The 144179-nt window shown below is 38.9% G+C and overlaps 6 protein-coding genes across 14 annotated transcripts in view; 5 read left to right on the top strand and 1 right to left on the bottom strand.

Annotated features, from left to right (window-relative positions):
- The window catches only part of slc8a3 (solute carrier family 8 member 3), a 94200-nt gene extending 69879 nt beyond the window's left edge, over positions 1 to 24321 (top strand). For 2 of the 4 annotated variants that reach the window (XM_067420894.1, XM_067420892.1), the window contains 6 exons: positions 2706 to 2812; positions 13027 to 13044; positions 13813 to 13937; positions 14054 to 14153; positions 18548 to 18820; positions 20420 to 24321. In XM_067420894.1, coding sequence (XP_067276995.1) covers positions 2706 to 2812; positions 13027 to 13044; positions 13813 to 13937; positions 14054 to 14153; positions 18548 to 18820; positions 20420 to 20796 — 1000 coding nt within the window. In that variant the 3' untranslated portion in view covers positions 20797 to 24321. The remainder of the gene's footprint in view (positions 1 to 2705; positions 2813 to 13026; positions 13045 to 13812; positions 13938 to 14053; positions 14154 to 18547; positions 18821 to 20419) is intronic. The other 2 variants (XM_067420895.1, XM_067420896.1) reach the window with 2 other exon arrangements.
- A 768-nt stretch (positions 24322 to 25089) lies between these two features.
- map3k9 (mitogen-activated protein kinase kinase kinase 9) lies at positions 25090 to 65004 on the top strand. The gene is made up of 11 exons (XM_067420938.1): positions 25090 to 25756; positions 27599 to 28012; positions 30052 to 30232; positions 32657 to 32805; positions 33242 to 33417; positions 50942 to 51182; positions 52615 to 52737; positions 52825 to 52948; positions 53042 to 53154; positions 56317 to 57033; positions 60014 to 65004. The coding sequence occupies exons 1-11, from the start codon at positions 25378 to 25380 to the stop codon at positions 60412 to 60414; spliced, it is 3018 nt and encodes a 1005-aa protein (XP_067277039.1). The 5' UTR covers positions 25090 to 25377; the 3' UTR covers positions 60415 to 65004.
- Positions 64922 to 67590, bottom strand: LOC137044698 (tetratricopeptide repeat protein 9A). Its single transcript, XM_067420939.1, is given in 4 exon segments — positions 64922 to 65742; positions 66456 to 66638; positions 66982 to 67288; positions 67290 to 67590. Coding segments are annotated over 4 exon segments (708 nt in total). The 5' UTR covers positions 67425 to 67590; the 3' UTR covers positions 64922 to 65659.
- Positions 67591 to 74025: 6435 nt separating this feature from the next.
- med6 (mediator complex subunit 6) lies at positions 74026 to 80443 on the top strand. Its single transcript, XM_067421240.1, has 8 exons — positions 74026 to 74114; positions 75157 to 75316; positions 75536 to 75627; positions 76943 to 77025; positions 77110 to 77218; positions 79411 to 79526; positions 79639 to 79666; positions 79959 to 80443. The coding sequence occupies exons 1-8, from the start codon at positions 74093 to 74095 to the stop codon at positions 80111 to 80113; spliced, it is 765 nt and encodes a 254-aa protein (XP_067277341.1). The 5' UTR covers positions 74026 to 74092; the 3' UTR covers positions 80114 to 80443.
- A 726-nt stretch (positions 80444 to 81169) lies between these two features.
- pcnx1 (pecanex 1) lies at positions 81170 to 136670 on the top strand. Of its 5 annotated transcripts, none has more exons than XM_067422176.1 (36): positions 81170 to 81434; positions 83844 to 84058; positions 85296 to 85401; positions 86486 to 86519; positions 96264 to 96332; positions 99662 to 101287; positions 109596 to 109725; positions 112667 to 112860; positions 115523 to 115616; positions 115695 to 115752; positions 118138 to 118385; positions 118472 to 118625; positions 118707 to 118739; positions 119545 to 119716; positions 119944 to 120054; positions 120180 to 120271; positions 120385 to 120494; positions 121890 to 121995; positions 122104 to 122196; positions 123015 to 123165; positions 123282 to 123423; positions 123614 to 123791; positions 124502 to 124610; positions 124710 to 124839; positions 124933 to 124991; positions 125122 to 125337; positions 127066 to 127319; positions 127454 to 127684; positions 128018 to 128118; positions 128256 to 128406; positions 128523 to 128753; positions 128845 to 129119; positions 129200 to 129372; positions 131584 to 132038; positions 132407 to 132547; positions 135563 to 136670. In XM_067422176.1, the coding sequence occupies exons 1-36, from the start codon at positions 81282 to 81284 to the stop codon at positions 135701 to 135703; spliced, it is 6936 nt and encodes a 2311-aa protein (XP_067278277.1). In that variant the 5' UTR covers positions 81170 to 81281; the 3' UTR covers positions 135704 to 136670. The 5 variants fall into 5 exon arrangements, with proteins under 5 accessions (XP_067278277.1, XP_067278276.1, XP_067278279.1 ...); XM_067422175.1 differs by having other exon boundaries at positions 124933 to 124994; XM_067422178.1 differs by having other exon boundaries at positions 81171 to 81434; positions 118153 to 118385.
- A 4611-nt stretch (positions 136671 to 141281) lies between these two features.
- Positions 141282 to 144179, top strand: part of lgmn (legumain) — a 7831-nt gene continuing 4933 nt past the window's right edge. Inside the window, exons 1-3 of one of the 2 annotated variants that reach the window (XM_067421505.1) lie at positions 141282 to 141422; positions 142604 to 142762; positions 142889 to 142986. In XM_067421505.1, coding sequence (XP_067277606.1) covers positions 142616 to 142762; positions 142889 to 142986 — 245 coding nt within the window. In that variant the 5' untranslated portion in view covers positions 141282 to 141422; positions 142604 to 142615. The remainder of the gene's footprint in view (positions 141423 to 142603; positions 142763 to 142888; positions 142987 to 144179) is intronic. The other variant, XM_067421506.1, reaches the window with a different exon arrangement.

Here is a 144179-nt window from a genome sequence, read left to right as displayed (position 1 = left end):
TGCTATCTTTTTCGACGTGTTATTGCTGCTGGCTAGCGTTATCAGATGAGTCGGTGGGCAGGGGCTACTGAATTACATGTGCTTATTATTCTGTAGAGGCGGTGTTTCACCACTAGAGGATGCCTGGATGAAGCACACGATCGTTTTCTGGGCCTGGTGTCTATAAAAGCTTTTATTTTACTAACAAGAAAGTTTTCAGTTCTGAAATTTACAGGATAATCTTATATTACCATGACCTTATATATATATATATATATATATATATATATATATATATATATATATATATATATATATATATATATATATATATATATATATATATATATATATATATATATATCAAAAGCTGAAGGGAAAGCTGATTTCTCAATTCATCACCCCTTCAAAGAGCTGACTTAACAATATGACTGGTGGGACGTTGTCCTGCACCACTTCACATACGATAAGTGGAAGGTGGAAGGAATTTTGAATGACACAACAATCATTTATGACATTTCATTAACAGCACAGCTCGTTCCACGCATCAAACATCATTACGCCATTTCTGCGTCATTGCACATGAGCAGTACTTTCCAGCTTCGTTTTTTTTAAGTGTGTACATGTCCTCTCAATCAGATCAGAAAAGGTTTAAACCGCCCCTTACAATCCGAATGAAATTCAGATCCGACTGAGGTAGTTACATGTCACTTTATTAAATCCGACTGTGCTACTGGTCCGATTACAATCAGATTATTAGGGTCCATGTAAACGCAGTTACTGAATACTGGAGTAATGGCTGCTGAAAATTCAGATAATTTTACTGTTCCTTTATACATATAAAATGAAAATGTACCGCACAGTAGGAATGACCTACATCAGATCACAGACCAAGAATGCAGCCCTGTCACGTCTGTCTGTCTTTGTGTGTGTGTGTTGTCTCTCTCTTTTGCAGTGTGAGAGTGAGTGAGAGGGGCTGAGAGGACGTTTGAGTATAATGTATCCACTAATGGAGGGGAAACAGGGCAGAGCAGAAGGGAATGAGAACATGAGTATGTTAGGCTGAAATACATATTAGAGATAGGTGAAGAGGTGTGGGTCTGCAGACAGCTGTACTATGAGTAACTGATCCGAATGAAGGGACAGGGATGTTCACAGGTCAAACATACACACACACACACACACACACACACACACACACACAGAGAGAAACTCTCATTGAAACTCAGCAGAAACAGGTGTTACTCACATTCATAGAGAAACCAGGTCAACATCAATCACATGCTGAGATATAAATACACACACACGCTGAGAATTTAGCAATGAAGGGGGTGGGATGGATGTTACAAATAACGAATAACGAATGATATTGTCTATTTTCATGCATGTATACACCAGCATTCTGAATGTTTTGGATATGCAAGATATATGCATATAGGCATATGGTCACCAAGGTTGCATTTATTTGATCAAAATACAGTAAAAAAAATTACTATTTAAAATAACTTTTTTCTATTTTAATATTTTAAATATATTCCTGTGATGGCAAAGCTGAATTCTCAGCAGTCTTCAGTGTCACTTAATATGCTGATTTGCTGCTCAGAAACATTTCTTCTTATTATTATTATCAAAGTTTAAAACAGTTGTGCTGCTTAATATTTTTGTAGAAAGTGCGATGCATTTCCCCCCCAGGATTCTTTAATGAATAGAAAATGAACAGCATTTATTTGAAATAGGACTATTTTGTCACATTATAAATTTCTTTACTGTCTTAAGTATTTCTTTCAAAAAACAAAACAAAATCAGAACCCAAACAGCAGTTTATATATGGATGTTTTTGAACAATTGTGTCACACAAATGTCATTTGCAAGTTTCACATGCAGTTGCTGAATGTTTTTCATAGCTTTACAATGATGGAATGCATTTACAGGTTTTGTTTCAGTTGATTGTAGGCTGAAAAGAGCGATTCATTTGCAAATTGAACATTTTCCACATTTGCTAATTAGGATTCTAAACTGACAGAAAACATACACAAGACTTGATTGCTGAAGTATTGTCACAGAGAACGCAATATATTTGTCAATATTACAGCTACACTGCAAAAAAATGCTTTTCATACTTAGTATTTTTGTCTTGTTTCTAATCAAATTTTCTAAAAATTCTTACATTAAGAAACATTGACTAGACTAGGGAAAAATTACTCAAAATTAAGGTTAAAACAAGATTATTTTGCTTACCCCACTGGCAGATCATTTTGCTTATTTTAAGCAAATGCTCTCTTAATTTTGAGTTATTTTTCCCCAAGACAATTACTTTATCTTATCTAGTAAATACTTATTGTTTTAAGAATTTTTTGATGTTTGGACTAGAAACAAGACAAAAATAATAAGTAAGACTCTTTTTTGCAGTGTACCTATAGCTTTATCAGTAAAATAACTTTGCTGGTGAAAAGCTACATGATTTCTCTTGCTAATGAGAAATTAAAATAATAACTTTATTCTTTTGTAGTGATGCTACAAACAATGAGGTCTAGAGTTTGCAGTAAAACCCAACACTGTTTTGTCTTGAAGATAACATTTTTGTCAGCAAAAATGATTGGCACATGACAGCTAGGAGAATGAATAATAGAAAAATGATTCTGAGTGTTTGACCTCTGAACTCAGGACAATCCACTGACCTCTCACTTGATCTCTGACTCTACTCTCTCTCTCTTTTTCTCTCTCAGTAAAACCGTACAGGTTAAGATTATCGACGACGAGGAGTATGAAAAAAACAAAAACTTCTACCTGGAGCTAGCTGAACCACGCATGGTGGACATGAGCCTCCAGAAAGGTAAAACACACACACTCATCAATGTACTCATAGAAAGACCACATCTGTTTTTTTGGTTTGTTCATTTTTTTTGCTGTTCATCTATTCACTTCATTTTGTTTTATCCAGTGGTTCTTTATCAGGTCATGAGAGCACATGACCATCACCATGAGTTTATTTGTTATTCTGCTGTCTTCATGTTTCATGATGTTTTCTTTTGTAGCAGTAAGCGTGTTGTTGTTTCTTGAGATTTACGATATAGTACATTCAAATGTGTACACTCAGTAAGATTAGTTTTTGAAAGAATAGTTTTATTTAGCTAGGGTGCATTAAAATAATCAAAAGAACTGTATCACAGTTTCCACAATGTTTCTTAAGCCAGGGACACACCAAGCCAGCTGTCGGGCAACATCGGGCCGTTTTTGAGCATTGGCCGACTTTCAGTGTGCTCCTCAATGTTTGCTCTAGTCGGACGCCTCTTTTTTTTTTTGGACGATTCAATGTGTAGAATACATCATGGCATTATCCATATTGGATAACATTCAATTCACTATACGTCCGGGTTGTTTACATTGTATGCACAAACGCTCCAATTGCCAACACAACACAGACATTTGCGGTTTCGACTGGAACAAACAAACACACTTGCAGAACTCCGCAAAAACAAACTGCATCCACGGTTTCCTTAATGCTCAGTTATTTGGGAAGCTGATCAAGGATTTCTTTCCCTCACAACCAAAAACTTCTTTAGTGACATTTTATGGTCTAAAAACAAAATGTCAGCGCAGCCGACGGCTCCCGGAACCCGTACAAAAGCTAACTGATGGGCATGCGCACATGCTCATCCAGGAGAAGTGCCCATACAAGCAATTCCACCCTTTATGACCTGATACAGGGCCATACTGGAAAACTTTTCGAAACATATTCAAATCCTGAAGGAGTTTCTCATGAGATGTTTAGCATGAGAATCCAAATCTTTAACAGTGTAATTAAGTCAGTTTTTTCCCCGTAACGCATTCATTAATGCGCATCGGACACAGTGTGCAAGATCTTTGTGCGTGACAAATTTTTCGGATCACGTATACGAAACATGCATGTAAAAATATGTGACTCATTGTGTAAAGGCCTTTAGCGTTGTGAACAGCAAGAGGCGTTACACTTTCTTTGTAAGTTGAATACAGAAGACAGTCTGGCGAAAGCTAGATATTTTACTTTATAAAGTTTTAAATATGGATATTTTTCTTACACAAATGCATCGCTATATATATATATATCTCACCAATTGTGTTAATCAGGAAAAAGTACTTTACACGTAATAGACGGGAGAGCACATGGCACAAAGAAACAAACATGACAAGCCATGCGCTCACACCAAAAACACGAACACATGGTCAGTAAACACAATCACAAGCCACGTGCTCAAACAAATTGAGACACTAACATGCAGCTAATTAGAACAATCATAAGCCATAGCATGGGACTTATGAATGTCCGAATCCGACACGGAACCAAAACCAAACTATCATGGACAGAGGAGCGCACGACCCAAGCGCAACCGCATACTTACCATAACAAGGAAAGACATAGAGGTGTCAGAGCTCTGTTATGAACCAAGATAACAGACAGAAGTGACCAGGGGCACCGTTCTTCGTACCTTGCGTAATACATCCGAGATGATTTGACAGATCCCAGATCTTTTAATCCTGATAACTGATCTCTGACTAATTTGGTTCTTCAAACGAATTTGCGGATTGGATTAAAATATCTGGATTAAGTTATCTGAGATCACTGCTCGTGCATGTGTTCCCTGAAGAGGGCAGATGCATCAATACTCAAAACCACGATCAGCAATGCAGCGATTGGCTGGCGTCAAGACAACGTAATTACATCATATAATTAAAAAAGCCACCTGGCAAAAAACTTGTCAAAGAAAAAAAAGAAGAAAAAAATAATTCCTGGACCTTTTTAAGTAAAACAGACAAACGACCAAACCAACATAAAAGTTAGATAAATTAAATGTGCACTGTTTAGATTAACATGATTGCCAATTATTTATATTCACGATTTTATAAAATTTTGCACACTTTACATTTTTATTTTAATGTTGTAATTTCATTTTTAATTCAATTTGAAGCAAATTTGTTACGTGACAATATTAATTAAAGTTTCTTAACCGTCAAGATCATATGATCTGCATCTCTTGCGCTGCATCAAGCCACTACCATATTATCTGTCATCACTCACATTAATGCACGACGGAGATTAACTGCACAATGTGTGTAAACCTCCAATACAACTATAAAGTAATTATTCCATCACAATTCACAAATAAATCTCTCAATCAAGTGACTGTGTCTATAGTATTATACACAAATTTTACACAACTTTAAAATATTATTTTCAAATAAACTTTTATATTTATTATTATTTTAAATTAGTATTGCCCCTGGTTCAGTAATGAACTCTTGTAATAAAGTAGCAGTGGCTGGGACAGATTTTAAATATCACCTCAAGATGCAATCTAATCCTGTTTACATGAAATGTTGCTATGATAGCAAGTCTAAGATGAGCTTCCAAGAACCAAACAATCCGAAATCAAGCCAAATCATCAACAATCATATCCAGCTAACTGAGTTAGCCACGTACGAAGAACAGGCCCCAGATGTATCTGCGCTGCTCTTGGTATTTTGTGTTGGTTGTTATGGAAATCACCCGGCTGCATCTGTGTTCTTCAGTTTGTGCGCTGTCAGTAGATTAGCCACGGAATTTTTCACTCCCATCTGTGTTTTTTTTTTGGGAAATGCGTGCTCAAGTTAATTTGCCCTTTTTAGTAAATCTGGCCCTAACTGCCTTAATGGTAAAAGAGACATTTTTGTATTTTTCTCTAGAATGGATATGTCTTTTAGCAGGACTACCTTGAAATTATGTATTTAGCCTATTTTGAGCTGGAAAAGCAATCATTGTCAGATAAAATACACATAAGGTTAGTCAACACAACAGTTACTGAGATATCCCAATTTAAGTAGATTACATGCCTATTGCCTAGATATAAAATAGCTACCCAAGGGCGTGACTAAGATGGCCTCCAAGTGGACTGACTTGCTTTAAAGGGAATCTTACTCAAAGCACATGAATCCGATTAAGACCCACATTGCGCAGATCTCAAACTGACTCATCTCCGACTCACACGAGAAATGCTGTGATGATGTTTTTGTAATGCTTTAAAAATGGCAACGTCCATGTCTTTGTCTTCCAGTTTTTATATAGTTTCCAAAATGCCTTGAGACTGTTGTTTAGAAAACTATGTAAATGATGTTCACATAAAAAATATTTAGAAAACTATGTGAAGCAGTGTTGCTTTTTCACTGACTCCTTTGGAGTTTTAGTAAACATTGCCCTTAAACGCCAGTCCAAGAACTCAAGATGTGTGAGAAATGAATGCAAACACACTTACACACTCACACACAGACTCAAGTGTGTCTCTCAATATCTCTCCATAAATCAGGCAGACGTGGTCAATGCTACCAGCACCCACACCGCAGCACTGCGGTACAGTACTCTTTCTGTGTGTGTGTGTGTGTGTGTGTGTGTGTGTGTGTGTGTGTGTGTGTGTGTGTGTTTGCATGTATGCATGTGTCCTTGTCCCAGTATTATACCCTTCAGAAAGAATGAAAGATGAAGAACAGCTGGTCCTCTCTGTTTGAGCTCTCATCTCGCCTGGACAACATTAAACAACCTACTTATTAACTTACCCAAGCCCAAAAAAAAAAAAAAAACACATGTTTGCTTGTCTCCTCACTTGTGTGCTTGTAAACAAGCAGTTTATTAATTAATCATTATATATATCTTTATTTTTATGCCAGCATGGATTTAGATAAGTTTTAATTTAGATGTACAGAGAAACCCTAGGAAAAAAATTTCTCAGCTCGGATATATGCGCATTCATGACTATAGTTTGTTTTGACAACCAATAATGAGGATTTGAACATTCTGGTTTCTATGGAAAACTCCATTCTGTTAAAGAGTGGTGAAACACATTCTTTCGAATGCATTATTTTTAATATATTTTACCTTTATTCTGAACTGCTCTGTCTCTACTTTTAAAACGGTTCCAGGTTCTATGAAGCCGGTCCCTCATAAATACGCAATGAGCTCAAATTGGTTAACTGGCCCAGAGTGTTCTGATTCACTAACTTCCTAGTTCACGTTTGTGTCATGTTTGTAGATCGGTAAGTTATCACGAACTGAGGGCGGGGCAATGCCATTACATGTTTTCCTCACTGACAGGGAGTCCGAGTCTGCTGGATTTACAACACAAGATCATCCACTTCACCTGATATATGTAATGTGACATTACATGAGGGACCGGTCGAAAAGTTAATCAGTAAAGTTATCACGGGCTGTGGCCGTCCGGCCGCCATTAACGTTAAACGTTTAAACACTGACGGAGATGGGGCATGCTGGATTTAAAACCTAAGATCATCCACTTCTCCTGATATGTGACATTTTTCTGAATGTGTAATGTAATTAGAAGTGTATGAAACCTAAAATAAACATTAAAAGACACTGAGCTCAAGTCAGCAGTTGATCACTGAACGTTCTAATCATGTATGTGATCGTATGCTGCAGGGACCATTTTCCTCTGTGAAAATTATTTACATTTTAACCATAGATTCCTAGTCCCTATAGGAACTCCCCAGGAAGGCTGAACAAAGTGGACCTATAATCCGGATAAAAAACAGCGTTTCGTCACCATTTCAAAATGTCCTCGCCCCTCCCTTATTTAATATTCTCGGAGGAGGGGTTTATGTAAATATTGTAGCTGCTGATGTCAGCGAGTCTGGAGGAAAAGGCTGTTGTTCCCTACCAGCCGTTTGCTGTAGTCCTTAGAAATTGATTTCTTTAAAAGCAAATATCTCCCTTTGCTTTAAACTTTGAACATTGTAACTTTGCAGATGTTGTTTGTGCTCAAACAGCAGCATTACACACTAGGTAAAGTTAGAAAAGTGGAATCGTGTTTTTCCACCCTTTTAATTGTAGGAGTTCTATTGTGCTGTTTGTAATTTAGCGATTGTGGTTCTGATTCCTCCTAATGAAATTCTGGTTCATTGATGATTCAGTAAACAATTCTAATAATTCACTGAGTGAGTCAGATTGAAAGAATTGTTCACCAGAAAACAAAATTTCTGTCTTTAATTATTCACCTTCATGCCTTTCTAAACGCATATAATTTTGTTTCACTGTGTAGATTCAGTAAAAAAAAAAAATTGTAATTAGTCCTCTATGCAGACGGATAAGAGATTATATCAAATAGATAGCTGTTTTTGAAACTGAACCTGTAATAGGAGACACATCACTTGTCCTACATCAAAACATGACTTTAGAACTGCTGATCCTGTGCTGTTCCTGCAAAATATGTTGAGGGATCTAAAGAAACAGTTTCAGCTTTATACATCTAAATACAGGGTGCTTTCTTTGGCATTGAACCCATACTCCAACTGGATTTGATTTATATCTGGAGGTATAGAGAGACCGTTATGAAAAAAGGGCGAGATAGCAGGAAAACTGTGAGAATGGAGAAAAATAGAGTAAGAATTACTAGAACTTTTTGTTTTTTGTTTTAGTCACAGGTTTTGTCAAAGAAAACAAATATTTTACATTTAGTCATGTCATATTTATTGATTTTTGGTAGTTTTTTCTAAATTCAGTTGATGAAAAAGTACAAAAATTAAAAGTGAAAAGTGAAAATCGCCATATATTCAGATGTGCATAATTATTAAGCAGTTTTCTTTTACAGGTAATACGGTAAAAAAAAAAGAGAAAAAGAGATTGTACTCACACTGAAAAGTAAAATGATTACATGCCCATGAGAAGGATGAAATGCTAAAGAAATTGCTAAATTAAGGTGTGGCCTTCGAACAATTGAATGCTCATTGGGTGAACAGGATCACAAAAAAACAAGACTCCTGTTAAGCGCAAAATACTTTTCTAGAGGTTTCACACTTTATCTTTCGCCTTACTTCTTAAAGGGATAGTTCACTCAAAATTGGAAATTATCCCATGATTTAGTCACTCTCAAGCCATCCTAGGTGTATATGACATTCTTCTTTCAAACGAATACAATCGGAATTATATAAAAAAATATCCTAGCTAATCTAAGCATTATAATGGCAGTGAATGGCAGCCCCAAAAAAAGTGCAGCACCCCATCATACTATGGTAGAGTGGCCAGATGGCACATAACAGCCTGTCTGGAGTTTGCAAACAGGCACCTGAAGGACTCTCAGACCATGAGAAACAAAATAGTCTGGTCTGATTGAACAAAGATTGAACTGTTTTGCCTGCATGGCGAGCGTCATGTCTGGATGAAACCAGGCACTGCTCATCACCTGGCCAATACCATCTCTACAGTGAAGCATAATGGTGGCAGCATCATGCTGTGGGGATGCTTTTTAGCGGCAGGAACTGGGAGATTAGTCAGGACCGAAGGAAAGATGAATGCAGCAATGTACAGAGACGTCCTTGATGAAAACCAGATCCAGAGCGTTCTGGACCCCAGACAGTGGAGGCGGTTCACCTTCTAGCTGAACAATGACCCTAAGCACACAGCCAAGATAACAAAGGAGTGGCTATGAGACATGAATGTGAATGTCCTTGAGAGGCCCAGCCAGAGCCAAGACTTGAACATCTCTGGAGAGATCTGAAATAAATCTTAAATCTTATTAGAGCTTATTAGAGCCAAAAGCTTGATCAAATAAATGCAGGCTTGATGAGCAGAATAAATTTCTTTCAAAAACATTGCAAATAGTTGGCCTGTACTATATATATATATATATATATATATAGAGAGAGAGAGAGAGAGAGAGAGAGAGAGAATTGTTTTTCTCATATATTTTTGTCAACATGTTTTAATTAAAATTGTTTAATTATCCTCATGATCACAATTTCTCATCTTCATTGACCATACAAAAATAAACTCTAAGGACGAAACACACAAATAACCTTTTGTTAACTAAATGATTGCTAGTCATTCATACAAAATTAACACCCGAGCTTTGACAGGTGATAGAGACAGCTGAGCGGTGTGAAAGACAGACAAGAAATGGTGAGAAAAGTACAGGCAGGAGTGAGCAGTGAGACAGGCGAAGAGAGAAAGACAGTAAAGGGGAGAGGCTGGTGAAGAGTGAATGATAGAAACATGAGGAAAGAGAAATCGGGTGATACAACAGAGGAGAGAGAGATCCAGCAGACTATCTTTTGTGCTGTATCTATATGTGATTAATATCCTGTGGAGCCCAAACCTGCAACACCCCTGCCACATGTCCCATATGAATATGTTTAGAGACAAGATCATCAGAAGTTAATCATTTTATCACGGAATTGTCAACAGCTCACAAAAATAGCACCTCACTCTGTGTGCGTGTGTGTTGCTATATCAGCATTCATGTGTGTTATGGGGGATTAGCTGTGAATGAGCCAACAACAGGGGAGTTTTCGCCTGAATATCCACACCTACATCCCACGATCCCTTTACCTCACAGAACGTAGGGCGGAGAGTGCCTGGAGTCTGGGATCTGTTGCCAGGGTACCATCAGTTGTTGCTAGTGCTGATGTGCAGTAGATTTGCACTGAACTGAATCGAAGCTTCCGAGAAAGAACAGTGAGAGACTGAAAGTGACAATAGATTCAATGAATTCCTTTGTGTGTTTGACACGTCTGTTTGTGCTGTCATGAAGCAGACATGTTGAAAAACCTAGAGCTGACGATGCTACACAAATTACAGGTTAATAATGTGCATCAAGACACCCCCCACCCCTTCTCGCAGACACATTCAAGGCTAAATTATGGGCTTATTTACACATCCAGCTTCTCATTATGGGTCGATATTTTCATCTCAGCACACACATACACACACACTTAATCAAAGCTTGTTTGTTCGCCATCTCATTCATCCTCAGCAACAGAAAATTACAGCACTGATTACAGAACTATTAAAGTCATTATACACACAAAAAGAAAAAAGAGTAATGGAGAGACAGAGAAATTGATTCCTTCAGTTGGTGCTCATACTTGTGCAAATGTGTGTGGGTCATGATACTAATAAATGTTGTAAAAAAATCATTGTTGTTAATTCGGGATACCTAACGCATTAACAAATGGAAAATTATGGTTTTAAAGTGATATTTCATTCAAAAAGTACAATTCTGTCATAATATAATCCACTGATCCCTTAACAAACTTCCAAAGTAGCCTCAATGACTTAAAGGGTTTGTTCTGTCAGTCTGTCATTAATTACTCACCCTCATGTCATTCCAAACCCGTAAGACTTTCACTCATCTTTGGACATAAATGAAGATCTTTTTTAATGAAATCTGAGGGCTTTCTGACGCTCCATTGACAGCCTATGTTACTACCATTTACAGCCTATTCTGCTACCACTTTTCATCCCCCGTAAAGACATCAAGTAATCCATCAAGTGGTTTGACCTCATTTTTATTAGGTGATGCGAGTACTTTGTTTTCTTTACTATTTACCATTTCATCTTCAAAAATATGAAATGCTGCGTTCACACAGCAACATCTGCTCTCGCATCAACACACACGTGTCGTGGTGCTTTCATGAACACACAATGGAGATTCATATTTTGTAAATAAATTGGATTAGTTCACTTTAAAATGAAAATTACCCCATGATTTATTTACCCTCAAGACATCCTATATGACTTTCTTCTTTCTGATGAACACAGTCGGAGTAATATGAATAAATAACCTGATGTTTCCAATCTTAATAATGGCAGTGAATGGGGCCCATGAGTTTGAAGCTTAAAAAAGTGCATCCATCCTTCATAAGCGTAATCCACACTCGACTCCGAGGGTTTAATAAATGCCTTCTGAAGCAAATTGATGCTTTTCTGTAGAAAAAATATTAATATTAACATGTTAAAAAAAGTAAAATATCCTCCAGCGTTGCATATTCAACTTACGGAAAAAGCATAACTGATGTGACGAATAACGTCAGACGTAGCGTAAGCATTTTGAACTGCGAGAGGCGTTACACTTTCTGCGTAAGTTGAGTAAGAAAGGCGGTCTGGCGAAAGCTAAATACTTTTCTTTATAAAGTTGTATATATGGATATGCCATTATAAAGCATGGAAACATGAGGATACTTAGTAATATAACTCTTATATAAACTTAACTAAATATAACTGATTGTTTTCGTCTGAAATAAGAAAGTCAAATACACCTAGGATAGCTTGAAGGTTCTTTGGAGTTGAGTATACTCCAAAGAACCTTTTATGCTAAAAGAGGTTCTATAACGACAAGAAAAAACCCTTTTGGCACTTAAAAAGGGTTCAATATAGAACCTTTTAGGGGTTCCAAATACGTAGCGCCGATAAAACTTTTTAAGGTTCTATATAGAACCTTTTCTTCTAACAGTGTAATTTTCATTTTAAAGTAAACTAATCCTTTAAAAAACAATCAATATGTCTTATTTTAAGGTAACTGCTTTCTTGAAAAAAATTCTAGATCTGAAATATCTTGCATATTAATTCATTCTAAAGAATGAATTCATATGCTTAGAATATTCTTAGAATAAATTGACACTGTTATGCCATACATATTTTATTGGATAGAAATAGGGTTTAATATTTACAAATCATCATAACTAACATCTGGAAAAGTCATGAAGCCTCTGATTGTTTTGTTTTTTTTTGACACCCCAAACCTCTCCCTCGGAATTATACAGAAAAAAAAGAAGGAAAATCATACAGGTTTGGAAATAATATTTTGATATAAATATGAAAATGCACAAATGTTTTTCTAAGGGGTTAGAGGAAAGACAGTATCATTAACGCCATTGGAAAATCCGCATCACGATAGGAAAGCAAACGTGTGTGAATAATCAGCGTAGCTTTAGCACCTCTTTGTTCTGTTGCTTCATCTCAAATGCTACCACGACACTCCCGTTGCCACGGGCAACCACCTGCTCTGGAGCTCTAGATCGGCCCACACTATCACATCTGATCACATCTGCCCGGTCACACCTGTCGCACCTGTCCGGCTCAGAGATTCTGGGCTGGGTGATGAAACGCCAGAGGCTGCGAATATTTTTATTCATGCTTATCAGAGTAAATAAATCCTGTCCAACATCTCACTGCATTTCCCTCCACCATTATTTGTCTAATTTGTTCTTCATGTCATTCCACCCCTCCCTTTCTCTTTTATCCACACACAGCTCTGTTATTAGCTGATGGTAAGTTTGAGTTGTGTATGTGTGTGTGTGTGTGTGTGTGTGTGTGAGGCAAGATGGGGCCATCTGCAGTTATTGTGGTCTCGTCTGCCTCACTCTGTGGATGAACACACACGTGTGTCTCCAGGTTTGTGTGTGGTGTAACACGTGCACGAGAAGATAAGCTTTGGGTTGCAGGGTCTTTTGAAAGTTCATCTCAACTTTCAGGCTTTATTTGTGTATTTGTGGTGTGTGTGTATGTGCTGTTGTCCTCCTGAATCACTCAGTTCAACAACGAAGCTCACACTTGTTTCAGTCAAAGTTTGTCTGTTAATCTGTCATGTGTGTTTGCATGTGTAGTCTCTCTAGTAAGAGAAACTGTAGTGACAGTCGGCCTCATTCATAAAACAACAGCAGAACCAATTTCTGTATAAATTGTTGGTAAAAGTGCTGTTACATAAGTAGTCACATTCGATTCAGTGTGACAACTTATGCAAGAATGACTTTATGAACATTTTACACAAATTTGCTGTGCTTGTGTTTCCTGAATGAGTTGACTCTAAATACGCACATGAATTTCGTGCATTTAAATGCACAATGAATATTCAGGAATATTAATGAATAATCTTTAAAAGGCAGGAATTACAGAATGCGTGTGATTTTCTGCACAATCTTATTGAAGTGTGTGTGCGTGCGTGTGCGCGTGTGCGTGTGCGTGTGTGTGTGTGTTTGATGTACCAATATGACACAATCCAACACAAAAGTTTCTCTCCATCTCTTAATCTCTTGTAGATATTCCAGACAGGAAGATGTCATCAGAGGAAGAGGAAGCGAGAAGAATAGCAGAGATGGGGAAGCCTGTATTGGGCGAGCATGCAAAAATAGAGATCATCATTGAGGAGTCGTATGAGTTTAAGGTACACACGCATGAAGAATTCAGGAGACCAGCAGCAGTCTTTTGCACTATGGAAGAATCTTTATTATGATGATTATTCAACATCTGTTTTGTTGTTGTTGTGTGTTTTTGCTGTAGAGTACAGTAGATAAGCTGATCAAGAAGACTAACCTGGCTCTGGTCGTGGGAACAAATTCCTGGAGAGAACAATTTATGGAGGCCATAACCGTCAGTGCAGGTGATTACCAACACTAAAACAAAACAATCTGTCCATGCGTCCCAATTCACATACTATCCATCCTAAATAGTATTCGAAAATAGAATTAGTATGTCCCAAATCGAAGTATGTTGAAAAGAGTATTCCAAAGATTCCCGGATGGTTTACTATTTCCGGTCCGAATTCAAAGTATGGAACGATGGGCACTCTAATGGCTGATATTACCCACAACCCATTGCGAGTTGGACGAGGATTTGATTAGAACTACAAACGCGGACAAAAAGCGTTAAAAAAACTACAAACATGATGGATGTGCGAGTCCGGCGGTTAAGTAGAGAAGTTTAGATAAAGGGGTTTGAGTGACCAACTATCAATATTTAACCTGACAAAAATATATTTATTCAGTGTTGTCCACATTATATTTCACCTGCAGCAGCATTTTGAACTTTTTTAATGACACGTTTGGCCATTAACTTTTAAATGCATCATTATATTTAAACTGCAAACACATGAGGAGAGTCTCTGCATTAAAGACCCACACATGGCAGATCAACGAGCGGTTACATTTCTCTCCGATACGGTAGGAGATTAAACTGAATGTGGAGGATTTGAACTGTGACGAATCTGACGATGATTGACAGGGCAGATAAACGATGACGGGATGCACGTAACTAAGCGACAGAGTCCGAAGCTTGCATACGTTTCTGCTACACACTAAAAAGTATATACCTTTTCTTCACAAAAAGAGTACATACTTTTAGGACGTAGTATAAGTAGGCGAATTGGGACGCAGCATCTGTTTTTCTAGACACCAATTATATCTATTATCCACCATATATATTCCATATACACCGATCAGGCATAACATTATAACAGGTGAAGTGAATAACACTGATTATCTCTTCATCACTGCACCTGTTAGTGGGTGGGATATATTAGGCAGCAAGTAAAAGTTTTTACCTCAAAGCTGTTGTGTTACAAGCAGGAAAAATGGGCAAGCATAAGGATTTGAGCGAGTTTGACAAGAGCCAAATTGTGATGGCTAGACGACTGGGGCATCTCCAAAACTGCGGCTCTTGTGGGGTGTTCCCAGTCTGCAGTGGTCATTGTCTATCAAAAGTGGCCTGAGGAAGCAACAGTGGTGAACCGGCAACAAGGTCATGGGCGGCCAAGGCTCATTGATGCACGTGGGGAGCGAAGGCTTGCCCGTGTGGTCCAATCAAACAGACGAGCTACTATAGCTCATATTGTTCAAGAAGTTAATGCTGGTTCTGATAGAAAAGTGTCAGAAACCACAGTGCATCGCAGTTCGTTGTGTATGGGGCTGCATAGCCGCAGACCAGTCAGGGTGCCCATGTGTTGACCCCTGTCTACTGTGAAAGCACCATCAGTGGGCACGTGAGCATCAGAACTAGACTATGTAGCAATGGAAGAAGGTGGCCTCGTCGGATGAATCAAGTTTTCTTTTACATCACATTTTTTTGGAACACATGGCACCAGGATGCACTATGGGAAGAAGGCAAGCTGGCAGTGGCAGTGTGATGCTTTGGGAAATGTTCTGCTGGGAAACCTTGGGTCCTGCCATCCATGTGGATGTTACTTTGACACGTACAACCTACCTAAGCATTGTTGCAGACCATGTACACCTTTTTTATGGAAACTTTTTTCCTGATGGCTGTGGCCTCTTTCAGCAGGATAATGTGCCCTGGCACAAAGCAAAAATGGTTCAGAAATGATTTGAGGAGCACGAATTTGAGGTGTTGACTTGGCTTCCAAATTCCCCAGATCTTAATCCAATTAAGCACCTGTGGGATGTGCTGAACAAACAAGTCCGATCCATGAAGGCCCCACCTAACAACTTACTGGACTTAAACGATCTGCTACTAACATCTTGGTGCTATATACCACAGCACACCTACAGGGGTCTAGTGGAGTCCATGCCTCGATGGGTCAAGGCAGCAAAAGGAAGACCAACATAATATTAGGAATATTAATATCATAATGTAATGCCTGATCGGTATATACATAAATATATAAATATAAGGGGTCAGTAAGAATATAAATGAGTGCTTTAACTCAGCAAGTATGCATTTAATTGATCAAAAGTTATCATTATAATGTTACCAAAAAGATTTCTATTTCAAATAAATGCGGTTCTTTTGAACTTTCTATTCATTAACTCATGTCCTCTTCGGTCAAAAATTACAGACATAGGAAATGAATGGGAAATATGCAAAAACACAAAAACTCAGGGAATCTTTTGGTGATACAAACCACAAATCAGCCATTAACCTGAAAAAAAGTACATAGCAATGTAGCAGTGACACTAAAATATCAAGAGTGCAAAATAAACACAACCAACACCCCCACAATGAAGTAAAAGCAGCAACAACAACAAGGAAGAGGTTACACTCTAAAACATCAAGAGTTCAAAACAGACACAAACACTCAGAGACACACACACATCATGTAAACAATAATATACACAAATGAACTGGTGGCTGTTATTAATGTGGTAAAATTGAGCCAAAAGTCTCAAATAAGTCTTTAAAATCAGATCAATTATACGGTGATAAAACATACCTGTTCATTTTTGTTACATTTTTATTGATTTTTTCTGTTTTATGTTCAAAATGTTCTCCTCTGTGCTAGGTGTGAATGTAGTAAAATTAATCCAAAAACTGAAATTTCAAATCAACATAATTTAAAAAAAAAATCTAAACCTTGACAAAAAATAGTCTTTGAGAATGTCTAAATCCAAATCCACAACTTAATAAAAATAAGTATTTATGTCTAAAAACACTAAAGAATTTATAAGCCACGTAAATAGAGGTATATAGGATAACAGGGCATTAAATCCGTTTTTACTGCCACCAGGGGCCAATAACTAATTTCAAAATGATTTTTTTATTTTGATTGCCCTGTCTCTATTCTAACATGGAATACTGTTTTAATTGAATTTTTATTTTTATTTTTATAAATGTATTATTTTTAATGGGGAAAAATAGCTAATAAAAATTGTATAAATATTGCATATTATCACAAAATTCCCTCAAAATTCTAAATCAAAAAATCTTATTGAACTAAAATAAATTTCATTGGTTTTCCTGGGGGGTGGGGTGGGGGGTGGCTTCGGTCGCTTTTGACCGGGAGGAGGACAAGTGTAACCCTAAAACGAAGAGGACCAGAGGGTTAACTGTTTCCACACAGATATTGTATGTTCTCAGACAAGTATGAGACGTTTTTGATAACAAGGGGTGTTTATTAGAGGCTGTTGTCGGCCACAGCCCAGGCCGTACACTTGGTGTTTTAATCCGTCTCTTTTGTTCACTTATAACCACTTCTGTCCTGATTTCATTGAGGGAAGGATCTATGGGGAGGTAAATGTATGGAGGTATTTTTTTCAGATCTTTCGATTTGGCGTCATCCACTTGTGATCCGATCAACCAAAAAACTTCTTACTACCCGGTGGTAACAGGGCCTAAAGGATCATGTGGCACTGAAGACTGGAGTAATGGTGCTGAAAATTCAGCCTTGCCTTCACAGGAATAAATTACATTTTAAAACATAAACAGAAAACACATTATAAATAGTAATAATATTTTACAAATTACTGTTTTAACTATATTTTTTAACAAGCAAATTCAAAACTTTTGAACAGAAGTGAAGACAGTCACATGGGTAACACTTTACAATAAGCTTTATTTAGTTTACCTAAAATAATAAAGAACTGCACTTCTACAATGTTTATTAAAATCAAAAGTTGTATTTGTTAAGATTAGTTCATGGTAGTTGATACATTAACTAATGTTAACAAATGAGACCTTATTGTAAAGTGTTACCGATACATGTACTAAAAGCAACTTGTGTGGGTCTTCTCAGTTATTATATAAACGTATACTCATGTTCATATTGCACACAGACTCCTTCTTTTTTTTAAATCTCTTCTGTGACATATTACCCGGCCCACATGAAAACTGTGCCCACAATACTCCTACACGGTTCTACTGATCTCTGTACCCTTGTTCATTTACTAAAAATTGATCATTTAATAATGATTTTAGCTACCAATAAAAGTGTAGCATTATCTTCTCTGTTTGGATATGTATTCCCATGTTTAAATTCATCGCCCCCCCCCCCCCCCCAAATCCTACATATTAGTCTTTTATGACCCTGTGTAGAAATAAAATCACTGCTGTCACAGTATATAGCCTTCAATTACCGTGACAATCAAACATTCAGCGTTACCAAGGCAACAGGACCCACAATTTAAAAGAGATGGCTTTGGTCAGGTATGGAAGTTGTATATATATGAGTGATATAATATATATGGGTGACAACAATACTAACATTGTTCATTTTCTTATTTTTCCTCCCCCACACCCCCTCCCCCCATCTTTCTGTCTTTATCTCAGGAGATGAGGATGAGGATGAGGGTGGAGAAGAACGTCTGCCATCTTGTTTTGACTATGTCATGCACTTCCTGACTGTGTTCTGGAAGGTTCTGTTTGCCTGCGTCCCGCCCACGGAATACTGGAACGGTTGGGCGTGTTTCATTGTTTCTATAGTGATCATCGGTCTTTTGACTGCTGTGATTGGTGACCTAGCCAGTCACTTTGGCTGCACCATTGGCCTGAAGGACTCCGTCACCGCTGTGGTGTTTGTAGCCCTGGGAACATCCATCCCTGGTAAGTTTTTTTTATGCTTTTAATTGCCCACATGACGCATTGTTATGAATACAGTTTTAAAGGGGTCATATCATAGACCCTAACTTTGACAAGTGTGGGTTTAATAAAATTAATAGTATTTAAAGAAATTGTATCACAGTTTTCACAAAAATTGTCAACATTTTGCGTATTCATTTACACTAAAAAAAATGATACGTTGGACTTACTTAACTTTTTTATGTCAACTGGTTCCACGTAACTGGGTTATGTTGAATTTATTTAACATTGTTTATTTCAGTAAAATTATGTTTTTTACGTCAGGTTATTTCAATGCCATTTAGTTGAATCCGGTTAATAAGATTCTTAATTTTGCCCAAAACTATTAAGTTAATTTATTCTAAAATGAATATCAAACAAAAACCAGAACAAGTAATCCAGTTTAATTACAAATTTACAAATGTTATCTAACAAGAAAATCTTTTACAAAATCGTATTGGCTAGCCAGAAGATGGTTTTGTTACATCCATGGCGAGCTCAAAGTATTATTTTTTATTCTTAAATCATCTTTAATTGTTATTAGCAGATCCTCAGCCTGAGCACACGCTCTACACTTCACCACAATATAACCTCTAAAAACACTCACATAACACACACTTTTAAATGCCAACATTAAACATTAAAGTCTCTCCGTTTTCTCATCTTGCTAAAAAGGCATAAGATAGCACTTTATTTAAACATTTACTCTTTGAATTCAGCCCCTTTGCCAAGCATGATGGGAAGTGAATGTCCCGTTTGATTGGATAACCTTATTGAATCATGTTACTGGAAAATAAAAACATTAAGTTATGTCTAAGAGTAACGGTTTTAAGTCAATATAACATGAAGCGGTTACATTTGAACCAGAAACCTGATATAATGCTGTTAAATCAAGATGAGTTACTTAAATAAAGTCAACAGCATCATACAATCTTTTTTTGAGTGTAGTTTGAATAACTAAAATAACGAAAACTAAAATAATTTTAAATGACTATATAGACATATTAAAAAAATATAAAAAATGACAAAAACACATCAAAACTATACAAAATAAAATAAAATTTTAATGATAATGGATCAAAATAATAATATCAAAGGGATCATGTGACACACAAAAAAATTCAGCAAGTTTTAAAATTAATTATTAAATAATTAATAATATATAACAGTATTACTGCTACTACAGTATTTTCAATTAAATAAATGTAGCCTTGGTGAGCATAAGAGACATTAAAACACCTTGCCAGCCATAAAACTTTTGAACTGAGTGTAAATTGTTATTATTTTATGGTTTTCCCTGAGGTCCACTTCTAGTTAGTAAAGTTTGAGATGATTTGTTTTTGAATAACCAGTTTCTTTATTGGACCTTTGCGTTTAATGAGGCGAGCTGTCTGATGTCAGAAAAGTACATTTTGCTGCTTATTTTTGGATCAGGGGGGATATTTTGATACTGTACGTTGTACTTTTTAATCTCATAAAATGAGTACATTTTAGTTTCCTCCTAATTTGACTCATTGTGTTAATCATAGATTATTATGCTATTTTCTGAAAGCATCTCCATCAGCATCTCTCTTTTCCCCTCAGATACCTTTGCCAGTAAAGTTTCAGCGGTGCAGGACAGTTACGCAGACGCGTCCATCGGTAACGTGACCGGTAGCAATGCCGTGAACGTTTTCCTGGGAATCGGTGTGGCGTGGTCTGTGGCCGCCATCTACTGGCAGATGCAGGGTCGTGCGTTCGAGGTGCCAGCAGGTTCCCTGGCATTTTCGGTCACTCTCTTCACCATCTTTGCCTTCCTGGCGGTGGGCGTCCTGCTGTACCGGCGCAGGCCTCACATCGGCGGAGAGCTGGGCGGCCCACGCGGACAGCGCATCCTCACGACACTCTTTTTCTTCAGTCTCTGGTTTCTCTACATCCTTTTCTCCAGTCTCGAGGCTTACTGTCATATACAGGGCTTCTGAAGAGAATAGATAAGGGCGGGGATGGGGGTCGGAGTTGAGGAGAGATAGATGCGAGAAAACTTCTTCTAGTCGTAAATGACAGAGTAAGCGCTGAGGGTTGATCGGAAAAGGTCGCTAAGGTTTTAAGCAGGACATTCATTCTTCAGATACCTTTGTGCTGAAGATGAAGAGTGTGAAGCATCTCTCTAAGGGGTGGGACAGTCTTAACCTGGAGTCTGAGCTTTTCACAGTCTATATTTTTCTCAACACCTGCTGAGAACGACTTTTTTCTAATGAAAAGTATTTTGGGAAAAAAAGACACAAAAAAATAACAAAAAGAATTAAAGGATTCAAAGGACTATTTTCAAATCTGCTTCCAGGATTAGAAGTAATATTTCAACAGAAAAATGAAAATATATAACTACATGTTATTGAGTGACATTTGAAGGACCCATAAAGTTTTTATTTATTTTTTCCTTGTTTAGTTTAATAAGAACTCACAGAGCTTACAGCTTTTACCGTCAGGCCAAAGTCCTGGCTCGGGAAACACCGAACACGGGGAAGAGAGACGAATATGAACAATGGCTGAACACTGCATTTCCTCCCTGTATGGATATAATCTGCTTCCATATATTTTCTGTTTTGTGTATTTCCTTCCTTGCCAAGTGTTGTTTTATCAAGTATCACAGAGGCCTCAGAGGGTCGCAGAACAGAATGCAAAAACAAAAAACAGGTGTTAAAGAGGGAAAACGAGGCCTTTTTTGCATTTGAACCCGCTACACGTTCATAAAAACGAATCACTAGTGTATTTTCTGATAACACGGTGAAGGAAAGCGCACTGCATCTGCTATTACAGTTGTTGTTGTTTTAAAAAAAAAAATGTTTGTATTTTAGTCTTTCAGTGTCGTTGAACAAATATAAAGCACCCCAAAGAGATCTTCCACCCCCACTTCACCCCAGAGAGTCCCTCTGTATAGAATCACATGACCATTTAAGTGTGCATCTAAACAGTGTCTGAAGTGATATCGGTGGTGAAATCTGAGTGTATTTCATTGGGGCCTTTAATGTGGTTCGTAATGTTTACACGCCTTCGGTCCAGAAGAGAGCAAGAATGGAGCGGTACAAACAGCTCGAGGCTGTTGCGTGATTTTGGAGGGTTTTTTTTCGTTCCAGCAAGCCGTAGAAAGATTTTAGGCAGAGCTGCATCAGTTTCAAGCGCGGTCATCCATTCATCTGACCGACGAAAGTGTTTTTCGTGCCTATTTTAGCTGTAAGGGAGGATGTGGGTGGGGGTTCTGTATTATCTGGGGGAAGTGATGTCATGAGAAAATTTTCAGGATGGCCAATAAGAGCCCAGAACCAAAGAACAGAACCTTAGACTGCCACCCAGAAGTTGCAGTGGTTCTCTGGGCCACAGGGGGGCCACATCCCTGTTTCTCCTCTCTATGTTCATCATGCATTTTGTGTGTGTGAGTGTGCGTATGTTGGATGTCTCATTGCAAATACAGGCCAAATCAGATGTGTCCTGGACAACGGTGTTTGGATCACAGCACCTACCGAAGACGTGTTCCATTTTTATAGTTTACAATCATATACAGCTATTTATGTGCGCGTGTGAGAACGCAGTTGAAAATGGGTTTCTTCTCTGAAACTCTCCATCGAAATTTGCAAATGTACTTGCTGGCATTGCTTCAGCCTGCTCTGTGCTTCCTACTTTTTTCATAATCAATGTGCTTTAAAGAAAAGAACCACTTGCAGACCGCTCACAACAAATCGCACTGAACATTCAGCCGTGCTCTTTATGGGTTTTTATCATTTCAACTTCTGTTTTTGTACAGAAAGGCAGGAGTGTGTTTAGTTTAGCTACACAACATACACATTCTTTATCCACATACACTGACTTTGTGAGCATGTACTGCCTACATAGACAGCATCATATACATATAATATATGCAAATGATTATGCAGCCTTCTAAGATGCCTCATTTTGGCCATATTTTTGTCAGAATTGCTTGTATTCTTCTAGGAGAACCTCTTAATTCGTTGCAGTGAGCTCAATGGAAATATCCATCCAAAATGCTAAAAAGCATTGTCCAAAATGTATTGTTAAAAAAGTTAATTCTCAATTAAAAAATAATTAAAAAATTCTCTCTCATTATGTACACTACCGTTCAACAGTTTGACGTCAGTGCAATTTTTCTTAAGAAATGTATACTTTTATTCAGCTAGAAAGCATTAAATGGATCAAAAGTGACAGTAAAGACATTTATAATGTTACAAAAGATTTATACTGCAAATAAATGCCGTTATTTTACCTTTTCTATTCATCAAAGAAAAAATTGTATTATGGTTTTCACAATAACAACAAAAAAACTTATCATCTTTAATATTTCTGAAGCACCAAATCAGTATAATAGAATGATTTCTAGGATCATGTGACACTGAAGACTGGAGTAATCATGCTGAGAATTCAGCTTTGCCATAACGAATAGATTGCTTTTTTTATAATATATTAAAATCGAAATATCATGTTATATTTCAGAGTATACTGTTTTTGCTAAAATAAACGCAGCCTCGCTTAGTATTTTTATGCGATAACATTGTTAGGTTAACTCCTTCGAATGAATTGTAAGTTTCTGATGTTCCCTGTGTAGGCAGTAGACAGCAAGGCAGCTCACTTGGTTTTGGAACACAGCCACTCACACACTTCATGCTGCTCTGTGTACCAGTATTAGGCATGATGATAAATATGCTTATGAAGAGAAATATCAGTACATTTACACTGTATTCGACTTTCAGTAAGCCTCTTGTTTTCTGCCAGCATGTGTTGTTGAACGTGTCCTGTCTGATTCAGAGGGCAGCTAAACTACAGTAGATCTTCACCATATCTGTGCACATGTGAGCATGTGTATCTTTGAGGGGTTTGTGGTAGAGGTATCAGTCTTGTAAACCTCTTGTGAATCCAACCTGGCCAACGGTTACTCAGTGTTGGGCTCAAGTGTTTCAGACTTTGCATTGCTCTTCCTGCCTCTGCTTAGATCAAATCACACACACTTAGATGTATAGTATACACTCACACATGCACACTTAAGTTAACTTTACACTGCTGATGTCTGTTATGAAAAGGTGCAGGTGAGCCTCCAGGTAGGATGATGGTTGAGCATGAAAGTCAGCTGAAACCACCAGCTTTGAACTTCTCTACTGCCAACTAACACTTCCAGCTGTTTAGATGCAGGTGAACTAGATTAAGAGATTTCAGATGATGTCACTTATAACCTTGAAATCACGCAAGTCTTACAAATGTATCAGGGGTCTGACTCTCTCACACAAACACACTCCTCTTCAGCCTGGTGATGAAGCAGATGGTGGTTATGGTCATTTATTGCTGTTTTTTTTCTTTTCTTTTTTTTACTCCTCACAAAAGACGTGTTTTATTTTCAGGGAATTATGCATGGAATTTACCTTAATTTAATTCATTTATGTCCGCTGAGTTATTTATTTTAAATTATCTTGGTCAACAGAAAAATAAAAAATACTTGAAAAATCTCTCCGATATCAGTTGTGATCAATTTTATCTTATCTGTATTTCTGTCAGATTGTCACTTAGTCACAACAGTCACACATTTGAATATCATAAAAATGCTATATATGTATAATTGTTTTACAATAAAACCGGACTTGCATTCAGAAGAGAGTTGACTAAATAATAAAGGTAGCCTATAATTTGACTAAATACTGTAGGCATAACTGTATTTCTCATAAACGTCAGATGAGGCCAAGTTGTTACGCATTTTAAAATTAGACATTTTTATTATTGAAACACATTTGCCAAAACAGTAATCTGATGCTTTTGTGAACTATACATTTCGCTGTTTCATAAAATATTTAGTTTCATAATTATTTTACTGTTTATGCTTAGATTAAAAGCCAATAGCTGTGTAAAGCCTTAGAAACGTCTGTCTGTAGGCTAGCCTAAGTAAACCTATTCACTAGTGTAAATGTGTCGAAACAAATCTGTCTCGCCCTGTAATGTAAATTGTTCTCCTTGCCTCATATATGTGCTGAAAGAAGCTAATTGTGGTCTTTGACTATATTTGCAGTGTTGAATATAAATGTATTGATTTTTCTGCTCAACTCAACCTCTTTCTGTTGGTGCGCCCGCGCGCTGTCCAACCCCATAGTGCTGAAATGATTCTCCCGCATTTGCTGTGATAGAGATTTAGTGGGCGGGTCCTAAAAAGAGGCGAGATGTGATTGATGCGCCATTTCGCCAATCAAAACGCGGAAATCGAGGATTCGTTAACACGTTAAACCACTGGAATCATGTGCTGGGAGGGGGGCCGAGTGCTGGATCAGGAGCGGCTGAGGGGTGCGGGACAATGTTGTAGCCAATTAAAGCAAAAAGTGCCTTATGTTCGGGACCGAGAGATCATTTAACGAGCCCGAGCGGTCCCGTATGCAGCGGGCGGCATGGCTGGAGCTCGTTGAGGCGAGAAGCTGCTCGGATTAGTAGCTACTTATGCTGCGACTTTGCGCCTGGTCCTGAGCTTTGCGGCTGGTGATGAGCTGAACCGGGCCGGGTCGCCCTTATGGATCGGCAGCATGGATGCTTTCAGTTTCCCCTTTAACAGCAGCGGCCCGGACAGCAAAAGCGGCGATGAAGCCGCAGAGCCCCGGCCGGAATCTCGTCTCCTTGCATTTGCTCCTGCGGCGACGGTGTCCCCGTCCGGAGCCGGATACTGGACCGCCGTGTTCGATTACGAAGCTACCGCAGAGGATGAGCTCAGTCTGCGGAAGGGGGATCGGGTAGAGGTGTTGTCCAAGGACTCGCTGGTGTCCGGGGATGAGGGGTGGTGGACAGGTATGATCGAGGACCGGGTTGGTATTTTCCCAAGTAACTACGTGAGCAGTAATGGTATCTCAGAGAAGATCCGGGACACGCCGGAAGACTACGGGGATTATTCGGTGCCTCAGTTGCACTGTGAGTAATTTAATATATTTATCTACATAATAGCATATATACATCAACCTTCACTATAGCAGATCAAATGTTTTAGGCTCTGTGTGTTTTCCCCCACACTGATAAACATTCACACACATTCTCCATCTACTGAAGAAAAAAGAAAAAAAATCACTCTTAAACCACCCTAAGATGGTTTACTGGTCTTCCATAGCCTAATAGCCAAACTGGAGCTCAACTGGTTTACTGGTCAGCCAGCTCACCTTCCAATCTAACCAGCTGAGAAGTCCACAAAACCTCTCTAAATCAGCCAACTGACCAGGCTGGGAGACTAACTAGACCAGCAAACGAGCTTAGACTTGATAAGAGATTGTTCCAAATGGTCTTTAGTTGGTCAACCAGCAACCATTTTCAAGAAAACATCTGATAGCTGGTCAATGATGGCCTAGTGGTCCCTATAACCCAGTTTGAACCAGCTGATCACAGCTGTCATGTTCCAAAAGACTAACTACAATCTTAAAGGAATAGTTCATCTAAAAATGAAAAATCTGTCTGCGTTAACCCCTTTACTCCAAAACTCAATGATTTTCTTCTGTGGATCACAAAAGAAAGAACAACATTGATCCCCAATGACTTTCATTTTTTTAACTTTCATTTTATATATATATATACACACAGTATTTGTCATTTCAGATGAACTTTCCCTTAATATGGATTTTTCAGCAGGCTTACACATCTTTAAATCTGCACCCATTCAGACACAAGTGCTTATTCTGGGTTTTGGGCAGGCCAGTCAATTTCTTCCACATCAGGCTCAACATTTTATTGGCGCAAAGGACTAGTTGCTAGTGTATTTGTGGGTTTGAGGTTTTCCAGTATTTTTATGTGAATTCAGTGTTGTTGTGTTTGTGCTTATGATGAGGAAGTGTACATACCTTAAATGTTTTGTATCTCTCATGCTCGCTGTTATGGTGCGTGTGTTGTCAGTCGCATGTTATGTGTTGCTGGTGGTCGTCTGCTTATCCTGAATGGCTGCTGGCCTACTTTTTTATTATGTGGTTCCTGCCGGCTGCAATATTAATAAGAGACACAGTGGCCCAGACACACCGTCATCATGACTGCCAGGGAGAGGAGGAGACGGTCTCGCACACATCTTTTTGTTTTACTGCTTTCCATTTTCTTCCACGTCAGCCATCAGTTTTAAAGCATGTGTCCCACCGTCTGAATGTGCTTTCTGCAAATGAATGCTGATATTTCTCTGCCTCCGTCTATCACACATTTGAGCTTTTACTCTGAAGGACACATCAATCACAAGTTCCTGTTTGTTTTCATGTACTGCCCCTTTCTAATTCAGTCTCTCAAATAACCTCTTTGATCTAAGGAATTACCCCCTGAGATTTTAAGTTAAAAAGTGAGGTCAATATAATAATAATAATAATAATAATAATACGTTCACAGTTCTCTGATGGGGGTTAATGGTCACATTACATGGGTTAACAAATTATTTAGTAAGTGTTTTATTTGTATTGTTTTTTATTTTAAAGTTATTTATTTTAATTTAGTTTATTTTATGACCTAATTACTTAATAGCTTTTCATGAAACTCTCGAACCCCAGTCTGGAAAGAAACCCTGACATAATGTAATATTTAATGCACTTCATTTTGTTGATAACAAAGAATATTTTATATATCAGTATGGTATTTTATATAAATTATCCTATTCAAATCAGAAGTAATCTTAAAGTAGTCAGATTATATTATCTTAAATGTGTAATGTAATGGATTACATTCCTAATTTGGAATCAATAACTGATTGCAGTTTGTAAGTAATCTACCTTATTCTCATTCTCTTTCTCTCTTCAGTGCTCCAGATAGATTTCAGTGAACTGGCCCTGGAAGAAATGATCGGCGTCGGAGGTTTTGGAAAAGTGTACCGTGCCATTTGGAGAGGGAGGGAGGTGGCGGTGAAAGCCGCTCGACGGGACCCAGACGAAGACGTGTCACAGACATTGGAGAGCGTCCGTCAGGAGGCCAAGCTCTTTGCCATGCTGAAACACCCCAACATCATGGGCCTTCTGGGAGTGTGTCTGCAGGAGCCCAACCTCTGTCTGGTCATGGAGTATGCCCGCGGTGGGCCACTCAACCGGGCCTTGGCCGGGAAACGGATCCCTCCGACCACGCTGGTAGACTGGGCGGTACAGATTGCGCGTGCCATGCTCTACCTGCACTGCCAGGCCATCGTACCCGTCATCCACAGAGACCTGAAGTCCAGCAACAGTAAGAAATCTTCCACCATTATTAGACCTAACATATCAAACATTTAATGCCAAGGACCCCAAAATACAGGGAGCCAGCAGCCATATACCTCTCTAGCCCAGCACTGGTTGCCCACTGAAGCTAAGCAGGATTGAGCCTGGTCAGTAAATGGATGAGAGACCTCTTTGGAAACTAGGTAGCTGTTGGAAGAGGTGTTAGTGAGGCCAGCAGGGGGTGCTCACCCTGTCGTCTGTGTGGGTCCTAAAGCCATAGTAAAGTGATGTGGACACTATACTGTCAAAGACAACCGTCCTTCGGATGAGACATTAAACTGAGGTCCTGACTCTCTTTGGTCATTAAAATTTGTAGGATGTCCTTCAACCCCGGCCAAATGTGCCCATTGGCCTCTGTCCATCATCATGGCCTCTTATCATCCCCATATATACTAATTGGCTTCATCACCTCTCCACCATTAAGCTGGTGTGTGTGTGTGTGGGGGGGGGGGGGGGGGGGGCATGTTTTGTGACTGTGAGGACACAAATGTGTATAATGACATGGGTATGACATAGGTATTACAAGGAGAGGGTGCAATATGAGGACATTGGCCATGTCCTCACTTTTCAAAATGCTTATAAATCATATAGGATACATTTTTTTAAGAAAGTAAAAATGCAGAATGTTTCCTGTGATGTGTAGGTTTAGGGGCAGGGGCAGTGTAAGGAGATAGAAAATACGGTTTGTACAGTATAAAAACCATTACGACTATGGAATGTCCCCATATGTCACAAAAACAAACTGTGTGTGTTTGTGTGTGTGTGTCTGGTGCAATATAGCTGCCGTCACAACATCCAGGTGGATGCTACACATTGGTGGTGGTTGAGGAAATTCCCAAGTGAAAATCCAAGTGCTTTAATGTGCAGAGAAAAGTGCTATATAAATGTAACAAATTATTATTATTATTATTATTATTATTATTATTATTATTATTATTATTATTATTATTATGTGAATTGGCCACTACAGAGTCCAGATCTTAACCCCACCCCCATCCTCAATACAAGATCTTTTTAAATTAATGCAACTCTGGATTGATATAAATGTTGACTTATCGAATCTTATTGAAACAATGCCACAGCAAATGTGTGCAGAAAAGCAAAAAGCAGCCCAACAAATTATTAGAATCAATAAATACAATGAAAAAAAGAAAAATATGTATTTCCCCCTCCATGTAAATTCTAAAAAATATGTAAAAAATATGTAAATTCTCCATGGAGCCATCAGCACTCCCTTTTGGCCCCCAGTATTAAGAACCCCTGTCTGTCTGAACAATCATAGACCTTTTCTACAGACATGTAGTTTTGCTTGACTTCTAGTGTTTCGTGGTTATGGTTTGTATGGGATTCTTCATGTTGCTGCGTGTTTTTATAGTTGAAGGGTTTGGCTAGTGTATTGGCTCTCTGAGTGTGTAATTTGGATTGTAATCCTGTGTTTGGCAGTTGACTTGTCTGATTGGATCCTCTAAACCCAAAGCTTATTACAGTGGATTTGCACTCACCTTCACTCCTCGCCACTTGATTGGCTACTCAAAACACGCCCTGGGCTCTCATAGGCCACTCTGGTATAATTAGCATAGGACCTTGCAGACAATTGGACGCTGTAGTTCAAAGATTAGTTTCTAAGCTTTTCATTGGTTGTGCTGTGGAAAAACAAAGACAGCTAATTTTAACAACACCAACTTACAGATAAACACACTCAGGATCTTACAGTCAAGCTGTGTTGTATATCAAGAAGCATTCAAAATCCTAAATCTAATATTTAACTGTTACAGCTTGCACAACCAACATCACTGGATATTCATTTTTTCTAATCATGCAATACTGTATGTTCCAATGTGGTTTAGAGCTTGTGAAGTTATGTCAGTAAAAGCTTTGACCAGGTCAGCACCACTACGGCGGACAGCTCCTTTACACAGCTGCCTGTCCGTCAGACTTCTATTTTTGCTATAGCCCCTCTGTTTCATGTACTCAATCCTCACATCTGATATTAACTCCACCCCACAGTTCTGATTCTGGAACGTGTGGAGAACGATGATCTGAGCAACAAGACCCTGAAGGTGACAGATTTCGGTTTGGCACGAGAGTGGCATCGGACCACAAAGATGAGTGCGGCGGGGACGTACGCCTGGATGGCCCCTGAGGTCATCCGCTCTTCGACCTTCTCCAAGGGCAGTGATGTTTGGAGGTGGGCACCAGGAAATGTGTGTGAGTGATTCTGACCTAGCTACACCAAAGGCAAGTCAGTCTATGTAGCTGTCATGCAGGCAAGTCTTCACCTTCTCAAACTGTCCCTGTGTTTCCTTTATAATATTTTTTAAATTCTCTAGCAATATGGTAAAATAAGTTACAATACATTTTTGACCATTCAAAAGATAAAGTAAATGTGCTAATCTAAAAGTGTAATCTTCTTAATTTGAGAATAATAGGAGCAGTTAACTAATGAGTTGGTCGCTCTCAGGATCTCAGTGAATTCAAGCGTAGTACCGTAATAGGTTGCCACCTGTCCATTCGTGAAATCTCCTCACTACTAAATATTCTACGGTCAACTGTTAGTAGTATTATTGTCACACTCGGGTCCAAGGAATATGATGATGAGGTTAAGGTAAATGTAAATACAAAGTTTATTATCAAATACGGCCGGGTGCGCAACAGTGTGCACTCACACACAGACAATACCAGACAATGAATAGAAAACAAGGAGGAACTTAAATACACAGATGATAAACTAAAATGACAAACAGCTGTGATAAATGTGATCAGTGTCCATGGTGACCGATTGTGGCGGGAAAACAGAACAAAGGAAGACATGTGACCAGTGAAAACAACTGATATTTCATGAAAACTAACACAAACAGAATGTGGTTGTGACAATTATAACAAAGTGGAAGCAATTGGGAACCACAGAAACTCAGCCATGAAGTGGTAGGCCACGTAAAATCACAGAGCAGGGTCAGCACATGCTGAGGTGCACGGTGCGCAGAAGTCGCCAACTTTCTGTAGAGTCAATAGCTACCGAGCTCAAAACTTCATGTGGACTTCAGATTAGCTCAAGAACAATGAAAGCTTCATGGAATAGGTTTCTATGGCTGAGCAGCTGCATCCAAGCCTTACATCACCAAGTGTAATGCAAAGCGACGGATGCAGTGGTGTAAAGCACGCGGCCACTGGACTTTAGAACAGTAGAGACGTGTTCTCTGGAATGACGAATCACGCTTCTCCGTCTGGCAATCCGATGGACAAGTCTGGGTTTGGCGGTTGACAGGAAAATGGTACTTGCCCAACTGCATTGTGCCAAGTGTAAAGTTTGGTGTGGTTACAAATTATGGTGTGAGGTTTTTTTTTCAGGGGTTGGGCTTGGCCCCTTAGTTCCAGTGAAAGAAAAACTCTTAATGCTTCAGCATACCAAGACATTTGGACAATTACATAGTTTTACAATTTCATGGCCCCTTCCTGTTTCAGCATGACTGTGCACCAGTGCACAAAGCAAGGTCCATAAAGACATGGTTGAGCAAGTTTGGTGTGGAGGAACTTGACTGACCTCAACCCGATAGAACACATTTGGGATGAATTAGAGCGGAAACTGTGAGCCAGGCCTTCTCGTCCAACATCAGTGCCTGACCCGTCCCAAAACATTTGGCAATATAGTGTTTATAAAATACTGAATAGATATCATTTGGATATTAAGTTAAACATATGCGCACGCGCACGCACACACACACACACACACACACACACACACACACACACGCACGCACGCACGCACGCACACACATATGCATACATACATAATGGGAGCAATTTAGAGCAATTCAATAATGCATACATAATGGTAGCAATTCAGACAGTTTGTACAGTTTTTATAGCACAAATTGTACAGCCAAATTTCAGTTTTGTTAGCCAAACTGTAGGTCACAGATGGCAGTATCCAACGAAGGTTTCGGTTACCATGGTAACAAACAAATGGTGTCATTAGCCCAGTTTCTATGGCTGGTCTCTGTGTTGTATGGTGCTTACAGTGCTTAACTAATAATGTCTGAATTTTGCTATTAATATATGAATTTTGCTATTCCTGATTACAGAGTACAGAGGGGGGTGGGGGGGGGGTAGCTTAGAGATAAAAATAGAAACCTCTCAATAAGTGTCAGAGCTGTGGATCTTTAGATACGTTGTTCTCTACCTACATTAACATGGTGATGTGTGTGTGTATGTGTGTGTGTGTGTGTGTGTGTGTGTGTGTGTGTGTGTGTGTGTGTGTGTGTGTGTGTTCCTCTGAGTCACAGAAATCTACATTTAGATTTATCATTTATAGCTTTTTAAGGTTTTTAAACTTACCAAGCTGTCTTTTCTGTCAGTGTTGTTTCAAAAAATGTTGCCCAGTTGGCCACTGAAGCACATATTTTACATTTGAAAGAATATGGCACTGCAAAGGTACACTTTGAAATGTTAATAGAGGGTTTCTTTTTGTTTACTTGGAACATAGTACCTGTCATTCATTTTATAGTGTTGCTGTATAGGATTCTGCTAGTCTTTGCACAAATGATGTTAGTGACAGCTTGTTGTCAGTAGTCTTGTTTAAACTCCAAACTCTCTCTATGTCTCTTACTCGCAGTTATGGAGTTTTGTTGTGGGAGCTGCTGACAGGAGAGGTGCCGTTTCGTGGCATTGATGGCCTGGCGGTAGCTTACGGTGTGGCCATGAATAAACTATCCCTGCCGATCCCCTCCACCTGTCCTGAGCCATTTGCCCGGCTGATGGAAGGCAAGAAAATCTCATATACTTCAATGACTGTAACTTATTAACTTGGGATAGTTTACCGACATTTTGTCATCATTTACTCTCCTTCAAGTTGTTCCAAATTGTGTTGAGCACTAAAGAAGATATTTTAAAGAATGTTGGTAACCAGACAGTTAACAGTAGCCATTGACTTCCACAGTAGGAAAAAAACTGTTGACTATCAACTGTTTGATTACCAATATTCTTTAAAATATCTTATTTTGTTTACAGTTCAACTTGGAACAACTTGAAGGTGAGTAAATGATGACAATCTTTTTCTTTTTGGATGTCTTTTTATTTGAATGAGTTCGAATAGGAATAGGAATAGATTCACTAACCAAAAGGCTCATTGCTCTAGACTGAGTGGCCTGTTGACAGCTGACAGTCTGTCTGTGGTGTTTGTTTCTCTCACCTGCTCTAGACTGTTGGAATGTGGACCCTCATGCTCGACCATACTTCACCAGTATTCTAGACCAGCTGACAGCTATCGAGGAGTCGGGCTTCTTTGAAATGCCAGCAGATTCATTCCTATCCCTACAGGATGACTGGAAGCTGGAGGTTCAGGAGATGTTTGATCAGCTCAGAGCCAAAGAGAAGGTTTGCATGCTCTCAAAATAGCAAAACACAAAAACACATTAACTCACCTTTATAAATAATACCTAGACTTTTTTTATTTAAAGTTATAAAAATAAAGCTGCCTCTCAACGGAGTTCTGTTTGCTGCTTATATATTGTGCCTAAACAGTCAAATACACATAAAATGATGACAAAAGTAGTAATCCGGTAAACATAGGGCCCTATTTTAAAAATCTAGGTGCACTTAGGGCATGTCCGAATACACCTTTGCTAGTTTAACAATGGAAAAAACTGTCGGGCGAATGGTCAAAAAGGGTTCCTAGTCTCTTAATGTGTCATGGGTATGTTTTGGACATAACGTGCAATAAGCCAAACAGGGTGTCGTCTCCCATTCCCTTTAAAAGCCAGTTGCGCTTGCACTATGACGAGTATTGCCACGATTAATCAGATAATTAGTTTAATTCATAATTACTGCAAATAAGTAATTTTGATACAGACAATGACTATCCATTATTACATGTAGGCATTTTTATGTTTATGTACACAATAATAATCTTTTACATTACATTTTTTAAATATTTGGCATGTTTGTGTGCTGCTGCACATCCCTGTCTGTGTAACAAGAAGTGTACCTGCCTATAGGTGCATATTAACACTCTTAGAAAAAAAAGTTCATTGGGGTTCTATATAGAACCATAGGGTTCTTTACTCAACTCCAAAGAACCTTTTATGCTAAAAAAGGTTCTATAATGACAAGAAAGAACTCTTTTGTCACAAAGGTTCTTTAGGTTATTATTCATTCATATAGTACATTATTCTGCAACATTTTGTAGTTGTAATTCAATTATTGTTTATTAAACTGTTGTAGTAACTTAATATCGCATTTAAATCATGCAGATTTTTGGAGGAGAAAAAATGGAATGGCACTCTTCGTGCGATATTGATTAACTACATAAAATAAGATAAAACTAAAGACTTTTCGGAGATATGAAGGATGCAATACTACTCTATAGGTACTCAAGATTGACATGAGATTGACTGAAACTGAGTGTTTCACCCCCCCTTTAAACAAGTAAGCTGCATTTTATCAATCTCCATTGACTGTCGTTTTAACTTATATGGTGGAAAAGGTGACGTTTGCTAGAAGGATCGCGTGAACGATCTGTAAGCAAAGTATCTACGGTTGTATTTTGTAATACAAAATAATATTACCCTTTGTCATTAGACACACTAGTTTTGTATGGTACTTGGAGTTTCCTATTGTTACTGTACAAGCATCTTGCATCATATTCTAGACAATGCGGTCTCTCTAAGAAACTTTCAATTTAATCAGAAATTGTTTAAACAGCTTGTCAATAAGTGGATAAATTACTTACTGCGTGCAGGAATATAGTTGCCCCTTTCTTCAGTTTAAGCTGCTGAGTGAAGCTTGCTTGAAATGGGCCGAACAAACGAACGATTTGTTGTGGTATCCAATTATAATAAACCTCAACTATGTGTCATGAGAGCCGTTTTTGCTATCTTCCAGTGTCTTGTTTAACCATCAGTAGATTCGGCTTGTTGGACAGATGCAAATGTTGGGGGCGTGCATATAAATTGTAACAACAACGACTCATGAGTTTAATGTCTCGGGGAATAATTAACTCAAAAGGGATTTAATATTCAATATTCATGAATTTATGAATATGATTTGCCAGTTGTTCATTACGTATTAAAATTTTCCGATAGGGAAAATTGTTTAATTAAATACAAGTAACCCTTTATGAAATTGCTTGAAATTATCCTACTAAGTTTGTCCTGCAAATTAGTTATAGACTTTTCAAATCAATTCTCAATAATGGATTACTGCTTTACGAGCGCATAAGAAACATTAACTTTACTGATCAGGATAAGTTCAATATTTCAAATGGTCATACAGTTTACTTTACTAACATAGTAGCATAAGCAGTTAGGTAACGTTTAGATCGCAAGTTTCATTGACTTCGTGTATGTGGCAGAATAACAGATTCAACTCATTAAATGTCTTTTGAAGGTTTAATAAACACAGACTAAAAATAACACTACAATTCACACAGAAAGTACATACTAAATATGCATCAAGAGAGTAGAAATATAGATATTAACGAAAGAATACATAAAAGAGAATACTGAATAGACTGAAGTTAGAGAGAGATAAAAGAGAGAGAGAGAGACAAAGAGAGAGAGAGAGAGAGAGACAAAGAGAGTGGGGGAGGGTAAGAAACACAACTTTCCTTCAATTCAACCAAATACGACCTTCACGGAGTTAATTTATCCCAACGGGAGAATAACACACCCTCTTTACAGCAGTAAGAATAAGAATACTTGCATTCTTTGTGGTTTCGTTTTGGCTTCTCGCTTGTGTGCGTATGTGTCTCTGCGTGTTCAAATGTCCTGCATGTCCGGCGGTCCTTTCCGAGGTTGGGAGGGAAGCGGCTGTTTGCTTTAGCGATGCTTCGTGTTCTTGAAGATCGGATTGTAGAAGAGAAGATTTTTGGAAGAGCTGAGGCCTGCTTGGAGGGCCTGCATTGGTGGCCTGGCTCAAGGGCCAGCCACAAAGACGTGTTGGTTCAGCCAGAGAGAGAAGAGAGAGTGGGGAGTGTAAGAGAGAAGGAGGGCATCCGAGGTCCTCCTTTTATGGTCTGGCCGTAGTCCCACCCTCCAGGGTTAGACTTAACCAATGAGAGTGTTGGGATTTCCCGGCGGGAAATTCCTCAGCAGACTTTATTGCTCTTTGTTTGAAGGTTCGACTCAGTGGGTCTCTGAGTCTTCATACTATAATTAATGCAACAAACACACACTGCATTTTCTGAATAAGTGATATACCTGGAAGTGTAAGTCGTGAAGTGAGCATTAATTTGATAGGAGACATGACATATATGAGGTTATCTGAACTAGTACTTTGTTAAGACACAGACAAAAAGATGCAAAATACCATACAGAAGAAACATTTTACAAAACAATTATGTGTTTACATATACTGTCCTGGGGTGCATGTTCATTTATAGATGGTTTGTCTATAATTTGAGGCAAAAGCTCTGTGTCTCTGTGTCAAAAGCTCTGTGGCCACATTCTTTCCGGCCATAAAAAGATCTTATCAGATGGTTTCCAGGGTGACTGAAGAATCTCCCTCTGTTGTGTTGGGGGGGAAGGTATGCTAGTGAGCACAACTTTCAAAACATATTTGTTAAATGTAACTGGCGATTGTGTGTTTGATTCGCCTGAGTCGCTACATAATCCCCCCTTTCGCTAGTTGTTGTCCCTCCTATGGACAACAACGAGCGATATCAAAGATTCAGGAAGATCAGACACACCATAGCCATGTTAGGCTCCAGTTGTTTGTGTCTCCGGAAGTTATGGTCGTTCCACGGCAGATAAGGCAGACAGTAGCCCAGTTCAGGTCTCTGTGCTTGTGCAGCAGGTGTCGAGGCAGCAGGTGCCCTGACGGTGCGTCACCTGTCATCCAGAAGTCTGTTTGTGTGGTGCAGGTGTGCTGTGGGCTTTCTGCAGCCCTGGGTGGAACCATGTTCCTCGCAATGGCCAGTCAGTCCTTTAGGTCTCCTGCCTAGGAAGATGGACTGCATCTTGACACTTTTATGTCCTATGCTGACTAGGAACTTTTCAGAGGGTGCCTCGCATTGTGGCCAGGCTGGGTGCCTTCTGGTGATCCACTTTGGTTTCTCTGTTTCAAAGTTCAAAGTCATTGGGGTTTTGAGAATCCCTTCAGAGGCGGCCTTGTGTTCGTTTAAGGCCTTCTTTCTCAAATCACATGCATGACATAGTGTGGGGCTTGGCAGTATTGCCTACAAGGTGACTAACTGGTGTTGGAGGAGAAGGTTCTTGAAGCTGGTGTAAGGTTAGGCAGAGGGCTTGGGCTCCTCCCCCCCTTTGCGTTTGTGTGCAGGGCTGGAGGAGCTTGCGCTGCTGATGTGAAGTTCAGGAGAGTACGTCTTTCTTTTGAGGATTCATTTGCAGTTGGTGATCAGCAGTCCAGGTTGCTCTCTCTCAGTGCGATGCCCGAGGTTGGACCCGGTGTGATGATGTCTGGTGGTGGCTGGCCTCTGATTGTCTGGAGGCACAGGAGCATGATCACGGCCGCGTTTCTTAGGCATTTCCAGATCTGTTGCATGGCCTCAGTAGTGAAGTGGATGCCTCTGTCTGAGTTGATTCTCAGTGGCAATCTTGACAGGAAAAAGATGTGATTCATCAGGTGGTATGCCGTGGTCTGGGCGGTGTCGTTGGGTGCTGGTTGACACTCCACCCACTTGGTAAACTGGCACACCACTGTGAGAAAGTACTTTTTGCCTTTTGTGGACCTGGGCAGGGGTTCTACCCGGTCGATTTGTAGGTTTGACCATGGGAACGTGGTCCCTCTGTGTTGCAGTGGGGCTCTGTGGTTCGGGTTTGCTGGTTGGAACCGGCAGCGAACTAGCCATTCTCTAACATACTCTGCCGCATCTTGATGCATCCCAGGCCCATATGCCACCTGTTTCAGTGTGTCATACGTGGCTCTGGTGCCGTGGTGTCCAGCACATGGTGTGTTGTGGGCGTACATTAGCATCACCCCCCTTTGCGACCGTGGCACTACAAGCTGTGGCGCTGTGTTGCCATCGGGTGCACACCAGAGAATGTTGTCCATAATACGCATCATGTGTCTGGAGTTATGTAGATGCTTGTGGCTAGAGTCATCAATGAGCTCAGAGTCAGTGATAGGGTGGTTGGAGGGGTCTGAGAGGTGGTCAAGAATTGTCTTTATTGCAGTGTCAGAGGTTTGCATATCCGCAATATCATTGTTGGAAATTTGCGGAGTTAGCGGTAGCAGCTGCAAGGCCGGCATTGTAGCCGGTGTCCATCGCTTGCTGTTAGTTAGCACTGCAACAATGGGGCTGGATGTGGGGTGCGGGGGTGCCCACATGTCGCCGTGTGGTGTGTTTTTACTGATTGTATTGCACAGTGGTAGACTTTTGGTTGAGTTGTCTGCCCACAGTGCAGGGATACTGTTCGTTGTGATAATGTCATTCAGCTGTAGGTCATTCATGACCTGGGGGCAGACGGCATCAGAGTCTTTGGATAGCTGAAATGTGCAAAGTAGCGAACTTGAACTTGGCTTTGGGGCTGAGGCTGTGTTGTCACAGTGTGCTGCAGGGGGTCCCGTGGCCTTTGTGACCTGGCAGTTTGGCTCTGTGGGAGTTCCCGTGACCTCTGTGACTTGACAGTCTTGCTCAGACGGTGTGTGTGTCTGAAGGGGCAGAGGGTCACGCACCTGAGCCCAGACTTTCAGCTGTTTGAAGTCCAGTACGGGTTCGAAGCGGTCCAGCAGGTCTTTTCCGATGAGAAACGGATAAGTGTTCATAGGGGAGATATAGACTGGGTGTATCAGCCTCATAGGTCCAATTGTCAGGTGGATGGAAGCTACGTGCTTGAGCTGGATGTCGTTTTGGCTATACGACTGCACATTTAGCTTACAAGTGTGAAGGTTAAGGGTGCGATTTTTCCTCTGTGCTTCAAATCTGAGTCTTTCAAATAGTTGGGCGGATATAAGCGTGAGGTCGGAGCCAGTGTCAACTAGGGCTTCGAGCTTAAATTCCCTTTCCATAGTGATAGTCAGATAGAGTTTTCGAGCCATCCCCTTCTCGATTAGGTTTCCCAGGAATCTTGGTGTGGGGACCTGTGTGTTGCTTGATAAGCCGTCTGGATATGTGTCAAGTGTCTCATTATGCGTGCAAACAATCAAAACAGCGCTTTTTGGTACATTGGGCTGCGCCATGATACTGTCTTGATTAGAGGCTGTTGCTGTCAGCTGTCGTGTGGGTGTGCTGCTGACATGTGGGGGTGCAACAGTTAGTACACTAGTCCGTGATTGGGGAACAGTGTTCAGGGTGGATGATTCAGTTGCAGGAAGGGCGGGAAGGTTGATTTCAGGTATCATGTCTAGTCGTGCTGTACCTGGTCCGTCCTTCTTGTCTTCCTTGTGAGGTTTCTGTCGGAGGAGCTCTTTCAGGATCTTTATGAGCTCTGTAACTTCAGAAGCAGCTACACTTTCTTTGCCAGACGTGGGTTCAGGTCTGGGCCTACCATTGTCCCGTCGAGAGTGGCCTCTTCGCTGGCTTTCTGGGCGAGGCGGGTCCCAGGATCCTTCAGAGCGATCGCTCTGGTACCGTGGACGGTCGCCATTATGACCACGCTGCCCTCTGCTGGCTTGGAGTGGTTTGGACTCTCTGTTGACGGGTCGGTAACTGTGGTTCTGTTTGGCGCCCTCTAGGGTTAGCTCTGGGTGGTGCACAGAGACAGGGCAGATGGTGGGCTGTTTTACAGTCTTTTCAGAAATGGTTTTCTGTTTGACGTAAGCTTTGTGAGCCAAGTCTCTTAACTGTTGCGTGCCCATGCTGCGCGGGCACGCCAGCACCCCCAGGTGGTAACTGATGGTAGGGTGCAGGTTTCGGAGGAAAAGAGTTTTGAAGTTGATGTCCTCCTCCATGCCTGGGTCGTTACGTGTCCCGAAGTAGGCACGTCGCAGTCTGTTATAAAAGTTCTGTGAGGTCTCACGTCGAGCTTGCTTGAGGTCCATGGCAGTGATGAACCCCTGGTCTGACTCGGGGTCGGAGTACTCACGAATTAGAGCTTGTCGTAGATGCCAGTAGTCCGCTTTGATGGCCTCTGGTTGTCGATCCAGAAAGCTGCGTACGTCACGATTAGACGTGGCCCTGAGCAGGTACAGTCTGTCCCAGTTGTTCGCGTGAGCGACAGTTTGCAAGTAAAAGTCTATGTCTTTTAAGTATGCGTGGACGTCGTGTCCTCCTGCCGGGTCCGGGCTGAAGGTAGGAATATTTCTGGCCAGCTTGTCAAGGTTCTTTGAAGCTTCGTGGCTGTTGACCTTGACTTCCTGGAAGGGCGTCCTTTCCTTTGCTGCTGACGGGGATTCGTGGAGACTGGCGGGTGCTCTTTTAAACAGGGGGCTGTCATTCCCCTTCGTAGCTTCATGGCTAAAATGTGCGGAGTAACTGGTCAGGGGAAACTGTGTGTTGTGTGTTTCCCCCTTCCGGTAACGTTGCACTATATATGATTGTCTCAGTTCTCTTTGCACCATGTCAAGTTCATCTTTGAGCTCGTGTCTTTGCTGGATGAGCTCGTCGATCTCGGCTTGTGCCGACTGCAAATGTTTTGCATAGACTTTAGCTTTAATGTCTCTGTTTTTAAGTTCATCATGGGCTCTTTCCAGGAGGGATTCGCCACGCCGAAGCTTTTCGTCGAGGTGTTTCCTGGCGTCTTTCTCTGACTGTATTCGTCGGTCGGTGTCACGACGGAGCTCCTTCAGGGTCTTTTGAAGTCTTTCTATTTCTTTTCTTTGTTCTTTGTCTGTTTCGTCGTCTTTCTCTGTGTCTAGAAGCTGATCTAGACGAAGCTGGGTGAGGGCTTGGTCTCTCCGGGCCTCCTTGGCTTGAAGCTTTAGCGTTGCTGCCTCCTGTTCCAGGTTGTCGTAGCTCCCTTCGCTTAGACGTGCCTGTGCGATGAGGACGTGGGCGAGGCTTCCGAGGATCTTGGCCACTTCCTTGTTGGAGTAGCTGTGCGTGGGGTCGTGTGTCATCAGCTGGTCTAGCTCGGTGTCCAGTTGCTCCTGGCTTGGCTGGCCCAGACTTCCTTGACTGGTGGCCGTTAGCGCTTCCAGCCATGTCGTTAGGCGGTCCCACGGGACGGCGGAACTGGGTGCACGGAACATTACTGCGGACGAAAGAAACACAGCACACACACACACACAGAGAGAGAGCCAATGCAAGCTTGTTCTAAGCTAATGAGCTATCGTACGGATAGCTGGGAATTTTGGCTAACTGATCTAGACAGTTAGATAATTAGACAATTCAGACAATTAGGTGGGCGGTAGCCCTGGGGGGTCACTTGGTGAACTGCTGCTCGGTCGTCCCGGGACTATTTAATTCTCCTTGGGGTCTCTTGGTGAACTGAAAGAAACACAATCGTGATAGTCCAACAGTGAGGATAGGAAAGAGCACAGTGGAAACAAACACAAGATGAATTGGTCTGTAATGAAAGGAATGTCAGCGTGCGCGCCGGGAGTGTTAGGGAAAATTAATAGGCTTAATGCTCAAGATATACTAAAATTCGGCTTGTACTATGGGTTATCCCATTTAGCTCATCCGGGGTGGATTGAGGTCGCTTACGTGGAAGATTAAATATCAAGAGCAATTTAGAAAAAGGCAAAAGTTTCTGTCAAGTAATGATAAAACAAAAAGCACTTTTGATACCGTTTGTAATTACCAGACTGAGCTTTATTCCCAATGGGAGGGGAACAGAAAAACTTTTGCAGAGAAAAATAAAAATAAAAATAAAAATAAAAATGTAAAAAAAAAAAAAAATAATTAAAATTAAAAATTAAAATTAAAAATTAAAATAAAATTATAAATAAAATAAAATACAATAAAAGAATTAGAAGCTCAACTTAATTCAAATTAAATTCAAAGCAAGTTTAAATGAAATTTAAATAAGCCTGTAAGGAAAATCAAATAAAAGAAAGCCAATCAAAAATCTTATCCTATAACGATTAATCTCTAAGTGGGAGTTATCCAAATAAAAGAATTAATCAGAAAGGGAGTAGTGATTTAGTGTTGCGCTGACTTAACAGGGTATAACCACACGGTGGCGTCCTTCCTTCCAATTGGACTGTGTGACTTAAACCTAATTTCACTTTGAGTTAGAGGAAGTTATGTTTCTTTTTAAACTTCAAATTCGAATAAGGGTGTTTAATCAGCGAGAAAGGAGATTTGGTTGTTGCTAGAAAAATTGTATAAATGAAACTGTGTACAACAGTAAGCAATAAACAATTTATAGGCTCAAACTTATTTTGTTAAGGCAGAATCACATAACGGAGAGTGAAACTATCCGAATTTATCCACACGATGGCGCTATTGCGCCCGCCCTAGACTAGAGTTAGTTAGGCGGAAATGCTCACCAGATGGCTTTGTCTGGTTCTAGAGTCGCCCTCTGGCGGTTTGCAAGCGGCGTTGCAATTCTTGAGTCGCCCTCTGGCGGTTTGCAAGCGGCGTTGCAATTTCTTGAGTCGCCCTCTGGCGGTTTGCAAGCGGCGTTGCAATTTCTGAGTCGCCCTGGCGTTTTGCACTTTACTGGCTTTTGCAGATCATTTAAAAATGACTGCACTTTATGTGCACGAGCAACGAAACGGGTGACAAACAGGAATTTATCTTCTGCCTATTCACGCATTTTACATGGACTCCAATAGACATTTATCAATATGGCTGACGGTTTTCAGCATCTCTGATTCAAATGTTTTAGGTCTCAGGTCTTTGGTTAGCTAAGCCAGACTTAAACCAGGAGTTATCGTTTATCTTAACGATATAATAATTATTCTGAGGCCCCTTATATTGTACAGGAGAGTCTCGCCCTGTCCCAATCTTCCGCAATGATAGAAACTTTCAGTAGTTCAGATCAAGCGGGATAACGCAACGTACGTGTCTACAGACATCATCAAAATCTCATTATTTTGATGGAACACATAATATATTGCTCGAGTCAAATGTATGGGTTTCCTACAATACATTTGTTTGGAAATCACGCGGATAAAACCTATTGTGCCTACGGCTGCAGGGGGTTTCGGAGATCACGCGGAGATTTTCGTACCGTTCATATTTCATTAATATAATCCGGCTACTTCAACATTTCTCAGCATCTGTTTATGCCTGGGTTCGCTTTGCGCGGACCGTTCAATTCACAAAACAACACCAAAACAAAACGAAACAAAAACGCGCGTGCAGGTTATTAATACTCCAAAAACACACAATGAATAGAATATGAATATCATTCACACATACACAAACGTTTGAAACTTGCTCGCATTTTTCTCCACCAAATACATGTAACAACAACGACTCATGACCCAGCCAACACGTGTATGTGGGGCCCACATGGGTTAAACATGGGTTACAGGGGTACAGAGTGGGCATGGGCTCAAAATGGGCATCTTATCTGGGGCCCACTTGGGTGAACTAAGTAGGTCCCACATGGGTAAACCCAGCTGGGCTCCACATGTGGGACCTAGTTGGTTCACCAATGGGAAATGAGTACATGGGTTGAAAATGGGCTACACAGCTAATTAATTTTTTACCAAAAAGACAAGTGCAAACACAGTCAATTCCAAAGGTTGATTACATGGGTAGATAGCACACAAATATGCAACCTTGAAATAATTATTTTATTTTCACACTTTAACACAATGTGACTTCAATCTAATAAAAATCTAAAAATTCCAACACAATTGCAATTTTACCTAATTTTCAACCATGAATGAATGTCACGATGGCCTATTACCGAAAGTCTCCTCCAAAGGCTGAATGTTCTCTCTAAATGTGCACTCGTGGCCGGGAACCACAGAACATTTTTTCTATATATTATTTTGTAAACATAAGTCTATACATTTTCTTTTTTTTTTTTTTTTTTGAAATGCAAGTTATTTGTAGATTAATGTAACAAGTCATTGTTGTCCATTGTAATTTGTAGGCCTAAGGTAAATTCTATAGTTAAAGTTCTATAGCCTACATTAGTTATTTTTGTAAAGCAAGCTATTTGTAAACTAACCAGAGTAATACTATACATTGTTTATTTTTGATATGTAACTTGAAATGTGTTGCTGTGTTTTATTTTTGTGAAAAAAAAATAAAAGAGAAGTGGTTGTTCTGTACATTGTTTATTTGTTAATGCAATTTCTAATTTGTACATTAAACTAATTCTTCTATACATATATTTTCCGGTCAAATTAAAATGTGTAAATTAAAATACTTTGGTCTATACATTACATAAAGTAGGCTACTTTTTACAACTATTTATACAGTATAATTTAGGTTTAACATCAGAAAGAACACAAATTTAAATTAACAAATAAAACAGAAGACAACATTTGTATGTACGCTACACTTTCATTGAGCTGAGTGGGAGACCATGCTGGTCCGGGATGGGCTGCACAATAGAGACCCTGGCTCAGCCAGAGGGACATCATCCGAGTTGTGTCCACTGTCTTCATGTTTGCTGGACTGAATCAGTCGATGCCATGTCATAAAAAGTACAACGCATTTGAATAATCAAAAAAAAAAAAAAAAAAAAAAAAAAAAAGAAGTAGGCTGGGCTACTTCAATAAAGTCTTGGACGTAAATATATAAATGTGAAAATGTATTGTAACGGTTACATTTAACATAAGAAATAATATGTTAACTAAACCATAGGTTAGGCTTTAAACCTGGTCATTGTCTGGTCTCCTGATGTCGCAGGCTTTGAAGCATGTTAAAATCCGCTCAAAATTCATAAAAAGCGAATAAAAAAATCTATTAAAAAAACACTATTTTGCCTCCATTTTTCCTTTTAAAATCCCTTCACAAACCTGCTGTCAGTTTTCACATACCTGCTATAGGTCATTTAATGACGCTTGGTTCAGTGTTGCCAAGTCTGAAATTTGGCTACTTTTACACTATTATTGCTGTGGAATGTTTGTTGCCTGTAGTCCACAGGTTTGAGTTGGCTTTACCCTAGCAATATTTCTATCTCCCATCCGCCGCGTTTTGGCGCATTTTGGCCGTGATTCCGCAACTTTTTATTTGCAATTGGAGGGGTTTTGTTGTGTGGACCTGGCAACCCTGTATCTCGTCTGGTTTGGCTTTCGAAGCGCGCACATTGTCACAGCCTCTGTCACTTTGCTGAAAGACAGGATTTCTTGCTGACTGCCAGTGGATTCAAGGTAAGAACAAACAATTTCTAAACTGAAATGTTAATTAAAGTACATTGTTTTCAAAGCATAAGGTTAATCATAGATTTTTTTAAGTTAAAATTTTAGTTAGACTTCGCTAAATCGTGGCATTTTCCGGCGCCATGACCAAACGATAAGCATAACTGTACCCTATTATAGAAATAATCTTATTTTCTTATAATTAGTAGTATACAAACTGTGAATTATTACAAATATTTTGGAGACTTCAGCATTGAAATTGTAGGCTACCACTGTTTTCCGATATAAATCCCTCAATGGTAGTAATTTCTTAGTTTGTGTAAAGTGTGCACATCAAACTCCCAGAATGAAAGCAGGACTTATTTATATTTCCAATGTAATTATGAGACAAGCGTTCCTGCCTATGTGCTTCTTTTCCTTTTTTTATTTAGTGTTAATTTAAATATATAAAGACTTTATAAAGAAGCGCTATGAGCGCATGAACCAAAAAAAAAAAAAAAAAAACACCTCTAAGCAGCAAAGCGTCCCACGTCATCTTGTTTTTTAACACTCAAGAATACTGTTCCAAATAATTTACATTGGCTTCTGAAGGATTTGGTAATACTTGAGTCATAGTAATAGTTCGGATCTTCACTTAATAATTAATTAGGCTATATGCATCATTCTAATTATTAATCTGAATGTAGTACTTCTCAAAGAGGTATGAAATTGTTTGTCATTGATTAGCTAATAATTCATTGAACTGAAAACAGTAGAAAAAAAAGGAAATAAGTAATTGGTTATGTAAGAAATTAGGGATATTTCCCCCAAATATAAATCTCAAATTTCTCCTGAGTACCACCAGCCCTGCACAGTTTGTATGTCTCCCTCATCTATCACACCTGATTCAAATCATGAGCTCATTAGCAGAAACTGCAAAACCTGAAATGGGTGTGTCAGCCCCCTCCACCTTCAACTCCTTTAACGGGTGTTACTCCAGACCGCACCAGGACAGTTCTGCAAGGTGCCAGTTCTTCATTTAGAGATAAGACATAATGCTTTTATCCAAAATAATGAAATCCAATTTCTCAACTGTTTACATTTACTTTAGACATAACCGACTGTGTTTACAAGAAAACTTGAAAACTTGATGGGTATAACTATTTATGATTAAATGATGACACAAATTTAGTTTTTAGGTAAACCATCCCTTTAAATATTGCCCTGTGCCCTTGTTTCTGTGTTTGATTGGTATATAATAAACCTTTGGAGCAAAAATGTTGCTCTTGTCACTTTTGTAAAAATCCACAGAAACCATTTGTGTATAGCAGATATTATATCTGATACCATTATTTTATTTCCTGAAAAATGTCAAAGTGCAGATAACTCCTTTTTGTTGGAATTGAATCTCACTTTAATGCTCTTTAAATATTTTACAGGAAGCTTGAAAAAAAATGTGCTTACAAACTCTATTACCAGAAGAGACGCAGAAAAGGCAGTGTCAAAGTGGCTATTCGGTGCCAGGGACAGGGGAGGACACCGCACTGTGAGGGCACGTGGTGGACAGCAAGACGGGTAAATAATTTAAGACTTGCTTGGTTTTAAATGGTAATAAAAACTATAAAAAGATAAGAATGATAGTGCATATCAATACAAATTCAAAATTGTTTTACCATTTGAGAGCTGTTACATACAGTGCAGATGAGGGACGTTGATTTTACTGATCTTTTTTTTTTCCAATCATATATCACTCATAAATGATTAAATACAAAAAGAATAGTAGCTATTAAGATTGATGTGATTTGGAATGCCTGATAAAAAAATATGATCAGAAAATCAACGTGCCTGAAAATCTGCACGCAGTGTAGAGCGACCGTAACTTGTTACAGTGACTTGTCCTGGAATCTGTCAGCTCTGCATACCCACTTCAGGTCTTGCATAATCTCAGGTCTTCTATAATAAGCTGATAAGATGAATCAGATGTATTAGATGAGGAAGACATACAAAGGCTGCATCTGACAACTTATGCAGCTGACTCGTTGCCTCTCCGACCTATCAGCCAACGACTTAACAGGCAGCGCTTAGATAGTAAGGTACCTCACAAAACTGATTTCGGTCAGACTTATGAGGCAGCACAATGGTTTAATGATCTACAACAAAACAGAAAGAGCATTGGTAACAGCATGTATTTTCTACAATACTAATTTCTCATCAAAATTACTTCAAAAGTGGTAAAAGTTGGTCAAAATGTACTTTTTTGCACAGCCAGTATGTTCAGTGCTGAGGGTATTTCAGGACAGATTTACAAAATTCTGATCTAGACCAACTTCATGTGGGGTACCAAAAGGCTTTAAGTGTGAAAAGGGGAATAAAAAAAGTGGAACAATGGTTGATTTAATTTATTTTGTCTTTTCAAAGGGTCGTTGGGAGGCCGACGACAGAGGAGTGAGGAGCTGCACTGTTTTCTTTTTCCATTTTGTTTGTGAAATACATTATTTTTGAGTGTTCAGATATGCAATTTATGTCAAATTAAGTTTGTCAGGAGCTTCATTTTAATGTATACATTTTTTTATTGTTGATATTTTTGTGTTATAAAGTTATAAATGTTATAATAGTCATATTTGAATTGTTCCTAATAAACCTTGATTAATAACGTAAATCATAAACTGGTTTCAGTTCATTGAATACCTTTAACATTTGAATGTAGTTAGTGGATTACATCTAATGTTTGTATTTACTGTACGGGGTTTACTGTAAAATAAGGTAACCCAAACAGAAAATGTGCAAGCCCATATATATACCCGTTGTGGCCCATAAGAGCCCAACATTACACCTATCTGGGTCCCGTCATCAGCCCATATGGGCAGACCCATGTAGGCCCCAAATGGGTGCTACCTGAGTTACCCATATGGGCCTAGTATGAGCCCATCAAGAGACCCATCTTCAACCCATCTGGGCAAACCCATGTAAGCCCCAAATGGGTTCTACCTGGGTTAACCATGTGGGCCCGGTATGAGCCCATCAAGATACCCACCATCAACCCTTCTGGACAAACCCATGTGGGGCCTCCATGGAAACTGAGGACAAAATTAGCTGGGTCCCAGTTGGGTAGCCCAGGTGGGCCCCAGATATCAGCCCATGAGCAACCCCTTTGGGCCCCACATGGGTGTGTTGGCTGGGGAGTTTAATGTCTCGGGGAATAATTAACTCAAAAGGGATTTAATATTCAATATTCATGAATTTATGAATATGATTTGCCAGTTGTTCATTACGTATTAAAATTTTCCGATAGGGAAAATTGTTTAATTAAATACAAGTAACCCTTTATGAAATTGCTTGAAATTATCCTACTAAGTTTGTCCTGCAAATTAGTTATAGACTTTTCAAATCAATTCTCAATAATGGATTACTGCTTTACGAGCGCATAAGAAACATTAACTTTACTGATCAGGATAAGTTCAATATTTCAAATGGTCATACAGTTTACTTTACTAACATAGTAGCATAAGCAGTTAGGTAACGTTTAGATCGCAAGTTTCATTGACTTCGTGTATGTGGCAGAATAACAGATTCAACTCATTAAATGTCTTTTGAAGGTTTAATAAACACAGACTAAAAATAACACTACAATTCACACAGAAAGTACATACTAAATATGCATCAAGAGAGTAGAAATATAGATATTAACGAAAGAATACATAAAAGAGAATACTGAATAGACTGAAGTTAGAGAGAGATAAAAGAGAGAGAGAGAGACAAAGAGAGAGAGAGAGAGAGAGACAAAGAGAGTGGGGGAGGGTAAGAAACACAACTTTCCTTCAATTCAACCAAATACGACCTTCACGGAGTTAATTTATCCCAACGGGAGAATAACACACCCTCTTTACAGCAGTAAGAATAAGAATACTTGCATTCTTTGTGGTTTCGTTTTGGCTTCTCGCTTGTGTGCGTATGTGTCTCTGCGTGTTCAAATGTCCTGCATGTCCGGCGGTCCTTTCCGAGGTTGGGAGGGAAGCGGCTGTTTGCTTTAGCGATGCTTCGTGTTCTTGAAGATCGGATTGTAGAAGAGAAGATTTTTGGAAGAGCTGAGGCCTGCTTGGAGGGCCTGCATTGGTGGCCTGGCTCAAGGGCCAGCCACAAAGACGTGTTGGTTCAGCCAGAGAGAGAAGAGAGAGTGGGGAGTGTAAGAGAGAAGGAGGGCATCCGAGGTCCTCCTTTTATGGTCTGGCCGTAGTCCCACCCTCCAGGGTTAGACTTAACCAATGAGAGTGTTGGGATTTCCCGGCGGGAAATTCCTCAGCAGACTTTATTGCTCTTTGTTTGAAGGTTCGACTCAGTGGGTCTCTGAGTCTTCATACTATAATTAATGCAACAAACACACACTGCATTTTCTGAATAAGTGATATACCTGGAAGTGTAAGTCGTGAAGTGAGCATTAATTTGATAGGAGACATGACATATATGAGGTTATCTGAACTAGTACTTTGTTAAGACACAGACAAAAAGATGCAAAATACCATACAGAAGAAACATTTTACAAAACAATTATGTGTTTACATATACTGTCCTGGGGTGCATGTTCATTTATAGATGGTTTGTCTATAATTTGAGGCAAAAGCTCTGTGTCTCTGTGTCAAAAGCTCTGTGGCCACATTCTTTCCGGCCATAAAAAGATCTTATCAGATGGTTTCCAGGGTGACTGAAGAATCTCCCTCTGTTGTGTTGGGGGGGAAGGTATGCTAGTGAGCACAACTTTCAAAACATATTTGTTAAATGTAACTGGCGATTGTGTGTTTGATTCGCCTGAGTCGCTACATAATGATCCCCAACGCTTACGTCATGGTTGGGTTTATGTTGAGAAGCACATAAATGTTTATGTTTTGTTGAGTTTTTGATTTACGAGATTTACATAAGAAATAGGAGGCAATGGTGTTTAAGACTCACAGTATGTGATGTCCATGGACTCTTATTATTTCACTATGGCAAGGTTAATTCAATTTTTCATTCTAGGGCACCTTTAAAAAGGGTTCTATATAGAATATTTTAGGGGTTCCAAATATGTAGTGCTGATAGAACCTTTTAAGGTTCTATATAAGACCTTTTCTTCTAAGAGTGTACTAATGCACCCTTTAAATAACACAAAAAATACTGCTATTGACTTTTGACCAGGTTTTGGTTGGTCAATAGTGCAGTTGTTTTCAGTTGCTTTAAAATAGAAGCACGGCAACAACGCACCTGAACGCACCTGGTTTTCAGACCAGCATGGGCGAACAGACGAGCGCGAGTGCATTTGCTATTTAACCAGCGTAGGTGATGGATGAGAAACACTTGCAAAAAACACTTGAAAAGCCGGCTGTATAATAGCGCCCGCAGTCAGTTATGTTTTAAGTTAACATAAACATGCATGTTTAACAGTATAATGGATCCATGCATAGGATCTTAAAGTAACATCAACCTTTTTCATGATATTAAAAATATCTATATGGCATCAATGTAAGAATTGTGGCTAGTAAAATGCTGAGTGGCTGGTGATTTTGAAACATCACTAGCCAGAAAAGTTAATGTCAAGCCCTGCACTTATATATGTTTGTCCCCAAAGTAAAACATTTGCTAAATAAAGCTAAATAAACTTTTTTTTCTCAGAATAAGTACCATAACATTGGAGATTTAGTAAACATTTTATTTGCAGTCCAGTCTATGTTAAACTCACAGCTGTGGTGGTGCCAAACTCCAGATGAATTTACCAGATTATACACACGACATAGACCAGAATGATGAGTGAGTTGGATCTTTCTTATTCTTGCGGTAGGAGTTGAGATCTTGGGAGGAAGAACTGAGTCGTGCAGCTTTACAGCAGAAGTACCAGGAAGAGGCTTTACGGCGACGGGAGCAGGAACTGGCGGAAAGAGAGATTCACATCCTGGAGCGAGAGCTCAATGTCATCATTCACCAGCTGTACCAGGAGAAACCACGAGTCCAACACCGTCATGGAAAGTTCCGGCGCAGTCGACTTAAACTGCGTGACGGGAATCGCATCAGCCTGCCTTCTGGTTAGTATTTCAAATAGCACTCCTCATGTGAAGCACACAAGATTCAAATCACATTTGATTGCAAATCTATTGAAATCTATGCAGGAAGTAATGCAGAACTAATGAGTAGCACTACATTAACACTTCAGCTACTACTATTAACTAATATAGAAACAAGCTGAACTAATCAGTAAGTAATATTGAATTCAGGATTAAGATAGTTCCTTATTAGGCAATTATTAATTACTGAATGAAACTGGTGTCACTAATAACTAATAGGTAACAAGGAAACATTATAAATAATTACTAATTAACTAATCACAACATTAACATGTCTTGAGATGTGAGACATTTTCTTTGTTTACTCTCAATGTGGTCATAAAATGTATCACTAATTACTTAAGTGTTACCTAGTCATTATGCAGGAACTTCTAGTGATCTGGACCATTATTTTAAAGTGGAAAACATTGTTAGATCACTAGTAGTTCTTAAAAAATGTCCTTTGTTACTCTGAATAAAGTAATAAAATGCATCACTCAAGTAACCAATCACTCTTCAAGGACTCCTGGTGATATGGACCAATATTTTAAAGTGAAAACCATATTTTCCACTTTAAAATAATGGTCCAGATCCCTAGTAGCTCACTAAGGTCACTTAAGTAATTACACTGTAAAACATTTTTTTTGTTGTTGTTGTTGGTTTAACTTAAAAAAGTGAGTAACCTGGTTGCCTTCAAATTTTGAGTTTATTGAAATAAAAAAATTGAGTTGATACAATGAAGGATTTTTTTTTTAATAAATAGAAACTCAAATACTAAAAACTAAAACTAAAAAACAATAAATCATGAAAATAGCACTATTTGGCATGTTTCACTGCGTCATCAGAAATAAAACACACAGTTACCCAATATGCTTACAGAATCTTTTAATAATATTTTAATAAAGGTTGTCGAATCTCAAAAAAAATTTCATTGTATTAACTCAAAATTTTAATTTCAATGAACTCAAAATTTTAAGGCAACCAGGTAACTTTTTTTCTAAATAATTTTTACAGTGTAGTGATGCATTTTATGACTTTATTCAGAGTAAAAAAATATGATTAATTACATCTCAGACACACAATAATGTTGTGATAATTGGTCAGTTAGTTAATAGTTAATAATCTCAGTCAGTAATTATTGATTACTTAATAAGGAACTATCTCCTAAATTTGATGTTACTTACTGATTAGTTCAGCTTGTTTCTATATTAGTTAATAGTAGTAGTGGTACTTATTAGTCCTGCATTAATAGTTATCTATTAATAACGGACCATTATTCTAAAGTGTTACCAACATGGCTCACACTTTGCCTGTCATCTTGGAGTTCTTACACAATGCATTATGGGATTGCCGTTGTGTTAGTATATAATGACTTATGAATGTTTGTGTATATAATGGCATATCTGTGTTTCAGATTTCCAGCATAAGATCACAGTCCAAGCGTCTCCTTCTTTGGACAGGAGGCGGAGTCTCCTGGGCAGTAACTCCACCCCTCCAAACAGCCCCCCTGTTTTGCCCCGCCTCCGAGCGATCCAGTGTAAGTGTGTTTATGTATCTGTGAATATTTGTTTGGCTAGAAATATATGGTCAGGTTCCTAATTTAGAACATTCTTGATGCCGACAGTGACCCCTGGGGTCGGAAGTCAAGCCTGGAGTCGTAATGCTGCATTCCAGTATGATGAAGAGGAGGAGAGGAAGTCTTCGCGCAAGAAAGGGAGAACCCAAAGAGAACACAGTGCTGATGAGAGGTGTGCGTGTATGTGTGTTTCTGTACAAAGCATAAACTTTCACCAAATGTTCCTACAATAACAAACCGCTGTGTGCATGTGTTTATCACTCAGTTTGAGGACTCCTAAAGAGGGCAGTCGGCAGCGTTCCTGCAGCGCTCCAAACTTGCGGCGCTCGCCCAGACACAGTCCTGCTGTACCGGGAGTGTGCAGCCTGGCAGAGACTGGTAACACTCACATTACACTTTGTTTGGCATCTTCATTGGCCAGTTTTGAACGTATTCCATCTACACTACATCCTTGTTCCATTCACATTAATACCATACAGTGGCAGGGAGTAAAGAATGATGCACTAAATTTAAAGGCACAATAGGTACGATTTTTGGATTAAAATATCCAAAAAACACTAGAGCACTGTTATATATTTTGTTAACTTGTGTACTTGAATTATCCCAGGTGTTTCCAAGAATGTTTAAGTCGTGCGTGGCCTGTTAATGACATCCAACCCGCATTACCCAATTTTTTTATTTCGTAGAAACTATGGAAACACCAAAGACGCTTTAATATATTATGTGTTTTATTAGACAGGTGAGCAACTGTTTGGATACATTCATCGGCAGAAAACGAATCATTCTTATATAACTCAACACAGTTAGTCTTATTGTTGAAAACTCGTTTTCATGATTTACTTTGAATAACATGTTTTACCATGCCTAGCTTACTGCAGTGTACAACAGGCAAGTGAACACACAGAGAAGCATTATAACATAACTTTCAATACACTCAAATGTGTCTAATATGATAAAACAGTGCTGCGTACGCATGAGCGGAAGAAGCTGAAACAGTTGTCTGCGGCATAATAAAAATACAGCGAAATCCAGGCGTCATCAAGCTACGCCTTTATTTTGAATAAGCGACCTCTAGCAGCCAAAAATTACATATTGTGGCTTTAACTGAGAGAAAGAACTGAATTGACAGTGTCTTTAAAATTTGGCATGAAATGGAAATTCTATTTTCTTTAAAGGAACATGCTAACTTTTTGGGACTTCAGCTTATTCACCATATCCCCCAGAGTTAGATAAGCCCATATAAACCATTCTCATCTCCGTGTGTGCCATAATTCTGTCTGACTCACCGCTAGCCTAGCTTAGCACAAAGACTGGAGGTAAACGGCTCTATCTAGCCTACTGCTCAATAAGTGACAAAATTACGCCAACATTTTCCTATTTACATGTTGTGTTGTATACAGTTACATCGTGTACTAAGACCGACAAAAAATTTAAAGTTGCGATTTTTTTAGACTGACATGGCTAGGAACTATACTCTCATTTCTGCGTAATAATCAGGGAACTTTGCTGCCATACCATGGGTGCAATATTACGCAGCGCTTGGAAATAGGCTAATGGTGCATTCAAGTCCTCCTGGGATGTTTGTATTTATGAGTTGAGAAGTCGTGTTTATGACATAATTTGCATTCAAGTCTCTTTGTTCGGAGCAAGATGGTGGTGCACCTTCTTTTAATGAATTTCACGAAAATACCAAGAAGTCCTCGCTGCAGCCTGTAGCACAATGACGTACTGGATCAGATCCAACACGTACTGGACGCGCATGCGCGGTGGTTTCATTCACATTTTGATGATGTCATATACGCATGCGCCGTAGAGTTTTGGGGACATTGAATGTACAGGAGAGTTTTGCTGGATAGATAAATACTCAAACCGCTCGCGCAAAAATAATGATTAATAACATGCTCACGCCATCAGGACACACGTTTTGCATTTTCCCTTGAATGTGTAGACTACTGGCATTTTAAAGTTCTTTACAGATCATGTTGCATTGTACCTTGAGGATTAAAATGACAGAGACAATTACTTGACTCATTTTTTCTTCCACTCAACAGCAAGTATGAGAAGTAAAAATAAAATAAAATGTTAACTGTTTTGCATGCATGTACAGCGAAACTGGGTAATTAGGCATCACATTTATGAAAAGATGACTTATTCATCAATAATAACATAATACTATTCGTCAGTACTACAACTACACAGTTTAGAACATCATCTATATACAATAATGATCATACATTAAGACTAGCGCATACGCATTATAAATTAACCCAGAGATCGGTAGGCTATGATATTGCCATAATGATCCACGATCCAGTACGTATTGGATCTGATCCAGCTACGTCATCGTGCTACAGGCTGCAGCAAGGGGGGTCTCGAAAATACAGCAAGGTTTGATAACTCTGCTTATAGAAAATGAAGAACAAAAAAGCACATCAGGTGAGTTTTAATCTTTTATGTTTTTAATTAATATATGAAGCCACTGTAAACTGTATTATTATTTATTAGACTCATTGTTATATTACTTTGTTGTAAATGACATTGCCTGGCAGTGTCACTTCTACATAGCCATTATATTCAACTACAGATGTTGCATCCATTGATTCCGCCATGTTTCTCACGGACACGCCCCAACACCTAAATCCCGGACTTCCCACTGCTATTTACGACTTCGTGGTGGTGTTCAACTTGTAAATACGATCTGTACGACATGACTTGCACACACCATAACTTCTGTCAACATAACCAACGTGACAAGCTGCTTGCACATAGAGTGTGCTGGGGACTATTTTCAGGCGCTGCGTAATATCATTGCGCCTGCTGCACCCGTGGTGGACATTTTGTGATGCTGAATTGCAAAAATAAAATATTTTTTTCACAGTTTTATAACTGAATTGTTTTTTTCAGTACTGAATTATTAATATTATTATTAATAATAATACTTAATAATAATAATAATACTTAATACTTAATAATAATTCACTTAGTTATTCCGAAAAAATATTAAATATAAAACAGAATGGAATAAAAACAGAACAGAATAAAATTATTAATTAATAGAAATTATTCATAGAAATTATTAAAAGTAACAAAACAAAAAAACCATATTAATTGATCAAATAAATTAATAATTATCCAAAGTTAATCATCACTAAACTTGAGTTGGACTAATACTTTTTTTTTGTCTGAAAAACATCTGTAAATTCCACTTCCTTTAATTCAGATTTCTGTATCCTGTGAAGCGTGGTCAAATTCAAAAACACTGAATATCTGTCACACTGACATTATGCTGACATCATTGCATCAGGCTGATGTAATATTTTGATTATTTTGACATTTGTCATTTCACTAATAATAGACTGTATTAAGCTTATTTAAATAGGCCGAAACCATTTGATTTACATTATAATATTAGGCACACAGGATGATAAACAACCAAAAGTACAAAAATCTTCACTTTGTAACTGACAAGCTGTGAAGCCTGGTTATGGTGCAACATTGTGAAATTGTTCTCCCCCCGACCCTCTCTTTCTCTCTCTGTAGAAAATGAGGACTGCTTCACATCAGAGTCAGCTGACTCTCCTGGCCAATCATACCTCTGCATCCCGTTCCACAGGGATGGATCCGACAGTTACAGCACGGAGAGCAGCACGACTGGAATAGCTTCTGATGTTTCCCCCAGTTATACGCGGCGGAGCCCCAGTGGAGGCCGTAGATCAGAGCTGGTGTTGCTGGGCTGCGGGGCGGCACTGGCTGCTATCGGTTTAGGTCATAACCTCCTGGACATGGTGCGTGTGGAAGAGAGTGCACGTCCACGATGGGAAGGGCTGTTTCACCGCACCGGGGGTCAAAATCGTGCTGCTAGCTCACCCACACGCAAAATCTTCAAACGTGAAAGCCCCCGTCGCCCTCCCCCTCTGCCCACTTCCCTCACACTCCTGTCTCTCTCAACTGTGTCTGATTGTAACTCAACCCGCTCTCTCCTGCACTCTGACAGTGAGGAGCTGCTCGTGCTACGCCCACCAACACCCTCCACACTCCCTGGACACAACCCGCCTCCTCTGAACCCACTGGTCAACACCCACCTGGAGAGCTTTAAACGCCACCCTCGCCAGTCCCTCACACCCACACATGTGCCCTCTGCACCCAGTGCAGCCTGCAGGCTTCGTCGCACTCCTTCAGATGGCGCAATAAAGACGGGGTGCTCTCCTGCCCATAACAACCACAATCCCACCCCTACCACACCCTCCAAAACAACAGGTGAGAAACTCATGCAAGCCTCTGGGTCAGTGATGGGACGCTTATGTTTTTGTCTGAATCTATTGATTTGTTTAAAATAGGGAGATACTGTCCTGATATCACAATGAAGAAAGAAGCCTCAATAAAATAATTACATTCTTCAAAAAAAAGCCTTTTAGGTTAGGCATAATCTTTTTATTAGTGTTTATTAAAGGGGTACTTCAGCGCTGGGAAGATGAATCTGTATTTAAACTGGGTCATCAATGTAGTAAAAATGTGAAATTATTTTTGAATTTGATGCTTTCTAGACTGAGAAAAGACAAAAAAATGATTTTTGTCTCATGGGGATGAAAGACTACAATTCCCAGAATGCTTCGCTGCCCTGTGAGGCCATTCCCAAAGTCACCGCTACTGGATTACAGTGACTGAGTTAGAGAATACACTACAATTAAAAACTGAACGTGTCTGTTCAATATAATGAGTGAGTCACCGCGCGAGTGTCACAGCACTGAGCACTAACTGCAGGAGTCCGATAAATGAGCTCTGGTGATGAGAGCTGAGGTAATCGCGGCATACATTCACAACGCAAGTTCAGTCTGGCACGTTTCAGTTCATGCCTTTGCAAGCTTAACTTTCATAGAAATTAATTTGAGAAGTTAAAACACTTACATTGCTCACCATAGCTCCGTTTAAATGAGTGCCTGCAGCTGCGAGCTGAGCTCTGAGTGTGATCTCCCATCCCACATGCGCGGAAATGGCTCCCTCTGCTGGCTGTAGTCTTTAGCCTTTGGCCAAACATTCCTCATATGATGCAAATATCGTCAATTTGCATCATAGGAGGAATTTTTTCAGAAATAAAATGCATAAATCTCTTGTCTCAGGGGGATATGACGGGGGAAAGCACATTTATTTGACTATGCTCCAGGGTTTCTACTGATACAAAGCCATATGCTAATCGCTGAAGTAACCCTTTAATCCTTTAACCCTTGTGGTGAAAATCAAGTTGAATGTCTAATGTGGTGTTTTTAATATGCTTTAAAGGGTTAATTCACCCAAGAATGAAAATTCTTTCATCATTTACTCTTCCTCAAGTTGTTCCAAACCTGCATGAATTTCTTTCTTCTGCTGAACACAAAGGAAGATATTTGGAAGAATGTAAGAATATAAGCAGATTTTGAGCCCCATTGACTACCATAGTATTTTTTTCCTACTATGGTAGTCAATGGGGCTCAAAATCTGCTTATTTACAAACATTCTTCCAAATATCTTCCTTTGTTTTCAGCAGAAGAAAGAAATTCATGCAGGTTTGTAACAACTTGAGGAAGAGTAAATGATGACAGAATTTCCATTTTTGGGTGAATTAACCCTTTAAGACAAACCATGTGCAAATCCATCAGTCAACAGCATGGCTGAATATTTTCTCCTTAAAACAACAGCGTAGCAAAGAATATTAATGTTGTGTAACGTTAACAACATATTATTAACTGTTTGATAATGTAGTCAAGGCAAAGGCTAATCATTTCAGTAACTGTTATGTTGACTTTTATTCAAATTCTGAATGGATTATATGTGAATTGAGATTTATATATCATCTGAAAGCTGAAGAAATAAGTGTTGAATTGCAAAATAATTTCCTTTTATCACTATAAAGCTGCTTTGAAGCAATCTGTTATATAAATGAAATATAAAAAGCGCTATATAAATGAAGGTGACTTGACATGTATGGTTTGTTAAAATAGGATTTGAAAATCTGGAATCTAAAGGGGTGCAAAAAAATCGAAGTATTGAGAAAATCGCCTTTGAAGTTTGTCTAAAGATGTCCAATGAAGTCCTTAGCAATGCATATTACTACTAATAATCATTTTTCATATATTTACAGCCTGAATTCACTAAATATCTTCATGTAACGTGATCTTTACTTAATATCCTAATCATTTTTGGCATAAAAGAATAATCAATAATTTTGACCCATACAATGTATTGTTGGCTATTGCGACAAATATACAAATATCAGTGCTGAACAAAAACTCTGGTGTTTCAAGCAATGAGTGGATTCTGACTAAATTAAACACCCCAGATTGGCCACTGCAATCAACAAACATGTTTGTGATTGGCTACATTGCTCACTGCTGCAAAAACTAAATAATAAATAGAAACATTTGATGTTCTCCAGAGCACAAACACAAATATGCACTGAAGCCTTTACCAAATCTGTTTCTTCTTCTGAATCAGTTTTTGTGTGAATAAATGAAACCAATATTTCTGCTTGACATTGTGTAGCATTTACTACAGACCAAGGTAGCCTGAACTGGTGTGATTTAGTGGAGGTGGGGACTAATTTGCATATTCATGAATCCGCATATAAAGCTAGAGTGTATAGGTACGTTCAAGCTATTTTAAGGCATAAAGAAATTAATTTCACAGAAAAAAAACAAATGTCTTTTATACATTTGTTTATACCCTTATGAAAGGAAAATATATTTGCCAATATATTACTTGAAATATATTATAATATATATTTTAAATACATATAATATATTGATGGTATTATACAATATATTAGATATTCCTGTAATATATTGCAAAATATACAAATGATTGCCGCTTTCATATATTGCAATATATTGGAGAATATAAATATTAAATCCAGTATATGTGAATATATTGCCTAATGTATTACATGATATTTTCCAATATACTGCAATATATTTTTGTTTCGTAAGGGTACATACACACAAATAAACAAAAACACATATATTTGATAGGTACATTTCATTTTGCCATTGAAATTAACCAAATGTTAACCAACATAAATACAGAGGACATTTTGAGAGAACATGGTTTTTAAACTAAATTTTTCTTCTTTTAAACGATTCCTGTTCACACCATTGACCAGCTACTAACATAAAAAATAGTGATTTGAAATCCTTTGACTGAAATGTATTCAGTTCGTAACTATATTTGTTTCATATGTGTGTCTTTTGTGATGTCGTATGTGCAGTGACTCCGTGGACCTTAAGTGAGGACCCTTCAGAGGTGCCCCGTCTTCCTGATCCGAATCTCATCTTCCCACCCACGCCTCGTCGGCGCTTCCAACCTGAGCGTCCCAAGACTCTGGACTTCCTTTGTAGGCCCCGCCCTTGTCCACGAGCACGCTGTGGATCCCAGTGGGGCGAATCTCCTGCCCACACGTCCAGCACTGAAACCCCATCCACTGTGGAGTTTGGAGGAGGTGTGGTCGTCTTGCCCACTCCAATAGAGCCACCAACCCCTTGTTCCCCTTGGGTGAATGATAGCCTTTTGGACCAACAGGATGAAGGACATTACAGAGATGGAACCCGACCTCTCTCATCAGATCCCAGAGACTCACCTTATAGAGTGCGACCAGGGTTCTGCTCTTGATTTCACCCCTCCAAACGTATTAGTCACTAACAAATTTAGACCCACTTGCTTTCAGATGTAGCACTTAGACCGTCCGACTAATCAAGGAGGAGTTCTGGATACCCTGGTGAAGAAAACATGCTTAAACCAGCCTAAGATGCTTTACTTGAGGATTAAGCTGGTTGTAGCTGGTTTTAGAGTCTCCCAGCCTGGTCAAGGTAGTTGGGTGGTTAGTTGGTTGCCCAAGTGCCCAAAATCCCTCATATTCCTCATAAACTAGCCAAAAACACAGCAACTTGACTGTACTGGAAGACCAGCTAAGACCAGCAAATTGATTTTAGGCTGGTTTGAAATGTTTTTTTTCCCCAGCAGAATATAGAAATACTTACTATATTATGGACTGATAGCTTACTGATGAGGAATAATGACCCAGAATAAACCAAATGTGCTTGGTTTGTGCATATTCCTGATGCTGTTCTGGTCTAAACCATGTTCAGTTCAACATCAGAAGTATTCAACACATATACAGTTCTACACTGCAAGAAAAAGAAAAAATATATATGTGTATATTTGTCTTGTTTTCTTAGTACAATAAACATTCTAAGATACATTTACTTGAGAAGCAGAATTAAAGGTGCAGTGTGTACATTCTAGCGGCGTCTAGTGGTGAGGTTGCGAATTAACCGCACACCCCTCCCTTTCGGAGCACATAGAGAAGCTACGGTGGCCGTCACAGGACAAAGATATTGTCATCTGAGAAAGCGGAAAGTAACTAGCGCTCTGTAGAGCAGATTGTCCATTTAGGGCTACCGTAGAAGCGCAAACATGGCAGTGCAAAATGGCATCTTCACTGTAAAGGGACCCGCGGTGTATGTAGATACAAATGGCTCATTCTAAGTTCATTAAAAACAAAACGGTTCATTATGTAAGGTCTTTATACGCCATTGAAAACATAGTTATGTATATTATATTGCATTTCTGTCAAAATACCCTCATTCATTCTACACGCTGCACCTTTAAAGTCAGAAAATGTATCTAAAAGTGTTTTACCCTATTGTCAGATATTATTTTGTTTCTCATTTTAAGTGTAAAGTGACTTTTTTTTCAGAAAACAAAACTTGTGCTATTTTTCTTCTCACGTAATTGTATATTGATTTAGAAATGTTTAGTACTGGCAAACAAGACAAAAATACAGATGCAGTGAGGGGTTGAACAGTGCGATAAGCTAATCTTCAGTATAAACCTTCATCACCAGGCGTAATAAGCTATCAAATAAAAATACAATCCAGATGCTTCATTAATGGCCAGAATGATTTCAGTCCTTTAGAAAAGTACAGGGTCTGCAGCTGTGATCTTGCGAGACATTTATCAGGACACTTTTTTTATTTGCAAACTTGTTTTTTATTCATATTGAGTGTATTATCTCAGCTGTCCTGCTGCGCTGTATTGACTTCCTCTCTGTATGTACACACGTCTGCATGTTTATGGTAGATTTAGCTCTCTGAACATAGTACTGGGTTATACGGAGAACATTGGGCAGTTTATTTCTGCAGCTCTTTGGAGTTTTCAGGTTTTATTTGTCATACATGAATGAGATTGTACACCTTTAGAAGTGCTTTTATCGGTCTCATGAATGTATAGTTCTGTTATACTTCCATTCGAGATCACTGATTGTTCTGTGGTTTGCACTGTAGCATGACGCACATTGTCTTTCACAAATACTTGTTTAGTGACATCTTCACCATCCAAACTACCAGAATTAAACACGAGGGAACATCTTTAAGAGAAAAGTTAGAATTTATTGGCTCTAAATTTGCAGCTATACAATAGTCAGGTACATTACTGCAGTCTTCCGGTGTTTATGCATGTGCAGTATGTGTGGTGTGTGTGAGTGTGTGTGTGTGCGCTGTTATGCATGTGAGTCTGGTGGATTCCAAAGTGAATGTGCATTGAATTTTGTTGGAGATTTTTTTTTAAATCCATGTTGAAATTGTTTTGCAGGTAGCCTTTTGTGCAATATTTTTTTATGTTTACACATTTATTTCGTTAAATTATTTTTATATTTTCACATTTTTATTACCTTGTGATGAAATTTATTGAGAGCAACATTTCTGTCTGGGTTTCTGGACATGTTCAGACAAGCAGAGGGTGAACATTCTTTTAGCACATGTTTACAGCATCGTTGTCCTCAATCCAATCTTTCATCTCTATACCCCAGCGAAATTTTCCTCTGGAGACAAAACAACATGTAGAGCCAAAACACAGAAGGGCTTGTGTCTCTCTTCCCCTTTCTGTCACATGAAACCAAGTTTTGATCAATTGTCATGCATAAAACAAAATGAACTAGCAGTGTAAAATTCAGAGTCCTGAAATTTGGCAAGTTGGCTGAGTATCCAGGAACTCTCACTTCATTCCATCTTGGTGTGGAAAAGGGGTGTATTTTTTCTGAGTTAAAGGAATGTGTAGCTATCATGAAGAGCATCTGTTGTCATTTATCAGCACAAACACTGTTGTCCCAGAGAGCAGGTGTTTTGGGTTCAGAAGTTGCTGCTATGAAACTTGTACTTGCACCTGAGCACATTAGACTTGTGTAAGAGCTCGATTAAAGCCCTGAAATGCTGAGATGTGGTGTTGTGTGACTGATCTTAGCACAAAATACAAATTTGCTTATTTTATCATCATCATCATCATCATCATCATCATCATCATCATCATCATCATCATCATCATCATCATCACAGAAAATAAATGAGACTAGACTGGTATGCATTCTCTCTGTTTCACTTACCATAAACATTAAGGCAAGACATAAAACTATTGTTGTTTTTGTATTTTCATAAATCGGTCCATTTTGAGATCTTGGGCTATTTTGCTTCACAATCACAATTCTTTAAAACTAGAGGAAAAAAACATTGAAAATACACATTTAAGTCTTTTTATTACACTTTATCTATTTGCATGTATAGATTTCAATTACAATACATATTTTAAAGGCTGTTTTCTCAAAATGATATTTTTTCTCATGCACATTTCTTCAGTAACACTTTCCCCCGAACCATTTGAGTTGTATTCCTTTCTGTATTCTGAAGGTTTTTACAGAGGGGTTTGTTCATATATAATTCACCTGATGATAAAAAATGTATTCTTAAAAAGAAGACAGCATTTCTGATTTATTGAGTGATATAAAGAGATCCAAATCCCCTACAAACCTCCAATATGTAACACTTTATTACAATAACACTTTATTTTGATAGACACTTTACTAGTACGTCAACTAAATCTCATTGGAGAATTAGTAGACTCACAGGAGGCAATTTCGCATAGCATAGCTATAAAAACAGCCCTGACGTCTAGGCTAAGACAAGAAAAAAAATTGGGCTGTCAGTGAAAATTGTATAAACATCTAACCATAGGCCAGGAATAGATTAGTCATCTAGAACAAACATGTCAAAGAAATGAAACCAGACACCTTGTAATCACTGTTGACTTTGCTTACATGATGGAATATCATACCTCGCAAGTTATTTAGGCAAAAATATGTAACCAAATTAAGGTTATTTTGGCTAAGTGGGTTACTCATAGCTCGACTATATTGGGTCTAGTTAACCGAGACTGTGAAATGATGGCTGTTGCTTGCTAGGCTATAGGTTAGATGTTAGGGTTTGGGTTAGTAGAACAAGTTGACACATACTTGCAAAGTTACTGAACTGTCTTTTGGAAGAGCATTAAAATAATATGTCAGCAGACATTAAGACACTACTTACATCAAGTCTACTAATACTATAATGATTGCTAATTGACATGTAGTTGCAAAGTTACTTAGTAGAATGTCTAAAGTGGACCATCAAAGTAAAGTCTTTTCTTTAAAAAAAATAATTTTGAACCTGGCTTTATCCGAGATTAATGCAAATTAGTGCATGTTTATTTATGATGCCCAATTTGCATACAAAAAACAATTATCTTGTATACAAATCTTAATTTAACCCAATTCACCTGTGATGTCTTGCCTTAATTTTGAGTGAGTAATTATTGTTCTGTGGTAATCTCATTGGTCTATGTTACTGTAGATTAAACATAATGACTAAATACTAAATCAGCCGTTTAAGAAAGACTGTCCATCCGTTTAATATTTCATTCTTCCATTTTACACAGATTTGTCTCAGTGAGCATGTCTAGGGCACCATCCCCATCTGTCTCAAAGGATGATTTCCATGCAACCTCACCATAGCAACCAGAATGGAGCAGTGAATTGGACTATTTTGTGTACCTGCTATTAAGCTGCAAGTAAAACCCATAATAAACAGTTAAGTACAGTGGAAATATAAATAGATTAAGTCCCTTCACTGTCAAAATGACAAGATTAAGTCTTCACTTTTTACTATCAGTAAGAATAAGATATAAATTACACAGAATAAACAAAAAACACACACTCCTACTTATAACAATGACCACAGTTTATTTTACTCCTACATGCTTTTGTATGTGTCAGTCAGACTGTGCTTGATTCACATGCTTACACTCATGTCCACTGTGTGTGTGTGTGTGTGTGTGTGTGTGTGTGTGTGTGTGTGTGTGTGTGTGTGTGTGTGTGTGTGTGTGTGTGTGTGTGTGTGCACTTAAGCCCACTCTGTGCGTTTGAGATCTTGTGAGATCACTGCGATAAGCATGTGGGTGTTAAGTGGAAGAGTAGGTTGTATATGATTGGCATCGTTTTCACTAGTAGTGACACTTAATTGCACTTCAAATGAAGGAGCTTTATGTGTTTACAACAAAACTGGTTCAGAATCTCTTAATAAAATTTTTAAAAAATTGTCTTGATCTGAAAAAAAAAAATATGCAAACAAAAAGCTGCAGGAATATGTAAACTATGTTTCACCAGCCACAAAATGGTGTCCTGTGGAGCACAACTTCGGACCACAACCACCTCGAGAGACCTACATCTGTTCGTTTTTTTCAGAACTTAAACACAACTGAGGATTAAAAGCAAGCATTTTGACAGCACTACTGTACTTCAGAAAGTATAATAAATGCCAGTGAGATCCCTGGTGGTCTCCTTCCCCGGGTCTCCACGGTCTACTCCAGGGCACAGCACACCTGATTCAGCTCTTCAGTCTGAGCCAGAGACTGTTTCTGACAGGACTGAGACAGGTGTGTTGACCCGCACTGGAATAAAGTCTTCCATGAAATGCCGAACCTCGTCCACGGAGAGTGCGATGAGGGGATAGTGGGGTGTCCGCAGTGGAAAACTGTTCAAGCGGGAGCTGTTTTACGGAACTTCAGATTTCTCTCTCTGGGCATTTCGTCGGATCTTCATTTCCGTCAGCTGGATGTAGCGGATGACATTAGTATCTGTCCCACATACATAGAAAAGGAGGAAACAGCTGTTTTAACACAGAAAATGTGGGCAGGAAGTGTAGTGTAAGATAAGTAATTTCAGTTTTGTGATTTTTTATTAGTATTCATTCATCAGCACAATCACTGTTTTCCTGGAGAGGAGGTGTTTTGGGTTCAGAAGCTGCTGCTTATTATTGAGAATTTTGTTATTTTTATATCATTGCAAATTTAACATGACTACTACTTAATCAGCATTTTAATGGCATCATACAGATGGATTTTGGATTATAGCAGAAGCTATTTAACTATGGATCATTTTCATAACCACAATTTTTTATTAGACAATAACAATCCAATGTCTACATTGTAATCCCACTTTTTTTAACAATATATCATGCTTCTAGTAAATGGGTTTGTATTGTCATTGTCATTGCTGATTTTGCAAATAGTTGTTTTTAATAAGTACTCATTTTTTATATCCTCCCCCCCCCCCCCCCCATATTTTTATGCTTTAAATAAAGCGATTGACATTGAGATTCATTTCAGCGTGACTGGCTTTGTTCCAAGGCTTACATTTTTAAATGAACCAAGGCCACTGGACATGATTGCTGTTGCACTCAATAATATGGCTTGCCATGGTTTTTCCAGCATATTTGACTATTTGACTATATGTCCCCTTCAGTTTGAGAAATGCTGGGATAGTGTGTGAGAGTTTTGATCTGGCTGACCTGTGGGCTGTTGTTTGTGCGACTCCTTCAGGTAGTGCAGGGCTTTGTTGAAATCTCCCAGATGATAATAAGCCACGCCAGAGCGATACAGGGCTTTAAAATTCTCGCCCTCCTTTCTCAAAACCTTCAGACAGTACTCTTTCACTCGTTCATAATTCACAAGCTCCATCTGCAACAGACAAGCTGCATGCAAACACAGACAAAATGAATTGCACCAATGACGGTTTGAGTTGTTGTTCTTTTGGATATTTTAGACTTGAAACCTTGGTTTGCAGTTTATAATCAAATTTAGATATATAATTTAGACCAGCCATGACGTCATTCTGCAAGCAGAACTAAAGGCATTTACTCACAGATTACATTCTTTCAAGGCATATTTAGGATTGGAGGAACCAAATCGAACAGCACTGAACTGAATATTATGGTTGTCCTGCTATAATTCAGTTTGTATAGAATGCACAAAAACCTAATATGTGTATTGAACCCCCCTGGTTTTAAAGTGGTAAAACATGATGTGCGTTCCCACCAGCCAGGCTGTTGTAGCACTCCAACTCCGCGTTCTCCACCGCGCCTTTCTGCTCGTCCGTCAGGCTGGACTTGCTGATGCTGGTCAGGACGGTGGACGGGGACTTGCTGGTGTCCGGGTCCCCCAGCACGCGACACAGACCCTTCATTTCCAGTAGCGCGCGGTGGTATTTGCCGATGGCCTCTCGGTATTTTTTATCCTTGTAGCACTGCGTGCCCTGCGTCTTGAAGTCCAGGGCTCGTTTCACCAGGTCCGCGGGCTCGTTTGGAGGTTTCACCACCGAACCGCTCTGATGGGGCGCGTGTTGCGCGGTAGCGCGCGTCTCCGCGGCTCCGGCCACCGGGAGGCTGCATGATGGTGGAGTTCGCGCTGCTGCTCATGACGCTCATCGTGCTGTTTCCCCTGCGTATACTTCCTTCAAACCTGCCGTGCTCCACGCTCATCCCACCGATTCCTTGAAGCCCGCGTTTTCGAGCTGCGTTCCTTGCCTCTTCGCGAGTTTACATGCCCGCTCAGGTCTTCACGGTTCAGTTTTAAAGATGGATTCCTGGATGATTCACACACACGCAGTACTATGAATTTTTCCTCTCTCTCTCTCTCTCTCTCTCTCTCTCTCTCTTCTCTCCTCTCTCTCTCTCTCTCTCTCTCTCTCTCTCTCTCTCTCTCTCTCTCTCTCTCTCTTCTTCTCCTCTCTCTCTCTCTCTTCTCTCTCTCTCTCTCTCTCTCTCTCTCTCTCTCTCTCTCTCTCTCTCTCTCTCTGGTCTGGCAGAACGGGATCGGTACGTCCTGCTCTCACCGAATGACTCAAAAGGGAGTGAGCGTGCGCATCAAGCCACAGCGCGCGCTGCCCTTAAGAAATGCGGTCATCACGGATGGAGCGCGATAACCGGTCTGTCAGTCCCCTGCTCCGACGTCCCGTTTCATTGAAATCCAGCTGAGCGCAACTCAGCCGTTAACCTTTGGGAAACGTCATGTTTGTGTCCCACAGGTGTGTGTGTGTGTGTGTGTGTGCGTGTGTGTGTGTTGGAAGCGGTTATAGCTGGTACGCCTGTTGTGTCTGGGTGTGTCGTGATTGCGGTAAATCGTGCTGGATGGGGAGTTCTGCTTTGCCTCAGTCAGTCATTTTCACACAAACACATGTGCGTTTCAGATTATTTCTGCACATATAGGCTCTATATAGAGTTCTATCCGTCTGAGTTTGATGCCTTTGAAGTTAAGATTACGGCCCCACTTTATATTAGGTGGCCTTAAGTACTAGCTATATATGTACTTACATCAAAAATAAGCAGGCTGCAACTTACTGTGTTCAAATTGTATTGCAAAGCACCTTTGCTGATATTGAGGTGGATACGGGTAGAGTTAGGGACAGGTGTGGTGGTTTGGGTCAGTTTAAAGGAGGGTTAGGTGTAAGAGAAGTGCCAACAGTGTAATTACAAATATAACTACAGAAATTAATTACAGACATAATTACATGCAGGTATTTTTTAAATATACAGGGAGTGCAGAATTATTAGGCAAATGAGTATTTTGACCACATCATCCTCGTTATGCATGTTGTCTTACTCCAAGCTGTATAGGCTGGAAAGCCTACTACCAATTAAGCATATTAGGTGATGTGCATCTCTGTAATGAGAAGGGGTGTGGTCTAATGACATCAACACCCTATATCAGGTGTGCATAATTATTAGGCAACTTCCTTTCCTTTGGCAAAATGGGTCAAAAGAAGGACTTGACAGGGCTCAGAAAAGTCAAAAATAGTGAGATATATTGCAGAGGGAGGCAGCAGTCTTAAAATAGCCAAGCTTCTGAAAGCGTGATCATCGAACAATCAAGTGTTTCATTCAAAATAGTCAACAGGGTCGCAAGAAGCGTGTGGAAAAACCAAGGCGCAAAATAACTGCCCGTGAACTGAGAAAAGTCAAGCGTGCAGCTGCCAAGATGCCACTTGCCACCAGTTTGGCCATATTTCAGAGCTGCAACATCACTTGGAGTGCCCAAAAGCACAAGGTGTGCAATACTCAGAGACATGGTCAAGGTAAGAAAGGCAGAAAGTCGACCACCACTGAACAAGACACAAGCTGAAACGTCAAGACTGGGCCAAGAAATATCTCAAGACTGATTTTTCTAAGGTTTTATGGACTGATGAAATGAGAGTGAGTCTTGATGGGCCAGATGGATGGGCCCGTGGCTGGATTGGTAAAGGGCAGAGAGCTCCAGTCCGACTCAGACGCCAGCAAGGTGGAGTACTGGTTTGGGGTGGTATCATCAAAGATGAGCTTGTGGGGCCTTTTCCGAGGATGGAGTCAAGCTCAACTCCCAGTCCTACTGCCAGTTTCTGGAAGACACCTTCTTCAAGCAGTGGTACAGGAAGAAGTCTGCATCCTTGAAGAAAAACATGATTTTCATGCAGGACAATGCTCCTCCATCACATGCGTCCAAGTACTCCACAGCCTGGCTGGCAAGAAAGGGTATAAAAGAAGAAAATCTAATGATATGGCCCTCCTTGTTCACCTGATCTGAACCCCATTGAGAACCTGTGGTCCATCATCAAATGTGCGATTTACAAGGAGGGGAAAACAGTACACCTCTCTGAACAGTGTCTGGGAGGCTGTGGTTGCTGCTGGCACACAATGTTGATGGTGAACAGATCAAAACACTGACAGAATCCATGGATGGCAGGCTTTTGAGTGTCCTTGCAAAGAAAGGTGGCTATATGGTCAATTATTTGTTTTTGTTTGGTTTTTGAATGTCAGAAATGTATATTTGTGAATGTTGAGATGTTATATTGGTTTCACTGGTAAAAATAAATAATTGAAATGGGTATAAATTAGTTTTTTTTTAAGTTGCCTAATAATTATGCACAGTAATAGTCACCTGCACACACAGATATCCCCCTAAAATAGCTAAAACTAAAAACTAAAACTTCCAAAAATATTCAGCTTTGATATTAATGAGTTTTTTGTGTTCATTGAGAACATGGTTGTTGTTCAATAATAAAACGAATCCTCAAAAATACAACTTGCCTAATAATTCTGCACTCCCTGTAAGTACAATGTAAAAACATGTATGTTCACAATAAGTGCATTGTATCAAATGATTAATACAAATGTTACTACATTGTAAGGCCACCTAATAAAGTGGGTCCAAGATTACTTTAACAATTTTAAAATTGTACTTGTCTCTTGCATGTTGCTTGTTGAAAAGTGCAGATGCTTTACCGTTCAGCTTATTTAAAGGATTGTATTATAAGTGTCAAAAAATATTTAGGGAAGACTACTTTTTCATGTGAATTTTAAAGGGGTGGTTTCAGTGTTTTTTTTAGGCTTGGTTGTGTTTATGGGGCGCAGTATCACATGTTTTAATTCTTCTTTTTTTTTACGCCGTATTTTTCTTATATTTGACCTTTATATCACACCGCTGTCTCCACTGTCCTTTGAACGGCTCGTTTGCTTCGTGCTTCTATGAAGCCCACCCCTCTGAAAAACGCAATGGTCTTAGATTGGTTAGATGGCCAAATGTATTTTCATGTATTTTTATTGCTGAAGTGCCAAGCACAGGTTGTCCGGAAACGCACATGCCCCTTACCATTACAGGCAGAAGTCACATCTGCGGTGACTAGCACGGGTTTATGATGTCACCAACCCTGGAAGAAGCTCGTTGTAGTCCAAACTGGCCGTTTTTGTAGGCAATAATCTGCCATAACTTCAAAAGACAACATCCCTGTTCGCATTGAACTTTCAGCGCTGTAACTTTGCAGATACTGTTTATGCTCAAGCAGCAACATTAGACACTAACTAAAGTTAAAAAAGTGAAATACCTTTAAGGTATTACAAAATGGATAGAAATCCAGCATAATTTCTTATAATGTGCACAAAACAATTGTGGGTTCAATTGAGGCAGATCCATTAGCTGGTTAAAAAAAAAATACTAGAAATACTAGAAATTAAGCATTTATAGAATAAATCCCTCTATGCATATTGGATTCATCATAGGAGTTGGTTGTTACTGTTATCCCCACCTCAAACAGCCAACTTTTTTAGCACATGGGTTTAAAGTTAGCATGAATACAAAGCATGAAATGAAACTATATGGAATATCTGGACACAAATGTGTATAATGACATTGGTATGACACATTACAAGGAGAGGGTGAAATATGAGGACATTCCCATGCCCCCACTTTTCAAAAGGCTTTTTTTTTTGATTAAGTAAAAATGCAGAATGTTTCCTGTGACGGGTTTAGGGCAGGGGCTGTGTAGGAGGATAGAAAATACGGTTTGTACGGTATAAAAACCATTATGCCTATGGAATCTTCCCATATTTCCCATAATCTTATTTGAGAGAGAGAGAGAGAGAGAGAGAGAGAGAGAGAGAGAGAGAGAGAGAGAGAGAGAGATAGAGAGAGAGAGAGAGGGAGATGACTGAACAATTGTAAACATGGCAAGGCTGATATGTCATATTTTATATTTTCACAAATTTGCTCACATTCACACGCAATTTCCCATGCAAGTTCAAAAAGAAGATTGGAGATTGATGAATGGTGATGTTACCACAGTTTTTTCTGACCTGTCAAACTTACAGTTTTACATCTAACCCTGTGTTTCAACACGATCTTCCCCTATAATATTTAATACAAAATACTGCAAAAGGCTGTTTAATTAGTTTTAATTAGTAGCTTAGGCCTATATATTTGAATTTACAACAGTCTTTCTCAATGTGGATTCGTAGTATAAAGTAGGAAAATGTAAAATTGCTCCTTTTCCTTTTCCTTTTCTCTTTTGATTATTTTAAAATGTCAGAAATGTTCTGAAAACAATTAATAACATATTAAAATAATAATAGCCAGGACTTTTCTTATTTTAGGGTTGGTCACAATTGCCATGTATTTTAAAGTTCTGTTTGGCAAACAGATAAAACTGATTTTGTTTTGTTATAGTTTTAACCATTTTTTCCCCAGATCAGCTGCCATTACTGTAATGTATGAGGAGCTATACTTCATTCTCTCTCTTACATGTTTTCAACGAGAACATTACACTTGACTTGAGGGAATGCTATATTGCCACCTCTTGGTAGGTTAAGGATATGTGGCATTTGAGCCTCATTGGGGTTGTAGAGTTTATGGCTCATGTGGATGTGGAATTTAATGGTTCTGGTTGTGGATTTTGTATTAGTTAAATACTGTTTTTGCTCTGCAGGCATTATGTGGTGTTTTACGCTGCACTGCACTCTATATATTCCTGCAGAATTGTGCCTGCGGGACTCTGTTGGGCATTGGTCCCATCTGATCTGATGAAATCTTCTGATGATGTTTCAACCAATGTACTTTTAATTAGGTCCAAAGGCATCTCTCCTATTTCTAAAAATGTCATGTCTTTCATTGTTGTGTTAACTATATATAGGCCTTTTTAAGTGTATAATTATTTTTGTCCTAATTGAATGCTTTAAAATCTAAAATGTTGTACATTATTGTGTGTGTGTGTGTGTGTGTGTGTGTGTGTGTATGTGTGTGTGTGTGTGTGTGTGTGTGTGTGTGTGTGTGTGACTGAACAATCGTAAACATGCCAAGACTGATAATGAGAGCCAAGATATACTCATGACTAGTAAATGTCATATGTTTATATTTTCATAAATATAAAAGTAAATCTTTTTTCAAATATAAAATATAATATCTAATATAAAATCTTACAAACATTATTAAATCAGCCATCTTATGATGTAATGTTTACTAACCTTTACTAACACAAATTGTTAAAATTAATGACAAAATAAAGATTATAAAGAATTACAATTATTTTTTATGGACATAAAATTGTAATATCCTATAATTGTAATAGCCTATATTTTTGACAAATAAAGAACAGCGATTGAAAGAACACTTCAAATATATTTTATTGAAATACATAATCTTATGAAAGATGCCAATGGACCTCCACAGTGCCATAATTCATTATTTTATAATTAATATTTACATACTCACATGAATACTTAAATACATTTCATAAAGAGTGGTGGTGATAAAATAAAATAAAAAGTACATTTATGTTGCCAAAAATATATCATTAACCAGAAAAACTCAATTAAGCTGCAAAACGGAAAACAAGAATTTTACACACTGAATTTTAATAATAAAAGAAATTAATACGGCATATTTTTAATTCAGATTTTGTATGGGGTATCTGGCATCTACATGAAGCAATCATCACATGACGTTGGGTCACATGACGTCACTGTAGCTTTGCGCGATGCGCCGGCATTCGTGGTATCGCAAGCCATTTTAGCATTTAAACCTTTGTCTGACTATCTATAAATATATTTAAAGATAGTAACAATTGTATTTTGACTAGTGATAATCATAATTCGACTAGTCAGAATGTATGGGAAGGTGTATTTAATGCTAAAACGGCTTGCCATATCTGCCTTCCAATCAGAGATATATCTTTAAATGAGTTTTGACCAGGAAGAATTCCAATTCAAGATATCTTCAATTATAATTTGACTAGTAATAAATGATTTGCAGATATCTACAAATGCATTTTAGATATCTTTAAAATTGATGAATTAAAGATATCCTAAATGTGATTATGACTAGTCAAAAACCAGTTAGAGATATCTCTAATTATAATTTTTACTAGTAATAATTCAGTTAGAGATATCTCTAATTTAATTATGACTAGTACAAATGTAATTTGAGATATCTCTAATTAGAATTATGCTTAGTATACAATCAATTATAGATATCTTTAATTACAATTTCTACTAGTCAAAACTCATTTGAAGATATCTGGAACTATTTTCCAATGGAAGTCAATGGAAGAATATGACTAGTAAAAATAGCATTATAGATATCTTGAATGCATATTATGGCTAGTCAAATTAACATTGTAGATATCTTCAATCCATATTATGACTAGTCACAATCACAGTGTAGATATCTTAATTGCAATAACGACTAGTCAAAATTGCAGAGGAGATATCTGGAACTGGAATTATGACTAGTCAAAACTGATTTATGACTAGTATGCGAAGGTGTATTTAATGCTAAAACGGCTTGCCATAGAGCGTCAACGATTATTATGTCATCATCAGCCTGCGCCTGAGTGCGAGCTGTGAAGATGGCGTCGGTGGATTTAAGAGGTACTTAATCACATATTTCACGAATTGTTTTACAAAGATGGTTTATTCGTTGACTGTTTTATTCCTTTCAAATCCCTTCTCTATCACATTAAAATGATGTAGAATAATTATAAAATATTTTACAGAACATTTGCTTTGTTAGGCCAACCTAAACACAGCTCGCTTTAGCATTAAAGCTATAACGTTCGTTTGTTGCTGAAGGAAGCTCGCAGTGGTCTTTCCGACGATATAATTTACGTTTCATTTTTCTTCGGAAATATTTTCATATAAACATATTGTTTCATAAAACAATTTATTTTTTAAAAATAGGCAGTGGTGATTGTTTATTTTTTTCTTTAACGTAACAAAACTATGGAAAAGTGATTACAGAACAGAAGTGCGTTCAAACCTAAACCATAGATACATGCACCGTCAAAAACAACAAACAACAACAAATAGGTTCATGATTTCCTAGCAAGGTTTAGCGTAACATCATGGGATCTATATAAAAAGGGTCCATGTCTGATAACACATCAATTTTACCCCCCTTTGGCCATTAAATAATATATCCCAGTGAAATAAAATATCACTATGCTGCTCCGACACGGTTGGCTAAGAAAAATGCTCTTACATGCAGCATAAGTAAGGAGATTAAACAATTTCCAGTTTGAAGCTCCCTTTATATTATTATTAGCAGCACCAAGCAAAAAAACAAAGTGGATTGAGGTCACGTCGTGTATTAAATATAAAATGTAACGTTAGTCTCCTACAACTTTGTACAAAATAGCCTTTAATGTATACAATTCCTAGTGCAGTGAACAAAGTCAATCTCTTCTACTTTGCACTTCAGACAAAGCAGATAATAATTTGGGTATTGGGTAAGCTATTTATTCCTATTTTTAACTTTCCAATTTTCCCCTGTTTTTTTTTTTTTAACTATTCGGAATAATCGGCTTGCAATATCGGCTGAGAAATTTTATATAACACTATTATCATCTCTAGTGCTAACCCTTACCCAGATTTATTATTCAGGAGCACATTATTTGTTTTTTGTGTTTGTCAGATAATCTGCTGGGCATCTCATGGGTGGACAGTGGCTGGGTACCCATCCTGAACCCCAGCAATGTGCTGGAGTATTTCTCTGAGAGGAGCAACCCCTTTTATGATCGCACCTGCAACAACGAGATGGTGAAAATGCAGAGATTAACCCTGGATCACCTCAAGTAAGCACGGCACGATGCAGTAACATACTTAGTTACAAATGTTGTAGATGTATCAGAATGTAATCTACCTGTCTATGAGTTGACACAAAGACGGACAACATGTTATCTTTATTTTACTTTTACACTGCAGATTTTTCCCCCCATATCAATAAAAAAATAGGTTGAGCTGCAGTAGAGTGTGTTGTTCGCGTGCTTACTTGGTGTTTTGTGTGTGTGAAGTCAGATGGTGGGTGTGGAATATATTTTGCTTCACGCTCAGGAGCCTATTCTGTACATCATCAGAAAGCAGCAGAGACAATCACCAACACAAGGTGAGTTTCTGCATTGCTGTTCAGTTTCTGCTGTCTGTGAGGCTGTTTTTTGCTTTTAGTATAATCATTTATGAATATTGTCTGCCTTTTTATTTTTTAGATGATACATTTTTGTATCAAATGTCGACAGACTTGCAATCCAAGTCAAGTTGTATTTGACATGATACTTAACAAAAAAGGACAACAATCTGTACAAAGCTATTTGAACATAGATTATATTAAAGTAGTCTGGCTTTCTAAAAACACCAGTGGGAAGTCAAGATAAAGTGAAATCAAAAGTGTACTTTTTTTATTATTCTATAAGTTTGAGATCTTAATTTTGCAACACATTGATCTATTTAAATTTAAATTGTACACCATTCAAAAAGCCCTGTGCTTCCTTAGAGGTGCTGAGATCCTCCCACCATATCATCCTGCGAGAAACTTGTTTTTGAGGGATATTTGGCACAAAAATGACAATGTTCAGTGTAATTTAAACATACAATGTTGTTACAGTATATTTGAAAAAGCAGCATCATTTAGTACATACATACAATACAATATTTACAAACATATATACACACACACAATTGAAGAATGACTTTTAACATTTACCAAAATAAATACTTTCATCACTAATGCATAATGCATATACACAACACAAGTTTGCATGGCTGTTTTTGCTTATTTTTTAGATCTTTTGCCCCCTTATTCTGCAATCACTCTTCTGTTTGTTAATTCATATTGAAAGATTAATTAGAGACTTAGAGAATTTTTAGATGACAATAAGGTTGTTACTATTTATTACAGTTCAGTTTCAAAATTTTGAAAGTCAAGTCACCTTTATCTATATTTCAAAGATGTTTTGCCATGATAAACAGGAAAATAAGGATCAGTCATACAAACGCCATCAATTAATCAACAAAATTGTTTTCTGCTGTAAAGCAGCTTTACATTAGACAATAGTATCAATATATGGTTCAGATTAGTTGTGTTAAATCAGTAAATAACTCTTGTGAAGTTCATCATTTATGAAATGAGCTCAATTCAGCAGCTCTCCAGGAGACATTCGATATGAAGTTCAAATCAGTTCAGTGTTGATTCAATGCAGTTCAATAACAGTTTTGATGATTCAAAGTTAAAATATATTGTGCAGAGTAATACCAGGAATTTTACATCTATAAATAATGTGAACAGTTTTACCAGGAACTTGAAATCAATAAATGGGGACCTTTTGTTCACTTTATATTCAATATGGTGCCCTTACATTTCTCTGCAGAAAAACAAAACAAAACATCAAAACCTATTTGTATGTTTTGTTTCCCTTTCCCTGCAGTGATCCCTCTTTCTGACTACTATATCATAGCTGGAGTGGTGTATCAGGCGCCTGACTTGGGATCAGTCATCAATTCCAGAGTGGTGTGTGTATATAAACCTTAGAACAATTTATAGCTTCTTAATTTATCAGTATGAACATTAATCTTTTGTTTTGATGTGTTCCAGCTTTCAGCGGTTCATGGGATTCAGTCTGCATTTGATGAGGCAATGTCCTTCTGCAGGTACCATCCGTCCAAAGGGTACTGGTGGCACTTTAAAGACCAGGAGGAGAGAGGTGAGCGCACACACTCACACTCACTCTCACACACTCACTCTCACTCACACTCACTCTCACTCACACTCACTCTCACTCACACTCACTCTCTCACACTCACTCTCTCACACTCACTCTCTCACACTCACATTCAATTCAATTCAATTCAATTCAATTGTGCTTTATTGGCATGACATGCATGGGTACATATTGCCAAAGCATTTCACAAAGCAAAACGGATACATACATCAAACATATTCACATTTATATTTATATATACACATAATAAGCAATACATATACTATTAATCAGGATGTATGTAAGACCTTCAGTTTTTCGTGATGGTGTAGTGACTGGAAGTCAGGGATAATGTGTTGTATTTGCCCATACAGTGAGTCTCTTAGGGCGGTGTATTTATCACAGTGGAGGAGGAAGTGTGCCTCTGTCTCCACTGCTCCTGATCTACACTCTCTACAGATACGCTCTTCTGTGGGCAGCCATGTCTTCTTATGCCGCCCTCTCTCTATGGCCAGCGTGTGGTCACTCAGCCTGTACTTCGTTAGTTACCCTCTGTGTGTTGTGTTTCTGACTGAGATGAGATAGTTAGCCAGACTGTACTCTCTGTTTAGTCCCAGATAACATTGGAGACAGCTTTGCTCTTTGGTTTGATGTTTCCAATGCTGCATATACGCCTCTCTCTCATTTTTCATTATTTCTTTGATTTCTGCAGATTTTACAGGAGCAGTGGTATACGCTTTGTTCATCAGTTCTGACACCATTACACAGAGATTACTTTTCTGGGTTTGTAGGGCTTTAAACTGAAGATCATCTTTAGAGCTTGAGTGTAGGTGGATCCAGAACTTCAAGGCTCTTTTTTTTAATGGTTAGATTAAGGGGCAGTCGGCCTAGCTCCGCCCTGCATGCATTGTTCGGTGTGTTTCTGTGGACGTGGAGGATGTTTCGACAGAACTCTACATGTAGGCCTTCTACAGGGTGTTTGTCCCAGACCTTATGGCTCTCACACTCACATTCACTCTCACACTCACTCTCTCACACTCACTCTCTCACACTCACTCTCTCACACTCACTCTCTCACACTCACTCTCTCACACTCACTCTCTCACACTCACTCTCTCACACTCACACTCACTCTCACACTCACTCTCACACTCACACTCACTCTCACACACTCACACTCACTCTCACACACTCACTCTCACACACTCACACTCACTCTCTCACACTCACTCTCACACTCACACTCTCTCTCACACTCTCTCTCACACTCACACTCTCTCTCACACTCACACTCACACTCTCACTCTCACTCTCACTCACACTCACACTCACACTCACACACACTCTCTCTTTCTCTCTCTCTCTCTCTCTCTCTCTCTCTCTCTCTCTCTCTCTCTCTCTCTCTCTCTCTCTCTCTCTCTCGTGGGATGGATGAAACGGTTGATCATTTGTTTATCCAGTGTGGGAGGTTAAGTGATCATTTGTTTATCCAGTGTGGGAGGTTAAGAGGTCTTTATTTTGCAAAGGATTGCTTTGAATGTATGGGTGAAGAATTTTCCTATCAAGTTTTTATCAGTGGTCCAAAGTACAAAGTCAGTGAACGGAAAAAAGTGGTTTTGTTAAATTACCTTTTGGGATCAGCCAAAATGGCAATTTGGAGAACTAGGAAAAACAAAGCATTGGGTCCAGTACCAGTTGATGCAGAAAGAGTTCTGACAGGGATGGTGGCTGCTCGAATCAAAATAGAATTTGCTTATTTTAAATTAGTTAATAATATAATAGAATTTTCTGCACTATGGTCTGTGGGAAGAGGTTTGTGTGAGGTTGGGCAGGATGAAGTGTTGGTTTTAAAGATTTAATGAAAGGTTGAAAATCCTTATTGATTGGATGTCATGTTTTTCTTTTCTTTTTTTTGGGTGTTTTTTTTTTGTCATGGTTTTGTAGTTTTTTTTGCATGATATTGGAATGAAATATGATAAAGGATAAAAATAAAGATGTGTAAACCTCTCTCACACACACACACACACACACACACACACACACACACACACACACACACACACACACACACACACACACACACACACACACACACACACACACACACACACACACACACACAAACTCAAAAACTCAAAAAGTACAACTGTACTGTTAAAGAGTGTTACATTTGTGTGTTGTATGTGTTATTATAGAAAGGGTAAAGCCTAAATCTAAGCGGAAAGAGGAGCCAAGTTCTTTGTTCCAGAGGCAGAGAGTTGACACACTGCTACTGGATCTGCGCAATAAATTTCCACCAACTTTCTATCAGGTATTATTAAAATATACATGAAATATTTCTAACTGGGTTCTAAATAAAAATGTAAATACATTTTTTTTAATTAAAATTTTGTTTAAAGTCTCACTGATTTTCTCTTTTTCAGCCCAAACCAGGAGAGAAGCCTGTCCCAGGTACACAAATACTCAACTAGCTCTCACCATATCACACTTTGATTAGTTTTGTACTTGAACTAATCTGTATAGAGTCCATACTTGAAAACAACAGTCAAGAAGAGTTTGATATGATACTGAACAAAAAGAACAATGTCCAGTGCAATTTTAAAATAAAATGTGTAGCAGTATATTTGAAAAAGCAACATAATTTTGTTTTGATTGGAAAATTCAAACGTTTTTTTATAGCACAAATGCAGCCTTGGTGAGCATATGATATATATAAATAAATAAACTGTCACTCTGTCCTTAGTGGAGGTAAAGAAAGAGCCAGAAGTGCCACTTGAGACTGTGAAGCCTCAAGAAGAACGAGAGACGAAACCTCCGGCCCCTCCTGGCCCTGCACGGCCAGCCCCACAAACCACACCCAACAAACCACCACCCGAGAAACGTGCACGCCTGCAGTAACACATGCTGGCCAACCACAAACAACTTTGATTTAATGTTGCAGGGACTGATTGATGCACAAACCTGTGGACTGTTCTCTGCACTAGTTCCCTGGACTGTTACGGTTTTATATATATAGATTAATCCTATTCCTAATTTAATTTTTTTTTTAAAAAGGGAATTGAAATGTGTATTTCATCTCTGTATGTAATTTTTTATATTTCAGTGTTTATAAGGTGAATTATGCCATTGTATAATTTGTGAAAGTTTTTCTTTTGGAGTGTCATTTAATCATTAATAATACAGTAGTGTACAGACTTTTCCCTCTGTCTATTAAAACTTTGTTTTGTATGTTTTTTTGTAAGGGTTTTAATTTCTACGTAATAATAACTTATATTCCTGTGCTATTTTATAATGTGATCCTGGTCTTCCGATAGAGATTATACTGTGCCGCGCCCCCGTGTGTTCGGATCGGATGGGCACGCGCGTCGTTTGCGCTTCTGCATAAACGTGAACTGCGCTCTTTATTTAGTCCACTAAAAACAGACTCGTAGCCAGCAGATATGTTCTGATGAGAATTCAGTTTTATTCATATAACAGTGACAATTAGCTCGACCCAAATACTGCCTGCCTCGACCTGATTTATTGCACCTATGCGCACAGTACTCGCTCTCAGTTTAATGCACTTTTTTTTTTTTAACATATTTAAAAATATATATATATTTCTACTATTTCTGTCAAATACCCACACGCTCTTAGTATAAATACACTATGGTACAATATAATCTTTTGTGTAAATATTTCCACGATTTCGTTTTTTCTTCAAATACCGACACACTCCCTGAGAGCATGTGATTGTTTATTTATTAAATAATGTATTTAGGTAAACAGGTTGCAAAAAAAAAAAAAAAAAAAAATCAAAGCTTTCAACAGTATCGTCCCAGATGTTTTTATTCGTCAATACTCGCGTTCACCGCTCGGAGGCACTGCAGAATAACTCGTATCTTTGGCACGCGCAGCTACACTCTGCGCGAGCTGTGCGCGAGCTGCCGGGTGCGCGCAGAGCACGATGGGACGGGAAGCGCAGCTCTGGAGGACCACAGAGAAGAAGATGGCTGCGACGGGGCTCGACGGGCCAGCGCCGTACCTCCTTCTCCGAGACGGCTAGAGAGGAGTTAGGGGGGTAAATATGGGGTCGCAGACCCTGCAGATCCTGCGGCAGGGCGTGTGGGCGTCGGTGACGGGGGGATGGTACTACGACCCCCACCAGAACACCTTCGTGAACGCGCTTCACCTTTACCTGTGGCTGCTGCTGCTCTGCCTCCCGTTCACGCTCTACATGGTGAGAGATGCAACCGTCGGTTTCTTCTTCTCTCCATCCCTCAGTCCTTATCAGCACATCTGTCATCTCTATCTGTTCCTCATTCTTTAGCCATCTCTCAATCTCTTTCTCTCTCTCTATGATCTTTGTACATCCATTTCGTGTACACACGGACAATGTTTCTCTTTATTCATATCTCATACAGGGTTTCCATAGCCATGGAAATCCTAGAAATATCAGGGAATGTTGTGATTGGAATTGTGGTTTTTCAGAGCTGGAAATGTCAAGGAAATTTCTGCGGTACTGTTTATTTGGTTTCTAGTTACGTTCAGCTCTGTGAGTGCAATATCTGTAATCTCTTATTTAAAAGATAATACTAATTATAATTTCCATTAATCACAAACAATTGGAAATGTGTTGGTCAAAAGGTGTTGGCATCCTGTCACTGCTCCCACAGCAATTGGGGTCAGTTACAGTTCTGGCTTGGTGAGTCTTTGTTTTGGTTTTGACAGCTGGGTATTTCAGACCTGATGTCATAAGATTTGGTGTGTGTTTAGTCTTTTTCTGCTTGAAAGGGTTAGTTCCTCATGTAATTTCAAACCTGTATGACTTTATTTCTGTGGAATACAAGACATTCTGAAGTACATTGGTCTTAGTTAACAACAGCTGTTTGACTTTCATTGACTGGGAAAAGAACATTTAAATATCTTATCTTATATTCGCCGTCAGTGAACACGCACAGCAATTTCATAGAAAGATCCTTTCAGTGAAGTGTTCTTCTTAACAGAACCATTGCTTCTTAAAGTGAAGAACATTTGAAAAATCTCCAGAAGTACTACAAATAACCTTTATGTACAGTGCAATTTTTTCTAGAGTTCCATTTCAACATGATTCTTTGATGAACAGAAAGTTTGAAGGGCAGCATTTATTCAAACATCTTTTTACATTTTAAATGTCTTGACTGTCACATTTGATCAATTTAATGTGTCCTTGCTGAATAAAAGTATTATTTTTTTAATTCAGAAAAACATTACGGACCCAAATCAATGTTTGAATGATATTAAAGGTTCTTCAAAACCATAGACGCCAATAGTAATGCATTTTGTGGTGTTGTGTTGTGATCCAATTTATCATTGAGTTGTTCTGACACTCAAGCAACTAAAGTGAGTTTGATTAACCGTTTCAATTAAATCACCAGAATGAGCTGAACTGTGTGTGAACAGAAAAAAAACGTGTTTCACTCTTTGCTAAGTTCAACCCATTGTGGGTTTGTTTATTAAGGGGGGGGGGGAGAACACATTTTTATCTCTATTTATTCATCTTTAACAACTCTGGCACAACTGAATCCCTCTTCTCTGTGAAATATTATACTCCTGTTTGCAGTCTATTTATAAAAAGAGACTTTCATGTGTATTATTTTTAAAGTAATGCCTATTCTGTGGGTGAGGTCTAAGGTCTGTGCATTAGATCTGTGTACAGATGGAGAGGCTGGTGCCACTCAGTCCATATTTAACTTCCTGCACAGATCAATCCATCTAGGTTCTGCTTGAATACTTAAATGCCTTTTAACCACAGCTAAACAATATCACTTGAATTCTGCACTAGTGCTGTGATAATCACTGTATTAATAAGCAACTGATGAATGTGCCCCCACTGTTGTTTTTTTGAGGATGAATATAATTGTGTCAGATATGGAGAGGTGTTTAGGGCAGTATGTTGTCTACAGATGTCCGTTCAGTGCCAGGCTGTTTTTAGCTTCTACCCTCCGGTTGCGACTGAAATATTGTTGCCCCTTTTAATAACCCTGTAACTCTGTACAACCGAGTACTATATTTGTATATGATATTAATACAAGGATGTTAATAGGCTGAAATATGTGAGCATATCACATGCACCCCCCCCCCATGCCTTAGTTTGCTTTAAATGTCATTTTAATGTCTCTTGAAATGTTGTGACTCTTTTATTAATTCATTGATGGGGTAAAACAATAAATCAATAACAGATCTAAAGATTGTAAACAAGCTAAACTTAAACAAAGCTAAATTTTTTAGCAGCCATTATTCATCATAATTTTAATTTGCTGATTTGGTGCATTATCATCAATGTTGAAACAATTTAGAACAACTTTTACATTTTCAATGTTAATGATAATAAGAAATGCTTAATATTTTGTAGAAATAATTTTTCTAGATACTTTGAAAAGAATGTTCAAATGGATAAACAGCATTTATTAAAGAGAAATATAAATATTTTGTAAAATTATAAATATCTTTACTGTCACTTTTAATCAGATTTAATTATAACTTTATAATAATCTTACTGACCCCAGCATTTAGAATAATATTTTAAATGAGCACAATACCAAAAAAATGACTAGGTTTCTCCTCATTTAATATCTCTTGCTGTGTGTGTCTCTCTCTCTCTCTCTAGGCCTTGCCCCCCACCATGGTGATTGTGGGTATCTACTGTGGGGTGATAGCAGGTATGTTTGTGCTGCTGAAGGCCGTGAATTATCGCCTGCACACCGCGCTGGATGAAGGGGAGGTAGTGGAGCTGCGTGCCAAAGGGAGTGAGGGGCGCGTTCAGGGGGCGGAGCACCAACGAGAGGGCACGGGCACCCGGCAAGAACACTCAAACGGGCCTGGGTAAGAATCATTTATGGTTACTCAAAAACCATTACAAAAAGTAGAGAGTGGCTGCACTGCTACGAGTCTGAGTTCCCTTAAGAAGTTTCTGATTTGGCTCAAGAACTGTTTCCAATCATTTTAGGTTTTTGAATCATCTCAATAAAGGTTGTGCATCATCTCAAGATTTAAATCTTCACAGGAAAGCTTCTGATTCAGTTTAGAAAATGTATTGAATCATCTCAAGGAAAGCTTTTGAATGTCTCCACATGGAGGTTGTGGTTCCAATCCAGACAGGTTCTAATTCAGCTCGACAAAGTTTTGATTAAGGGACAGCGCTGTTGCTCAGCGGTATGGATGTTTCTGAGAGCTAATCTGCTGTCATGCTGGATCCATTCATCACCCACTGAGAGAGAGAAAAGGGGAGGAGGGGAAGGAGTGAGTGAATCAGGAGAACTGATATAGAGCCTACACACAAAGCTGATGCTCTTGTTTGTTAGCTCAGAGGAGTCAGAAACAGCCTGCAAACGTTCAGAGGTGAAATAAGTGCACAGTTGCAGATTTTCTACGAGAGCAAGCTTTGCTGAGCGAGCCAGAACACAATAAACACAGTTACTCAAATCGTGAGTTTTTTACAAGCATCAATATCTTTTTATGCGTGAGAAAAGAACACTTATTTTCTTACATTTCTATTTATATGTAAAAGAGAAATCGAGAATCTCTTAAATGTACTACGCACACACATCTGGATGGACATTCCTGTTTTGTCCACTCCAGGTCTGTACTTACACTAAGAAAATATTTGATATTACTGCTTGAGGCCCCTTAGCTGAAGCGCTTGCATTTTTAATTATTCCAAAGACCCTCATGTACCTCCTGAATGAAAAAACTAAACTGCCTCTAGCTACACCAAATAGAATAGCAAATGGAAAATGGAAAAAGCAGACGTTAGTAGGTGAGCTCTAGCCGTGGGATTACCACTCACCACTACATTTTATACTCTGGGGGGCCAATCAAAATAAACTTCCTAAAAATACTATTATAATCTCCCAAAAAGTGAAGAGAGGGAGGGTGATCTCTGCCTAATGGGTGGCAGACATATTACGCTGAGAGACGCTAGAAATGATCTCCTCTCTTCTGGCGCCTGAGCTGCTGTGCAATTTTGATCATAAATGACATTGTTAACTCTCTCAAACCCTCGGGGCTGTTTCTGTTAATGTGTTGCTAGGTAACTAACCTTTTTTGTGTGTGTGTGCAGGGATCCAGGAGGTGGAATAGAGATGTCTGATTTTGCACGGGAGGAGACGCCACCGGTTGACTGCAGTTCACGGAACTCTTATGTAGGAATGGATTCCAGTCATCAGGTGTGTTTGTCTGCCTATTTACATATACTTTTTTTTTTTTCATGCATGCATTTTAAGCTTGTTTCCTCCATGGAATAAAATAATTAAAGGATAATTGCGACTTTTTATTTCACAATTCAGACAGTTTTTCTCAAAATTGTGAGGTATAAACTTCCAATTGTGAGTTATAATGTCAGCATTGCGGGATAAAAATTGCAGTTACCTTTTTAAATTTTTTTAAAAGAAAAACAAAGTTCCATAGGAACTGGGATCTAGAAGGGGCTTTTTCTCTTTTTTTAGCCTGCATTGCTTTTGTTTGGTTCGTAAAAGTTAAGAAAGTCATTACCACTGCACATTGTCAGTACCACCACAGCCAAGAATGTTTTCAGAGGGCACAGCACTTTTACTAACAGCTGATGACTACAAATGTTACTATGAATTAGATCAAAATGACACTGAAATAATTGCTTTTTTGTTATGAATAAGAATAAACACCCCTGCAATACAATGTTAATATAATTTTCCAGAACATAAAAATTGCCATGGAGAACATTTAGAATAAACCTGAATATGTATATTGAAACTTTAATATTATATATTATTATATTTAAATATATTTTTAATTTTAAAATGTGTGTGTGTGTGTATATATATATATAATATTTTTTTGAATATTATAAATGGTTATAATATAAAAATATTCAATATTACAAATTCCTAGTATTATTTATTTACTTTTCTGCATATACTGCACATATTTTTGGGGGAATTTGCGATTATTAATTTTTTCTATGAAGTCCTGCTTTAGTGTCTGTGTCTGTTTAAGGGCAATCCTTCAGTCAGAATCTATCGCTGCAGTATAATTGGTGAAAGCTCAGGGGTGTTATGTTCTGGCTTATAGCACTGCTTGTCCCAGACTTGTCTGTGTGTGTGTTTCTGTCAGAGTAGAATATAAACTCTAATTGGTTATGTTGTGATTAAATGACTGTGATGTGTTTTTGTGCATGTCTGCTAAATTAGTAATAGTGATGGGAAGTTACAGACATCATGATCTCATGTAAATTACTCACCAGAGCTCGTTTCATCTCTTTCTCACTCCCTACAGATAACATCCCATGGAGGCTCAGTCACAACCAAACGTAAGATCTTTTTTAAAACCTCTGACAATATTAGCACCCCTTGACAAAAAAGGAGTAGTGTACTCAAAATAAAAATGTAAAATAATGTCATTATTTACTCACCCTAATTTAAACCTGTATGACTTTGTTTTTTAGAAAACAAAAGACTCAATTGTTAATACTCATCTCGTCTCTTGAACAATCTGTTTATTAGACAGTGGCTATTTGGCCATAAACATTTTAAAATATTTATATTAATATATACACTGATCAGGTATAACATTATGGCAGCTGCAGTAAATAACACTGATAATCTCTTCATCACGGCACCTGTTAGTGGGTGGGATATATTAGGCAGCAAATGAACATTGTGCCCTCAAATTTGATGTCTTAGAAGCAGAAAAAAATGGGCAAGTGTAAGGATTTGAGTGAGTTTGATGAGGGCCAAATTGTGATGGCTAGACCACTGGGTCAGAGCATCTCCAAAACTGCAGCTCTTGTGGGGTGTTCCCAGTCTGCAGTGGTCAGTATCTATCATAAGCTGTCCAAGGAAGCAACAGTGGTGAACCAGCGATAGGGTCATGAGCGGCCAAGGCTCACGGATGAATGTGGGGATCAAAGGCTTGCCCGTGTGGTCCGATCAAACAGAAGAGCTACTTTAGCTCAAATTTCTCAAGAAGCTCAAGCTGGTTCTGATAGAATGGTGTCAGAAACCACAGTGCATCGCAGTTCGTTGAGTATGGGGCTGCATAGCGCAGACCAGTCAGGGTGCCCGTGTGTTGACCCCTGTCTACTGCGAAAGCACCATCAGTGGGCACGTGAGCATCAGAACTGGACGACGTAGCAATGGAAGAAGGTGGCTTGGTCTGATGAATCAGGTTTTCTTTTTCATTACGACAGGTGTGTGCTTACTTGGGGAACACATGGCACCAGGATGCACTATGGGAAAAAGGCAAGCCGGCAGAGGCATAATACATACACACACAGTGAATAAAGTGAGTAAAATAAGTATTTAAACACCCTGCTACTTTGCAAGTTCTCCCACTGGAGGGGTCTGAAATTGTCATTGTAGGTGCATGTCCACTGTGAGAGACATAATCTACAAAAAATATCCAGAAATCCAAATGTATGATTTTTTTTTACTATTTATTCGTATGGCACAGCTGCAAATAAGTATATGTATGTACACCTGAAACGATCAATGTTAATATTTGGTACAGTAGCATTAGTTTGCAATTACAGAGGTCAAACGTTTCCTGTAGTTTTTCAACAGGTTTGCGCACACTGCAGGAGGTATTTTGGCCCACTCCTCCACACAGATCTTCTCTAGATCAGTCAGTTTTCTGGCCTGTCACTGAGAAACACTGTTTGAGCTCCCTCCAAAGATTCTCTATTGGGTTTAGGTCTGGAGACTGGCTAGGCAACGGCAGAACCTTGATATGCTTCTTACAGAGCCACTCCTTGGTTATCCTGGCTGTGTGCTTTGGGTCATTGTCATGTTGGAAGACCCAGCCTCAATCCATCTTCAATGCTCTAACTGAGGGAAGGAGGTTGTTCCCCAAAATCTTGCAATACATGCCCCGGTCATCCTTTCCTTAATACAGTGCAGTCGCCCGTCCCATGTGCAGAAAAACACCCCCAAAGCATGATGCTACCACCCCCATGCTTCACAGTTAGCATGGTGTTCTTGGGATGGTACTCATCATTCTTCTTCCTCCAAACACATTTAGTGGAATTATGATCACATCTCATCTGATCACATGACTTTCTCCCATGACTTCTCTGGATCATCCAAATAGTCATTGGCAAACGACCATTGGACATTTTAAAGGCCGACTAACAGGTGTTTGAGGCTCAGAATTCTAGCTGATAGCTGACATGTGTTCAAATAATTATTTGCAGCTGTATCATACAAATAAATAGTTAAAAAAAAAAAAATCATATATTGTGATTTCTGGATTTTTTTGTAGATTATGTCTCTCACAATGGACATGCACATACGATGAAAATTTCAGACCCCTCCATGATTTCCAAGTGGAAGAAGTTGCTAAATAGCAGGGTGTTCAAATACATATTTTCCTCACTGTATGCGTGTATACACACACACACACACACACACACACACACACACACACACACACACACACACACACACACACACGTTCTGAACAAAATCTTAAGACTGTGGAAACATTACAAGTATTTACATTTCGCAATGGTGGATCATAACCGGGTTGTAAGTACTGTTTCAAAATGTCAAAAGAAGAAATGGGAGCAAGAGATAAAAAATAGAATAGGGATGCACAATATTATCGATACAACATCGGAATTGGCCGATAAACATTTAAAATGTAAAAATATAAAATTATGCCGCTATGCCTTGCCGATATTAAAGCGCCTGCAATAACTCCCTTGTGCGAAGAGTGTTATAGTGATAAGATCATGTCAGCATTGCGGTCATACATTGTGGTCATCCATTGCATGTATGGTGATTTATATTGACAGTTTTTAAATGCTGCCTTGAATTTGTGACTCCAGTGAGAAGCCCCATTTTTCTTGTTGATCACTCCAAACACTTGTTTCGGCATGCTTGATGCGACTGTTTCCAGGAGGTTGGTGGGAACATTGTTTCATGTGGTGAAGATGGCTTCAGGAAGGGCATCCACGGTCTGGATCTCATGGATTTAGATCAGTCATTACCGCACAGAGGAGGGCCCTCAGTCAAGAAGGATACCCGCTGCAACATGTCCACATAGGCAGTTGCCGTTTGCCGCACAACCTGAAGCTTCATTTTCCCATTGAAGGAAAAAGAACCCCAGATCAGGACGGAGCCTCCTCCACTGTGCCGCGTATAAGGCTTCTCCAGTGGGATCTCCTTGTCATGCCAGTAATGTTTGAAACCATTAGGATCATCCAGGTTAATTTTTTTTCTCATCTGAGAGTAAAACTTTCTTCCACCTTTCAGTGTCCCATATTTGGTGCTCCCTTGCAAAATTCCAAATGGGCAAGTTTTGTGGCGTGGGAGGAGAGCTGGCCTTTGAAGACGTTTTTTGTTATTTAAGCCCTTCTCTCGCAAATGCTGTCTTATGGTTACTGGGCTGCAGTCAGCATCAGTAAGGGCCTTCATTTAGGTTGTGGATCGGCTTGTGTCTTCACTGACAACCCTTCAGATCCTGCGGCTCAGTGCAGATGAATTTTTTTTGGATCTACCACTTGACTTTTTTGTCCCATAACTCTCAGGATATTTTAAGAAATGTAAAATGACTGTCTTACTGCGTCCAACCTCGGCAGTGATGCCGCATTGCTAGAGGCCTTGCTTGTGTAGCTCAACAATCCTGCCACGTTCAAAGAGAGAAATCCTTTTTGCCTTTGCCATCAGGAGATCATGACAGTGTGACTGCCTGAAGAACAATGACATGAAAGCCATTTTTTTGCGCATATTTAAAATTTTAAGGCTATGATCTTAAACATTTGATCAGCTGATGAACAGCCTATTTGAGTTTAAATGCAATGTTAAATAAATTGCCTACTCTTTATTTTTTGTCTCTTGCTCTTGCTCCTGTTTCTTTTTTTTTTGACATTTTGAAACAGTACCTACAACCTGGTTATGATCCACCAGTGTGAAATGTAAATACTTAATATTGTAATGTTTAATATATGTAATGTTTCCCTCGACCTTAAGATTATTTAGCCTAGAAACCTAGAGGCACCCCTAGTGGTAGCAAATGTGGTTTGCAGCTAGGGCATCTAGCAACTCTGTTGGCTTGTGAGCTTGAAAAACCAAACTCTAGTCAAACCAATCACCTTGTCTATAGAGTTGGTGGGCGGGCTTAACCTAATGATGTCAGAGTTGTGGCGGTTCTGCGTGAATTCCCTGCTACTTGAAAACAATGAAGACGGCTGCTGTTGCTGGAGAACAACGGCTTTTGTTCGAATCAACGTTGGCCACGACTCTGGAAGACTTTGGAGTTAAGCTTTTCTTTGAGAAAAGAACAAAGAACGGCACTGAAGTCATTCATAAGAAAGGACTCTCCCTCTGACTACATCACCTTCTTAGTTGCTATGGTTGTTTGTAGCGCTATCCTATTGCGTGCAGAGGGATTTTGAAAGACAACCATTTGTCCCTCCCCTCGGATTGAGCCCTTTCAATGGTGTGTTCCCAGACCCAACATCTTGATGTGGGTCTGGCTTGTCAGGGTAAAGATTTTGTTCAGAAGTTTATATTGATCTTCACTAACATAATCCAAGTAATCCATGTGTCTTCTTTGAAACACAACATTAATTTTAAGTTAAATCTGCCATTTTAGTTTAGGACTAGTCTTAATCACTAGTCCAGGAAACTGCCCCTATACAGTTGGAGAAATAATTATTTGATCCCCTGCTGATTTTGCAAGTTTGCCCACTTACAAAAAAATGTGTCTACCTTTTATGGTAGGTTTATTTTAATGAATACAGACAGAATATGAACCAAAAATCCAGAAAAATCACATTATATAAAGGTTATACATTTATTTGCATTTCAGTAAGTGAAATAAATATTTGATCCCTAAGCAAAATATGACTTAGTACTTGGTGAAGAAACCCTTGTTGGCAAGCACAGAGGTAAGATTTTTCTTGCAGTTGGTCACCAGGTTTGCACACATTTCAGGAGGGATTTTGGTCCACTCCTCTTTGCAGATCATTTCCTGGAAAAATCTTAAAGGTTTCTTGGCTGCCGCATGTCAACTCAAACTTTCAGCTTCCTCCACGGATTTTCAATAGAATTAAAGGACAACTCCAGTGAGAAATGAACCTGGAGTAATTAACACATGGTTACCGAATAGATCGTTCTCTGGGATGCATTTTCATGAAAATCTAATGTAAAGAGTTTAAGGGGGGGGGGGGGGGGTGAAATGCTGTTTCATGCATACTGAGCTTTTTACACTGTTAAAGACTTGGATTCCCATCCTAAACATAGACAAAGTTTCAAAAACTAAGTTGGACATTTGATGGAGTATTTCTGTGTTAAAAATACTCCTTCCGGTTTCTCACAAGTTTCGGAGAGTTTTTTTCGAGTATGGCTCGGCTTGACGTCAACAGAGCGGAAGTTCCTTGTATGGGCCGTACGGTCTCTTCTCCCAGTAGGGTGTGCGTGCGTGTGTGACTAGAGCGAGAGAGGAAATGCACGCCCATAAACACTCAGGTGCAGATCCAGTCGATCCAGGCGCCGCGCTCCACTTTATTCCTATGGGTGACTTCAACGCTTTAGCACAGCATTCCGGGAAGGCAGCGCTGAAATGACGGGAAGCTTCACAACATTGCTTCAATCGCGTCGCAAAAGTGGATCTCCACCGTTCACTGCTGTCAGGACTTCACCAAATCATACCAAAGAAGTGTGTTTTTAACGGAGCGGTCCCAGCGAGAAAGGTTCGGTCCTGCTTTGGAAGCAGCCGGTGAGTAAAACTGCTTCAAATGTCTATGCTGTTGGCTCGTCGCGTGAGTAAACATCAGTAAACGACACGATTGCGTGCTTCATCATTCAAATGCGCTAAAGGACTCTGTTGTTGTTCTATGTATAACGTTACACTAGTCTGACGTGCAAAACCGTTTTGCTTGCTACTGCTAAGGTTTAATCACATACAATAGTCCATAAACCGAATCATGTCCTCATAAACTGCGAGTAAAGACACACAAATGTTGACAGGCCACTAAATACAGTACATACCACAGAGACGGACGTCCTGCTGTTGCCGTTTCTCTTGTTCAATTTATTTCAGCCTCCGAATGATTCTGGATCATATATCTATTAGCTGAGCTCGATAGCCATGAGTTTCTCTCTAAGCTTGAGGACGTCATCGCTTTGCGCGCTTGTCATTCTTTAGCTCCGCCCACACGATACGCCTCCAGGCGCTCGTTTTTTTCCGGAAACACTCGGTACAGCCCATATTTCTTTTATAAATATAATAAAACTAAAGACTTTTCGGAGATATGAAGAATGCAATACTACTCTATAGGTACTCAAGATTGACATGAGATTGACTGAAACTGAGTGTTTCACCCCCCCCCCCCCTTTAATCTCTAAAAACAGATTAGCTTATAACGTGAGTGTATGGGGAATAGGATAAGTAAAATTAAATCGTTAGTTAATACCACTAACAAGGCTCAAAATTGCCTCACACTTACACGGTAGCATAATGAGGGTCCCTACATTGAGCATTGAGAACTGAGAAGTGTACAAACAGTTTAATACGAATTTTTTTTATAAAGACAGTACATTACGCGTTTACAGACAGGCACCATCTTGGAAAACAGTCTCTACCAGTTGAACCATGAACGCTGTGCTAAGTGATTTAATTTTACAATGCCCCATACACTAGCCTTATAAGCTAATCTGTTTTTAGAGATAAAATCTTTACGTTCACTCCATACTTTAATAAAACGCATCCCAGAGAACGATCTACTCGGTAAACTAATTACCCCTAGGTTCATTTTTCACCGGAGTTGTCCTTTAAGGTCTGGAGACTGGCTAGGCCACTCTATGACCTTAATGTGCTTCTTCTTGAGTCCTGTTTGAGCCCTGTTCTTCCCTTTGATGCCTTGGTGGTATGTTTTGGGGACATTGTCATGGTGGAAGACCCATCTTTGACCCGTTTCAGTTCTTGCTGAGGGAAGGACATTCTCATCCAAGATTTTTATGGAACATGACCCCGTCTATCATACAAGTCATCCTGTACCCTTAAACAGCCCCTAAGCTTGTTTCCACCTCCGCAATTGACTGTAGGGATGGTGTTCTTGGGGTCATAGTCAATATTTCTCTCCCTCCAAACACGTTGAGTTAGGTTGATGCCAAAGATACATTTTGGTCTCATCTGACCACAGCACTTTCTCCCAGGCCTTCTCTGAATCATTTAGATGACCATTAACAAACTCAGACCTGTACATTTGCCTTCTTGAGCAGAGGGACCTTGCAGGCACTGCAAGATTTCAATCCATTGCGGCATAGTGTTTTACCAATAGTTTGCATGGTGACTGTGGTTCCAACTGCCTTGAGATCATTAACAAGCTCCTCCCGTGTAGTTCTGGGCTGTTCCCTCACCCTTTTCATGATCATCCTTACCCCATGAGACAAGATCTTGCATGGAGCTCCAGACCAAGGGTGATTGTATTTCTTCCATTTCCAAATAATCGCACCAAAAGCTAGGTCCTTTTCACCAAGCTTCTTACTGATGGTCTTGTAGCCCATTCCAGCCTTTTGCAGGTCTACAGTCATGTCCCTGACGTCCTTTGACAGCCCTTTGGTCTTGCCCATGGTGATGGAGAGGTTGGAATGTAAGATACAGATTCTGTGGACAGGTATCTTTTATAAACATAATGAGCTGACATTAGGAGTACTTTCTGGACTAATCTGTGTTCCACATTGGCACATAACCAATCTGTGGGAGGCAGAATTCTTGCTGGTTGGTAGGGGATCAAATACTTATTTCACTTGATCAAATGTTATTTGATCAATTTATTTATAATCTTCAAATTATTCAATTTATAACCTTCATATAATTTGTTTTTCTGTATTTTTGGGTTGATATTAAGTCTCTATACATTAAAATAATCCAGTAAAATAAAAATAAAAATTGTAGGTGGGCAATATTACAATATCAGCAGGGGATCAAATAATTGTTTCCCCACTATTAGGCATGTGCCGATATCAATTTTTCATGTTGCTATTAATTGCTGAAGTTTTATCACGATATACGATGTTATCACGATATTGAAATAAGATGCAAAAAAAAGTGTTGCCATAGCATAACAGCTTTAAGAACTATTTTTGTAATAGCAAAAATAACTGAATGTTTAATACAATAGTGCACCAAAAATATATACAGCTCTGGAAAAAAAATTAAGAGACCACTTAACATTAAGAAACAATGAGAAATCAATGTTAAGTGGTCTCTTGATTTTTTTCAGAGCTGTAAAAGTACAATTTTCAAACAGATTAAAGTGCAAAATAATTAGGCTATAAAGAACAACAGGTAACAAATTACAACAAGGTCTCATTATTTAATGCATTAACTAAGATTGAGCAACAGCTACATTTGGTACAGAAAGTATAATGTTTTTGTTAATGTTAGTTAAGAAATACTGATCATTGTTAGTTTTATCTTAGGTCCATTAAAAAGTTATTTTGATTTTGACTGTAATGTTATTAAACAGTAACTAAGAAATTAACATTACTTAGAATGATTAATTCTTTATAAGTATTTTTCATTGTCAGTTTGGTAATAATGAAGTCGGATGTCTCAAAGTTTTACTGAACAATAACAAATAATTAGAACAGTTCTAATTATTAGGGCATGTTGTAGTCCAGATTAAAACATAAAAATGTTTAAGTTTGAAAATAAATAGCCTATTAAGTCTTTAAGTATTAAGTATTTGGTGCTGTGATGAACGACATTGAGATTACAAAAACGAATGGCTGTTTGCGGGTTTCCGGGGTAATCGCTGCATTCTGCCGTTCCATCAGGGCCCTCTGCTGTCACTGAGCAGCACTTCATCTGCGCATCTCCTTCACCGGTTGAACCGGTCCGGTTCAGTCATGTGCAAACGCACGTTGGGCTTGTTTATATCTGACCGCTTTCCTTTGACGCAGAATACAGCGGTGTTGAGCATTTATACGGTTGATGGGCAAAGTATTCTTGAGTGCATTGTTAATAAATTATTATTTACGATATTTTAAAGTGCCCACGATAACAATATTGTGCATATTCATTATCGTGATATATCGCATTATCGAAAATCGGCACATGTCTACCCACTATATGTATAGAAACTAAAGCTTGAAAAGAGAAATTCAAACGAAGCAGTTCAAATTGAAAACATATTGTCTAATTATATAATTCGTATGAGACCAACTTTTGTTCATAATGTTTATGAGCACTTTCCAGTGAGAAAAGGACAAGGTATAAGAGAAAATTATGTAAAAATTGACTAAAATATTAATTCCGATATTGATTCATTAAAGTTCATAATTATATAAATTTTACTTGGAACAGTTGGACAAAATACCCACTGTTCGTGATTCATTTTCATGAATAAAAAATTTTTCAAAAATACCCCCTCTGGTTTATATATAAGAAATTCACCTTGTCATGAAAACCTGGTGCAGCCTGCTTCCCTGTTGCCTAATGATGGTAACACCAAATGACAGCAGCAGGAACATAACAGTGTGTTCTCAAGTGTTCATTAGAAGTTGATTTACTTTTTTGAAAAAAAAAAGTTGGAAAAAAACTCAGAGGACAGTAGTGTGAACCAGGTTTAGTATAGCTATAAATAGAAGTGTTTGATCAGAGAGAAGAGTTTTTTTGCAGACAGCAGCAATATGTCAGAAGACCTGCAGTACTGCAGGCACAGGCCAGGTCAGAGATGTGTTTGAATAAAGTTGCAAAGGTGAAAGGGAGATATCTATCTATCTATCTATCTATCTATCTATCTATCTATCTATCTATCTATCTATCTATCTATCTATCTATCTATCTATCTATCTATCTATCTATCTATCTATCTATCTATCTATCTATCTATCTATCTATCTATCTATCTATCTATCTATCTATCTATCTATCTATCTATCTATCTATCTATCTATCTATCTAGAGAGAGAGAGAGAGAGAGAGAGAGAGAGAGAGACAGAGAGACAGAGAGACAGAGAGAGAGACAGAGAGAGGATACGTTAAGTTAATGAATAAGTTATAAAACTTGACCTTCTCTGTCTATCTCCCTGTCTGTTTGCAGGGGCAGGTGTTGGAAAGGCTGCCGATGACATCAGTTTGAGTTTAGCTCAGAGTTGCAGTCAGGACCAAGGTGTGAATCTTAATTAACATCGGCTATAGTATAATGCTATGCGAATTAGTCTCTAGAAACTCTAAAAGTTCACTTATTGATCTCACTTTAAGAAATAGTCTTTTTTTCTTCCATGGGACATCCAGACAGATACTGATGTATTTAAAGGTTTAGTTCACCCAAAAATGAAATTTATGTCATTAATGACTCACCCAAATGTAGTTCCACACCCCTAAGACCTCCGTTCATCTTCGGAACACAATTTAAGATATTTTATATTTAGTCCGACAGCGTATCTAAGTGTATGCACACTATACTGTCCATATCCAGAAAGGGAATAAAAACATCATCAAAGTAGTCCATATGTGACATCAGTTAAGCATAGTTTAGACTGCAGGATTTTCAAACTCGTCGGGTCACTGCTCTTTTCACACTGCATGACTATCTGGTGTATCATTCAGTCACTGTTGTCTTTACACTGCACAATGGATCGGCAACAGAGGGGTTCACACTGCGTGACTACAGGAGGAATAATCGCCGACAGCTCTCTTTCACAGGTGTGCAAACTACGTTTCCCAACTACATGTGTGATGTGACAAGTAAACAACGCGAGATCACACGTGCGTCAGACCGGAGTTCTCGCGCGAGACTTGAATTGTTATTAAAAATGATAAACTGCACAAAGTTTGCTTCAAATTGTATGTGCGCTGGTTTGTGGAGAAAAAGAAAAAAAGATTATGGCGGAGAAAATTGTTGGAGAGACAGAGGGAGCCAGGATTGTGTTCTGCAAAGAGTTTATGGCAAATAAGTTCACACAGCAGGAGTTTGAATCGCCGACAGGTCCCGTTGCGATGAATCAGCGGATTGATTTATGATTCAGCTTGCCTGTGTCACGTGATTTCAGCAGTTTGGCAGTTTGAAACGTGATCCAAATCTTTAATCAATAAGCTGATTCATGACTGTTTTAATCTTTATTTGAGGTTTGAAAACAAACGTCAAGCAAACAAAGTCTTATGGGTGTGGAACAACATTAGGTCATTAAATGACATACATTTCATTTTTGGGTGAACTAACCCTTTAAAAACTTGAAAAAAAAGAAATCAGTAAGAATTGGTAATTAAGGCTATTATTCTTATTGACTCAACTGTAAAGTATTTCCTAAAAGTTGAAAACCTATAATATATAGCTGAAACTTACCTCCGACATGAAGAAAGATTGCCTGTGTCTCTTGAAACCAGATGTTTGTGATCAGTAAAATAGCTTTTTGTAAACAATATGATGACACAGAAGGTAACATCAGCACTGTACACTGGGCTCAGACCGTCCAGAGGACATACAGTGCATCCAGAATGTATTCACAGCGCTTTACTTTTTCCATATTTTATGTTACGTTACAGCCTTATTCCAAAATGGCTTGAATTTATTTTTTACCCTCAATTCTACAAACAAGCTACATCAGGTTGGGTGGGGAGTGTCGGTGCACAGACGTTTTCAGATCTCTCCAGAGATGTTTAAGTCTGGGCTCTGGCTGGGACACTTAAGGACATTCACAGAGTTGAACATGAACCTTCACCTCAGTCTGAGGTCCAGAGCACACTGGAGCAGGTTTTCATCAAGGATGTCTCTGTACATTATTGCATTCATCTTCCTACCTCGTTCCTGTCTAGTCTGCCACCAACATGCTTCACTGTAGGGATGGCTTTGGTCAGATGATGAGCGGGGCCTGGTTTACTCCAGACATGATGCTTGCCATTCAAGCCGAAGAGTTCAATCTTTGTTTCATCAGACCAGAGTATTTTGTTTCTCATGGTCTGAGAGTCCTTCAGGTGCCTTTTTGCAAACTCCAGGTGGTCTGTCATGTGCCTTTTACTGAGGAGTGGCTTCCATATGGCCACTCTACCATACAGGCCTGATTGGTGGAGTGCTGCAGAGATGGTTGTTCTTCGGGAAGGTCTTCCTTTCTCCACAGAGATATGCTGGAGCTCTGTCAGTGACCATCGGGTTCTTGGTCACCTCCCTGGTCTCTACCCTTCCCCAGATCTGTGCCTCGATACAATCCTGTCTCAGAGGTTTACAGACAATTCCTTGGACTTCATGGCTTGATTTGTGCTATGACATGCACTGTTAGCTGTGGGACCAATAAAGACAGGTGTGTACCTTTCCAAATCATGTCCAATCAAATGTTTTTACCACTGGTGGACTCCAATCAAGTTTCTAGAAACATCTCAAGGATGATCAGTGGAAACAAGATGCACCTGAGCTCAATTTTAAGTGTCATGGCAAAGGCTGTGAATACTTGTGTAAATGTGATTTTGTTTGCAAATATTTGCAAATATTTCAAACAAATTTCTTTCATGTTGTCATTATGGAGAATTGTTTGTAGAATTGAGGAAAAAATAATTAATTTAATCAATTTTGGAATAAGGCTGTAACGTAACAAAATGTGGAAAAAGTGAAGCGCTGTGAATACTTTCCGGATGCACTGTAAGTAAAAAAAACCTTATGGACAGTATGGTTTTTGGATAGTGTGTAGAATGGAGTTATAAATGAGTTTGGCTGATAAGTGTGTCAGTACTTAGCACTTTGTCAGTGCACAGAAAATGGTGTGCGTATTAAGCTTGGAACATACTCTGCAAGAACAAAGAAATTTGTTCGTTTTCTCGAGGGGGCAAGAACAAGAACAAAGTTCGTTCTGGCCAGTACATTCCATACTTCACGAGAAAAGCAGGTGCGATCATCTGTGTTTTTAACCACGCCACCTTAAATGTCTGACCAATCACACAATAGTTCTCGGACACCTGCAAGAAAAAAGTTCTGCTCAGGCGATTTGTCGAGAACAAGCTGCGATAACTCCCAAACCAGGGCTGCGAGAACAAAATGACGTCAACTTTTTTCTCTGTTCTTGGAGAGAATGTTGCAGCCTTTAGGGATGTAGATATAGTTTGACTTGACCCTCACCATTAAAAAAAAAAAAATACAATGCTGGCTTATCATTGATTTCATGATTGAAAGTAAAGTGATTTAATGATTGAGGTGGCTATTTATTAATTTTGTCATATGGTCCGCTCTGCTTAATGGTGCATAAACATTGCAGCAGCAAAAACCAGCTCTGTGCTCTTCAAAACGCTACAACACCTTCACTTTGGGTTGTGTACATAGAGAGTTTACAGATACAGTCAACTTAATACACTTTTGTTGTCCCAGACATCTATTAACAATGAAAGCATCCAAACTGCAATATCAACTTATGTTCACTGTAAGACCAGGATTGTCCATTAAAAATAGAGTCAATTTTGACTCCAAGTTGGTGTAATTTTCACACACTCTGTTATATTTCTCTTTCCCTCTAGATTTGATGTCAGACCCAAAGATGTTCTGCCTTGTCTCCAATGACTCTTTTGCCTCCATGCAGCCTTCAACCTCATTGGCTCAGGACCTTTATGGCTCCACCCCCCACCCTTTCAGTCAGTCTCTGTCCTCTTGTGACACAGAAATTACTGCCCATCTTTCCACCCATTCACAGTCATTTCGCAAAGAGTCATCTCGACCTCGTGGATTGCCTCGAACCTCAAGTTCCGCAGGATCTGCTTTTCCAGATCCTTCTCTGCCCGAGTTCAGCCTGTACCCCCCACCCCGCCGGGGAGGACTGGATCCTGTCTGTGAAATGGAGGCCTCCAGGTCACAGAGGGCGACGGAGAGCTCTGAGCAGCCAGACTCTGGAACTCCCAGCACTTCAGTAACCGAATTCCACAGATATCACCCGAAGGAGCGTCACAGGATATCACAGTCTGTCTCCCGAGAGGCAGGGGAAGGAGAGTGTGCTGGGGAAGGAGGATCTGGGCTTTACCAGTTAGAGGGTGTTCAAGGGGGTCGGGAAAGAACAGGTGGACGCAGTGCTGAAAGTTTGCGGAGTTTAAGCACACGCAGCAGCGGCTCCACTGAGAGCTACTGCAGTGGGACAGACCGGGATACCAACAGCACCCTGAGCAGCTTGCACAGTGAGCAGACCAGCTCCACGCATGTAGAAAGCCTGCTGTCGTTGTCTGGGGATGAGAAGGTGAATGCGGGACATACCGACCCACGTAACTCTAATGTGGCCTCGGGGGAGGCTAATAAAAACCCCCATGCCAACGAACTTGCCACCAAATTGCCCACCGGTGATGCTCCTAAGCCTACAAACTCAGAGAGCCAACAGGGGGAGGGGACTGTGGAGATGGTGTCAAGGACTAGCATAGATGTCTCTGCTGGTCTTTCACATCAGCACCAAGAGGTGGAACCAGACAAAGTGCGCTCCAAAACAGCCAATCTTGTTCACCGGGCTGCCTCCTCGTCTGCCGCCAGCCGGAGTGGTCGGCGACGAAGCAGTAAGCAGCGGGCAAGCAGTTTTGATGCCAGCAGGCACCGGGAATACATTTGTGGACGTGGCATGGCAAAGCCTCGCTCAGCAGTGTTCATGAAAGGAGAGGAAGACTCCAGTGATCAGAGCGAACTTAGTTGTGCCTCCAGCCTACACTCCACCCACCAGCTCAGCACAGACTCCTCATCCAGCACACCCCACTCCTGCCCCTCTCCTGAGGATCGCCACGGCCCGTCGCTACTGGCCAAAATGCACGGTGTGCAAACTCACAGTCAAAGAGATAAGGAAAGGGAACGAGAAAAAGACAAGGAGAAGGGCAAACGCAGAGCTTCGCGACGTACTCCGAGTACAGGTAGCGCCAAAACTCACGCCCGGGTCTTGAGCCTGGACAGCAGCACTACTGCTTGCCTTAATGACCCTCATCATTTGGGGGCACCAGCAAGTTCTAGACCCCTTACCACCTCCAAGTCAGACCTGGAGGCAAAAGAGGGGGAGGTGTTGGATGCGGCATCCCTGCTGGGAAGGGCCTCACAGCTTGAGTCAGTGACCCGGTCCAGAAACAGCCTGCCCTGCCCCATCTCCCTCAGTCACACGCAAGACGCAACGACAGGATCACGGGGTGAGCACACAGTAATGCGATATTGCACATGCACTTATTTACAGAGGGAAAATAGTCAATCTAAAAATGAAAGTTCTGTCTATCTTTATGACTTTATTCCATAAAATGCAAAATGAGAAGTTAATCAGGATGTCCACGCTCCTCTTTTTAATATAATGGAAGTTAATGCTGACCTGGGGCTGTCAAGGTCCAAAAATAATAAAAAAGCAATATAAAAAAAACAAGCCATATGAGCCATAATCTTTGTGTCAGGAACGCAATGTAACAGAAGTAGTGACAGATCTTTTCTTTTATATTATGATGTACATCCAAGGGAATTGTTGAAAAAAACAAAAAACATTAGGGTGGGGACTTGGTTCTATCAGTGGTTGTTTATTGGATGGAAGATGATCTGAATGTGAGCTTGCAGTTTAATTTAAGAAAGGGGCTAAGTTTAAGGGACTGAAAGATTGGAGAATTTGGTATACATCACCAGAGAAAGTCTGATGTTTTACTGAAAAAATTGAGTTATGACTGTTAACCAAAACTGTTAGGGTTGACATGTCGTTTCGAATAAAAATGACAAGGTTATGGCATGTCAAGCCTACTTTAAGTCATTATTCACTTTCAAATCTAATTTATGTTAGTTAGCATATAAAAAATATAGCATGACAAGACGTGGCATTACAGATTTTACATTAATAATGTATATGGGTCAATGGTTTTTAACTGATTGTGATGTTTCAAATTAGAGAGAGAGTGCATTTTCAACTCAAACAAATTAATTTCTCAGGAAACAATAAATTTTTTTTAGTTAGTTCTTCACAAGCTATTTTGCCTTGAAATCTCCTGGTCACCATTCAGTTTCTATGTCTGGTAAATGACAGCTTGAACATTCTGCCTAATGTTTCCTTTTGTGTTGTTTGATGCAAAAAAAGTCATACAAATGAATGATGAATTTTCATTTTTGGGCGGGCTGTAGTAATTCTGAGATCAGTCTGAAGTGCTAGACATCTGAGGTCTGCTGCAGGTTAGAGCTCAGATGGATGTTTTTCAGCAGAACGTTGCCAATCACATAACAAGCTTTGCCTAGAAGCTAGTAGATGCTAATGCAATGTGTTTTGCCAGTGCAGCTGTGACCCACACACCCCTGCAGAATTGCGGATATATTTCTCTGACAGCCTGTTGAATCTATATCTGGAAGATCTGCAGGGTTTATTCTCTCCTTTGGTCCACAGTGACCATTCAGTCTTTGTGCACCATTTGCTTGTGACAGTGAATTGCCACACGAATGCTGATTCAGTGATTGGATGTCGATTAAATAATTCTAAAGTATCATGGCCCCCATTTACACCTTTATCTACTGCTGACCACTTGTGATCATATGCTGTGTTTTTGTTTTTTTTGTTTTGGAAGCACAGACCTGTAATATAGAGGGGTGTGTGTGATGTCTGTTTTGTGCATATGATATCTTTTCTCCTGTGTTTGCACTATAGTGCTTAGAGGGTTTGAAATTTAAGCTGTTTCTGATGTGCGTTGTTTATTTGTAACAGCAACTGATCATGTTTGATGGAACATTGTCTAACATTCTAGGTTATTACTCTGTTGTCTTCTCTGTAGGCTCATTACTCACGAATTAGCTGGTCTGAACATAGAAAAAGCATTGTTCTAAAGAACCATTCTGCCTTGGTTTACAGCACTTCTGGTCCAGCGTGAGATAGTTTAGGCCGTTTTATTGTAGTAATAAAGTTTTTCTTTCAGTGATGAATCATCAGATCAGGTCAAAGTTCATCTACTGTGGGAGTGCTGCAGTTAAAGTCCATGTTTAAAACTGCTCGCAAAGACTGTTTATAATGGTGTAAAGGCAATGCTATTAACCATCTGGATTCAGAGAGATGACAAAGCAGTTTTAGTTGTTTTTCAATTGTAGTTTGGTTGCAAACACATCATTACCTTAAATTTGAATTCTTCTTATAATCACAATGTTGTATTCCTATTTCTAAATATGTTTCTTACAATATTGCCTTTTTTGACTGCATGTTCGGCAGAACTTTGGCAAGATTTTTGAGGACATTTAATTATGATGATGACAAAAATATTAAATATTAATATATATATATTTTTGAAAAAATGTTATATATATATATTATATAATATATATATATATATATATATATATATATATATATATATATATATATATATATATATATATATATATATATATATATATATATATATATATATATAATTAAATGTATAAACTGCTGGGCAAAAAAAAAAAGTTGCAGGACTTAAAGCTGCAGTAGGTAAAAACCACCCACTGTTGTGATTGGCTGACATCTTTGCATTTGAAATGAGATTACTTGCAGAGGGGGCGTGGTTTAGTCAGGCGCAGGAGCAGCTGCAGTGCTGCCAGTCAGAGAGACTGAGCTAGGGAAAGATTGCTGGGAAAGTGTTATTGCACCGAGTGTTTGAGAGCCCAAGTTTGTTTTGTTTGTATCTGAGAGCTCTGAATAAACACCAGTGAACTTTGCAACATTATTTCTCTCACAAAATGCTTTAACCACAACTAACAACAAACACGACATCGACATGAATACAGTAAGAGCTTCTGTTGAGCATAATGAGCAGCGTCATTCAAACGGCAGTTTGGGCAAGTGTGGACTGCAGATATACGTGTGATTGACCGATCCGAACATTATAAAGAGTGTTCTTTGATTGCTCTCTGTAGTTTAATAATTTAAATAACAGATTTGTTTCATGCTACTAACAGAAACAACGTGAAGTTGATCGTTTTAGTCACTGGCTTGATTCACTGGGGCATCAAGACGGCCAGCTGCAGGACTGACAGTATTAAACGATTTAGAAAGAAAGTCTGTGTGAACTTAAATGATGTATCTACACATCACTGATCCCAGATCAGGCATTAATGAACACTGTTACTCACTGTTTGTGGCGGTGCTGTTGAATCCATATGGTAAAGCCTGTGCTGCTGACATCCACTGATAAACTGAATCTATTCTCTACTAATTCTCTGGGCGGGCAGAGCAGAGGAAGGGGCGGTAACCTTTCCTGGTATGACATCATAACAGGAGAATTCAAGATCAGCTTGTCTGGGCTCTCATTTTCTCAAAGGCAGAGAAAGACAGCCAAAACTCGGTTTACACCGATCAAAATTTATAGCCACTTGGGGACAACATTCAGGCTAGGGGAACTCATATTAATGTTGAAAAACCTCATCAAATAAAAATGTCATGCCATGGGACCTTTAAACCTGTCATTATGTCCTGACAGTAGAATATAAGACAGATAATCTGTGAAAAAAATCAAGCTCCTCTGGCTCCTCCCAGTGGTCCAATTGCCATTTGCAGAAAAACAGCACTCCCAGTAAGCAACAACCAATCAGAGCCAGGAGGAGTGTCTTAGCAGTGTCAATCAAGCTTGTGTGCGCTGATCACACTCCTCTCATGCGCTCTCTTGCACAGCGCGTACAGTCAGGCTTTCAAATTCAAGATGACTGGTGTGCCGCAGCTTTGCTTATGGCAGACAAACAATCCAAGCTGCCAATTCCTCCAGTGGCACCTGCTCATAAAATAAAGACGAGTAAACAGAAAAAGACAGATGACGATGATAAAAACGACGTCCCCTGCCTGATGTCCTGCGCACACCATGGCTTCCTCCCTTCCTTCCAAGTCGTTTTGGTTGTGGATTCCTCGTCAGAGCCGAGCCTGCAGCACCCCTCTCAGAAACTGAAGCCTCCGCGCCTCGATCGCCCCCCTGTGACCGGTCCCAGTATAGTTGCCCCTCTGTGTTTTCTAATGGACACGAGGCAAACTAAACAATATAATTACACTTTGAATATTTTTTCTCCAAAGTTAGTTTATGTAATTGAAAGCAGTTATCATCACGATAATTTGTGATGTAGTTCGTTTAAGTGTTCATTTTTTTAATTTTTAGTTTTAGTTAGTTATTTGATGCTATAAAAACGGGGGGGTGTGACCTCATGTTTGACAGCTGAGATTGATGTCTTCTCTGAGTGAAGTTGTCACTGAGGCACTAACTGACTTATTTTCGGGATTTTGGAGCAGATTGGAGCTTTAGCTTTAATTTCTACATTTCCATAAATGTTTATTTCACACCTGTGCGTTCACCTGAATGCTCCGTTGTGATAGGGGAGTCTCATTTGGAGGGAGGGCTGTAGCGCAAGCGGCAACCTCCCACAGTTTCTCTTGAAGCCAATACAGAAGTGACTTAAACTGCAGTTCCTCGACTGGCCACTAGGGACAAGCTCCAGAAGGGAGCAGAATCTCATTGAGCCCCATGTTAAAATGCCCAACGTTACAGCAGAAAAAAAAAACATATTTACAGCCTGGTACAAATTATGGTTTTGGTCTATATGGCTTATTTTGCCCTTCATGACAACTGTGAGGGGGGTGAATTTTTTTAATTAACTCATTTCTTTACATTATATGAAGACTTAAAGTGCTGCATAAATAAGGTGTGGCCACTTTGATTGACAAGTGGATAGCCATTTATCCTCTGTCTGTTAGTCATCGCGCCAAGATGGCAACGGCAAGCTCGTCTCTACTTTACACTTCAGAATGGCTTATCGGAATCCTATGGGTGACGTCACGGGCACTACGTCCAGATTTTTTTACAGTCTTTGTTGTAGCGCAGCAGAGAGCAAGAGGGAGTGACCTGTGAGTTGTGTTTCTTTAAAGGGGGGGTGAAACACTCAGTTTCAGTCAGTGTCATGTCAATCTTGAGTACCTATAGAGTAGCATTGCATCCTGCATATCTCCGAAAAGTCTTTATTTTTTTAATAATTATATAAGAAAGATGCGCTGTTCCGAGTCTTTCCGAAAAAAGCCGAGCGAGTGTGGGCGTGTCGTGTGAGCGGAGCTAAATAATGACGTGCGTGCGCCGCCGTGTTGAGTGCGTCGTAAAGCTGTGTCATCCCTAACAGCGGGAAAAACTTTATTCAAAATAAAAATATGGCTTTTAATCAGATACAGCCATACATCTATGATCCGGAATCAGACCCAGAGGCTGCAGTTGAACAGGAGCAGCAGCAAAAACGACTAGAGCAGGACGTCTCTATGTGGTACAAGTTATACACTAACTATATAATATGCTTAGCGACTTGTGTTATTTACATATTTATACTTGAATTATATCGTCGTATTTTTGTCTTTGAAGGTGTACATGTGGGAAGTGCAGTTGTGCACGTGTGTGTGTGTGTTTACGCGTGGTTTGTGTAGACAATTGTAATGTTATTAAGCGGACTGGTTTTGCACGGCAGGCTAAGTTAGTGTTTACATAGAAAGACACGGAATAGTAGCGCATTTGAATGAAGAAGCGTGCTTATTTAGTTCAACATATTTCCCCACTCTTTGTGTATTGTTGTTTGGAGTGCTTTTACAATACACAAACATAAAGTTACACATATAGTGGCCAGCTAAACAAATGTACACGCACTACACATCGCATGCTCCATTGATCAATTTCTATATATAGTAACTATACATGATCATGTTTGGGCTACTTGATGAGCATTGGCAAAAACACAGACATTTGAAGCAGTCTAACTCACCGCCCGCGGTTCTAACGTTGGGACCTTTATCGTTGGGACTGCTCCATCATTCAGCATTAGGCGATTGGAAAATCCGGCGTCAAGCTGGGCCTTGTTTATGAAACAGTCGGCACCGAAATGCAGCGAACAGATATAAACATTCGCGCAACTCAGTTGCTGATCCGGAAAAGCAAATTCCATCCACTGTTGCCTTACCGCGGGGTTTTTGGGGAATCTGTGCAGGACTGTCTTGGTCTGGCAACCAAAAACGCACTTTTTGATGTCATTGTTAATTGTGCACATCACCTGTGCAGCGCAGCCTACGAGCCAGCGCTTTGATGGGCGTAGGCTGTTACTTTCGCTCTCTCCCTCTCTCTCTCACGCTCTTCCGGTAGAATTGTCCGTAAGGCCCATACAAGGAAATTCCGCCCCCATTAACGTCAAAGGGGACGCATGATCGCAAAAAACTTGCCGAAACTTATGACTAACCGGAAGTATTATTTTTGACAAAGAAATACTCCCATCAAACGTCCACCTTAACTTTTGAAACTTTGTCTATGTTTAGTATGGGATTCCATGTCTTTAACAGTGTAAAAAGATCAGTATGCATGAAACAGCATCCCCCCCCCCCCCCCCCCTTTAAATTTTCAGGCTAAGTCAACGTTTTCTAAAAACTCCCTACTGCAGCTTTAAAGGAAGTGTACCGTAAATCCTCTAATATAGGCCTGTGCCTTTTTTTTACTCGAGCGCATTGCGGTCCAGGACTTCATTGGAAGGAGGCCAGAATCAAATACGTAGCAAACATAGGCTACCAGAAGTGCATTGTAAACACTTAACCATACACGGTGATAATTCGGTTTTGATTAATTACAAAAGGCAACAGACACCTTACCGCTCCAAAGTTCAACTATTTCTGTCTTGTTTGGTTTGAAGTTTAAAAAAATCCTCCAATTCTGTTTAATCCTCGTCCTCCTCAGTTTCCTCCTCCTCTATATCTCCCCTGTAAACTCCTCATCATTCGCACCAGCCTCTGCAACAAATTCAGTATTGTATGGCTGCTGTTTCTCTATCACACAACTGCAAATTACAGGCTAAGTGAATAGGTAAACACACTTCATGAAGTCACAGGCGTGAGCCGTGTCACATACATGAGACAGCCTATTGCCTTAACACAGCTGTCAATCAAACATCATGCAAAAAAAGAAAAGAAAAAAAGTTTTTTTTTATTTGTTCCAGTATTTGAGACGTTATAATAATTTTTTAATTATGTTAAAATAATTTAAACAACTGTTATTTAACAAATGTTATTATATTTGTATAATAAACTGAGGGGGCTGTCATCTGTCTAAACTGTCATCATAGTCGGCGGGCCTTTGGCCTCAGGCCCGTTCAGAAAAACGTTGGTTCTAATAATAGCCCTGGCCGCTTTTAGAGATCGGCCTTTATTTACCTTCGGTGGCAGCGAGACCGTCCAATGTTGGAGACCCGGACGCTAATAGAATACAGGCCAATATTAGGCCAAAACAGGTACTGCAATCACTTTCAAATTACTGTGGAGCGGAGTATCCCCCTCACCCCTGACTCGAGGTTGCCAGGCTGCAGGATGCAGCAGGAACATGTGTAGCTGCAGCTGTGGTAAACTAGAGCAGAGCTGGCAACCCGGATGCTGAAACACTACTGACTTTGTGATTGGTCGATAGGTGGAGGGTGGCGCTTCAGGCCAAAACACAACATGTCAACATCAACATCAGTTGAGGGCTGCAACAACAACTTATAAATGACAATATCCTGGCCGGACTACTGTTGTCAGTGATATAAGTATTTGAAATTAACATGATTTATTAATGTCTTGTGACATATAAGGGCCATTTTATGATTATTTTAAAGACATTTCTACAGTTAATTTAAATAGGCAAATGGTAAAGAGTATATGATTGGATCATTATTGCAGTGATTATTATGTTTCTAGAATGTTATATGCAGTCAAACCAAAAATTATTCAGGCACCAGGTATCATTTTTTACTAGTGGGTGCAGAACACTATAGTTCATTTATGTAATTGAGGCTAGCAAAATAAATAAACTGTGACATGTTATACCCAAATATTCTTCATACAGTGGACTACCAGTAAAATGTATAAACATTTGGGACCAAAATTATTCAGATGCTTTGACCTGAACATGTTTTGCCTAAGTTTGTTTCTTTAATTGCTAATGCCAATGACAATGTCAAGATGCATCGGGTTCAAATTGTGAAAGAATGGGAGGGAGGATGAAGAATAATTTTCACACATGAACTGGCACCTCTGAGTTCTTAAATTCATGGAAAGTCTTTGGGATGTGCTGGAGTAGACTTTACAGAGTGCTCAACTCTTGCATAGTCAATACCTCCTGATGGAAAGACTTTCAATGAAATTAAGGTCTGGACTCAGAGGTGCCAAATGTGTGAAAATGATTCTTCATGCTCCCTCCCAACCATTATCACAAATTAAACCTGATGAATCTTGACACTGTCATTTTTTAAAATAATTTTCCAAAATCTTTTGAACTCAATTTGTGTTGCATTAAATATGACACGGGAAAGCATCAGGCTCTTTGTATTTGCGTTGGTGTGTTTGGTAATTGTCTATGCTTGTCTTGCAAGAGTGCAGCTTGTGCTTGTAATGCAGCGTTGCATTCTGCTAGTTCAATGAAAGCGTGTTTTTGGTGGCTCCCCTATTGATGGACTCCTTCCTGCCTTTCTCTTTTATGGTAGCCCCAGGGAACGACGACACAGTCACATTTCGCCGAGAGCGTAGTACGTTTCGCCGGCAAGCGGTGCGTAGACGGCACAACGCAGGAAGTAACTCCACACCCCCCACCTCTCTCATCGGATCCCCGCTCAGGTACGACTTACCCGGGGACTGATCGGCCAGTTGCAGAACAACAGCTTTGACTAACCTGTTCTGATGTCCACGTCATTATTCTCCTTCCTCAATTACTTACACAACTTTAACTGTCATTTCCATACTCCTCTGGGGCACTGCATGAAATTGAATCGCTACCTTGCTACCCTCTTCTTACTACTTTATATACTTTTAACTAGGCTTGCTGCATTTAGTCTGTGTTATGATGTTACACAGTGTTCAACCATACACCAATTTCATCACTTGCCCCCCCCCCCCCCCCCCCCCCCCATTCCCCAAAGGAGTGGAAAATATCCTCACCGTCACATCCCTACTTTTAACCCATCCTCAGAGTATCAATGTGCTGGTACCTGAAGCATATGGTCATGTTGCCTTTTCCATTCCATTCAATTCATGTCTTATTTTTGTTCTTGCATGAGTTCTGTTGTTTTGTTTTTTTGTGTATTTTTGTATTTTTGGGGTCTTTTTGTTCTGATAAGCCACATGGTGACCTGGTGTCTAACTTCACCCCCACAGTCACACACACATGGAGTCTATACTACTGTATCCTGGAGAGTTATGGTCACTGTGCCATTCTCTCACATGCTAAATCCATCCATATCACCCAGACACAGCCATCCTTTGCCATCATAGATAGCTTCAGAGTGTATGAGTGCTGTTTCTCATCTTCAGGCCTGGGGCACGTCTGTCTCTCTTTTAAAGGAATCTTGATGCTTTCAGTTAACTTTGTTTCTCCGGTCAAGTTCTCTGACACTACTCACAGTCTTTGTAATTTATTTGGCATAACTAACTTAAATTTGTCCATTTGTTTTTAGGCCAAAGAGCAGTAACCATGTGTGGTTTTACTTTTACAATCTTAATCCAAAGTTTAGGGTCAGTGAGATTTTAAAGAAATTCAAAGTTTTATTCAGCAAAGATGCATTAAAGGGATAGTTTATCCAAAAATAAAAAATCTGTTGTTCTAAACCTGTATAAATGTCTTTCTTCTGCTGAGCACAAAATACATTTTTACCTATATTCTTCAAAATATCCTCTTTTGTGTAGAAGAAAGAAATTCATACAGGTTTTGGAACGACTTGAGTAAATGGTGAACAATCATTTTAAATTGATCAAAAGTGACTGTAAAGACTTTTACATTGTGACAGTTTGTTTAAAATGCTGTTAGTTTTAACCTTCTATTCATCAAAGAATCCTTTAAAATTGTATCACTGTTTCCACCAAAATATGAAGCAGCACAAGTGCTTTAAAATATGGTTCTTGAGCGTCAAATCGGCATTTTAGAATGATCATGTGACACTGAAGACTGCAGGAATGATGCTGAAAATTCAGCTTTACTATCACAGGAATAAATTACGTTTTAAAATATAGAAAAAAGTTATTTGCTTTTATAATAAAATGTTAAAATATAAACGTTTAAAAATAATAAAACAATGAAACCTTTAAAAAATACTTTTACTGTATTTTTGATCTTTGAAAGAGACTTCTTTTTAAGATCTTCTTACCAGCTCCAATGTTTTGAATGGTGGTGTATGTAATTTTTAATTCTGGTTGAAACAAGAATGAAAACTGAATGGGTAATTTAGAATGTTTTATATATATATATATATATATATATATATATATATATATATATATATATATATATATATATATATATATATATATATATATATATATATATATATATACATATATATATATATATAGTCAGATCTGATTTCAAATATATAACCTATATTTTTCAGGATATATGACTGTAGCATCATGCACAATGCATAGGAGATGTAGTGTACATTACAGACACATCATCCACATGAATGTGTATTAAACACAGTGATGCCTCAAACGCTTGTGATGCACTGATGAGTTCATCAGTTTTCCAGTTTTCCATCATCGCTTTCCAAAATGACAAGTCAGCAACTCTCATATGCCACTTGTTTTGCTGATGCTTGTCATTAATATAGCAACCAATGTAGATATTAGGAATGTGCAAAACAACATTTTTAAAAACGACTTAATCTGTTGGTTGCATTCTTGAACAATCAACTAATAGAAAACAAATAAACGCATATGATTTTGTTACTTGCAAAATATAAACATCTATAAAGTCATCTCTGAATATTATATAGATAAAAAAAAAAAGATTTCCCCTCTCGCTCTGTTTTTACCTAGTAATGTTTTGTTTGTACACACACACACACACACACACACACACACACACACACACACACACACACACACACACACACACACACACACACACACACACACACACACAACTTCAAAATCTTTCTTGCTTTTTCTGGTGGTGAAATCAGAATACTCATCTCTTCCTTCCCGTTCAGCACTCCTCTCATTTTACACTTCCTGTCAGCTCCTATAACACCTCCAGAGCCCTCATTCTACTGTCTCTCACTACCATCTGTCTGTTTTTCTCTATAAATGTGACCTTGCACTTCCTTCCAACATCTTGTTCTGTTTTTGTCTACCTCATCTTTATAAGCACGAACACACTTACTTTCACTCTAGGGATGGCCGCAAGTACTAGAATATTTAAATGACTAACATTTTTTTTTTTACTTTCCAAAACATTTCACTCAACAAAATCAGTGACTAATTTTGGGTTTCATTTTAGGAAGTTGACACGATTGACAATTGAAAGTTTTTCTATTGAATATTTACATTTTGATTTATTTCAGCTTTTTCAATCACCAAAAAACAAGTTTTAGCTGTAGTTAACAATAACTGGACACAATGCACTGAAAGAACAGCAGTGTGCAACATTGTTAACAGCAATGAACTCCCAGAGTACTCATTTGACTTTTTTTGGTCGAGTACACAAATTACCAAAATGCCCATACCTGTGTCACATGCGCAGTTTCTTACTCATTCCGAATCATGAATATTTCTACTCCTCCAGTCTGCAGGAGGCTCTGAGTCAGGTATCTCAAGCTTCAGGGTCACAGGTCAGAGGTCAGCCGTCCCGCACGCCGTCTCAGGTGACGGTATTGAGCACTAGCGCCTCCCTGCTGGTCAGGAATGGAAGTGCGCAGTTGGAGGGCTGTCCGGATAAGGCGTCCACTGTGGGCGTGACCAGCCTGCAGGATGACTTTGGTATGCACCGTAAAATTGCCTGCTGTCTGTCACATCATCTTGTCATCCGTCACACCTGCCTGTTAAATTTGAATCCCGTGTGTCTCACACTTGCATGCTGTCTGTCACATCAAATGCTATTTGTCACACCTGCATGCTGTTTCTTCATGTCTGTTAATAATTTGCATGTCATTTTCTGGAACCAATATTCAGTCAGTGTGCATCTGTAGCAGGTTTTCGTCAGATTGACAGGTTGTATTGGGTGTGGGAGTTAATCTTTATCTCAGTTTACAGATTTTTCTGCATGTGTATGTGTGATTTTTATTTGCGTAAACATTAGGATGTTTGTGATCACACTGATCATACAGCTAACATCATGAATTTACTTCACATTTTGTTTTTGTATGCTTGTTTGTGTGGCATGGTCTTTATTTTGGTCAGTCAAATTCTTCCCTGCGGTTCTAGAGGTATTGATGCAGTGCTCTCACGGCTGTGGTTAAGGTTTGCTTCCGGTCAGGGAACATGCTGTCTTACTTCCCTCTCGGGATCAATAGTGTATCTATATATCTATAAATATCTCTTGTTTTTGAATAGACAAACACAATAAAATTAGTGTGTAGTGGGTTTAGTGGGTTTTTATCAGCTTAAAAGGCTCTCATAGAGTCAGGAAGGATAGAGGAAGGATTCTGAACACTGGACCACTTTTGTACCTGTATTTAGTGTTGTCCACTTGTGATCGGATCACTTGAAATGGAAACCATTATAACAAAATTACTGTTGTTACAGGTTGTCAGGAGTTTTTTGTTGTTGTTAATTTTCTTCTAAAATTTTGTTTTTGAAATCATATTATATAAAAAATTCCTTATGTTATGTTATGTTATTCTCAGTTGTTCTCGCCTACCCTCAACTCAACTGTAATGTCATATTCATAGTTTTAAAGTTTAAATTCTAACATTTTAGACGATAGTTCACCCAAAAATGAAAATGTGATGGGGCATCCAAGATGTAGGTGTGTTTGTTTCTTCAGTAGAACACAAATGCAATATTTTAACTCAAACCGTTGCGGTCTGTCAGTCGTATAATGCATGTCAACGGTCACAGTTGAGAGTATGATGGTTATAAGAGTAAAAAAAAAACTAACTACGAATCCCTGCAGTTCGTGACGACACATTGATGTCTTAAGATCGGTTTGTGCGAGAAACCGAACAGTATTTATACACATTTTTTACCTCAAATACAACACTATGTACGTCACTTGTATCCGATTGCGATATCATGTACATTTGACCTCACTCACCGGAAGTGATGGTGCGCTCAAGGCTGTTGTACATAGATCACATTCAAGGTAAAAATATATATATATAAATACTGTTCGGTTTCTCACACAAACCGATAATTTTCATTTTTGGATGAACTCTCCCATTAATGCTGCTATTTCAATGAAACACTTGAAGAATGTCAGAGCAACTAGCCTTGTCGGCAGCACTCCGGCATATAGTTTACAATGAGTGCAATTCAGCAAGGATGCATTAAATTGATCAAAACAGTAACAACATTTATAATTTAAAAAAATATGGGGGCTTTTTTTGTTGTTGTTTTTCTCAATTTCTATTTATCACAGAGTGCTTACTAAACGGTGATGTACCGGATTATTTAAAGGCACAATATGTCATTTTTGCCAATAGAAGTGCTTATTCAAACCAAAGGCATAGTTTGATGCTGCCGTGAATGAGCATGGAATCATGGGAGTTCACCTCCACAGCTGATGGAAAGGAATCCAATGGACTCGGGCAGAAATCATGTTTATGTATGAGCGAATGTATTAAAGTTTTTTAACGTTAGGGTGGTAGTGTTCGCTAGAGCAAATGCTATTGAGAGAGACCTGCACGAAACACCGTTTTCAGAGCTTTAATTATGCTTATGCTGCAGTCGGCCACTTCTGCTCGTTTCATTGTGTATGTGGGGTAAATCAGTGCTTTTTTACATGGTTGAAACAATCATACTAAATACACTTGAGTGTTTTTAAAGTTATGTTATAACAATCTGTGCATTTGTTTGGTGGCTGGTAGGAGACAGATGTTGCACTTTGCAGTAATCTAGATCGATATTATCATATCTGGAAATCAAAGGTAGCACGGATATGAAGTCATTGACAGGCGATGCAATGACATTAACACAGATTAAAAAAAACTGATTTCTATGCATTTTAAACATTGTTGGAAACGTTTGGGATACTGTAAATACATGGGTCAACAAAATATAGAACATTGTTCTAGTGGTTTTTGGAAAAATTTTATGAAAAAAATCTTAGATATAATGCCTTTAAATGTATGGAAATTAACTTAATAGCAATCAATTATCACATATAATATACAAATTAAATTGTTTTATTGTAGATCGACAGGCAAAATAAAGCTTTTAGAGCCACTGTGCAACTAAAATCTTTACACAGGAAATGAATCAAAAAGAATCGGGCATTTCCAGTATAGACAGCTTTCCTGATTATAATTGAAGTGATTTAATTTAGTTGACGTCAGTCCTGCCAGATTTAAGTGTTATTGTTCTGAAAACGTAACACGAACCATCAGGAATTAGGGGGCAGTGTCCTATCTGTGGTAAAAGGCACCACGCTCATGTGACCCTGCATGTGACTCCTAACCTCCTGTGTGTTTGTTTGAATCAGGGAAGCTGACCCCGCCTCTCTATGAGGTCGGAGGATGTGACATGTCCCTGGTGAACTTTGAACCTGCAACCAGACGAGCATCCAACAACCTCTGGTGAGTTACAGCACATGTACAACCAGAACCCCTAATCCCTTGTTGAATATCCAAGAAAAAGTCTTTCTCTCTCTGCAGGGAAACAGACTCTCACCTCTCCAGTTCTACCTCAGTTCGTTTTTACCCTCATGACCTGGTGAGTGCTATCAAACACACACACTGAATATAAAGACTGTGAGAAAATATAGTGACATACAGCATGATTATGACATTATGCACAATAGTGAAATATAGCACATTTGAAACTAGGGCTGGGCAATACAACGAAAAAGTGTCTTTAGTTAGAAGTTGCACTGCATTGCACAGTACTACTTTAAGTTATTGACACTTAAGTGTGATAAAGAATAATAAATGAATTAGAAAATAAATAGCAGGACATGCATGATTTTAAAAGAGTTAAGTGCAATATGCTGTAAAAAAACCAAAAAAAACCCAATAAAACTCAATGCGGTACTTTGTGGTACACTCCTGCATTGATTGACTTATGCCTGAAGCACAATTGTCCATAGTATGGAGTATTCTTGTAAACACAGGCAGCTATGTCCTAAATAAATGTAAACAATTAGGTAAAAACTGAATGTGTGTCAGTGTATTAGATCTGTGCATTAGGTATTATTATAGGCTTATTTCCACTACTGAATAAAAGAATGCAAAATTTTCTCACAACTGTGAGTTTCTGCAATATAAATTTTGACTTTATGTCTCAGAATTGCGAGATATAACGTCACAATTTCCAGTTACAGTGAGGAAAATAAGTATTTGTACACTGTGCTATTTTGCAAGTTCTCCCACTTGGAAATCATGGAGGGGTTTGAAATTGTCATCGTAGGTGCATGTCCACTGTGAGAGACATAATCACAAAAAAAAAAATCCAGATTTCTGGATTATCAATATATGATTTTTTAACTATTTATTTGTATGATACAGCTGCAAATAAGTATTTGAACACCTGTCTATCAGATAAAATTCTGACCCTCAAAGACCTGTTAGTCTGCCTTTAAATTGTCCACCTCCACTCCATTTATTATCCTAAATTAGATGCACCTGTTTGAGGTTGTTAGCTGCATAAAGACACCTGTCCACCCCATACAATCAGTAAGAATCCAACTACTAACATGGCCAAGACCAAAGAGCTGTCCAAAGACTCTAGAGACAAAATTGTACACCACCACGAGGCTGGAAAGGGCTACGAGGAAATTGCTGGAAGGTCCACTGTTGGAGCAATCATTAGAAAATGGAAGAAGCTAATCATGAGTGTCAATCTCCCTCGGACTTGGGCTCTATGTAAGATCTCACCTTGTGGGGTCTCAGTGATCCTAAGAAAGGTCAGAAATCAGCCCAGAACTACACGGAAGGAGCTGGTCAATGACCTGGAAAGAGCTGGGTCCACCGTTTCCAAGGTTACTGTTGGTAATACACTAAGACGTTATGGTTTGAAATCATGCATGGCACGGAAGGTTCCCCTGCTTAAACCAGCACATGTGAAGGGCCCATCTTAAGTTTGCCAATGACCATTTGGATGATCCAGAGGAGTCATGGGAGATAGTCCATGGAGTAGGAAAAATATAACTTTTTGGTCATAATTCCACTAAACGTGTTTGGAGGAAGAAGAATGATGAGTACCATACCAAGAACACCATACTAACTGTGAAGCATGGGGTGGTAACATCATGCTTTGGGGGTGTTTCTCTGCACATGGGACAGGGCGACTGCACTGTATTAAGGAAAGGATGACCGGGACATGTATTGTGAGATTTTGGGGAACAACCTCCTTCCCTCAGTTAGAGCATTGAAGATGGGTCAAGCCTGGGTCTTCCAACATAACAATGACCCAAAGCACACAGCCAGGATAACCAAGGAGTGGCTCTGTCAGAAGCATATCAAGGTTCTGCCATGGCCTAGCCAGTCTCCAGACCTAAACCCAATAGAGAATCTTTGGAGGGAATTCAAACTGTGTTTCTCAGCGACAGGCCAGAAACCTGACTGATCTAGAGAAGATCTGTGTGGAGGAGTGGGCCAAAATACCTCCTGCAGTGTGTGCAAACCTGCTGAAAAACTACAGGAAATGTTTGACCTCTGTTATTGCAAACAAAGGCTACTGTACCAAATATTCACATTGATTTTCTCAGGTGTTCAAATACTTATTAGCAGCTGTATCATACAAATACATAGTTAAAAAATTATACATTGTTATTTCTGGATTTTTTTTTTTTAGATTATGTCTCTCACAGTGGACATGCACCTACGATGACAATTTCAGACCCCTCCATGATTTCTAAGTGGGAGAACTTGCAAAATAGCAGGGTGTTTAAATACTTATTTTCCTCACTGTATAAAGTGCAATTCTAAAAAAAAAGGTTACCTTGCAATTGCGACTCAGAATTGCAAGATAAACTTAGCAGACTTTAACTCACAATTGCAAGTTCATATTGTGAAATAAGATTTTGGTCGCATCGACAACCCTAGTTGAGACGATGATCTCAGTCTGTGTGTATATGTGTGTAAACTCACCCTGGCTTAGTTCTCGTTTCCTCAGATGCGTTTAAATCGGTTGCTGTCCATGGACCCAGAGCTGTTGGAACAGCACGATGTGGACGGCAGTCCTGACCTGCAGGAGGTGCCGCACTCCACACAGGGCTCCACACATAATCACACACACTCACACACACACGCGCTCAAAACCAAGCAGTACTACCGCTTCTGGCTGCTGCCATACCTGTGGATTGGGCTGCACTTTGACAGACTCACACTACTGGCCCTCTTTGACAGGTACACACACACACTTTATTTTGTATTAGTGATTGTGATTGCTCAACTCATATCCTGATGTTGCTGCATGTGTGTGTGTTTATCAGGAACCGGGAGGTTCTGGAAAACATGCTCTCAGTGGCTCTGGCAGTTCTCGTGGCCTTCCTGGGTTCTGTGCTGCTAGTTCATGGCTTCTTCACTGACATTTGGGTTTTTCAGTTCTGCCTCGTTATCGCCAGTTGCCAGTACTCATTGTTGAAGGTGAGAATCCCACACTTCTCAAATACGCACTGATTAATTAATAATTTTTAATTAAAATGTGTCTTTTGATCCCCTAATCAGAGTGTACAACCCGATTCTTCATCACCCAGACATGTGAGTAACACACACACACACACACACAAACACACTCACTCACTCTCTAATACAGTAACACACACTCTATTACTGTGAGCCAAAAGCATATAAATGAGAAATTAGTGCAGAGAAAATGAATGCGCTCATTTCTGTGATTAATTGAACTTGTGCATTTATTAGAATAATCTGTACATCTCAAGATTATGTTTTGAAAGATGACATTAAACAAATAGTATACTAGATTCTACATTAATTTAGGATTTGTTTAAAAGTTTGGTGTCCGTATGATATATATGTATATTTTTTAAATTAATACTTTTATTCTGCAATGATTAATTAAATTGATCAAAGCTGACACTAAAGACATTTTTAATGTTACAAAAGATTTGTATTTTAAATAAATGCTGTTCTATTCATCAAAGAATCCTGAAAAAAAATTGTGTTCACAAAAACAACAAAAGCAACTTTTTTCAACATTAACGATAATGTTTTCTCATGCACCAAATCATATTAAATTGTGATTTCTGTTGGATCATCTTGCTGAAATTTTATTCGAAAATATTATTTCACAATATTACAGTTTTTATTGTATTTTTGATTAAATAAATTCAGTCTTGATGAACGTAAAGAGATTTCTTTAAAAAATATTAAAATCAAACTGACTCTGAATCTTTGAATGGTTGGGTGTATCCATGATTAATTTTATGTATTAATCAATATCATCTAACCTTTTTAACATTTGCAAATAGAAAATTGCAAATGACAAATTTGGTGTCTGAATTCAGAAATGCAATGATTTTCATTCCCTTCTGTGTGTGTTTAGGGTCATAATCGTATCATCGCCTACAGCAGGCCTGTTTATTTCTGTCTGTGCTGTGGGCTGATATGGCTGTTACACTATGGGAGTGTAAACAGCAGCCACAGTGCAGTGTCTCTGTATGGAGTCGCTCTCACCAGCTCCATCCTGTTTTCTCAAGCGCGGGATCTCCTCATCGGTGAGCACTGACACACAGAGCGTAAAATCCCAGAAGATGAATATGTAGCGATTTTTGTTTTGCTCTTTTATTGAAATCTGCAAGCCGTAAGCTTTTTCTTTAGCATTCCTGTGAAAAGTATAAAAATATTCCAGAACTGAGTATGGAGAAAATCCTGCTGATGTGACGGGACTCAAGTAGTTCTGGCTTTACATTATTATCTCTCTCTTTCTCCTTTCTCACTCCAGTTTTTACCCTGTGCTTTCCCATCATCTTCTTCATTGGGCTGCTCCCTCAGATTAACACTTTTGTCATGTACCTGCTTGAGCAACTTGACATTCATGCCTTTGGAGGAAATGGTAACCGTTGTGCTCATAGTTTTTTTTTTTTACAAAAACTTTCAGTCCAATAACTACAAAACAGTTGTGTTAGCGATGAGATTGGTGTTTTAGAGGCTCATTCTAATGTCTGTCTTCACTCCCAGCATGCACCAGTCTGCTCTCAGCTCTCTATAGTGTTCTGCGCAGCATCGTCACCATAGCGATGCTCTATGGGTTCTGCTATGGCGCCCTAAAGGTAATAAATAACTTGTTTTGAATTCTTTTTGAATTTCAGTTGTATTTGAATGGATGTTGGATTATTTTGTGTTAAGCGCTGAATATTCTTCTGTATATTATGTTTGTTTTCAGGACTCCTGGGATCCTCAGCACATTCCTGTGCTTTTTTCAGTGTTTTGTGGGTTGTTGGTTGCTGTTTCATATCATCTCAGCCGCCAAAGCAGTGACCCCTCAGTTCTCATGTAAGTCTTTCTGTGAGTGTGTGGGTTTGTGCTTTGGATAAATAATTTGTGCATTTTTTTCTGCTTTAACCACTTTAACCACGGGGCAGAGTCAAACAAAAAAAGTGAAAAATGACTGTTTACTTGAAATGTGGTCTGTAAAAGCATCATAAATAACTGATTGTCTCTTGTTATATATCGTTGAAAATGTCTAATAAAATTATATTTACATCAGTTTAAGACCAAAGTATACCAAGTGTTTGTATGTAATTATCACTGTATGTAATGGTCACTGCCAATATACTAACAACAGTACACAGATTATGCTTTTGCGTCATTTTCTTCTATATAACGGCATTCAACATTAGTAAACCATAGTAAATCACATATATTTATTTAAAGATTCAAACAAGCTTAAACAAAACATATGACATGTAGTCATTAGCTGCACAAAGACACTGGTTCTCGGGTGAAGTTGGTGAGGTGGGTAGGTATGGTGGTTAGGGACGATTTGTAGAGATCAATCGGACATCTCTTACAGCTGGAGCAGGCTTGGATTGGACTGATTGCCATGATCGACAAGTCTTGATTTAGACTGACTTGCGCCGTAGAATAGGAAAAATCATCACTCATCGACCAGGATCTTATTTCTTGTTAATAGTTTTATGTAATTATAAATAATTATGTTTTATTGTGGCGTTTACACATGCAAGTAGTTTTTTATGTTCAGTAAAGATATCGTTTGGAGTTTTTTTTTGGGGGGGGGGGGGGGGGGGACTTTTGATAAAAAGGCTACCTTGGTTCAAATGCCATAACTTTTGATTGCTTTTAGATATCAACCAACATCAATATGGAGCTTCCATATATACTTTCTAATAGTCATCATTTCAATCATCAATAATAACAAAATAAATCACTTTTTTTTAGGGTTTATCAGCAGTGATGTAACATTAGAACTTCCAAACATGATCAAAATATATTTTTTTCAAAGCTTGAAAAATTGTCTCTAAAATGTATGGAAGTCCGTTTCACACAATAGTATATATCACACAATTGTGAGTTTATATCTCAGAATTCTAAATTTTATAACTCGCAATTGTAAGTAAAAAAAAAGGTCAGAAATCCGAGTTTTAAAAAAATCGCAATTACTCTTTTTATTTTTTTTATTTAGCACTAGAAACGGGCTTCTATACAAATAAAACCATGCACTTGTATATATCTTTTTTTCTTCTTATTTTTTTAAAGTAAGTATGCCACTTATACGTAAAATCATAAAAAAATGCCTCCAGGGTGTAAGTAAATTAGATACTCTTCGAATGTTTATTGTTTGAGACTTTGAATGATTTGATGTTTGAGGACCTTTTATTGTTTGCCTGCACATTGGTTATTTTGTGGATATTTGTCTTCTCTGTGTAGTTCATTAGTGCAGTCAAAAGTCTTCCCTAACGTAAAAGAGAAAAATCCAGAGGATCCCCTTTCTGAAGTGCAGGATCCGTTACCAGAGAAACTCCGCAGCTCTGTGGTGAGCAATACATTCATAAATCTCATAAACAAACACATAAACACACGCTGACTCTTATGTCTTGAATTATGCATCTGTGTGTCTCTCTTTCTTTCTCACTGGCTACAGAACGAGAGACTACAGTCAGATGTGATTGTGTGTGTCGTCATTGCTGTCCTGTATTTCGCCATTCATGTCAGCACTGTTTTCATCGCCTTACAGGTAAAACACTGTGAATATAGTTACAGTAATGAGAAAAAACTGGCCGATAAATTATAATACTAATTTTGAGCTAAATATTAAATCATTTTTATGTTTTTACTTTTTTTTCTTCTATTCAAAAATCTTGAAATAAATGTATTATGGTTTCTGTAATTGGCGATTTAATACATCTTTGTTGTCTGATGATACATTTGTAGACTTTATTTCAGCACAGATTCATTTCTTTATTGAAACTAACCAGCTGCCAGACACCAATATTTTAATACTTTGGGAAACTCATGAATGTATTAAGGTTTCCACAAAAATGTTAAGCAGCACAACTGCTTAATCAACACTGATATTATAAGAAATGTTTCTTGAGCATCAAATCAACATATTAGAATGATTTCTGAAGGATTATGTGACACTGAAGACTGGAGTAATAATGCTGAGAATTCAGCTTTGACATCACTTGAATAAATTACATTTATAATATTCAAATAGTAAAAAAGTTATTTTAGATTGTAATAATATTTCACCATATTTAAATTTGTACTGTATTTTTTATCAAATAAATGCAGCCTTGGTGAACATAAGAGACTTCTTTCAAAAGCATAACCCCCCCCCCCCCCCCCCCCCTCCCAAACTATTAAATGTTAATGTATATCCAATATCTAAAAATACATTTGTAAAAAACTAATATCTGCCAATAATCGTAAGTAGTATGTTGTGTATCCCTAACTACGATCATACTGCACTTCATAGTTCAGCTGCAGGTAAATCAAACTCAGAGAGTTCATATTGTATCATAATTCTTTTCCCTCTGTCTTCTCTTCTAGCCATTTTTGAGCTATGTTCTGTACGGTCTAGTCGGGGCAGTAGGGCTGTTAACTCACTACCTGTTGCCCCAGATGAGGAAGCAGTTACCTTGGTACTGCTTCTCGCACCCGCTGCTCAAAACCAGGGAGTACTATCAGTTTGAAATCAGAGGTGGGTCACACTACAGAATTTGAAAATCTTTATTCTGCTATTTAAAGGCATAATTCTCATTCTACTTGGACTATATTAGCATTAACTGTACTGAAATGTGTGTGTTCTGTGTGCAGGTGCTGCCCATGTCATGTGGTTTGAGCGTGCCCATGTGTGGCTGGTGTTTGTGGAGAAAAACATCCTCTATCCACTCATTGTGCTTAATGAGCTGAGTGGCAGCGCACAGGAGCTCGCCAGCCCTAAGAAACTCAACACGGAGTCAGTAATACCTCTTCTATCAGACCTCCTGTCTTGTGTCCTTTTTATTCAGTGTCACGGTTGTTGTTTTTTATTGACTAACTGATTGACTGTCTGCATCTGATCGTCATGTGTTAGCTAAACATTGCTTTGCACTATCATTTACAAGCAATCGATTAATTCTCTCTCTCATTCTCTCTCTCTGTCTCAGGGTCGGAGCTCTTGTGATAACTATCGCTGGGCTGAAGCTGCTGCGTTCTTCCTTTAGTAGTCCAACATATCAGTATGTCACTGTCCTCTTCACGGTCCTGTTCTTCACATTTGATTACCAGCAGTTCTCTGAGACATTGCTGCTGGACCTTTTCATTATGTCCATCATTTTCAGCAAGGTCAGTCCTTGTTCCTATAGTATAGATTTTTGTCTTGACTTTATATTCTTTCAGGTGTTTGATGTATAGGCTATTCTCTCTGATGAAGCACAGAGTTGAACAGTTGTGATGTGATACTAACTTTGAGCATGTCCAAGTCATTCCAGACACAATCTGAAGACACTTGTAAGATTCTGTTAGTTATTGCATCCTAACATTTTAGTAAGAACGATGGCACTCTGGATTATTTGATTCTGATTGATCAATTATGGCTGTGGTAAAATATTTGTAAATTGTTTAACCATTTAACCATTGTCGCAGGCAGCCAAATTGCTAATTTCATGTCTTGTATATCACTCTGCATTTTAATTTAATTTAATTTAATTTAATTTAATTTAATTTAGTTTAGTTTAGTTTAATTTTATTTTATTTTATTTTATTTTATTTTATTTTATTTTATTTTATTATTTTAAAGAGCCATATTAAACAGCATAGTGTAAAGTTCTCTTTATTCTCTATAATTCAAATTATATTAATATAAAAAAATTATGAAATATATATTTTATAATATAATCATTTTTTTGTGTGTAAAAAAGCTGTATTAAACGGCATAATCAGTCAATACCACAAAATAAACCCCTTCAGATGATACAACACCCTCTGCTTCTCTTCACGTATTGCAAGTTTGTTAAGTCTGTATTGTATAATTGTGTGATGTGTTTTTTTTGTAGTTATGGGAGCTCTTTTATAAGTTGAAGTTTGTTTATACCTACATTGCGCCGTGGCAGATTACCTGGGGCTCTGCCTTTCATGCCTTCGCCCAGCCCTTTGCAGTGCCACGTATCCTTATCACACATTGTGTTTCAGATTGAACATATTTTACAGGCTTTGTCAAACTTTTGGTTCTTGCTGTTCCTCCTTGACTCTACCCCACTCCAGACTCTGCCATGTTGTTCGTGCAGGCCATTGTGTCTGCTGTGTTCTCCACTCCATTAAACCCTTTTCTTGGCAGTGCCATTTTCATCAGCTCCTACGTGCGACCTGTGCGCTTCTGGGAGAGGGAATACAAGTAAGACACTCAGTGTATATCAGTGTCTTCGGATTTTCTTTTGCCTTTTCAGCCCAACTTTAAAAAATTGTTAATTGAATTTCTGTGTTTCAGTACCAAACGAGTCGATCACTCCAACACTAGACTTGCCTCGCAGCTTGACAGAAACCCAGGTAGTGGTTTACATACAGTATCTGTTATAAATGTAAAATCATTCTTAATTTAGTTTCTTGCCTTTGGACATCTAGATTTGTGTGGTATTTCTAATCCTGTGCCATCTCATCCAATCTCTCATGTTGTCAGGTTCAGATGATAATAACCTGAACTCCATCTTCTATGAGCATTTGACGCGTTCCCTGCAGCATTCTTTGTGTGGAGATCTGCAGCTGGGCCGCTGGGGAAACTACAGCACAGGAGACTGTTTCATCCTGGCATCTGATTACCTCAATGCTCTTGTTCACCTTGTCGAGATCGGCAACGGCCTCATCACTTTTCAGCTTAGAGGACTTGAGTTCAGGGGTAAGGAGAGAAAAAGACAAGAAAAGAGAGATTATGAGAATATAAGAATGGAATGTTAGAATGGAACATGTGACACCAAGAATTAATTACATTTTTAAATATGTTTGTAAGGAGTGATGAATTGAGAAATCAAATTTCCCTTGAGCTTTTGATATATGAAAGGTCATGGTAATATAAGATTATCCTCTAAATTTCAGAGCTGAAAACTTCCTTGTTAGTCAAAGAAAAGCTTTTATAGACACTAGGCCCAGCAAACGGTCTTGTGCTTCATACTTACGTCATTGCGCGACGTAACTCATGGAGGGCACAGACTCATGGAGGGCTCGTGCGAGCTAGCCAACAACAATAAACATTCCGAGGAAGATTAAGAAAGAACTTCCTTCGGATCCTAATATTAGGAGTGTGTGGTTGAACTTTATTTTTAATGAAGTTCCAGCTCACATGGGGAAAATATGTTCACTTCATTTTACTGCGGGATCGTTTGTAAACAAATCTCCAGTCGATGCTGGATTTGGATCCGACAGGAATGGTGCAACACACTTATGTGAGTAAATAGTATTTCATTGTTATTCGTTTTGCTTATGTGTACGTGTCTAACAGAACATACCTTTAGCACGCTGGACTCAGACAAGTATGGGCCAGGGCCAATTCCATTCTTATAAAATTCCATTCTTAAACTGTGTTGTTGTCTCTTGAGTCACGACTTTTGAAGGACAGCGTGTGTGCGCGCGTGTGTGTGTGCGTGCGTGGTTTGCTCTTATATTGTCCGATCTTGTAGTCTATGTATAATATAAAATAATAGTCCAATCAATCGCGGTGGATGAGAACTAAATCATTGTGTTTGTTTGATAAAGACGTTTACGAGCCCTGCGGTCGAGAGAATCATTCCGGTTGCCGCTTCTCCCTCAATCTCTTCTCTCCCTCGTGAACTGACAGCGGAGCTGAAGCTCATTTAATATGCAAATCTTATCTATTCCTAGCCGTGGGCGTTTACTTCCAAGTCTTCAGTGTGGCACGCCCATCAAAACCCAGCCTTCAGGAGAGAGCCTCAAAACCAGTGTAAAAAATAGCCTATTACTTATTGATTATGATTTTTTTAAAATGTAAAAACCACACAAACATGCTTAGTTGACCTCAGACTAGAGTATAAAAGAAATAAAAATGCCAGTTCATGACACCTTTAAAATAGAAAAACACATTTTTAAATTGTAATGACATTCCACAATATTATACAAAAAAATGTACTGTATTTTTTGTTCATGTAAGTTTGGTGGTGAGCATACAAGACATAACACCTTACAGAACTCAAACCTATAAATGATAGAGTACATTTAAAAAGTTAATATATTATGTAAAAACAGGATTTTGCTTGCTCTTTTTAAACGAAATGGCTCAATGTACTCTAAATTTAGAAATTAAAGCTCTCTCCCCAAATCTACCCTGACCATTTGTAGAAATTAAGCCGCAAAATCAGGTCATCCAGAAATCATTACATTAGTAATGTCACAACCATTTACATATGGAAGTCTTCAACGCAGAGTAGCTATAACAGACAAGTGCGAACATGGTTATTTAAAACTACATTTCGAACGGCTTTGGTGCATGGTTCGAATGGATTTTAAGTTTGGCTTCAAGGGGGGAAAAAAATCACATTTTAAAAGATTTATTCATATTATATGATTCTAGTTAAAATATTCTTTCACATTTATTTTCCTATTCCTATCTCAGGGACGTATTGCCAGCAGAGGGAGGTGGAGGCGATAACAGAGGGAGTTGAAGAAGATGAAAGCTGTTGCTGCTGTGAGCCTGGTCATCTCCCCCATCTGCTGTCCTTTAATGCAGCGTTTGGACAACGCTGGTTGGCCTGGGAGGTTCTGGTCACCAAATACGCCCTGGAGGGCTACAGCATCACCGATAACAGTGCCGCGTCTATGCTGCAGGTGTTTGATCTGCGGCGAATCCTCACCACCTACTATGTTAAGGTCAACAGACAAGTCTTGCTATACTGTACCAAACTGCTTTGTTCAAAACTAGCTAGGTGAAGTTTAACAAAATAATGTTCTGAAATTGTGTTCAAAACTATTTATTTATAATTTGTGTGTTTGTATGTGTGTAGGGCATAATTTACTATGTCATTGCGTCTCCTAAACTGGAGGAGTGGCTGGCAAACGAAGCCTTATTGGAGGGCTTGAAGAGCTGCGGAGAAAGAAACTATGTTGACCTGGATCCAACTTTTAACCCCAATATTGATGAAGACTATGATCACAGACTGGCTGGAATCTCCAGAGACAGTTTCTGCTCTGTCTACCTCAGCTGGATCCAGTACTGTAACTCACGGAGAGAGAAGGTAAACATGCTCATTGCTCTCCTGCACAAAATAGCTGATGAATAAGGCTGATAAGTGACAAGTTATATACTTTACCATTCAGAATTTTTTGTTTAATAAAAAGTGCTGTTAAATTATAAATTGCAATGAATCACTTCCAAAATAAACAAACACACATGCGCGTGTGTGTGTGTGTGTGTGTGTGTGTGTGTCTTTTTCAGGCTCTTTTTATTAATTTAATGCATGCTTGGTGAAAAAATGTGTTGAGTTGTTTTAAAAAAGAAATTTTCCTGACCCAAAACTTTTGCCTTATAGTGTTTGTTAACAAACAATCTCTTACTCTCTTTGTTTCAGCCTCTGGACAGTGAAAAAGACTCTCTATTGGTTTTGTTGTGTTATGGTCTGTGTGTTTTGGGAAGGAGAGCTCTGGGAACTGCATCTCACCATATGTCCAGGTGAGGGAGCAAATATCCTTTACTGTGCTGGAGATTATGAAACCTCCAAAAAATCTTATGAAAACAGAGTGTGCTGTCCTTGTGAATTTTGTGCATGCACATTTATTCTGATAATAAATGTGTTTGCGATCTTACAGTAACCTGGAGTCGTTCCTGTATGGGCTGCATTCCTTGTTTAAGGGAGATTTTCGGATCTCATCTGTGAGAGATGAATGGATATTTACTGACATGGAACTGCTGAGGAAGGTGGTTGTGCCTGGAATTCGCATGTCACTCAAACTGCACCAGGTGAGATGTGTGTGAGACAATTTTTTTTTTTTTGTCATCTGTTCTTTGTCATATCAAATGTGACTGATTTTATTTGTGCGGGATACATTTGAACCAGATTTAATCTCTCTCTGCAGGATCATTTCACCTCCCCTGATGAGTATGAGGAATCATCGGTGTTGTTTGAGGCGATTTCATCACACGAGCAGACGCTGGTGATCGCTCATGAGGGTGACCCGGCCTGGCGCAGTGCCGTCCTGTCCAACTCTCCCTCTCTGCTCGCCCTCAGACACGTGTTGGACGAAGGGACCAACGAATACAAGATCATCATGCTTAACAGACGCTACCTCAGCTTCAGGGTCATAAAGGTGAGGGCAAAAAGACAGGACAAAATAGAGGAAATTAGACTACTTTATTCAAACAAAAGTGATTTTTTTTTTTTTGCATGTGCATTTGTAGGTGAATAAGGAGTGTGTGCGTGGTCTGTGGGCGGGACAGCAGCAGGAATTGGTGTTTTTGCGGAATCGAAACCCGGAGCGTGGAAGCATCCAAAATGCCAAACAAGCACTACGCAACATGATCAACTCTTCGTGCGACCAGCCAATCGGATACCCTATATATGTCTCCCCCCTGACAACATCTTACTGTAATACACATTCCCAACTGGGACACATAATGGGAGGACCAATCAGCATCGCCAACATACGAAACTTTATTGTCAACACGTGGCACAGGTGTGTGTGTGTGTGAATGAGAGAGAATGGAAATGTTTTGATTGATGTCATCATAAAGGTGCTTATCTCTCTCACTGCAGACTGCGTAAGGGTTGCGGTGCTGGCTGTAACAGTGGTGGAAATGTTGAAGATTGTGATGCAGGTGGCTTGTCGTGTGGCAGTGGAAATTCTGGGAATTCTGGGACAGGAGCGAGTGATTCCCAGCACAGCTCAGGGCCTACAGCACTGCACGCTTACACACCTCATTCTCTGGGTAAACACACAGTCAGTGCTTATGTATCATTTACTGGTTAAAAACACATAATTATCATGTATTTTTTATTCTAATGAGGCTTCATCTGGTTAATATTTGCAAATCCTCTGTCTAAGATTTTAGGTTTAATGTGATGTGTCTTTGAGTGCGTCTCAATCAGTTTCCTAGCTCCCGAGCTCGAGAATCAGTATATCAGTATATGTTTATAGATTAATTTGGGCATTGAGGACAGTAAAGGACGCTGGCTAGCTACATGTTGGGACTCTGATGACTTGATTTTTGACAACGTCCTCATTGTATAACATCACTACTGGTGATTATGAACAAACACACAGCTTTTATCTTTTTGACATTTACCTGTATTGTTATTTAATGTATATTATGATGAACACTTTGCTTATTACATATACGTGCATTTCAGCCGTAAATAAATGATAAATGTTAGCTAATTACGCAATGTATGTTTGCGCTGACATACAATTGAGTAATGGGTTGTCATTTATAAAATATATTTTACATGTCATTATGTATCACATGATTCAAATGATTTAAGTTTCACGCTTCAGAACCACCATTGAGGAAACATAGTGAGTATCAATGCTCGCTAGTTTTTTCACAATGCATTGTGGGACATTTTTAGGGAGAAAACATTTCAGTTCCCAGAAAGGATTGTTTGATTGAAATGGTCTGATCAGTGCCCTGGCTAAGGAACTAAGGAGAACTGAGATGCACTGTGACACTTTATAGCTATAATATAAACTCACTGGCCACTTTATTAGGTAGACCTGTTCAACTGGACATTGACGCAAATATATAATCTGCAAATCAAATTTCATCAACTCATCAGATCTTTTGGGGTTTGTCACTTTCTCACGCCACGTAAAACGTAAACATGTCAGACATTGTTATAGGAAACATGCTGAAAGTCACTGCAGAAACAAGGTTGTGTTGTTGCAAAGTGTCAGTCCAGCTGACAAAACAATATAATGGAGAAAATACAGGATAAATATTGAATTTGAAGACCAAAAAACGCCACGGGACACACAAATCAGATCCGAACAGTTGCGATACACTGTGTGGACAATCAATAATTGAGATGTGATCCCTATCAGATAACAAAAAACTGGCTTTGGACTAACAGTGTGAATGTAGCCTAAGTGACTTTGAATGTGGCATGGATGTTAGTGCCAGACGGGCTGGTCTGAGTATTTCAGAAACGGCTGATCCACTGGGATTTTCCCTCACAGCCATCTCTACAGTTTACAGACAAAGGTCAGAAAGAAAAAAAAATCCAGTGAGCGTCAGTTCTGTGGACAAAATAGAATGTCTAACCAAAGTATGCAAAAGAGCATCTCTGAACGCACAACACATCAAACCTTTCCAAAACTGGACTATAGAAAAAACGTTGCCTGGTCTGATGAGTCTCATTTCTACTATGACATTCATTCCGAGATGGTAGGATAAGAATTTGGCATAAGCAACATGAAAGCATGGATCCATCCTGCCTTGTATCAATGGTTCAGGCTAGTGGTGGTCGTGTAATGGTGTCGGGGATATTTTCTTGCCACACTTTGGGCCTCTTAACAGCCTACCTGAGTATTGTTGCTGACCATGTCCATCCCTTTATGACCACAGTGTAGTCATCTTCTGATTGATACATTCAGCAGGATAATGCCATGTCACAAAGCTCTAATGAAACTCAATTGAAATATGAAACTGGTTTCTTGAACATGAGTTTATGATAGTGAGTTCACTATACTCAAATGGCCTCAAGTCACCAGATCAAAATCTATTAGAGTGCTGGGATGTGCTGGAATAGGAGATTTGCATCATGGATGTGCAGCTGATAAATATGCAGGAACTGCGTGATGCTATTATGTCAATATGGAGGAATATCTCCAGCACCTTGTTGAATCTATACCACAAAGAATTAAGGCGGTCCTGAAGGCAAAAGGGCTTCCAACCCAATGCTAGCAAGGTGTACCTAATAAAGTGAGTGAATGTTATCGTTGAAGCATTTGCAACAGTAAAAACGAAACTAGAAAAGGAAAGGTCTTCAAAACAAATGCACTGTAACAAAACATTTTGTGAAAGTTGAAAGATTAGGAAAGTTATTTATGCCTTATAAAATTTCAGTCTTGTTGGATAGATAGACAAACATAAATATTATCAAATAATAAAGTAACTAACTTACAGTCTCTCTTTTTTCAGGTACAAGTCAGAGTTCCCAGTCTGTTCAGTCCGGTTTGGTGCGTCAGTCTCCTGCTCGGGCATCTGTTGTGAGTCAGTCGTCCTCATATCGCCACAGCAGCAGCCGCCAGTCTTCGCTCCGCACGTCTGTAACGGGTCTGGAGCCCTGCAGACGTTCCTCCAGCAGCCAGCTATCTCTCCGTACGCTGCCCACCTCCCTGCAACTCCGTCTGGGCACGAACACTTCAGCCGCCAACCCCGACCCACCCGGCCCATCCAGCTCACTCTCCGCCCACTCCATCCCACCCTGCAAACGACACGCCCACACGCTCGCAGGCCTGCTGGGAAACGAAGCCTTAGGGCTGGGGATGGAAAACCATCCTCACCCCCATCATCATCTTCACTACATTCACCAGCATCATCACAATCCCTCCCTCTCCTGTCTGAGGAGGGACGACATCTCCTACAGGGTGCAGGTGAACGTCTGGCTTTTTTGTATTTGTCCCTTTATTAGTGTAAAATTTGGGAAACATTTTAGTATGGGGAACACATATTCACTATTAACTATAACTTTTGCCTCAATAGTCTCCTAATTTACTGCTTATTAATAGTTAGTAAGGTAGGGTTTGAGGCATTTGGTTACCTAAACTATAGTTTAGGTATTGGGTAGGATTAAGGGATGTAGAATAAGGTCATTAATATGTGCTTTATAAGTTCTTATAAACAGCCAATATCCTAATAATATGCATGCTAATAAGCAACTAGTTAATAGTTTATAACTGAACCTTAAAATAAAGTGTTAACGAAATTTATGATGATGAAGTGTATGCATTTTTGTGTGTAGATTGTGGATGTGAGTCAGGTGTTGGACGTGATGAATCATCCCAAGAGGAAAGAGCTGGTGTGGCCAGATGAGAGCATGAGACTAAGATCTGGTCGCAACTTCTGGAGAGAGTGGAGTCCCCTAGAAGGCATGGAGGGTCATGTGCGTACATCACGTGTTTTTATTCTGAACAAAACTATTAAAATAGTTTTCTGTATTTTAAATAAATAGGAAATTATGAAATATTAGATGAAAAACTTAAATGACATTTAGAAATGTGAACTATATATGACGAATACAGTATTGCAACACAAAAAAGGAAGAGACAACCTGTGCACCAACCCAAAACAAGAGTTCAGATGGTACACAAGAGCTTGCTAGTAGCCTATACGCTAAGTTTCGATTTATTTTTGTGAGCCGCTCCACAACTGGAATGGATATACAGATGCTGGTCATATAATTAGAATATCATCAAAAAGTTGATTTATTTAAATTCCATTCAAAAAGTGAAACTTGAATATTATATTCATTCATTACACACCTCTGCCTGCCTGCCAACTGACAGACGAACTGACAATGGCTTTCTTATTTAGGTTTTTAAATAAAAGGTAATGGGGTGGGTAAACATTCGTAAAAACGTTTTCTCATAACATTTTAAAGCCCTGATTGAAATACAGAACATCACACAAATATAAGAACATTTTGATAAATACACCTAAAAAAATATCTGTCTAAAGAGGAAAAGAACACTTAGAGTGTGTTTATATGCACGTTCTTAAGCCAATTGTGCCTAAAGGGAGTCGCACACCGGACACAAAGCTCAGCGGCGCACCTCAGGTATCTCACACCGGACACATAGCTCAGCACCGCACCTCAGGTATCTCACACCGGACACAAAGCTCAGCGCCGCGCCTCAAGTATCTCACACCGGACACAAAGCTCAGCGGCGCACCTCAGGTATCTCACACCGGACGCAAAGCTCAGCGCCGCACCTCAGGTATCTCACACCGGACGCAAAGTTCAGCGGCGCACCTCAGGTATCTCACACCGGACACAAAGCTCAGCGCCGCACCTCAGGTATCTCACACCGGACACAAAGCTCAGCGCCGCGCCTCAAGTATCTCACACCGGACACAAAGCTCAGCGGCGCACCTCAGGTATCTCACACCGGACGCAAAGCTCAGCGCCGCACCTCAGGTATCTCACACCGGACGCAAAGTTCAGCGGCGCACCTCAGGTATCTCACACCGGACGTGAAGCTCAGCGCCGCACCTCAGGTATCTCACACCGGACGCAAAGCTCAGCGCCGCACCTCAGGTATCTCACACCGGACGTGAAGCTCAGCGCCGCACCTCAGGTATCTCACACCGGACGTGAAGCTCAGCGCCGCACCTCAGGTATCTCACACCGGACGTGAAGCTCAGCGCCGCACCTCAGGTATCTCACACCGGACGTGAAGCTCAGCGCCGCACCTCGGGTATCTCACACCGGACGTGAAGCTCAGCGCCGCACCTCAGGTATCTCACACCGGACGCAAAGCTCAGCGCCGCACCTCAGGTATCTCACACCGGACGTGAAGCTCAGCGCCGCACCTCAGGTATCTCACACCGGACGCAAAGCTCAGCGCCTCCTCGAGTATCTCACACCGGACGTGAAGCTCAGCGCCTCCTCAGGTATCTCACACCAGACGTGAAGCTCAGCGTCGTGCCTCAGGTATCTCACACCGGACGTGAAGCTCAGCGTCGTGCCTCAGGTATCTCACACCGGACGTGAAGCTCAGCGCCTCCTCAGGTATCTCACACCGGACGTGAAGCTCAGCGCCTCCTCAGGTATCTCACACCGGACGTGAAGCTCAGCGCCTCCTCAGGTATCTCACACCGGACGTGAAGCTCAGCGCCTCCTCAGGTATCTCACACCGGACGTGAAGCTCAGCGCCTCCTCAGGTATCTCACACCGGACGTGAAGCTCAGCGCCACGCCTCAGGTATCTCACACCGGACGCGCAGATTATATACGCCCAAGCTCAATTTTGATTCGACTTCTGACAGAAGAGCTGTACGATGTGTATCTTGTAGCACAGGGTGAAATCAGTACATCGACGATTTGAGGGAAATATTAAGAATTTTAAACAACTTCCTGAGTCACCGCGGACAAGTGCCCAATGTCACTGCCGGTGTGTGTACACTCATTGAAAAACGTGTCAAAATTTTAAAGACATGGCGCAGTGCGTCCAGTGCGAAGCTCAGCACCTTAAAGGGGTCGCACACCAGCCCCGTGCCACGTTTTTAAAATATTGAGCACCCCCATATTGCCAAAATGGTATGATCCTCGTTTCATAACACCCGAGAAGATTTGACTGTGAGATCGGTGGTTGAATCCGGCTCTGCATATCGATGCATCGAATCTTCGACTATTTGGGGTCACCCCTACTTATAACTAAGGAAAATCCCAAATTCGACCATTGTATACAGTAAATATAGCATTTCAAGGTCCTGGAGTGGCCTAGCCAGTCTCCAGATCTCAACCCCATAGAAAATCTTTGGAGGGAGTTGAAAATCCGTGTTGTCCAGCGACAGGCCTAAAACATCACTGCTCTAGAAGAGATCTGCATGGAGGAATGGGCCAAACTACCAGCAACAGTGTGTAAAAACCTTGTGGCAACTTACAGAAAACGTTTGACCCCTGTCATTGTCAACAAAGGGTATATAACAAAGTATTGAAATGAAATTTTGTTATTGACGAAATATTTATTTTCCACCATAATTTGCAAATACATTCTTTAAAAGTCAGACAATGTTATTTTTTTCCGTTTTCTGTCTCTTGTAGTTGAAGTGTACCTGTGATGAAAATTAAAGGCTTCTCTCATCTTTTTATGTGGGAGAACTTGCACAATTGGTGGCTGACTAAATACTTTTTTGCCCCACTGTGTGTATAATTATATTTTAAGCACACTTTACCCAGAATTTTTAGTAACCTAGTTACCAGTTAAAATAAAAGACATTGAAAAATGTCGGTAATGCGATGTTGCTACTATCCTAATTTCCCACTACACTAATTTCTCTCTCTCTCTCTCTCTCTCTCTCTCTCTCTCTCTCTCTCTCTCTCTCTCTCTCTCTCTCTCTCTCTCTCTCTCTCTCTCTCTCTCTCTCTCTCTCTCTCTCTCTCTCTCTCTCCATAGGTGGTTCATCGTTGGGTGCCTTGCAGTCGTGATCCGGTTAGTCGGTCTCACATTGATAAGACCATCCTGCTGGTCCAGGTGGATGATAAACTGGTTCCCATTGTAGAGACAGGAGTGATTGAACTGGGGGCAGAGGTGTGAGGACACACTCATCGAATGTCAGGCCAGAGGAAGAATGAGGCCACGCTCACTTCCAGCTGCTGATTGGGCGCAGGAATCCAGGGAATCGTGCAAACGGACAACATACACACTCACACGCTGTAAGAAGCACACTTGCTCGAATCTGGACAGAAAGCTGCCTTGCTCTGTGTTCCTCAGATATGCTGCATGAGAGATCAGCTCCTGTAAACTCTTCTCTCTCTTTTTTTCTCCTTTATGAGCAGCTGCGGTCTCATTCAGTTTTTTTTGGGTTTCTATGCATCTCATTGGCTGTCTGTAAACACATGCAAACTGACAGGGAACACTAAAGCCAAGCTTGATGTACACACAGAGAAAGCAGTTTTTTTTATTACAGCTATAATCAAGTTTTATTTTGTATTTTCTGCCAAAATAAGTCAGGTGCACAGTGCTGCCCTGGACATGCAGTGAATCATGTGACTGACTGTGTTTTACTAGCTGCCAAGAAAGACAGATGATTGCAGTGAGGATGATAAAGATGTTAAAACGGAAGCAGGTGCTTCCAATACAGAGCTCTCTTACGTCATCCTTATTTTTGTATCCTCATTAATTTTATTGAGGATCCATCTGAAATCAAAGAGACAGGTGTTATGAGAAACTTAAACTTGCACTATGATTTGTTTTATTTTTGTTTTTGATTTGCAGCTGTGCACTACTTTCTAAGATCACACATTATTTATTCCTCCACGGTTTGAATCGCCATGGTTACCGTTGCCTTTGGAATGCAAAATGCGAAATCGACACATTCTTTTCTGCCATTTTGACTTTTTTCTTCAGCTTGAGGACAGAAGTGGTTTTTTAACCACGTGTAGTTATGTATGAATATATAAATGTGTCTGTATAAAAATTGGGCTTTGAATATTTATTATTGTATTTACATTTTGTTATATTGTTTTTCATTTATGGGACAAATAAAGACAATGCATAAATATTTAGTCCTGTACCTGACTGACTGATGATATTCTTTTATGAGAAGGATGAGATGAAGTGCATGGTGTATCTGGGGCATGAACTTATATTCATGTGATCTGGGGGCGAAGGTTCCGGCCCGTTAAAATAGCCATCATGAGACAATACAAACCAGTGACTCACCGTTTGCTAATCAGTAATGTATTTATATGAATTAAGTGCAGTTATTTATTGCTTTGTCTGTGATCTCTGGCATATAAATCAAAACTGATATCTTATAATTGAAAAAAATTAAAGATCTTTCAGGATAATGTTAGATACAGTGTATGAATCCTGTGTAACCAGTCTCCTTTTACATGTTGAGGTAATTTCACATCAGTTTTTTGTTATAAGAACATTATTGGAAGTAAACATCTGAATTTCCTTAGTTGTGTCACACAATGTGACAAACTATAAACATGTCCTGATATGCAGACATCTCTCCATTGGTTACCTGTCCAATTCAGAATTCATTTTAATGTTTGTTTTTAAATCCCTTAATGGTTTAGCACCTGAATATCTTTCTGACCTGATTAAGCCTTAAACTCCGCAAAGGGCTTTAAGGTCCGCTGACCATTTGCTTTTAGTTGCTCCACGGGTAAAGCTGAAGAGCAGGGGGGCCGAGCCTTTGCTGTGGCGGCCCCGAAGCTCTGGAATAGCTTGACTTTATATTAGGCAGGCTCATACACTTGCCGTAATTAATTAAAAAACTTATTTTTTAAGTTTGGCTTTTGACACGAGTACAGCTGTCTTATTGTTTACTTGTGTTTTGTTCTGTTTTGGCTCTTTTCCTCTATTATTGATTGTTTTGTTTTCTTGGTATTTTAGTCTATATGCGTTTACTGCACTTTGATAAGCACTAGTTGTTTTAAAAAAAAGTTCTCTATAAATAAATTTTGATTTGATATATATATATTTCTTGATATTTCTCAAGATATATATTTCTTAATATTTATGTTTGCTTTAAGAGATTTTTTTATAAGGAAAGTCAGGAAAATTTATTAAGTTACATATATACAGTTGCAAGAAAAATTATGTGAACTGCTTGCAAAATCTGTGAAAATGGGAATAATAAACTAAATAATAGATGCATGTTTTTTATTCAGTGCTGTCTTGAACAAGATATTTTATAAGATATTATGTTTGTTTATTTATTTATTTACATATAGTCCACAGTACAAACAAATTGCTGAATTAATTAAAATGACCCCATTCAAAAATTCATGAACCATTGATTCTTAATACTTCGTGTCGTTCCCTGGATGATCCACAGCTGCTTTTTTGTTTTGTGATGGTTGTTCATGAATCCCTTGTTTGTCCTGGGCAGTTAAACTGCCCAACGTTCTTCAGGAAAATCCTCCAGGTCCTGCACATTCTTCAGTTTTCCAGCATCTTTTGCATATTTTAACCCTCTCCAGCAGTGACTGTATGATTGTGCGATCCATCTTTTCACACTGAGGACAATTGAGGGACTGAAACACAACTAATAAAAAGGTTTAACTCTGGTAGCCTAGAAATCTAGACGCACCCTAGCAGCAGCAAATATAATCTTTATGTGGGTCTGGCTTGTCAGGCTATAATTCTGGTCCTCTTCAGTCGAAAGGTTTAACTCTGGTAGCCTAGAAAATTAGACGCACCCTAGTGGCAGCAAATTTAATCTTGATGTGGGTCTGGCTTGTCAGGCTCTGGTCCTCTTGAGTCAAAAAATGACCGAAACATTTTATGTTTACATTTTTTTTTTGGTTCAGCGGAATGGGATGACACTTGGTGACTTGTGTTGCATTAGCTATGTTAACACAAAAAAATCAAGGAGATGTATCATCATAAAAAATGTCTCCTTCGCGGTCAAAAATGACCGCCATAGGAATGAATGGGAAATACGCAAAAACACAAAAACTCAGGGAATCTTTTGGTGATACAAACCACAAATCAGCCATTAACCAGAAAAAAAAGTGCATAGCAATGTAGGGGTGACACTCTAAAATATCAAGAGTGCAAAATACTCTTGATATTTTAGATAAATATTAAGAGTAAAAAAAATACCCCTCAAAATACTTAATAATGTATATATATATAATATTATGTATATATATAATGTATATATATAATATTATATATATATATATATATATATATATATATATATATATATATATATATATATATATATATATATATATATATATATATATATATATACAGGCCAAAAGTTTGGACACATTACTATTTGTAATGTTTTTGAAAGAAGTTTCTTCTGCTCATCAAGCCTGTATTTATTTGATCAAATATACAGAAAATATACAGAATTTTTTTTTTTTAAATATTGTGATATATTATTACAATTTACAATATTTGGTTTTCAATTTATTATACTTTAAATGATCATTTATTTCTGTGATGCAACTGAATTTTCAGGATCATTACTCTAGTTCTCAGTGTCACGTGACATCCGGTCTATCACATGATCCTTCAGAAATCATTCTAATTTTCTGACTTGTATTCAAAATAAAAAATACAACTATTTTTTATCAAATAAATGCAGGCTGGATAGAAGAAACTTCTTTCAAATAGTAATGTTCCAAACTTTTGGCCTGTACTGTATATATATTATATATATATATATATACCTCACACCTTCCACTTTGATCACTTGCCTGGATGAGATAAAGGCGTGGATGAAGCAAAACTTTCTGCAGCTAAACAGCTCCAAAACTGAAGCTATCCTAGTCGGCACTCCACTTCAGGTCCAGAAGTCCGTTATCACCAGCATTGCTTTCTCTGATCAGGTCATTCCTCTTTCCACTTCAGTCACGAATCTGGGGGTCAGAATGGAATCACAGCTTACTTTTGAAGCGCACATCAATCACCTGTGTAAGACCTCCTTCTTCCACCTCAGAAACATTGCCAAACTTCGTCCCATTCTATCACTGGCTGATGCGGAGAAGCTTGTCCATGCCTTTATCTCCTCCAGGCTGGACTACTGCAATGCGCTCCTTATTGGCATCCCTAGCAAAAATCTCCAGAGGCTGCAGTGTATTCAGAACAGCGCTGCTAGGATCCTCATGAGGGTGCGCAAATACGACCATATCACCCCCATTCTAAAATCACTCCACTGGCTTCCTGTGTCGTTCAGGATCGAGTACAAGATCTCTCTCCTTACCCACCAGTGCATCCATGGTGATGCTCCCTCCTATCTCAAGGAACTCCTCACCACACAAACAGCCACTCGTAACCTCCGCTCTGTTTCGCTGTATCGCCTCAAAACTCCCACAGCCAATCTCCGTACTATGGGGGATCGGGCCTTCTGCTCTGCAGCCCCCAGTCTGTGGAATGCTCTCCCTGACCACCTGCGGACTCCACAGACTATAGATACTTTTAAGCGTGGTCTTAAAACCCACCTTTTTAGCAGAGCTTTTAATTGACTTTTAATTGACTTGCTACTTGTTTAATTTATTTTATTTTATTTTTCGGTTTTATTTATTTATTGTTGTTGATTGTTTTGTTTTTGTTTTTAAATTCTGTAGCACTTTGAGATTTTGTTTAATATAAAGTGCATTATAAATAAAATTTATTATTATTATTATTATTATATATATATATATATATATATATATATATATATATATATATATATATATATATATATATATATATATATATATATATATATATATATATATATTTTTTTTTTTAAATGTTTCATCTTACTTAGATCATCATTGTCTGGTTTCATTGTCTGATTATAGGAATCAAAGATCCTGTGAACAGCAGGGAAAACTTTTAAAATGCTGATGGGACTTTTTGAGGAACTGTGTGGTTGTCAACAGATGTGTACACCTGCAGAATAATTTACAATGAATTCTAATAATAATAATAATAAACAATAATAAGGCTTTCTTTGTTGTATTATGATCACAAAACAGATGAAAAATGGAATTCAGCTATTCTCTCTCAATACATTAACTTAAAGATTGACGTGTCAATCACAAAAATGTTGAAAAAAATAGTACTACAGGTTAACTGATGTGAAACCACAGTGAGTATTACTATTTTTTTTAATCAGAACAATCAAAACTCTAAACATGGCTGCTTACAGAGACACGTATACTCTTACACTTCTCTCTCTCACAACACCTGTAAGGTAAAAACAGGAGGGATCAGCCCAGCGATAAAAAAATAAAAAAATGCGTGGGCGCGCAGAAATAGCAGTCATATGACAAACTGATGATCTGATCATGTAATCGCATATATTCTGCCGCTGCGGTAAAAAAAAAAGAAAAGAAAAGAAAAGAAAAGGAAAAAAATTAAGAAGGACGGCCGGGTGTTTATGCTGAAGCGTAGAATTATTAATAAGGGTTTTTCTAACCAATTATTAAATCCCCTAATACATTTGAGCCATTTCCCCTGAACTTTCCCAACGGTGAGACTTTTCTTATTACCACTTTCATGCATCACTCTATTTCTATACTATAGAAAAGTTACCTATTTTTTTTGTTTTGTTTTCAGTCAAACAAACTCATGGCACATGACCGACTAGTCAGGTGGTCTGTTGAGGCCCCGCCCAGGGCACAAAGTTGATTGGATGCTACGCTGAGCCGCTTTGAGCGGATTGGTTAGTGCACTGAGTCCGCTTGTGCTGATTGGCTGCTGCACATTTGCGCTCCCCTCACAGGGTGTAATAAAGCGTCGCCTCGCTCCAGTTCGGCAGCTCGGGCAACGGCGCGTACAGTAGCAGGTAAGCGCATAGCTACTAATAGCTTTAATTTGTTTTAACTTTATTAATACTGTTTAGTTGTGTTTTGTATAATGAATCACCTCAAGGTTAAATAGTCAAAAATTCTGCTAAAAGGAGAATAGTTTAAAGCCCACATATGGCCTGTTGTTATTATTGTAGCCCTGATTTCCTTGTCTGTTTACAGCATGATCACGAGACCACTTACAAAAATATATCGTGATAAACACCGTTTACCGTGCAAATTGTTGCAGTCATTATTACCAAAATTAAGTTTGGTATTTGCTACCCTTATTATCGAAAAAGAGACATTCAATAAAACGATAGATTATTATTCTGTTTAAAGAAGATGCATTGTGTTTTTACAGTAACGTTAGTAACAATAACTTTGTTTTTTCAATAACTTTATATATATATATATATATATATATATATATATATATATATATATATATATATATATATATATATATATATATATATATATATATATATATAAACCCTATATATATATATATAAAACCCTATATACTTTTATCTTAACTCTTGCATATTTTATCTTACCCTTACTGTAATGATACAGTAACATTAAGAAAACACGATTAAAGTCAACACAGTTTTACATAGTATTTGTATACATAAAATGTACAAATAGTGAGTACAATTTAAGATGTTTGTCATACTCGTGCTAGTATATAGGGAGTGTATGTTAGTTAGGTCTTATGTTTTTTTTCAGGGAGAATCTCACAGAGCGCATTGCATTTTACTCTTTAATCAAAATGTATATTAGCTATATATTCATAAACCGAAAGGAGCATATATCTAACAATAACGTGTAATATTAATATAATGTAATATCTGTATTCTGGACTATTTTGCATTTACAATATTTTTGTTGATTGGTTCATTCACTGCTATAGTAACATAATATTAATTTACATAACAATAAATGCTTAGTATATTTTCTAAACAAATGCATAGTGTAAATGGCAAAAATGTTTAAGTAAAAGTAAGTATAAAATGTGTTTAATATATTATTAAAATGAAGGAAATCACATTAAGTATTTTATGTAGTTTAGCAAATACTTTGGCCTTTTTTATGGAAGATTAGTTTACCATCTTTAACATTTTAAAAACATGCATGGTATATTTTTTTTCTGATTATTTTCCATCTCTGTTCTCAGTAGATTGCAGAGATGATCCCACGGAGAGTGGCCGTTTTAGTTCTCGCCCTGAGTCTGGGGCTGGTAGTGAGTGGGTTCCCTGCCGAGCAGCCAGAAAACGGGAAGCACTGGGTGGTCATTGTGGCTGGATCTAATGGCTGGTACAACTACAGACACCAGGTGAGATATGAACTGCTCTTTGTAGAAAGTACATGCCCCTCCCCCCCCCCCCCCCCCCGAAACTATTTGTTAGATATTTATTGTTTTATATTGTGTGTCTGTGTTTGTGTGTGTGTGTGTTTATAGGCTGATGTGTGCCATGCATATCAGATTGTCCATAAGAACGGAATTCCTGATGAGCAGATCGTGGTGATGATGTATGATGATCTTGCTCAGAGTCCTGAGTGAGTATGTCTCATTATTTAAACAAACTGGTGGTATTATAGGCCTTATGTCCAAAACAATATTTAAAGGCTCTCCTATCTAAGCTGATATGTACCTCTTTTACTTCTGTTATAATTAAAATGAATGAACTGAAAAAGTCTGTTTGATCTTGTACGATTATTTTAGTGTAAAGTATACCGTAATAATTAAAGTAAAACTAAATTACATTTGCAGTGGGCCTGGCACCATGATATATATATGACACTGGTATAGTTATAACACAAGAGTTATTGGTTTTATGGCAGTAAGAGGTGATTTTTATGATTTGGAGTTGCTTTGCTCAAAGGTACAATAGTGATAGAGGAACAAGCACTTAACCCACATTGCCCCAGACTGTAGAAAATGTGCTGTTAGCAGATATTTAAATTTCACAGCAGTTGATTAAGAGGATTTTGTTTATTTTTTTGTCAACAACACCAATATGATCACTTCCCCCTAAATCGCTTTGTCTTCCAAAAACGCACAGAAGCAAGTTTATTTAGCTCCACCACGCGCACACATCCACATCCACAGAAACAAAGCTTTGACTCTGCTCCTTTGCAGAAGTCACATGTATCTAATTTAACCACCACAAGCCAATAGATGTGAGCCAAAAGAAAATGCATGGATTGTAACTTCAGGTTTTTCTGTCATGGCTGTGATGGTGACTGGCAAAAAGATGTTAGTATGAGGAGTACTTGTTTCCTTGCATTTCACTCTTGAATCAAAATATATATTTTATGTATTTTGCATAAACTGGAAGTAGTAGCCTGTATGTAAATAATAACATATTATAAACTCTTAATTTCTAAATATTGACTGAGGTGAAACATGATGTGGTTTGGACATGTTTCATCATATTAGGGTGACTCTCATTAAACTTGAGGGGGAAGAGGTCAAATTTGAACCTTTTTTCAAATTATCACTGAAGTTGTGCAACTGTGTCATTTTATTGCTTTAGCTTTTGATTATGTTTTCAAATGTAGGTCAGGTGTTCTGGTTGAAATAAACAATGAAACAAAGAAATGCTATCTGATTGTTCACTTTGTCACATGGTTAGAGTTAGTTTTTAACCTATATTTGATAAGTGGTGGCAATAGAAATCTTTTTATTATTGCTTGTTGTCTATTAATAATTATCTTTTTTAACATCAATTTTTGCACCGTAAAAACCA

Source organism: Pseudorasbora parva, chromosome 17, assembly GCF_024679245.1.
Source record: "Pseudorasbora parva isolate DD20220531a chromosome 17, ASM2467924v1, whole genome shotgun sequence".
Classification (NCBI taxonomy): domain Eukaryota; kingdom Metazoa; phylum Chordata; class Actinopteri; order Cypriniformes; family Gobionidae; genus Pseudorasbora; species Pseudorasbora parva.
The sequence above is the reverse complement of the archived record's forward strand: the minus strand, read 5'-3'. Positions and strand labels throughout refer to the sequence as shown.

What these genes read in the sequence shown, in the direction of transcription:
- med6 (XM_067421240.1), top strand. Translation starts at nt 74,093, where the DNA reads ATGGCGTCGGTGGATTTAAGAG. An exon ending in TTAACCCTGGATCACCTCAA is followed by an intron (nt 75,317 to 75,535) that starts GTAAGCACGGCA and finishes GTGTGTGTGAAG; the next exon opens with TCAGATGGTGGGTGTGGAAT. An exon ending in GAGACAATCACCAACACAAG is followed by an intron (nt 75,628 to 76,942) that starts GTGAGTTTCTGC and finishes CTTTCCCTGCAG; the next exon opens with TGATCCCTCTTTCTGACTAC.
- pcnx1 (XM_067422175.1), top strand. Translation starts at nt 81,282, where the DNA reads ATGGGGTCGCAGACCCTGCAGATCCTGCGGCAGGGCGTGTGGGCGTCG. An exon ending in CAGCCTGCAGGATGACTTTG is followed by an intron (nt 112,861 to 115,522) that starts GTATGCACCGTA and finishes TGTTTGAATCAG; the next exon opens with GGAAGCTGACCCCGCCTCTC. An exon ending in TGTCACTCAAACTGCACCAG is followed by an intron (nt 128,407 to 128,522) that starts GTGAGATGTGTG and finishes CTCTCTCTGCAG; the next exon opens with GATCATTTCACCTCCCCTGA.
- map3k9 (XM_067420938.1), top strand. Translation starts at nt 25,378, where the DNA reads ATGGATGCTTTCAGTTTCCCCTTTAACAGCAGCGGCCCGGACAGCAAA. An exon ending in AGACCTGAAGTCCAGCAACA is followed by an intron (nt 28,013 to 30,051) that starts GTAAGAAATCTT and finishes TCCACCCCACAG; the next exon opens with TTCTGATTCTGGAACGTGTG. An exon ending in ATTTGCCCGGCTGATGGAAG is followed by an intron (nt 32,806 to 33,241) that starts GCAAGAAAATCT and finishes CACCTGCTCTAG; the next exon opens with ACTGTTGGAATGTGGACCCT.